Raw genomic sequence first — 121,896 nt, 5'->3', positions numbered from 1 at the left:
ACCGGTATGTATTTTTAACTGTGTGTAACAAATATCATTTTGTATGAACATACATGTATTCATTGCATGTATACATCACTGATTTTGGATAGCACCTGATAAATGAGTTTGAATTGTTCATCACATTGTAGTTGAAGGCTACTCTCTTATGATCATTGATGCTGATATCTTTCTTAGCTAGTTTTGATTTCAAGGTAAGAAAACTTTAATATCTTTAAAAAAAACTGTTTTCAAGAAAAAAATGCAATGCTGTCTATTCTTCATTAAAAGTGGTTTATATGTACATGTGTAACAAGATTTGATATATAATTATGAAAAGATTAATTGATAAATCATAAAAAAAATTTCAAAGTATTGCTTAATAATTGGTGATATTTGGTGATTTATTTTTTTTTTTCACTATATTGATCTATTAATCCAAGTTTTATGTACAATGTACATTGTTTTGTTTTTTTTTCATGTAAAGAGAGTCAGATTTTGATTTTAATTGCAGTGATTTTTGTTTGATATATTTTTTTTTTTTGGTGATTAATTAATTAATCTGTTTTGGCAATGTTATGACAATAACACAATATGTGTTCATTAATTGCTACTTTTAATATTTATTATAGTGTCCCCAATGTTGTTTTTGTTTTTAATAAAAAATATTTTATATTCTATTTCTTATTTTGTTCATAAATTAATTAAACAAAGTTGCAAATAAACTTTCGCTCTGCTTAAAAATTATCGCAATTTATCACGTGTAGAAGGTAAACATAACCTCTGACCTCCAGCGGAAACGGTATATTGCAGACCGCTCATTGGCGGAATGGCGCGTTTCTTTTGCACGTGGTATATTTGCGATAACAATAGCTGAAAGGGAGAATGGTGTCGGTGTGACAGACACACGTTGTTCTGCACTCGGCAGACGAACTGCGACCAGAAAAAGTGGAAAGTATAGAGCCTGGTTACGATAATGTCTGGTCAAAAACTAGGGATCGTTAATTTAGGAAAAGCTGCGGGAAAGGTGAGATTTTTATCGTCGATTTTAAATAGCGCCTGTGGTGAAAGTAAACAACATGGCGCATGCATGCATTTATTGAATAACACGAGCCGCTGCAAAGCACAACTATGACAGTCTATTATTGTAAAGACATTAATATTATTTCGATCGTAGATAAAAACAATAATTAATAATGATTCACTCGCGGATTTGTAACTTTTTAAATTTAGATATCTTTTTCTGATGAAGATGTTTGACTTTGGCATAATTATGCACAGGAGTCGGCAATCTTATCAATAAATAATACCTAGAGTCAAAATAAGTAAAATCCTAGCCATGAGCTTCGCTTCGTGAGCGAAGCTCATGGCTGGGTGTTTACTTATTTTGACTCTAGGTATCATTTATTGATAAGATTGCCGACTCCTGTGAATTATGTCTCTTAAAAATCAATTTCGTTTCATCACACCATGCACCATCTTGTTATTTAAGTATCGCTAGTTTCTTGTTAATGTATAAAATGCCGATTAACATTGTTGTCATGTCTTTGAATTTTAAATCTGATTCTGATATAGATTGTCTGCCTGCATAATTATTATTTTCAAATTTCGATATTAACATCCTACAATACAATATTCAGATGCATAGCCTAAATATATTATGTTTAATTGTTGGCAGTCCTCTTCACAGTACCTGCATTACTATTTATTTATACATTTTGCCGAAGTTTTAGTTTGTAGATAATTAAATAATGAATATGTAATGGCATGATAAAAAACTGCAGTTAAGTCATATTTTACAAAGTATTTCAAATAAAGCATTACCAGTGTTACCAATAAAAGGCCTAATGCCTTGATATCTAACACATTTTGCATGATTATAAATAATCTTAAGTTTATTATTTATAATTTTTATGCTCTGCATATCTTATTAATATATACAGTGCATAGAAATTAGGAAAACTGAAAAATATGAGCTAGATATCTATTGTTCTTTGTTCTTACAAATATAAAGTCTGTCAATCATTTAAAGTCTGTAACAGCTGATCAGGAAAAGTATTGAAACTATAGCCTCTGTGTAATTTAACAGTTGGCATCTGGTGACAGCTGCCCCTATTTACCATCTATAGTTCACACAAAGCAAAATAATGGACAGTGATGTATAAGGGTCTTTGTAGTATACCGAAACACGGGGAAAAACATCTGCTATTTTTCACATAGGGGCCTAATTACATTTAATAGTGAACCAATTTGTCTGGACTAGTATGACAAATAAAACCCAAAAGCTATGGGAGAGGAAAAATTGGTGCAGCAAATTTTTTTAATTTAGTGGCAAGTTGGCAACTGCCATTCTAGAAAAATATTGCTTAAATTCCCTATAGAGAAAGAAAATCTTGAGAGAGGAATATCTGGGTGGATAAATTTACTTTAATGGAGAGCGGGTACACAAACCAAAATATTGATTGAAAATCTATGAAATTTAAACATGTCCACAAGAATGTGTAGAACAATTTAAAATTTGACATTGTGATAATAGAATTGATCCCTAGATTGTGTTTGCTTTCCTGTGGTACTTATTACACTTTAATGGAGTTTCTTTTGTGTTCAACATGGCAGTGAAAATTGTGCTTGTTTTAAAAGTCCGAGATCCAATGACTGCACCTTGTGTACAGTATATTGACAGATTAAATGATATTGCCAACAAAAACCGCCTGCCCCATTGAACAAGAGAGGACTTTCTATATCCTCAAACAATTGCTTTTGTTTGGCAAGAAATTTTTACAGAAAATGGGTTCTTGCTTGCACATATTGCAAATGACAGTGTATAGATTGGTGAGAAATTCAGACACAGCACACAATAAAAATGTAGCTTGTGGGGAAATTGCTTCCACTAATGCCACATAATTTCTTGCCTATTGAAAAATTGATTGTGGCAATGTAAAAAAAGTTGATAAAAAACTTTTTTTTAGAGAATAGGTATTTTCTTAAATTTCATATGAATCATAAAAGAAGCCTCTTTTTACTTTAAAACCACTAGGATGTACCGGTACCAGGTATTAGACATGATCAAATTTTGTTTAATCAAGTGCAAAAAGTCATTTGCTTTTATACATGATTTAATAAACAGGATAAAGTTTAAAGTACTGTGATAAATTTTCATTTGGTTAAACACATCTGATAAAATGGGAGATCCTGTTAAATATATTCTCTCTCTCTCTCTCTCTCTCTCTCTCTCTCTCTCTCTCTCTCTCTCTCTCTCCAGTCTGAGGACATGCATTATATTTATCTAAAGCAAGCTTATTAATTGGGCTTGTATGACACAACAAGCTGGATGCCAGGAGACCTAATCTGTGTTCATTGTGAAGTTATCTAAAGCCAGTTTTCCTGATAAAACTAGTGAATTATTAATGTTGACCAACAGGTGCATGCCAACCCTTCAGACAAAGGTATAGGTAACATGTGGTCCACATTTTATCCAAAAATTATAAACATAACCAAATGATCAAGACCACATTTTACATTTTCTTGGCAATAATAAGGGATACATATTGAAAAAAAAATTCAGTTACATTATGTATATGTTTTACTTGCTCAGTCTTTAATTTTTTCTCATAAGAGCTAGTACTTTCAAAATGATAAAATTTGCTTATAAATAATTTGTATATAATGCTTATGATTATCAAAAGGTAATATATTCTTTATAACATTCTTTATAACATTTTCTATAATTCACTTTTACAATACAATAATGACCCTCGAATGATATGCTGTCAATTTTATCACAACTGATTCTGTTAGTTTCATTGAATACTATATGTAAAAACTATATGTAAAATTTGCATTAGAATTAACAATTACTTGGTTTCTTATGTGTACTAAAACAAAGGCTCTTTTTAATAACAGTACTATTTATAAATGGAAAGGAATTGTAGTGTCTCAAGCAACCTGTAGCTGTCCCACATATCTTGTAGGGGGCCTAATTTATTTACATGTTAATGATGTGTTTTTGATGATGTTAATGATGCTGTCATTCTCTTACACGAACAACATGATGAACTGCTCACAATGCGCAAAAGGTTGTTCAGACCTGTAGAAAAATGGCCCGTTACAACACTCTTCTGTATGACTATGCTGTAGATAAATGTAGTCTATAACCTTTCACAGTTTTTTGTTTGTTTTACAAATGAATCCATTAACACAAGACAATGTTGATAGATAAGGGAAGTCACTATCCTAAGCTTAAATAGCTTTGAAATGACAACTTGCTTACTTTCATTTCTAACTACCTTGTAAAAAGTTACTATGCAATCTTTATTTAACAAATCTTTTTTTTTTAATGCAGAATAATACAGATTTTGATAAAATTATGATACCTTTTAATTATTTTACATTACAGGTTAAATTTGCACTGCTTGATGAAAGAGACATTGATTTAATCAACCAATATGCATTTGAGGTAAGAAATGCATGTATATGCAATGCAGCCTTCAAAATCTCCTGTGGTCAATGAAGATAAGCTGTTTAAGGTTTACAGAAAATGATAAATTCCCAACATAAACCAATATGTCGTTGATAAGAAAGGCATACATGTAGTAAATGTTTGAACAGCTCAGAGATTTTTCCTATCAAAGATTTAAACCTGTAGACGATTACAGTCCTGATCTTTTTGTTACTTGGTCCTGATCAATATGTTTCCTGAGATTCTCTCATACTAATCTGAAATTTTATGAGGATCTGTTGTACAAAAGAAACACATTCAGTCCTGTATCTCCCCAAGGCCTATAAAGTAATGAGATTATACAGCGCCTCTCCGTGAGCGAGCTTATATGGTGATGAAAGTAGAGCCAGGAGAGGACTATGATAAGTTATGCTGCATGCATGTATATATTTGTCTCTAGAGAGGAAAACATTTTTTTTTTCAGGCCAGAGTCAAGGTTGACCCAGATGGCAACGGTGCCCACATCTATGCTTACACATATAAGATATTGAAAGGAAGGGAAGCAGGCCAATTTCTTCATGATTTTCTATGGTATGCTATTATTATTGAAGATAAGTGAACATTATGCACCATTATATAAATATCTTTATTAATCAAAATTTTACTTCATGGACTTGTTCATCTTGAAAGAAAAGAATAAGCAAATTCAGTTTCACTTTAACAAAATTGCAGAACATAATTTTCACAAAATATGGAGAGTTTAAACAGTAGAGTCGCGGTGAGAAGTGACAAGTACATTAACTAGAACCCCTAATATTGAGTAGCAGGTATTTGTATGCTGAACTTAGACTCTGAAGGACCAGTGTGCCTCTCTCATATAAAGCACCTGCAAACTTACATACCCAACAGCTATATACATTATGCAATGAAGGATGCTTTACTTTAAGCTTACAAGATGACAGTTTACTGGCTGAAATAATCTTGTTCTGAGCCTCATTGAAGTTACATCAGTAGCACAAGTTAAAACTTCCTTGATATAATCTTCTTGTAGCATTATCTTGGGCAATGTATCTGATGAGGGTTATCTGTACTATGCAGGTAATGCAGGGGCGGATCCAGGAAACTCTGTCATCTGATAAGATACTCCGACAATTTAAACACAAAACTGTATCTGTTCTTCATCTGAAGTTATATTGGCTAAAAGCCTACATTCTATTCCATGCATTCACTTTACTCCTATGCCAGAACTGCAACTGTTTAAGAAAATGTGTATTACTTACCATGTACATTAAAAAAAAAACTCAAAGGGTACGTCATACAAAGGAAGGGGTGGAGTTTTTTTTATTATACATGTACAAATGGCATTAGTATGTAAAAAAAAATTGAATGTCTACCAATACTTTTAACTGAATATTATTTATTTGGATAGAATCAGTAGAGGAAGGTGAAAATGGATTATAGATTATTCAAGATAATTTTTTAAGTCACACTTAAAGTAGACCAGAATAACATTGTCAGTAAGGAAGTTGAAATTTTACTCAAAAGAGGAAAGTGCTACTTCCCAGTTTCTAATGCAGTTATTTCAGACACTTTAACTGCGACCCAAACCTACCACACTTGATAATCGGAGACTTGTGTTTGTACAGCGGTGGTTTGTTGGCTCGATACAGAAAACACTTTGTTTTAATCAATTAAGATCATTGGAGACACTCCAGTTTAGGATCAATAAACATTAGGCTGTCTCTCCATCCTTGCGTTAGGTTAGTGGTGCCCACAGAGAAGCCCATTGTCATAGATCAATTAAGATAATTGCACAGGATTGAATGATCTTTAATCAAACTACTGTTTGCTTGTGAGTGGTGGTATAGACATTTTTACCGTTAATGTAAGAATATGGTGGAGGAAAATTATCATTAGACATGCCATACAAATCGTTTTTCTTGTTTGTGATTTGTGCTCAATGTTAACATTTTCCTCATTTTGATTGTTCTAAGGGTGCACATTGATTATTGGCCTACATACCATATTGATTGAAACTTCTCAGATATGTAGCGATGTACATTCATTTGCCATATATCCTCCGGTATTTTTACCCCTCAGTCATAAAACTTCAGTTTTCAGTGTCTTGTTAAAGAGGACTATCTGTTTCATTATTAATTTTAATTCCCATATAGACCAATGTTTTGCCCAAATTAACTGAAGTTTCCTACATATTTCAAAGCACTTTACTTATAAATCAAGCAGTAATCTCCCTTTGTTTATTTTTAAGTAAATAATTATTATAGTGGTGTGAGTCATAGATTTACAATAAATTACAAAATACATTGCACAGTAATACAATGCAAGTCTCTGTCCGAATGAACCTATATGTCACCGTCTACAAGAAAATACAAAATATCACATATTGACGCATTGTCCTTTTTTTCTGTTTTTTTACAATGATTGCATATCTGCATATATTTGCTGAAGATAAGAATTTGATTTTTGTCTAAGAAAGTTAGAAAAAAGAAAAGTAGTGCAATCCAAATCAGACATTCAGTTATAAAGAATAGTATCTACGTGTATACTACATGTAGTAAAGAATTTTATTCAAAATTTGTCTTCTACCACTTCTAAAAAACATTAAGTACATAGTCTATAATTAATGCTTCCCCCCTAAACCATCTATGATATGAAAGCTTTAGTTTCATAAAGATTTCAAGAGGACATGTAAGGGAAAATTTTCTACATGTGAATTTCCAGGTCTTCATATTTTTTTAGTTAGTAGTATTCAACAATAAATTAGATATTTAACAATATTTCTGTGGGGCATGATATGACATGATTTTAATTTGTTAGACAGATGTTCCTACTTCAGTAAGCGTCTGTTGATTTTTTTCTCTTGATTATCTAGGGAGAGGCACAGAGGTGGAGTAGCTAGCGGGTGGAAGGTGGTACACAGGAACGGCATTACCGTGGACAATCGCCTTGAGAACCTGATGCTGGTTCCCATGGATACACAGCTTGTGTACGATGATCTTCCTTCCACAAAGAACCGGGAACAGTCCCTTTATTGGATGGCTGTCCAGCAGCTCCAAGTAGCTCCCTTAGAATGTGTAGGTTGTCCATAAACCATCAAAAACTAAACAAATTTACTGGTAGTTGTACATGTATATCATTTTAGCTAAAAATTTTATAAAGATGAATAAATTCACACCATTACTTTTATTGAATTTTTGCATGTAAGTTATGAATCTCAAGTTTCTTATGCTCTGTAAGTTTTGATGATGCCAACAGTTGCTGTGCTTTACTGATATTCAGCTTGTATACTTTTCAAAGTTGAGGTTTTAAAAGTTTTGAAGTCAGTGTTTTATATAAAAACAAAAACAAACGAAAAACTTGCATTTATTAATCTATCCTTGTCATGCATTTATGTGATTATTATGCATTTATATGATCATTATGTTGAAAATGGATAAATGTACATAGCACTTCAATGAAGAGTGTTTTTCAAGTAACAATGTTATAAAATTGTATTCATACAAGCATAATCCTATGCAACATATAGATCTACCAGTACATTGAAAACTACTAGGTACTGCATAATTTCGTAGAATTTTATTGATAATTTGTTTATACATGTATTTAATTTGGTTATGTTTTTTTTTTAGCATTATCCATCTTCTCATGTCTATACAAAACAGTTCAGTCCCAATGGAGAAAACATTCACATAGAACATGGTAGGTATTTCTTAGTCTGATATCCAAATAAAGCATATTCAGATTTGAATAGGAAATAACTCTGAAAAAAAATAAATAACAAAGTAATTAAGAAATGAAAGTTTGACTTTTTAAATAATTTTTAGACGAGGTCTGTGTGTACTATGAATGCCATTACCCTCCCTGTACTAATATGGAGAAAAGAGTTCGGGAATTCAGCATCTGTGGAAGGTGTCAGGAAGTCAGGTACAAACAATTACAAGAGATTTTAACAGCTATTAACAATTTGACAGCTTGGGTTATGCATTTCCAGGTAACTAGGAAAAAAGTTAAAGAGTGCTTGTCTTTTGTAATGGTTGTTGCCATATCTTTTAATTCAATCCCTTGGCAGTTTGAATTTAAAAGTTATCTTCCTAACAATGTTGTCTCTTCTTCGTGGTTTATTTATACTTTACTGGTATATGAATGAAATTCATTGACTAAAAGTTGACTATGGGTATTAAGGTGTAAGATTACATCACTGTTGAGTTGTAAGAATAAAACATAGAAAACTGGTGAACATGTTACTACATGTACATATCTTCGATAATTATATAATTTACATGTTATTATGCTTTAAGTTACAGAAAATTTTAAGCTTTGTAACTTTTTTGAAAACAAATCAATTTTGATTTTTGTCTTCATATTTTCAAATTTCAAATTAAACAATTTTTCTTTCTTTCTAATTTGATTTAGGTACTGTGGTACATTTTGCCAACAGAGAGATTGGCCAACTCACAAGAAATTTTGTCAAGAGAGACAACTCTTTATACCGCTAGAAGAAGAGGAAAGTCCCGATCGGTGAAGAAATAGTGTGAAAGACAGCGATGTTGAGAGTGAATGTTAGTGGCATATGATGTTTCGTTTTTCATATTCGATATTGATCTCTAAACTTAATTTCTAGGTATAACAAATTTTCTGTTAAGATACATTTTAAGTGCTCTTTTTTTTATTCATGTATCTGTTTTTGAAAGTCATTTTAAGTTAATGTATTTATTTCACCATAAATGTTGAAGGTAAAAACATAATCAAACCCTGATTTAAAAATGTTTGTAGAGAAAACCAAGTTAAAATTCGAAGTGGCATTAATATATTTCAATACCACGTTTTGGAATATTCCAAGCAATCATGAGGAATTTTTGTGTTACCTTCTGTAATTTGGAAAGTTTCAGTCTGTTTATATGAGAGTGTGTTAATCTTTAGAAGATTGTATGTTTAAATGTATTTTCCCAGGCCATTCCAGTTTTTATGTTTGTTACATATTTATTTTATGAGGATTTAGAATGTTGTATTGGGAAAATATTATAATGTGCTAACCTAGTCAGAAACATCATATATTTTAATCTAATTCGGACATGTTGTTTTAGCAAGTCCCTTTAAGTTTTCCAGTGTTAATGATACCAGTTTTTGATGATAAGAGTTCTTGTCCTGGACATAGAAGGTATAATCTGTTAGTTTTCAGATAATCTGTGGAAACAGCAAAACTATTTTGATAATCTTGGCACAGGAGTGCTTGGTTTACTTTACTTTCCCAAAGGCTGTTGTATTTTTATGTTATAGATTTTTTCTTTTCAAATCAATACTAGAAATTATCTAGTTTAAAAAAAGTAGAGGACATTTTTTGTCGATTTGTTTGGAACATTCCATAAACTAGGTATGTGTTTTGTGCATCTAAAGATATCTTTTATTCAATAGTACTCATGATTGAACATGACACAGTCATTTTTGTAAACTGATTGATATATGTACTTCCAAGTCCATTCATGTTTTAGGCCCTGTCCTCTTGTTTTCTGATGAAAATTGTTTAAACCTTTTTTAAAAAGGGTATAACAAAATTAATGAGTGATTTTACCATGTGGAGTGATCTTTATCTACGCATTGATCTTGTACTAAAATGGTGCCATTTGAGACAGATATGCTTTTAACTTTTGTGCCACTTGTCTTGTCTGGATAATATACTTAATACTAAAATTCAATTTACATAGCATTTTGCATAACATTGCACAATACCTAAAATTAAAACCATTCCTAATGTCATGTACATTCCTCTTTAAGCTTTATGTTAATGTAGTTTTTAATACTTTCCACATGTTTCAGAAATGAATACTTGTTTTTTTTATATATTTATATGATGTGAATTATTCTAAAATTTTACAGGTAACAATTCTTACATTCTTCATTTTGAAATACTTTTTATGTTTGTTATTCTTAATGTATAGACATGCATGTATTGTATTTCCGTCCTAGAGAGATTTTATCTGTAGAAATGGACTCTTAAAGGTACTCTGCCTGTTAAATGTAATATACATGTTATGTTATTAGATTGCCCCCAAAAATTCTCCAACTTTATTTCGAAAACAATTCAGAAGGCATTATCAGGAAAACTCTGATTGTTAACAAAACGGGCAATTCCATTATTAATGTTGATCTTGTTTTGGACACCAGTCATAAAAAGAACTCTAGTCATCATGATAGCAATGTTTCTCTTGCAGCAGGATATTTTATGAAGTAATACTTTTCATCTTTGTTTAGCCATCAGCAAAGGATATCCTATTTCCATTGTTAGAAAAGCTCCCCATGTCATTACGTTTTGTCTATTTGCATATCCGTTTGAATATTCATGATTCAATTTCCCAGCATGCATTATTGTGTTGTGTCACTAATCATACTAATTATTATATATATACATATTTATGATTTGTTTTTAATGATTAACAGTGCAATATAGTTATAGTCAAGATATCTACAACATATTTGATTTGTTTGTTTTTACAGTTTGAATAAACTAACATTTTTTTTACAGATCCGTTTGCTTTCCTTCTTGAACAAATAACATTCCACATGATTGCATTGGTCAATCGATTTGTGAATAACAATAGAGAGCATTGTGTTTTTGAGTGTAGTTGCATGCACCTAATATATTAACACAGAGAGTTAAAATAGGGGATTACATTGCAAAGCTTGTGTGCAAAATGCCCGACTTCTAAAGTTGACTTCGCATAACATTCCCATTTTTCGTATTTGAATGGAGATAGAACTTTTCACTTACACCTGAATGACCCGTCAAGCCATACTGACCAAAATGCGCGTTCTGCTGCATTGCATGAATTATTTATGGGTCACATTGAATGTTTGTGAGTCAATCTACCACAAAAAAAGGAGAGTTAGTACAATTTAGTTCGATCTGGCTGCTGAAGCGATCTTTACTTTTTGGGGTTATTAAATACAAGGAGAAAGTGGGTAGTCTGGTAATCTTAGATCATGTTTTGAATTCTGTCTCATTGCTGTAGCTTTACTAGCACACGGTGCCCATATCTGGGTGTTTTCGTATTCACTGTATAAAATGTAATGGTTTTATGAAATATAGTCTGTACTCGTATCGTTACTCATACTTTTGTGTTTCGTTTTAAGGAATGGAGTCATTTTTCAAGTGTGAAATTACACCTGCATTTCGTTGCAGTGTTTAGTGGCTTTAAATAAATAGAGCCCTAAATTGTACTCTTACCTCAATAAATACCTTCAAATGTAATAGAACATAAGATTGTACGTAACAAGCAGAAACACATCGTCAAAAAACCCAGATAAAATGATTGTACCACCCCTTCGTGCAACTGCAGAAAGCCTTTGTATTAGCGGACACCTAATTATCCATACGTCACAAAACAACGTCTGACGTAATTCACGCGTTATTACGTTTTTTCCGTGCCCGATCTAATCGAAACCTAACGCTACAGTGTACATGTGTTTCAAAACAAAAAAATCAAGCTGATCTAGAAATTAATTCAAAACAAATCTATTAAAAATCCTGAAAACTGCAATCAATTAGCCTATTACTCAGCGAAATTAAAATTTGACTGGGTTGTGTCGATTGAGTACTCGTTTTGAAAATATAGACCGCTTACTTTTGTTATATAGCTTTTATATATAGCGCATCAATACATCAATTCATTACAAGGCTGAACTTAATCCAATTCTTTGAACATTAATCCCTGAAAGTCCATAAACATCCAAAATGAAATCCTGACCGAGATCTATATATATTCCAGTGCATAAATAAGGGAGATAAATACACAAGGGGAAATAATTTGACTTATTTCATCTTTATCCTATATTCGCTTAGCAACGAGCATAGATATATTTTCAACAACAAAAAATGTTTTTAGAATTAAAATCATGCGCTGAAGAAAAGTTATTTCATTTTAAGAACAGTCTTTAAAACCATTAAAAAAAGGTTGAATAGAGGTTCTGTCTTAAAGGCATATCAGGTAGTTAGCATTATCCACGCGTGTGACTGCTATTTCTAAATACCGATCTCGATCCATAATACTTACCGATATCCAAAGATACAATCTTTTGCGGTTTAAATAATACAGATTAATCAACAGTTTGTTTAAGTCATGTTTTCTAATTAACAATAATTTTAACATATTTTTTTAGAATGATGAAATAATAAACCTATGCACAATTTCAATTTTACGGATCTTTTTTCAAAATATATATTTTAATGATTTTTACCCAAAATACGCCCATTGTGATCCTGAAAAGGCCGGTCCCTTGGGTAAATTTATTTTCAGTTGATTAAGGGCGTTAAGGTTTAAATAATATCAAAATTTTAGAGAATTCTGTACGTAAATAAAATTATAAGAGCTTAAATTCTCTTTGAAAATTTATTTCATTTTATCTCATTTGTATGCGGATTTATCTTTTTTTGATAAATAAGCAAGTGTAACATAAAATTTTTTGATTTGAAATAATAATTCCTTTATTTTACATAGGATAAAAGTCAAAAAATGATTTTGTGAAATTCAAATTTCAGGCTTAGGCTTATATTCTCTATGTATGAAAAAGCGCCATTTTCTGCAATCGGTTCTATTTTTAGCAACGACCCTAGCTCTTATAATACCGATGGACCACCCAACAGGGTAAAATTTGATGAGAAGATATCCTCAGATACATGTTTGAAAAATATGAAAAAATTCTGTACGCATTTTATTTATCTAGTGGGGTATGGACCATTACCTTAAGACGTTTCTCTCATGTTTATATTCGTGTTTCCATTCTCATTTCTATCAATCAATGATATCAATAAGGCTATTTTCTAACAAAATGAAAGTTGTTTCTGCAACCGTGTTAATCGGACCCAAAGGAATGAGTAAGTAGATGCATTTTGGTGCCACGTCGGCCAAGTTTTCAGCAACCTTGTATCAGATTGCAAAATCCGTATTTACATGTTGGATGAAGGAACAAAAGAACTCGGTCCACAACATCCCTCATTTGGCCTAGTAAATTTGAAAAAATTACACAAAGATTTAGAACATTTCTAAGGGAATATTTTCAATCTATATCAGAGTCCAAATCAAAATATGCACTAGTTTCCTTTCACCGGATGTTTGCAAATGAACACTAATTGCCCAAACCCTACCCGGTTCACCATTTTCCGGGAAAACCTTGAAGTTTTACTAAATTCAGTCGTAAAATTCACCAAGAGCGCATTCATTACGGCTCAATTTTATTACAGAAAAATAAGATATAGCATCAATTGAATAAATTACATTCAAAATATTAAGCCGTAAACAATGCGCTCATATCGGGAAAAAATAAATACAACATTCGCGGCAACATCAAAGATGTCGTCTGGAAGCTGCTAGCTGTCAAGATCAAAAGAATAGCGTTATGTAACGAATACACGAAAGAAAGCAAACCTTTTTACTGGATTCATAAAAGTTGAAGGTGAGGTGTTTTTTTCATTATTCTATTTAATATATTCTGTAACCTTTAATAAATATAATTAAACAAACTTGAGAAGAGAAAAGTCACGTTACCCTGTTCACATTTTGAGCACTCAGGGGGTCATGTCGGTTTTCTTCTTGGCTTATTTACTTTTTTGTTAATATCAGTCATAGAGTGTATACATGTATATAGTAGGCATGTATAATTATATAACAGACAGTTTATTTTCTGTGCTTCGTACAAGTTCAGAACATCCTTCTACTCATACCCATGTATACATATACACCAACACGCTCTGATTTAGCAGAGTAGCATTACCTATACAACTTATACTCTTTATTTCCTTATCCATTTTCAATTCGTCGGTTTAAAATACTAAATAAATCAAACATTCTATAAACATGAACAAATTCCATTTAAAGTAAAAAAATGTATATGAACTTTTCATAATGAAAAGAAAAAAAGTTTCTTTCACTTTTTGTTCTTGTAAATGACAATAAAACTCATACAAAAGGACGAGAGAGAAACTTCGTATGACTACTTCAGATAAAGAACACAGAGAGATAAATGTTGTTTATTAATTTTAATCATACCTTGTTTTCTATGTGATATATACGTTTGTTATTTATTTATTTTTTTATTTCAATAAAGGGCAATAACTCGAATTGGCCAACAGGTGCGGATCCAAAATTTTAACTATATTAAAAAAAACAACAATGAAAATGAATTTCTTTATACTACACTGTACAATTACCTTTATTCAATATTGTGGAAATGAACTTGACAACAGGAAATGTTTATCAATTAAAAAAAGAAAATGAACAGCACATCAAAATATCAGCATATTGTAACACCCCCCCCCCCCCCCCCCAATTTTTTTATGTGTTATTGTTAAGCTACATAAAATTTGCAAATTTATAAATGATTTGCAGCATATTCTTGTATACATTTTATAGTCTGTCTCATGTTACAGTTTCCAGCCATTTTTTATGAATTTTAAAGATAATACCGGTACAAATACCTGACAAATTGAAACAAGGAGAAAATTATAATTTTGTCATTCACAATTTGATTCTTCACAATTTTTACCTGGAAATATTAACATGAAAGAAAACAAATTAATAATGGAAAATGTTTAAATCTTTCTCCATTCCAAAGTATTTGGGACACCTTGCACACTTTTTCAACTTACTGATCTGGGAACTCATTTTGTTTGCAATTATGCAAAATCCCCGTAGACTTTCTTATTTTGGTTGTTTATTAAAACTCTAAACAGAAAAAGGGCATATAAGAACAGAAAATCTGGACCCTTTTCATTTTAGTAAATGGACCGATTGGTAATTCGATAAAAAAGGTATTACAATTGATTGATAATCAAAATATTAAGAAAAAAAATGGTGGAAGCAGAAACTTTAGACAGAGTATAATACATTACTGTGTGTTTTTATATTTTCCCTTAACATTGTATTTTATTAAAATAAATATTTCAGAAATGCCAGGTTCTGGTCAGAAACACTATGGCTGTTTCAACTGTCCTAATAGAGTAAGACAGAAGGATAGGCACACAATATCCTCTAGAAATAGAGCTTTTATTGCCAAACTAACAGGAAGGACTCCATCACACAGTGACTTTCTCTGTAACAAATGCAGATGTATGTGCCAGCATCACATCAAAAGGAAAACCAGTATGCCCAGCAGGGTACAGCAGGTTCCAGCACAATCCACTGAAGCTCCTCCATTCAGTCCTCCATCCATTCCTCTCCCATTTCCCAGCACATCTAGAGGACATGCTTCATGCTGCATGTGCAAGCGCCAAGGTCCAAAGCTGGTTGTAGTTCCAGTAGGTGTAAGACATCACATCTTCATCACTAAAGAGGTCATCATCCCTGCTGGAGCTCGCTGCTGTCCAAACCACCTACAACAGAATATAGACGATCTCAATCCTTTATCTGATTCTACTTTATTTAATAAGACAGGAATCACAGAACTAGTTAAGTTTTTGCGGAATGAGGTTTTAAAGAAGGAGAGGACGAGATTAGACTTTGATAGCCGCGGGAATCTTGCTTCAACAGATTACCAAAGTCTGCTTGGAATTCCAAAAACAGCCTTTGAGGACTTACTGAAGTATGTTGAGGGGAAAGTGAAGGTCACTCCAGTAAGAACAGTGCGGACAACCTTGGCCATATTTTTAATGAAATTAAGAGGAGGGGAGTCAAATCGAATTCTGTCCACTCTATTTAACATATCCAAATCCAGTGTACATAGAGGTGTGAAATCAATACGGACAGTGCTGATGAATGGTGGATTTGTAGCCGAAAATCTAGGATTTGGACATGTTACCAGGGAACAGATAATTCAGGAGCACACAAGACCTCTGGCCCAGATGATTCTTGGTGATACAGTTTCCCAGCCAGCAATACTTGTCCTTGATGGTACTTATATATATACATACACAAAAGTGGCAATTTCAAGTTTCAACGACAGTCATTCAGTCTTCACAAAGGACGGCCACTGGTGAAGCCAATGATTATTGTATCCACAACAGGTTACTTTGTGTCAGTACTGGGTCCTTATATTGCTAGAAACAATGATGCTACAATCCTTAACCACATAATGCACAGCAACCTTGAGGACATTCGGAGTTGGGTACAGGAGGAGGACATATTTGTGGTTGATCGTGGATTTAGGGATTCCTTGGATTGTCTGGAGCAGATGGGGATTAATGCCAAAATGCCATCATTCCTTAACAAAGGAGATAAGCAGATGTCGACAGAAAATGCAAACACCAGTCGATTAGTGACAAAGGTATGAAATATAATTAGTATCAGTATATCTTTCAATATAAGATATATTTGTAAAATAAATTAACGCTTGTAAATAACCTTCTAACCTAAATAGTACCATTTATGTTTGAGAAATGAAAGAAAATCCTATTAATAATTATGACTATATGTTCCATACTATGTTTCACAGATACGTTGGGTTGTTGAGTCTGCCAACGCTAGGATCAAGCAATGGCGTTACCTAAGACACATCCTACCTTCCAGTCAAATTCCCTACATTGGTGACTTTGTCAGGATTGTGTGTGCCATTTGCAATAGGCAAGTTAATACCAAATATTATAAATATATAAAGATGAATATATAAAAATCTACTGGGTCTTTTATTTATGAAATCCAAACTCAAACTTGCTAGATTTGAAATTTTTAATAAATATTTTAAAAAATTGAGTATCAATTGTACATGTATTTCTATTATTTTGCTATGAATATGTAATACCGTTATATCAAATAGATAAGGGAGTTTTCTTCTTATAACTTTTAAGCCTTGTATTTTTTTAAATACAGTTTAGTTAAAAAAATACACACATGATAAACTCATTACTCACTTCAATTTTACTTTAATTCAGATACCTAAAACCCCTTGCTAGTGGAGACACTGAAGAAGACCAGGCCCTTGGTGCAAAAATGGTTTTTCTCTCCAAGCAGGTGAATACCCTTCAGCACCATGTAGAAGAAAACCATTTAGACAGACGATCAGTATGCTGGAAGGAGACTGATGACTTACTGGACTTTCCAAACATGGATGAGGAACAACTTAGAGCCATCACATGCGGTGTATACCAACTGCGTCTATCACCATCCTACGCCCAAGAACATATAGAGGGAGACTGCAGCATCCAGGTCCACAGAGAGGAGCCAGGCCTTCTTCGTGTAAAACTGCAGAGTCGTCATGTGTCATCAAGATCCTACCTATTGTGGATACAGTATGGTGAGGGTGAAGTCAAGGCTTGGTACTGCAAGTGCAGGGCTGGTGCTCGTGTTGTGGGTATGTGTTCCCATGTTGCTGCCATCCTTTGGTATCTGGGACATGCTCGCCATCAAAGAGATGAGAAACTGGGAGTGCGAGACTGGGGGGAGTTTGTTGACGATGCCACACTGGTGGATGACTCTGACAGCTCCAGTGAAAGTGATGAAAGTGGACCAGAGGAGTAGATGTGTGACAAGTATGTCCAGTTTAAGTTGTACATTTACCTGTACTGTTCTGTTTTTTCATTGTATGTTGACTTTGATAAACTAATGTTTTGTTTAATTGTTCAATCTGTATTGATGAGAGAGAGAGAGAGAGAGAGAGAGAGAGAGAGAGAGAGAGAGAGAGAGAGAGAGAGAGAGAGAGCATATATCTTATTGATGAGAGAGAGAGAGAGAGAGTGAATGAATGAGCATTAACATGTATTTTATTGATGAGAGAGAGAGAGAGAGAGAGTTATCACTTATATCATGCATAAACAATTGATATGTAAATGATTCAATGTATTATTTCTGCAGCAATTTAATGTTTTAATACTCAAATACTTTGTATATATAATTGTAATAACTGTAATGTCAGAAAAATGCATGTTAATACATATCCTGTTACTCCTGTAATTAATTTTCATAAGCTAATCAACCATGATCTACTGGCATTTAATTTATTCATCTTTCCTGACAAATATTATTTATATCAATTTAATACACATCATTGTTTTTTTTTTATTTCTGGGTTATGGATAATATAATGATTAAGAACTCAGCATATGTTTTGTTTTATTTATCGACACCGACTGACTTGATCATGCATTAAGCTAATAAAAAATAACCTTCAATAAGCTATAAGCTTCATAAAAAATAGACAAATTAAATTAAGAAAATATTGATGTTAAAATACTTACACTTTTCATGTGGATTGTAGCTAGAATACTGATGTTCGCTGCAAATGTTGTTGTCAAAAACTCCCGAGTAAATTCGAGTCGACATTGTTTTTACAGGAAGCGGTGTCGATTTACTTCGTTGCTGTGCACATATGGTCCATGTGTATCAATAAAGAGCATCCAGAAGGATAGTTTGAATAATTTAATTGAGTTTAAAAACTGATTATACAATTAATCCTTTCTAATCATACATTCTGAATAAAAAAAAAAATTATTGTTATAATTGAGATCATAAATGTTTTTTAGTGCATCAGCCATGGTTATACATGTACCCTGTAAATTAAGACCCTCGATATAACATGTTACATGTAACCATATTGTTATTTTTAATTTTACCGCAGCATATTGCAATTAACAAAATTATTAACACAATTATCTATTTTGATTTCCCTGCATACATATTTTTCAATTATTTGCTGAATATAATGCATATGCATGTACACAGCACTGTGCATCGTGATCATTTTCATGCAAATAAGCCGACTTGACAATTTATAACACCATAGTTAACGACGTTCTACAAGAAAACTATGAGAGATGTTAAAAAAAGAAAAACATTTCCAAGAAGCACATATTCTAGAGAGTATATAATGGTAAAATTTTCAATATTTGAAACTAGGCCATTTTTCATGGTTTGTGGGTCGAGTTCTTTACAATGACCGCAACGTAAATTTTGTTGTAATTACCCCTACCCAAAAAGTTCACAATAAACGTGACTTAAACATCAATTATATTGCATGATAAATAACACCGATAGAAATTCAAGTTCCATGTACATATTAAAACAGTTCTAATAGCTCATGACTCTGTGATAATAGATGCTAGGCTAGAAACTAAAGGTTGCTGGTACGAGCCCCTTTGAGATCACTTGATGTTGTGTTCTTAGACAAGACACTTTTTCTGCGTGGATACCGGCTGAATCTGGGGGTTAAACTTCGACAGACTGGTGTCCCATCCAGGAGTTCGAGGAGTCGATGACTCCCACTCGTTTAACACCACGGAAACCGGGGATAAGCTCCAGCCCTTTTAGCTTCATGTCTTGGAGAAAAGTTTAACCTTTAACAAAAAGATACATACATATATGTTTTTATTTTTAAATTTTAAACCTATTTTTTTTTTATATATATTGCTATAATATAGAAAAAATGCGCATAGCATATTATGTGCGTATAACGGCTGCCGACACAAATTCGATTTATTGAGTTTTTGTGGCCACCGTGCGTGACTTATGAGTTTATCACTTTATGATCATCTATTATATCCCATATATTTCTTCATTAAATGAGCGGGGGGAAAGACACACATATGGCAGCATTTACTTACCTCAAAATTGGTTCGCGTATATGGCACGCCAAACTCACAAAAATGAGCTAAACATAGTTTTACATTTGATAAATTTGATTTATTGACTGGTAACTATAGTAAACTATTCGTAAACTATAGTTTTCACCAGTAAAACTATATTTAATGGTTGTAAACTATAATTAACGAATAATAAGTTTATCTGTCTGCAAATAATGTTAAAGCAATATGAGCTGCAATTTTCATGAAGATTTTTTTTTTGACAAAATGTTTTTTCCTACCAAAATGACCAAAATATCATGGTTTTTTTAAATTTCTATAAGCCAAATTTTTGTGGAAAAGACCGTTAAGAAGCCTTAATTGGAGCAAAATTTAATTATTGTCGTCCTGTACAAAAATTGATTTGCTATATGTTCCTTAAGGCCCTGTCACACCAAGCTGCGTCCCCACGGCGTTGTAAAATTCATGGAATCGCCGTAGGATCGCAAGGAAAATTCAGAAAAAATGTACAGTTTTATATGAAAATTTTACAAGTGGAAATGTCACGGCGACCGAGGCGTTCTTACGGAGCTCCCACGGCGTGTAACTGCGTTTCCAAGGAGTTCTACTTGGCGATTAACTCCGCTCTCGCCGAGTCTCCGCCGAGCGCTCATGACGTGCTAGGAGTTTTTACTGCGCGTCCACGGCGTGCTCTGCGCGCTGACTGCGCTCACAAGACGTTCTGTACTTCTTGGTAGGTTAATATTAATTTGTACAATTGTATGGGAAACAAACAACTAGTAAATAAATGATTAAAAAATTGTTTTGATTTTATGAAAAGGTACATTGTAATTGAAACATAGTTACTTCTAAACAATTTGTGAAGGACTGAATTAAACTCTTAGTAGTCAGGTCTACAAAAAAGATCCGTTATTTATTAATTTAGTTGTTAGAAAACAGAGAAAAGATGTGAAAACATCAGAACCAAATGGCATGAATTCCATCTACGTCCATTGATTGGTCTTGGAATATTAGCAAATGCTACTTTTTACATAGTCATCTACATCCAGTTTGATAATTATTACATCGCTTGCTATTGTACAACAGCCATTTTTCGAGTTTTCGCGGTCTTAGTGACAACGCACTAGAAACGCCGTGGAAGCGCGGTATAAACGCAGAAGAAACGTCACGAGAGCGCGATGAACGCAGCAACAGCTCTTAGGGGTCGCTGTGTGAATGCAGCTAAATGGAAAACAACTTGTTCAAACGTTGTGGATGTGCAGTGAGAGCGCGATGGAGACGCAGTGAGATCCCAAAGGACTCCGTGAGGTCTCCGTGCAAGCGCAATTGACTTATCACTGCGTCTACACTGCGATTAGCTGCGTACCTTGAGCGCGCCGACGGAGCTCTCGTGGCGCTGTTGGAGATCTTACGGCGCTGTCACGGCGACCTCACTCCGCTTCTACGGCGTGTTTATCAGAACGCCGAGCCACAGCGCGTACTTTATGCATGTTCTAAGTGCGTGCCGTCGCATGGCGTTCTTAATGTTCAAGGCGACCCCACCGCGACGGACGGAGATGCCGTTGCGTTGCTTTAGGAGACTCTACTGCGTTTACCTTGGCGTTTTACATTATCTAAGGACGCAGCGGGATCGCCGTGAGAACGCAGCTCCGGTGGGACAGGGGCCGGTTTAAGAGGAGAAATATTTCCTCTGACAAAAATTTTTGATTTTTTCAAAACTTATTTATCATAAAAGTTTTATTTATATGCAGACTTATCATACTAGCAGGTTTATGCAGCAAAATAAAAATCTAAAAAATAAAGCTCGTATTGCTTTAACGATAGACTTTGCTTTAAATATAGATTCACATCTGTAAACGATAATTTGCGTTCGTTAACTATGGTTAAATGTTGTTAATCATAGTTTCACACTCTTGAAACTATGTTTATCAGATACACTATGTTTTGCAATCGCAAATTGCTGTTTTCGGTGTTAATTTAGGTTTACACCTCTGAAACACAGATGATCGCGTTAACTATGGTTTACAGATGTGAAATACAGATTATCGTCGTTAACTATAGTTTTTTTTTGTTCGTAAACTATAGTTTACAACCGTTAAACCTAGTTTATCGACTGTGAAACTATGATTAGCTCATTTTTGTGAATTTGGCGTGTCTTAAGGTCAAGATGTATAAATGAAAAGTGCCTACAGGTTTATAAAATTTAAGATATAAATCCTTTCCATGATGCTTCATAATAATAACTGTTATAATACCGGGGCTAAAATCTTTGGTATACACAATGAAAAATCATGTTTAAAACTGTCATTTTCAATGAAATATGAAGGAAATGAGGAACAAATTTCGGAGTTTTGTCCATTTTTGACTAGTAAATTATATCTAGAATGCCTACAGTCTCTCCATAAACGGAATGAAACAAGCCATTGACTTCCTCTTTAAAATGAATATAAGTATCGGGACTACTTTTCCCATGATTTAACATAAAATGTCATGAAAATGTTAAATTTTCTACACTGTTTCTTTAGAGGCGTAAAGTACGGGAAAACGAATCTTCAAATCAATTATAACGTCATAATGGTTCTATCACCAAAAAGACACTCTGGAATCATTTACTAGATCTTGACCTTAAACGTATACAAGAAAGCTGAATGGTGGTGACCAGTTTAAGGCTCTATTTACCGCCTTTAGAGCTTTGTATAAAGATATAAAAATGGTCTTAAAGCTAAAATACTTGGATTTCTTCTGTACTAAATGTTAGTCTATGGCCTAAATATGACAGACCTGATGGTGAATTTGTTGACCCCAGCCTCCTTTAAAAAAGAAAAGAAACTTGTTAACAACTTTTAAACTTATTATAATTCCTTACTTTTGAAGTGAATGTATATTATATCTTCTTCTATCTGAAAACTTAAGACGCTTTTAATATTTACAACTGCGTTAAAACAGTTGGTCATCGGCGGTAAATCATTTGATACTCAATTCTCTAAAGCATATGGTTACAACTGAAAACAGTTTACAGCCTAGGACAATCTGGAATAAACCAGTTTAAAATCACATAATTTTAAATTTAACTATAGCAAAGATTGTTATTATTAAATGTAAAATTCTGTGATTTTAAACGTAACGGATGTTATCCATTTCAAACCAGTGACTAGATTTTTTCCATATTTTTTGAAAACCCAACACATAACAGTGAATGGAAATAAAAATAAAATCAAAACATGCAGTATTTGCTGACTATTTTACTAACAACAGCTCTGATAAAACTCTCAGATTGAAAACCATTTTTTATAAATAAAACATCTAAATATTTAAACAAGAGTCCAATTCCTTTAGAGATTCTTTCGACATCACATTTTTATGTTATCGTCCACCAGCTTCTCAAGTTTTTGAACTTCATCAAGCACACTGACTTCCTCTCCTGGTGGGACCTGCCCTGTTTCACTTCCGTTTGTCTGAGCGGGGACACGCCCCTCCGAATATTCCTCTACAGGCTGGAGATTGTACCCTCCCCCTTCGTTCGGAACATCCCCTATTGAGTTTACGATTTGAGGAATGCGGTGGACTTTGGACGGGACCAGATTCTGAGATTCTACCACCAATTCGGGTGCTTTCAAATCGTTGTTGTCCGAAATTTTATCCGGAATTAAAATATCTTCGTTTCTGTCATCTGCATGCATCAAATCCATTTCTAAACGGTCTGCTTCGTTATTCCCCATTGGGTCGGCGCTGTTTCTGATTACTGTATTTATTTTCTCTGGTGTATTCATTCCGGCTCTCCACAAATCACCTGAAAAAATTGTTCTGATTGTCTTAAAGAAAGTATCCAGGACATATGTGTATTTTATACAATTTTAACGAAATTTGAAAGCCAGGCCACAATTTTTGGAACAAATACTGTGAACATGGTTATTTTCGCCCAGTGTAAATTTCGCCCTTCTACACTTGCAAACAGTTTTGCCCCGTCTTGAATTCGCCCAGTTGTGTTTAAAGAGAGATAACATTTGACCAGTCATAAAATTGCCCGCTGACCTTGGCGAAAGGGGCGAAATTAAACGCGCCCGAATTTTTTCCTGTACACAGTACAACAATGTCACATTTTTTCAAGTTCATTGACCCTCTGCTGAGTGGGCTACTAGTAATTCTCTCAGGGATTTATATTTTATAACTATAATTTGCAAAAACTTTAAAAACTGCCCAGTAAAAAGGCAATATTTGTCAAGTGCTACCACACAAAGGAATGCATTTTTGTTCAAAAAATCCTAAGTAGGATTTTTATTGAAAAATATTCTCTGGAAAGCCAGATTTTTACAACTGATAATATTGATGCCCAACCTAAAATTCATTTATTATTAGAAAGTCGACGTACGCTTTTTCCTCGAGCCACACAAATTGCAGTAGCGCGGACAATTCTTTCGTGCCCAGGGAAGATACTGCCCCCTACAAGCGCTCCTTCCGTAACCTGCACAATCGGGCAGTTTATCGGTACATGCTGAAAAGAATGTAGACCATAAGATTTTACAAGCATGTTCTTAGCAGTCTAGCTTAATAAACAAGCAAATATTGCGTTGGAAACACTACAAAAGATGAAATATTTTAATTTTTAAGTCTAAGAATAATTCGTACGTTGGCAGAATTTGCAGTGACGTTGACAGTTGGTTTTGGCCCATGCACCGTACGCTGTGCAAACGTCAGCCCCGTATTCGTCACAGTCGTCGATTTTGTCGCGACACGGATCGCTGCTGACCACCACTGTAGTCGGTGGTGGCGTCGTTGTCGTGGTGGTTGTGGTGGTAGACGTTGTGGTCGCTGAATCATCAATGAAAGAATATTACGTTTATAGTGATTGAAATGTTAAAAAATCTAAATGTTTAGAACAGAAATATTTTGGCAGGGCACCTGCTTGTTTTCACAGTGATATTAAAGCAGTTCACATTGGAAACAACTTTATCAAAACTTTATACTCTCTAATGCATTTGCCCGTTACAATAGTGTTGAATTATTTGTTTATTAGTATAACCAATATCTGTTTTAAAAAAGTTGTTCCCAATGTAAACTCCTACATGTATAGTAGTTTCATTGTAAAAACAAGCAGATGCCCAACCTAAACACTTCTGTTCAAAACATATATATTAATATTTCAAAAGAGTGAAAACGATTTGTTGTAGGGATGGCAATTATTCATGTATAAACGTGAAGGTTACCTAATAGGAAGTATTAAGTTTTACATCGATCACGAAACAATAAACGCATTGTCAATGTCAAAGATCAAATGAGATGCATTTGAAAGCAGTTCATCCAATCCTTATTTTTCCTAACTGGCGATGACTTGCGACTTTAATTGTCAGTAGTTATCATTTATTTTAGTTTATCATACAATATAGAAAGGATGGGAAATGCTAAATTGATGTTAAAAATCTAAATACGCCTTGCATTAATAAATTTTTAACAAGTTTTATACTGCCATAAAAAACAGATCACGATAAAAGTAATATGGGCTCAATGATAATAAAACCGCATTACTTAGATCGTGATTTGTTTTGTTCTGTTTTTTAAATATATTTGATGAAAATATATGGCCCTTTTACTTACTCGTGCTATCAGTATCACAGAAGTTACAATAAAGCTTGCAGTTCTTTTTGGCCCATGGTATATAACCCCCCGTACACGCCTGCCTTCCGTAGTCTGCACAGTCTGTGATCGCATCTTTACAAGCTGTAATACCAAATTATTGTGAGAAATATTCATTTAAGTGTAATTTACGAAGTCTGTATGTTTGAGTGTCTGTATGCAAATTCTTACTTTATTTTCCGATGATGATACATTCCGTTAAAGTTGTAAAGAAAATATAGAAAACCCTTTATAAGTGAATATCATTTGTAACTGAACTTACGTTGGCAGAATTTGCAATGACGTCGACAGTTGATCTTGGACCAAGAAGCGTAAGCAGTGCATACGTCACTTCCGTACTCCTCGCATCGTTCAACGTCCTTACAGGGATCGGTACTGGCGGCGTGAGTTGTACTCACAGTAGTTGCTCGAGGTGTAGTAGTGACCACCTGAGTAGTTCTATGTGTAGTTGTGCCGGAATCGCCTACAATAACCCAAACCCGATATTATAAAGACCCAAGATCATCTGTAGCTACTGATAGCCTTTTTCTTCTTCTAGATTGACCATACCTCCACAGTAGTTACAGAACAATTTGCAATTCTTTCTGGCCCACGACTCGTAAACACCTGAACAGGATTTTTTTCCATAAGCGGCACAGTCAGACAAAGCATCTTTGCATGCTGAAAAAATTATTTGATAATAAACACTGATAATCTTCTCATTAAATGCAGGATAAGGAGTCATTATGATTTTTAAAAAATGAATATTTGAAAGATGATTAATGAAAATTTCTGAGCTGGATATTTTTGGAAGTTAACTTTATCTAAATATATACTGTATAAACTGTCAATAAATATGTAGACCGGAAATACCGCATGTATCTAGACGCATATCGACCAACCAGAATAATAAACATTCTAATATTAGATGCAATGATCTTATTTATGGGGATTTTAAAGAAGGAATCTAAAGAATTGATAACAGCACGTACCTAAAATAGTCGAATTTTAATAAAGGATATCCTAAATCCTTCACACTGACAATATAACATGCGAAGGAACTTAATGAAATTCATCCTTAAAAGTATAAATGAGATGTTTTACAGTATACGACACCATTTGTTACCAGTTTAATTAATATAAAATTTTCTTGCATGACACAACCTAATTCAAGATTAAGGCGTATTTGTAACCACTTTAACTTTACGTTAAAGCAAAATGCTTAGTTTATTGAGCACGTAATTCTTAATTCGAGAACTTGTATAGTGCAAATCAACACATGTATTTCATTGCCTTTCAAGGGGGTGAACATACGCTATCAATATTTTTTTCAAGATACTATCCAAGTATGAATAGAGTTAGAGTTCTGAATTACAATGAATTTTACTCACGTTCACAGAACTTGCAGTGACGCGCGCAGTTCTTCCTTGCCCAAGGCTCATAATTAGTACAAATATCATCCCCATATTCGTTGCATTTCTCTACATCCCGACAGGGGTCGCTGCTAGCGGTGTTAGAGGAAGACGATTGGACATGGTTGCCGTTGCTATTGGTTTCTTGATGTGAAGTCCCTTGATGTGCAGTGCTAGTGCTTGTGGTTGCATTTACAGCTACATGAATACATAACATAAGTATAATAACCATTTCTGTAAATCAAATGACCATTTTCATCGTTAGTATGTTATATCTATAAGTAATGTTGCAAAGAACTTAAGTAAAAAGTACTAACCGTCGCAGTAGTTACAGTACGATTTACAGTTTTCTTTGGCCCATTTCTCATAGTCTCCAGTACAAGCACTCTTCCCGTAATCAGCACAATCGGGTAATACGTCACTGCATGCTGCAAACAGATAAAGACGTGCTATAATGGTAAAGCATATGGCTGTTAAGCGACCATCAATAGTTTTCGAATTTTTAACGCGGTTACTGCATGTCCTTTAAAAGAAAAAAAACACAACAATAAATAAGGTAATAATTTTCAGCTTCCGTCGACAATGTGTACGTTACTGTCTCACCCAAAAACATATTTTTTCTTACGTTGACAAAATTTGCAATGCCGAGCACAGTTTTGGTGGGACCATGGTCCGTGAGTCGTGCATACGTCATCGCCATATTCATTGCATTTGACCTTGTCTTGGCAGGGGTCATTGGACGACTGTGTGTTAGTATTACCGGTGTTGGATTGTCCATGCGGGCTACTGGTGGTGCTCTGTGCTAAAGACACCAAAGATTGATTAATTATTTACGTTGGCTCACTGCATCTTGAAGTTGTATCTCACATCATTAGAAAATTACTTGATTATAAAAGATATCGTGAGAATTATATAATTAATTGCGCAAGAAAAAGTATGATACTGTGATTTTTAATTTAATTCAGTTAGTATATATGAACAAAAGCGTAAGATGAATAAGAAAATCATTACCCCGATACCTTAACAGGTGATATGATGATTTTTCAACCAAATTGATTGATACAAACAATTTAAAACATCCCAATCGCCATCTTGTGACGTTGTGTCATAAAAACTGTAAATCTTGATGCAGTGATCTATCTTAAACATGCATTCTTTTCTGAAGACTTTTTTGAGTAAAAATGTCTTTGTACAACTTACTGCACAATTTGCAATAGTTTGGACAGTTTTCTTTGGACCATTTTGCATACGTTGGGTTTGTACAAATATCGTCTTGATAATCGTCGCAGTTGACTTTGTCTGAGCAACTCCCAACATTCACGTTACCTTTATATAAACAGAATTGTTTCTTTAAGACTTTGAATACAGCTAGTAAACCTAAAGAATTACCAGTATATGCATGTACTTATGAGAATTTGAACTTGTAATTTTATATGAACCATGAGTTTTCCTTATACCATAATGTGCTGAAAATATTTTTTTAAACTAAAAATGAGTTGGAATTGCTAGTTTGTAAAACCAGTCGCCATCACAATCAAACACCATTGGTTACCCGCACTGCTGCAGAAGCCACAGTGTTTTCTGCAGTTGACCTGGGCCCAGTCTTTATACTCTTTGCAAACGTTGTCTCCGTAAGCCGGACAGTCTTCTAAGTCCTCACAGGGCTTGCCTGTCAGGGGTCACAAAGGTCAGAGATCAAACACCAACAGAGAGAGAGAGAGAGAGAGAGAGAGAGAGAGGGAGGTGGTAAAGCTTTTTCTAACAACTTCAAAAAAGTCTATAAAAGCAAAACATGTAGATATACGGAGCTAAAGGATAACTACCTTCGGGGCATAAATGACAATGTTTTGGACAGTTCAACTGGGTCCACTCAGGATAGTTGGAACACACTTGATTTCCATAGGCACGACAGTCCAATTTATCTAAGCAGGCACCTTTTCCAGAGAATAAGCAATACACACAATCAAAGCAAAAGAATGGGTCTTTGTCAGAACATCAATATACAGTGTATAGAACATGGGCGAATAAAACAAAGCTCGAAAAAAATACAATTTTGATTTTATGAAAAAAAAACCTTAAATACGCCTTGACAGAATTATGAAGAGCAAAAGAATTGGAAACGATTAAATGATACCATCTGAAGAGTTCGCCAAATCTTATCAATACATGTACGTTTTAATTTATGTTTTTATTATCATTGTACTAAAATCAATATTTTGATTTTACAAAGGCAAAATTTGAATCAAATTTTTGTATGATATACGAGATACATGTATATTGTTAATTTTATTTTTTGCTTTCTCATCAGTTTATTTTGACAGGGTCTAGGTAGTTAACCCGCCTTCATCGCCCATGTTCTTTAATAGGAATCGAATAAAAGCTAAGTGGGAATAGAGGCTACTCAAAACTAGGGGTTTTTTTAAAAAAAAAATAGGTCTCTCAAGAAAACAGCAAAATCAAAAGTAGGGTTTTACATGTGACATTAAAGGCGCTATCAGCATAAAAATCAGCGATGAAATTTTTAAACATGATTGACTAATATAAGTTGTATACCTTGAGGAAAGCAATTTTCTTGACATTTTGAAAGCAATTAACCACACAAAGCAATAAAAAGCCATTTAAATATTGAAAACCGTACCAGTGACCTCACAAGCCTGCGTATTACAGGCTCCGCTGAGAGCAGGTTTCCTCGCGGCGTTACACCGGCTTTCCGATACCGCGGTGAATTCCCCTCGCTGTATGGTTACACACTGCACTTTCCGTGTGCGAGTTCCGCCACCACATTCCTTGCTGCAAGTTTCCCATGAAAAAGCATGCCACCTTTTGCGGAGGAAATTTGTCTCAAATTAAAAGACATCAGATTGTGATACATATGATGTTCTGAACTTTAACTACAATGATTTCAGTACATTTCATACCGAAGTGAGTTTAACTATTTTTATTTAAAGTTCCTTGCGATTGTATGCAATTCGTCAGAATAAATTGTGCTTCTATGCATTTCTTATTACAAACAATGCAAAAATATGCTCACTCTGGGGGACAGGCTTGGATGTTGCAGTACACAGAGATTTCTGAGGGTTTCAGGAACAGGTCACACTTGTAATCCTCCACTTGCGCGTTGTTGCTGATCCTGATGCATTTGGCGGTTCTTGACTGTTTTCCTTAAACATTCATTTGACCTTCATTTTTTTATGTTCTTGTGAGAATTACAATTTATATTTAAAAGAATGTATATTTAAAATGATTTTTATAGAAAGGAAAGAAAACATCGGACATGGTATTCCTATAAAGGTAAATTGGCAAAAAAAGTTCATGATTCAAAAATATACATGCATTCACTAATCATATGTTTGGTCCTTTGCAACCCAAATCTTAAGTACACAATAAAGTATTTGCTACCCATATCGTAAGTAGACAATAAATTTCTTTTCTTACGCCATGACACAGTAGTCTGTGTACAATTTTGACATAGTTATATGCTTAATTGTTATAGGATATGTTAATGAAATCAACTTTTTGCATTACAGATCCGGAAAATACCCAAGATTAAACCAATTTTTTTTCATATAAAAAGACGATCAAAAAACTATCAATTTTTTCATTTTATTCCGAGTATTATTAGATGAAAAAAATTATTCTAGGTTTTGAGTCAGCATAAAATATATGAAAGGAGTTGATTGTTGGTTTTTAGCTTACCTGTTCCACACGTGGCACTGCATTGGCTGGTGACCACAGCCCATTTGAAGTCATGACTGGACGCGCCACCATGTGGTGTGTAATAAGAGTATGTTATATCTGGTGACACTCCCATGAATTGTGTGGCGTCGTATTTTTGATACACCTTAATGTAAGATGATAAATACCGCAAAACATATGGTTACTTATACAATTTTAACATATACAGTTTTAACTATAATTATAGATAATGATTCCGACATACTTCAATCTTCACGCTTGCTGTTGTTGGTCCAATAATATGGATTTTCTCGGGTGTTGCCTGGTATTCTATCAGTACCCTCGATCCACCGTACGTTCCCGACAACGCCTTCTGTTTGTTCTGTCCGAATATACCTCGTCCGTTTATTTTCACACCTAAGTTTTACAAAATTTAAGTTACGGATTTAATTTCTCCACAAAAAAAAAAATCCTGCAAATTCTCATTTAGTCGTTGAAAACTGCTATCTTAATAAATTTTGAAATGATTTTCAAGAGTTTCTATTTTGCCTACCCATAAAGCAAAATCCATTCTTGTTTTGGATTGTAATTCCCGTACTGCCAACCGGAAGTGTGAGTACGGCATGGTATCCTATCAACAAAGATCCATCAACATTATTTAATCGCTTAGCATGTCTCCATGAACTATTTATGTGTTCATGGTTATGATAGTGAACTCATTTACAGAAAGTTTTCAACGGTTAATGTTTACCTCCAGGGTTGTTTTCCTTGTATTTTCCAGTGTGGCCTGTGCACGTGTTGCCTGCTCCATTGCATAATCCACAGTTATCAAACTTTGCGTTTGATCCCAAAACGCCATCACAACCAAAACCCTAGAAATAATTACATAAGAAAATCTTTAATCAAACTCAAAATAATTCTTCCACGTGCTTTGCACTGAAGATTACAGGCAATAATCTACAATAAGAGACATTATAAAGTTCATAGGCTTCGGAACTAGAGGGTTAGACATAACCATAACCATCTTCCTTTTTTCCATTTTTTCAAGTATAGCCCTTCCGACGCCACTAAAGTTGACATATAAGGGAAAATTTGAATTATTTATCCGTTAATTTAATTATATCATACGTTTTTAAAAGATTACATCTTAGAAAGTAAGCCTACAATGATATCGAGCCTGATAAACTCAATAACAATAACCCTATCCTCGGTGTTTGAAGGTAAGTCCGATTTGTTACAAAATTAAATGGATATTACGGTCCGTAAAACATATTAAAAGACGCCAAAGATGCACAGATAGTACTTTACAAGTACTATAAGGAGAAAAACCCTCTTCTCCGTTTTATTTTCCCAATTCGGTGGGCTAATTTAAAAAGGGCTATTTCATAACTGCAAGTTACCTCTCTTCAACCAATCGTTGTATAAGGTCAAATTCAAAATGGGCGAAATCTGTTAAAAACTGATTGGGCGAAAAGAAAACCTGTGAACAATTTACAATGTAATTTGAAAACGTATTTTCACAAACTCCACAGTCTGGACTGCCGATCAAATGCCAATCATTTCAAGGGTATAATATTAATCTATAAGAAAAATGATTCAACTTGTAGTTAAGGTGGGCTGGGTGGTTTTATCCACTTATAGATTGTATTAATCTCCTTTAGAATGAGAGCTCTGTACACAGATGAAGGAACATACTCAAATCTAAAAGCTAAAAATTTTACGTGTTATTTTTTTTTAGAACTTTAGGTCAACGTTCATATCGGGTGTCATTTCTAGTGCTTTATATTTTCCATTTACTGGGTCCGTATCTATTTGATAATGCTTAGTTAGTATTGGTGATTTACATATATTTACATTATAAATATAGATTTAGAAAGGGAGAAGATCGATAAAGAAATGAGGAAGATCGACGAGATATAGCCTAAAAATGATGGCTTAGCTGTTTATGCCCCAGGGATGCACCATGCACTGATTTCAACCTTCAACCCAAAAGATCTACTGTCATTTTAAAACGTATTTAACGTAGAGTTCATCCATGCAAAAATACAAAAACTTTCCTAAAATATTGACTCTGGGGCATCCTCTTAAGATGCTGAAGTTTTTTTTGGGATGGGTACTAGTACTACTTTTCATGTTTCTCTTCAGTCATTACCTCGCATGTTCCTTTGACACATCTAGATTCGAACGCTGCCCCGGCGGCACGGCACATCGTCCCGTCCTCTGACGCCTCGGCCCGTGTATAAACAAGGTTGTCATCCAACGCCCGACACGTCAGCTTACAGTCTATCACAATATAACCTTATATTCTTAATGATGTCATGGGGATTTTTTTTTATAAAAAAAGCAGTTGTTAACGTGTGTTAAAGTTGTGTAAAATATTGTACAAATTTACACAGAAAGCAATCAAAGTTGAACTCGTGATAATATAAAAGACTATGATTTCTTTATGTCTGGATTTTGATTACTACATGTATGTCAAGACTACTAGGATTCAATTACGTAAAAATATTTATCAACTCGAATATCATTTTTGATAGTATATTTTGTTTTAATTCTTTACATGAATACTTTAATGTTTCTAACCAGATTCGCTTTCCGTAAATGGAACAAAATGGTATCTTTTTCCATGAACTGGATTTTTGTTTGTGGCAGAACATTGTTCCTCTTTGAAATTATGTTGACTAGTCACACAGGGCTGAAAAATGACGCCAATTTAATGAGTAAAATAGAGAACACTTCAGCTGCAATTTTGTATTTATTCATTGCCGAGGAAAACATGTTTACAATAAAATGCCGGTAAAATTAATGTCGGTTGTACCTGAAGATTGCAAAGCTTCGCTTGATATGATTTTCCCGGACACTCTCGCCCACCAAATCTCGGTCTAGTTGAATCAAAATAACATTATTGGAAAACTATTAGATTCACATTACAACACAAATGTCATTAGTATTTTATTCCGTGAAGTCTTACTCCGGGTTGGTGCAGGTTCTTTTCTTTAGTGTCACCCCGCCCCCGCAACTCCTAGAACATCCGGACCATTCTGACTCCCAACTCGACCAGCTGCCGTCTACGGCTCGTGGTCCGCTCCGTCCCATAGACACACACTGGCCATTAATACACCACTAAAGCATAGACCGATACTAATGTGACATACTTTTATACTTAAGTTTTCTGGAAAATCTATAATTATTATCCCTAGTAAATAAGCATTCTGGAACCGCCGTCATAAAATTTCCTCAAGTCATTACTTAGTCAGACATTTGACCTAAAATGTACATTTCTTTTAAGAATCTGAGTTGAGGGCTGAACTGAGAGATTTTAAAAAATGGTGACGGCGGAGCCTGACGACCATTAACTTACGTTTCTCCCGCCGCATTCTGTTCCGTCAGCAAACGACGCCGCCACAATAGTACACTGATGTGTATTGGGATTGATGCAGTCCGCACGACAAGGATGCTGCGGATGAGAACAAATTAAGCCATAATCACAGCGACAGGCGCAAACTCACTGCCCACGAATCGATTTGATCTCATCGAATTAACTTTTTATTTCGATTTAAACGAAGTAAATGACGTTGTTTGCTGAACGCCATCTCAAAGTCACGAACATCGCACTCAGTGAGAAAATTATGTTCATTTGTCCATACAAGCTCCCAAACTAATAATTTACTTTAATAATCTGTACTTATTTTTTATAAGTGGGCTATAATTTGTCACACGTTGTTTCATTTAGGAAAATAAACCAAACATTGATTACAGTGACCAAATTAATATCTGCTATAAAAGTTTATTTTTCAGCTCTTAGATACGAAAAAAATCTAGCTTCCGATATTATGTTTTGGTTTTCACAACTCACTGTTTTTCTGACGCACGACGTGGTCGTTCCACCAAAGAACAATGTACACTGAGCGTCCGCGGAGTAAATGATGCCGGGTTTCTCCCCAGTGTTGTCATACAGCCTCACGGTGGACCCGGAACGACTAGGGATGTCAGAGAGGCACTGGACCCCACTGTGGATAAACAGAGTACAGAAGCTACAGAGTAACTACAATCTCACTACCCACTGTGTATAAACAGAGTACAGAAGCTACAGAGTAACTACAATCTCACTACCCACTGTGTATAAACAGAGTACAGAGTAACTACAATCTTACTACTCACTGTGGATAAACAATCTCACTACCCACTGTGGATAAACAGAGTACAGAGTAACTACAATCTCACTACTCACTGTGGATAAACAGAGTACAGAAGCTACAGAGTAACTACAATCTCACTACTCACTGTGGATAAACAGAGTACAGAGTAACTACAATCTCACTACTCACTGTGGATAAACAATCTCACTACCCACTGCGGATAAACAGAGTACAGAAGCTACAGAGTAACTACAATCTCACTACCCACTGTGGATAAACAGAGTACAGAGTAACTACAATCTCATTACCCACTGTGGATAAACAGAGTACAGAGTAACTACAAACTCACTACCCACTGTGGATAAACAGAGAACAGAAGCTACAGAGTAACTACAAACTCACTACCCACTGTGTATAAACAGAGTACAGAAGCTACTGAGTAACTACAATCTCACTACTCACTGTGGATAAACAGAGTACAGAGTAACTACAATCTCACTACTCACTGTGGATAAACAGAGAACAGAAGCTACAGAGTAACTACAATCTCACTACTCACTGTGGATAAACAGAGTACAGAAGCTACAGAGTAACTACAATCTCACTACTCACTGTGGATAAACAGAGTACAGAGTAACTACAATCTCACTACCCACTGTGGATAAACAGAGTACAGAAGCTACAGAGTAACTACTATCTCACTACTCACTGTGGATAAACAGAGTACAGAGTAACTTTAATCTCACTACCCACTGTGGATAAACAGAGAACAGAAGCTACAGAGTAACTACTATCTCACTACCCACTGTGGATAAACAGAGTACAGAGTAACTTTAATCTCACTACCCACTGTGGATAAACAGAGTACAGAAGCTACAGAGTAACTACTATCTCACTACCCACTGTGGATAAACAGAGTACAGAGTAACTTTAATCTCACTACCCACTGTGGATAAACAGAGTACAGAAGCTACAGAGTAACTACAATCTCACTACTCACTGTGGATAAACAGAGTACAGAGTAACTACAATCTCACTACCCACTGTGGATAAACAGAGTACAGAAGCTACAGAGTAACTACTATCTCACTACTCACCGTGGATAAACAGAGTACAGAAGCTACAGAGTAACTACTATCTTACTACCCACTGTGGATAAACAGAGTACAGAGTAACTACAATCTCACTACTCACTGTGGATAAACAGAGAACAGAAGCTACAGAGTAACTACTATCTTACTACCCACTGTGGATAATCAGAGTACAGAGTAACTATAATCTCACTACTCATTGTGGATAAACAGAGAACAGAAGCTACAGAGTAACTACTATCTTACTACCCACTGTGGATAAACAGAGAACAGAAGCTACAGAGTAACTACTATCTCACTACCCACTGTGGATAAACAGAGTACAGAGTAACTTTAATCTCACTACCCACTGTGGATAAACAGAGAACAGAAGCTACAGAGTAACTACTATCTCACTACCCACTGTGGATAAACAGAGTACAGAGTAACTTTAATCTCACTACCCACTGTGGATAAACAGAGTACAGAAGCTACAGAGTAACTACTATCTCACTACCCACTGTGGATAAACAGAGTACAGAGTAACTATAATCTCACTACCCACTGTGGATAAACAGAGTACAGAAGCTACAGAGTAACTACTATCTTACTACCCACTGTGGATAAACAGAGTACAGAGTAACTACAATCTCACTACTCACTGATAATAAACAGAGTACAGAGTAACTACTATCTTACTACCCACTGTGGATAAACAGAGAACAGAGTAACTATAATCTCACTACCCACTGTGGATAAACAGAGTACAGAAGCTACAGAGTAACTACAATCTTACTACCCACTGTGGATAAACAGAGTACAGAAGGTACAGAGTAACTACAATCCTACTACCCATCCATATATAAACATTCTTTTGTTCTACATCCATTCATATTACATGTATTATGTCTTCATTGTATTAGGTAAAGGTAAGGAACATTATTCGATCCCATTCCCAGATATTGTGCAATTATTGCCCTATAGTTTGCATTATGAGGTGAAATATAATGGGAAGTACTAAATCTAACTGTATTGATTAATGCTTTCATTGATTAAGAATCAGGTTCTAGTAATTACATAATTGTTTTGACCTTGGAGTTAATTAAGAAATTTGTAGAAAGTATTCAAGATTCCAACGATAGTACTGGTATTTAGGCATAAACATTAGGTTTGTTCTTAGAATTAGTTCCTCGGTGATCCTGGTTTATAAGCATACATGGTAATAAACTTAGCTTAAAAGTGCGTGTTCTTGTTTCCGACTGCTGTGATTGAAATGGTAGCTTTAATTAGTCTTTAAGAACATCCCAAACCATGCACTCACAAGCTCTTTAAAAGCTCCTGAGTTCATAATGGATGAATTCAGCGATAAAACGAGAAAATTAAAACCGATAATGGATAACAAATAGCTCGGGGTATGTTATATAAACTAGACTTATTAGACCATCTTACCTTTTGGGAATTAAAATATTTTTAATACTTTTTCTTTACTTTGTACTTGATCTTTTTTAGAGTACATGTCACCTTTTTATTTACATATATATGTCGCTAAAATCTGTCACTGCTACTCAATGCCTGTTTATAATCTTTCTAGACTTTTTAGTTTTGCATTTCGACATGTTATATTATTATCTATTTACCAGAAAAATGTAATTAAAGCGATTAAAACTATTGTGAAAATTAAGTTAAAATAAACAATATCTGAAAATTAAAGAACGCCATTAAATACATAGACTCCAAAAATGAAGCTGTGTACCTCTTGTTTCATATCTCACCTCACGAAAATTCCACCTAATTACAAGTATAATGTACATATATCTAATCATGATCGTAACACCCTTGTCACAAATCAAATAGCTCAGTCCGGCTACAATAAATAACTAGATCTATATGCAGAAACAAGATACGGCAATGCCTTAAACTTATCTGATTCTAACTTTCTGCTCTTTACATGTCAAATGCTCGGGGTGCTTCGATCAACAGCACCACAACAGATTGGCAAAACAAATTCGTGCTTAGATTCGTGTTATTGAAATAAGGCGAAGTATTCCCAGGGGTATGGGATATTTGCATAATAGCACAATGTTGATTTTTTTTCGTCTTCTTTCTGAGTGGGGATGCACTTTTCTTAATCGACTACATGTATTACACTAATGCACTAAAAGTAAACTAAAAAATCAGAATAATGATTGGTCCAGATCTCTTGGTAAATTAATCATAGTTTATTTCATTACACTGAAAGTTATAAATTGACTTACGTAAGAGATATATTTGTTAATTTAATGTTTATAGAAATACCTGGGAAAATTTGCGAAGACGTAAGTTGTAATTACCAGTAGCTAATTGTATCAAAGAAACACAAAGATACACAGATAGATAAATAGACTGAAAGAATGTAGACATTAGCAAAAGTACTGGTATTTTACATGCACTGGACGATGTTGGCCATCAACTACAATCTAAGATGGCTGCTGACCCACCTTAGGTAGTCTCTGAGGTACTGAGCACTGCACGAGGACCACCGGGCGTTATCAGAGCTGGTGGAGCCGTAGGGGGACATGATGTACTGATTTGGAGTACATTGGTTACTATCGCCATCGTGTTTCATCCCCAACCTGCAACGTAAAATAAAATAAAATCATTCATCAAAGCACACACATAGATTGAATAGAAGATTGTTCGGATAAAAATACATGGATAAGATTTCACAAGCTGATTGACACTGATAGATATTAAATTGTTCAGATAAAAATACATTAATAATTAAGGATTGGGTTAATTCCATACTTGGCAATCAAACGAAACTTTTAGTGATTTTAACATGCATTGACGGTTACTTTATTAAACAAACGAAATAAGTGACGATAAGATGTTTTATATGCCATACGCGTGTCCAAGTTCATGTACGATAGTGTAGGCCGTGTCGAGTCCGGAATCCTGGTTCACCGTGCACTTCCGGTCCGTGTAGCAGACCCCGCCCATTGTTCCGAGACCCACGTTCATCTTGTCCCCATTTTTCACAAGGTCTGTCCTATGTTATCAACACAAAAGTGTACCCGTTATCATCATACAATGAAGTGTTTAAACTGCTACTTTTAAAAAAATTCAATATATCAATTTTTAACAATTGGGCTAAAAAGTATATGGAACGCAATAGAGAGGTCATTGACGTTTCATAACAATTATTTTAAAAACAATTTGTGTATTTATACTGCATTGGGAAAGATAATTAATTTTTTATTGGGAAATATAGTTAATTTTTACATGTATTGCCATCTCTTAGCATTTGTTTCTGTACTTAATGATGAACAATAACAAAAAAGGAATAAATTCAGCAGCTTCAGTTTGCGACTTATAAAATCTTAACTGCCTTAGCCCCGTGTATACTAGTATAAATTCGGTAAATTCTCAATTAATTCTGTCAATGAATGACATTAATCGTGTATGGTGAATGTACAGACACTTTAAAGATAATGGCTAGCTTTAGGATGACTTTGTCAAGTGATTTTGACCTCAAATGGATGAGTACGTTTTAACGACATGACACAAATACGCTAAACCAATGCCATTACAACATGGCTAATATTTTTGAAATGAGGAATAAAGAATCATTCATTGAGTTTTATGAGATGATCAAATACGGTCGGGGTGATCAAATCCAATAAAGCCCGAATGGCTTAATGACAGATTTGATCAACCCGACTGTATTTAATCACCTCATACTATTCAAATGATGATTCCTTATTTAATGCTCATATAATTTTCATAAATTGTACGATTAAATATTTAAAATAGTCATTGATGGAATGTGTTGGACTACACATTACAAAATCGATTTGTAGTATTATCACAGACAAAGACACTGGAAAATGTAAATATTGTTTCATAGATACAATAACCAATGATCATGTTGAATTCCAACTATTAAACACTGTGGCAGTCAACGTTGAGATGCTAAATAGTATAAGAATGGAGTTTTATAAATAAAATAAACCAGGAAGTTTAGTTTTGTGTTTACTTGCATAAAGCCTACCGTAACGTTATATACACGTACTTTGTGATAAGTATGGATACATCCGGGTATCTAGGGTCAGCTTGGTCTTGGGGGTCATGTTTCTTCTGCCATTGGCAAAATGCATTCAGAAGGTCGCCAGAGTCTTCCACGATCTTCAAGTCCGACTGGTCAAAGATAAATAATCAGCAACGTGACAAAAACTAATCAAAACTTGACGGTCTTGCTTTATATATATTAATATGAAAAAGATTGAGTAAAAGAAAGTGTGAAGACACATATTCTCAGAGCAGCCATATGTAAAACATCAAACAGTTTTTGGTTAAGATAACCCCCCCCCCCCCCCAAACAAACAGCAACTAAGGGTTAGTTCATACAATAAATGTGAAATGGTTCAATGTCTTTATTCGTAAACATACTTCTAGGGAATAAGACTGTTCTCATAAACACAGAAAGCTGTATTTAGCATTAAGTCCAATTTAGACCAAGATATAATTCCTCTAATAAAATTAAATGCGATAATGAGAGAATGAGTATAGGTCTTGGATAAAAACATCTTTAATGGAAAACATGCAGAGAGCGACGAAACCTTGAAAAAAGTACGGCAATCAATCAGAGATCGAATTTCAGCATTAATGGTGGGCTATTAAAGATAGCGCGGTGGCGCTTTGACAGTTTAGTAGATATAAAGGATGGGTTTCCTGTATAGCCGGAAGGTTTCTAGCTTTTTAAAGATTCTAAAACCGAGTGCTAACTGCATTGAATTGCATTTTCTCCCAGTTAATTGATATCTAAAGCAAACTTTACAGAAATGCAATTGTGCAGTCACACAAAAAACAATGCTTTCTTTCTCCGTGGGAATAATTAAATTACAGGATTAGAATGTGAAAAACTCAAATATTGTGAAACGGTACCCTCTCCTCCGCTAGAACTGTTATTTCCACCATAGCCAAATACAGCTTGCTGTCGCCTAGGGAGGGATCCAGAAAAATTCTTGCTGCCTAAAAATACAATGATCATTGTCAAATTATCATAACTTCTTTACTGAGTGAGTAGTCACTTTAAGAGTTTAAGGCTGCAATTGCTTGCCCTTTTTGATAACTTAAATACTTAGTCTCCGTGTGGCAAACTAAGCTCTATGACTATTTGTAATGGGTAACATATAATGGAAACACCATGGACAGAAGGAAAAAAATTCAAAATAATGTTAACATGAATGATGCTTTATTTAAAAATGCCACAGTGATTACATATTTTCTCAAATCGAACAGCGCTAGTAACTTAAACGTATTTGCAGGAACAACGCTTTGGAACTCTTATTTGACACCCCGTTGTGGAGTACGGTAAATAATTACCCAAATGGCATATATTAACCATCGTCACTGACCATAAAGCACAGCACCATGAACATAAAACTCGCGATCATAAGTTAAGAATGTAATGGATACGTTGATATATCAATAGGGATGAAAGTATATCATATTCAAAGTTTAGAATAACCGTTTTCAGTTTCTGAAAATTAACGGTACATGTATTCATCCATAGAATTCTTAATAATTCGTTTGAAATAAAATAAATGTTAGAAAACTTTAGTTGATTGAGCAAATCCATCACGCATAAAGTCCACCGAAGGTATACTATAAAATATTTTAGCAGTATAATTCCTTTATTTTTTTTCGAGAGAGGATACAATGTACGTTACTAAATCCATGTAAATACCATACCCAATCATTATATATATATATATATATATATATATATATATATATATATATATATATATATATATATATATATATATATATAATGATGTGTGTAGCCTTTATATACTGTAAGATATTGGCATTGGTGCAATACGATCAATTGCAAGAGAAGCAATAAAAATATAAAAAGATGCCAACGTAAGCAATTAAGCAAAATGATTATTAAAACAAAAACAATCTTTTAACTATCATTTTCAAATATTTCGTGTTATGTTTTAGCCCTTGTGATGTACTGTAAAGTTATTGATAATTTATTGTGGTAAATGCATCACGAGCCGGAAGCGTGGAGACCCGAAGGACACTTCTATCAGCTGTAACTATAGTGGGTGTTTTTTATTCTTCTTGGCCATTATTTCATCAATTACGAAAGCCGAGGAACGGCAGAGAGGATTTTCGTGTCCCTTTGAGACACTGTCTCTGACCTGGGTAACAGATCGAGGTAATCGGCTTTAACAGTGTCTGACTGTGCCGATTTGTTATTGGACTAAATGGTAGTACATGTACTTACATACTGAAAACAGAAGGATCAATGTTTAGGAAAAACTGCCCTTTATCAACGTTTTTTCATCGAAATTTGAAAATTCGAAAAAAATTGATGTATTAAATATACCACAAAAACATGCGAGACAAATCTCCCCAAAGCAATAAGACAAAAGGAAGACAGATAAAAAGTCAATAAATGAATGACACCAATACCTAAAATGTGCCTTGTAAACTTGGATATTTATTGACTTCACATTTAATACATCATAAGCATGGTTTGTGGAACCACGTGTATAGTTAATTTATTTATTATTTTATTTATCAAATAGCAGAGAACAAATAACACCTGTAAGATATATAAACATGTGTATTGTTGGTTATACACTCTTATGGTTTTTTTTTAACTTCTGATCAAAGAGTCTAAAGCAGAGCATACCATATTCATGACTGTTGTTACAAATCTCGTGGTGTCACTGCCGTGGAACTTATGGCTATCCGGGGCCACGACTACTTTCGTCTCCAAGTAACGTCTTGCTGACCGTCTGATCATTCGTTTCTGTTCATCTAGATTAATGGTAATTATCATCATTATTGGAGACCGTACGCTTAGGATTATACTGCAGAAACTTTGTAAGAACAAGGCAGATTTAGGTTTGTATACTTTTCCTCCTTGATTAAGACCAGACTTGAGGAAAATTAGTTAACTGTATGATTGCATGACAGAATCAGTTCTACGTCTCAGACAGCACGGTAAATATCCATTTTCTCCAAAGCAAATTGGGAAATGATTGTATTTTACGTTTTAGCTCGTATTCAAAGCTGAATCAGTGTTTCCGACAACGAATTCAATGGATGATATTTTGTCTTATATTATTACAGCCTTGGATTGTCTCACTTTTCAGGAGTTACATATTTTTCACCACATTGAAAGCAAATGACTCAGTAACTAAACAAAACCAATCTCTCTTTCTCTCTCACCCTCTCTCTCTCTCTCTCTCTCTCTCTCTCGTTTCGTCGGTTTAAAGGCAGATACATCGCCAATGTTACTATAATCAAAGTACTGAAGAACTGACGGGAGTTGATTTTGCCGATGTTTATTTACTTTAAAATCAATGATATGTCATGTTGCATGACAAATACATGTAGTTTCTAATTTGAATTACGCACATTTTTGTAATATGAATTTTTGGACTTTTTCGACAAGAATGTCGAGAACCCCCCATATGAATCATGTTAAATAATAATTAAAGATAAAATTACTTCAATCAAACTATGTATCAGTAATAGAAATATTTCTCGAAAATTGTATGGATCCAAGCAATATTGAACTCTAGTCTCGTTCAACCAAACGCTCTGCTGACACCGTAAATCTCCGACAATGATTTACGGAGGCAGCCGAGCATTGAGTTGAACGAGACTATATTGAACTGTGGTGTAGGAATACATACGACTACAAAAATATTTAAATTGTTCGTACAATTTAAAATCTGACTATTTTCAAGGTACTAATAAATAAGTTTCCTTGAAAAACAATGCTTTAGCATACATTACATCGAATTTATCAATTATTTTCAAGAACTAAGTCTTGTCAGCAGCAATGATTTGTGCTGAGGTCCAAACACTGTTTCACTTTCGGTTTGTCTGAGTAACTGCATAGGAGAAATGATTAAAATCAACTCTCCTAAAAACAACATCAGAAATAGTAACCAAAATGGCAAAACGACATCAAAAGAGACGTTTGTGCCATTTTGTCACACAGACAGCAATACTTCAAAAATCTATTGGGTTTCAGCTCGAAATGAGATTTAGCAAATAATAAAAGATTTTTTTCTGTTTTCTCATTCATGTTTTAACAAGATTAGTATTTTGAAGGGATACACTATGCATTTTAAAATCAATATAGACGAACTAGGCATACTATTCATAAAATTTGGGTTTCTCTGCATATTGAAGTAACTATAGCCTCGATGCACGGTTTACCGGATGTTAACTCGCATGCCGATGTAGTTCTTCTTAAAAAAGTAAAGAGATTATTACATGTCATTGTGTCATTGCAATTTCTTCAATGATAAAAACACATCACACGACATGATGTGATCACGTATTTTAAACGTGCGCTCTAAATATGTTAATTTAGTCGCTGAGCTTGAGGTAACATGGTAGTAAAAGTTAACATAGATCTAATCCTCGAATTGGAATGTAGGGTTTTCAACAAGTAGAATCAAAGAAGCCTTGACCGTAATCTAAAAATTTATTTTTGGCACGTAGCACGTTTTCCAAAACTGACCTCATTTTAAATCCCCTTCATTATGGGGGGGGGGGGGGATCAAAATCAAAATATCGGTTTTACAAAAAAATGGCAAGGATCGATTTCTGACCCTATTTCTTCAATTAATTTGAATTTGAACAATGAAATTTTTACCATCGATCCCTTAATATTTTAACTGTTATTAATGTTCACTGTCCCACAACTTGTATTCTATTAGACATACATGTATGTCGAAACATAGTAGGTTTATACAACCAGAATCCATCCTAAATCAAGAAAAACTGAGACCTCTTTGACCCCATTAAACAGTAAATTATAATAAAGGATCACAACCCCTAGTTAACTTCTTAGACATTGGGCTATTTTCCTAAATGATTACGTGGAAAACATCTTTGTTGGTTTTATTCCAACAAAAAATGTAATACTGTACATCAACAGAGAACCTTTCTATGCACTGCCGATACTTCGATTTTTCCTTAATTTTTTGATGGCCCTCCTGTTTAGTGTTTATCGTTTCGTAATGAAGACCATTAGAAAACGTTAAACGTTTATTGAATATGAAAAGGGCGGTCTGCCATCTGTTCAACTCTTATGCGTTCTTATACTTAAGTTAACTGTTTCTAAAAGTAACATATTTGTTCAAAAACGCTTTGTCTTCAAATCGATTAAGTTAATGCAGAAATTGTATTTATCAATGAACATTGTGTTGATGGCATTGATCAAACAGCTGTTGCTGATACTATTTCCAATGCGTACCCGAAACAATTGTTCCTCTCTGTGCAGAACGTTTAATTGCAAGATGTTTCCCTTGTTGTGAGCTCGATCTTTTGTGTATTTTCAGCAAAGGTTGGATGTACAAATCGTGATCTATAGCACTAATAACACCATGCTGAAAGAAATATTCCTATGCAAATAAGTAATACTGCAAAGTTTACTGCAACAGTTAAAAAAAATTCTTATGCAAATAAGTAATACTGCAAAATTTACTGCCACAGTTAAAAAAATATTCTTATGCAAATAATTAATACTGCAAAATTTACTGCCACAGTTAAAAAAATATTCCTATGCAAATAAGTAATACTGCAAAGTTTACTGCCACAGTTAAAATTTTTATAGAAATTTTGGGTGTAATTTTTAAATTTTTATGACAATTTTGACAAAGGAACTCAAGAGTGCAATCTATTTCATCAAATCAATTTATGTTAAAATGACGCACATCTATCTTTATGAAAAATGATAGTTTTCATTAGTCGTGAATGATTAACATAAGGTATGAGGATAGTGATCTGCCTCTCATAGTACCTCAACGAATTAATGAAGTTGTTATAAATTTTCATTTGCTGAGAGTGGAAAATTAATATATATGGATAATTATATATTGTTTTAAAATGTCTTTTTCATTCATTATCAGTCTAGACTGCCCAGTAGTATAGTGCTAACTGGTACATTTTCTAAGAAAAAAAATGCTATGAAATTTCAACCGATTAAACATATTCACGTAATTATCCATGTTTGTTGTTATCTTTGTAAAATAAAAACACAAATAATTATGAAAAATAATTGTTAATCAATAATTAAGTGATCAGTCGGGTTTCCAGCAACTGAATGGCAATTGTGTATTCGATAGCAGTCTTTATTGTTATTATCATTTTTTTTTATTAGTGCTGATTTTACTACGAATCGTGTTCATTACCAATCCATCACAGGTACTTAGGGCAACAACAGAACCCGGATGTGATTCCGAACGACCAATGTAATGGCAGCTGTCATTTGTGTTACTACAGGGAACACTTTCTTTGCTTCCATTAGAATAGAGTTGGCTTATTTTACAATCTGAAAGACAAAAGGGTAAACAAGATTCCAATAGTTGTGCGTTGAACCAACTTGATTTATTTGTGCTCAAACTGATTCAAAGATTACTATCATTTTTTGCACATTGTATTTATTTCAAAGTTTTAACAAGACTGTTTATAAATGAAGGTTATCGAGGTCATTTGCAAAACAAATTGTCTTGATAGTTTCATCACGATGATAGCCTCAAACAATTTGTTTAGCTGTTACATTATCGCATGTTTGTGTTTCCTAACCAAACACATCTTAATAGAACAAGAGGCCCATGGGGCCACATCGCTCACCTGAGCAACAATGGGCGTTCAAAAGATATTGTGCCGTATGGTCCCTCGGTAGAATAACAAAAAATAAATATTGTAAAGTATTCGAATTTTACACTTATTTTTGCATACACGTAATCTTTGACATTGTACCTTCATGAAATACTATTTTTTTTTTTTTTTTACAAAAATAAGAAAATCCTACGCAAGATATAAAACTAAACATTTGGTAGGAGTACACTGACAAGTTGTTAACTTCCAATTCCCTATATTTTCGTTCTGCCCCCCCCCCCCCCCACTTTGTAAGGCGTTCAAAATATATGAAAGCATATAGGTACATTTTTTTCATCAACTACTTACTAGTTATTGTATTTTTAAAAAAAATAAAATAGTTATTGTTTTTTATTTTTAAAATCCTACATGTATAGATGTGAAGAAAAAATTGTACCTCAATGTGCTCAATTCCTCAAATTAAAAACATTCAAAAAATTTATTTGTCTTCTCCATTATAATTAAATGACTGTTATTTACTTCGCGTACAAACCAGGATAATTTTCCGATGTGATAACTTCTTAGGAATAGCGATAATTACTTTATCCCGCAACAGAAATGTGTCAGAACTATGCATATGGAAACTGTTTTAAAGATGTCGTTTTTATTTACCCGTGTCTGAAAAACTATCAAAATTGATGTAGATTTCACATTATTTATTGTATAAAGAGGGGGCCCCAAAGAGTAGGTATATACAGAAGACCATTCTTTATTTTGTTTGTACAAGTATTTAACATACTCTAATTCATACAGAATTTCTAATGTTCAACCAAAATTTCAGCGTCAATCGTAGAATTATAAGCAAGATACAGAGCTCACAGTTCGCCTAGGTTTGAGTCATATTTTGTTCCCATGAGTTTATTACATTCAACTTAAGATTTTTAACTTGGTATTTCCTATTCAGCATTTAAAATGGAAAAAAAGAATGGCCTAAGATATTCAATTCTTTTATTCACTCAAGACCAGTTCACTGGTATTTGAGGTTCAAAATCAGTTTATACAAATGTACACAAACACAGTCAAGGATCACATGTACAGTAGGAGTAATAATGACGAAGAAAGGTTAAGTTTACAATACAATAAGTTGTTAAAGTTGGTTTCTGGAAGAACAGACTTTGAAAATTTTCTTAATAGCGAGCGCAGCGAGGCGGCGCGAAGCGCCGCTCGCGTAGCGAGCTCCATAGACAACGTGTACGAGCGGAGACAATTCGAGTTGAAATCTGCACATTGTTCAAAGAAATTTTTATGAGGCCACGTGAAAAAGTTCTACTATCCCAGTGATCCTTTGCGGTACATAGCAACATGGTGGAACAGGAAGCGTTTCTTAGGAAAATTCTTACCTCTAAATCGCATACATCATTTTCATTTAACTATAAAAAATCCTTTTAAAAACATTAAAGTAAACAACACATATGCTTACGTAAAAAAAACTGTATCTGAACTTTTGCTGACATATGACGTCATTTCCTTCGCCGAATTTGTCCGACAATTTACGAAAACTGTCGAACGCAAAAGAAAGTATGACGTCACAGTGATCTCGCGCTTTAATTTCCCGCGATACATTTAGAGGTGGATCAAGCATCTGTATTGGATGTAACGTGTTGGAAGTACTCAGTATCAGTGTTAACGGTGACTCTTTGGCTGATTAGTTTTGTTTTAATAATTTGTTTTGCTTAGTAAATACACATGCAAGTTCAGGCCATGCTAAATTTACTGTCATATTGATCCAATCATATATGCATACGTTAGGTATAGGTGACAAAAATTATTAAAAAAGAAAAGTCCAATCATTATTAGATTTACGTGCAGCCACGTCATTTTGTAATGAATAAATAAAAGGAAAACAATTGAACTGTTAAAATATCTACATGTATTTGTTATAGTTGCATATGTGGTCAAACCTTTCAAAAATATTGGATATCAAACACTAAAAAAGAGCGAGGGCACATGTCTACAACGCTTATAGAGCGTAAAAAAAACCCAAACCAAAATCTATGTCACAGAGGAAAATAATTAAAACACAGGTAACAGCAAGGAACAGAATGAGAAATAACACAGACACACAATTTATTGTTTACAAATGATCATTAATAAAAGGTAAAGTAATGATAAAAAATAATTGTATCTACATAAAAAGAAACAAACGGCTCTGTGTTTATCAAAATATTTTATTAAGTCTGTTTAACATTTTATTAATGCTCAGTGGTAGTTTGTTAGGAAGGGACCATTGGAATAAAAGTTTTGTAACTTCGGGTTCCTTGCGGTGGTAAAAGTTTTCGAGACAAAGCCAAAGTTTTTTGGTTAGGGCAAGTCCACGGGTTGCATTTAACAATGATGACAAATGTGTGGTTTCTTCTGCGCTCGCCCCAACGGTTACACCGAAAAACATATTAAATATTGACAATTTTTTTATACTTTTTTAATCTTTAGTTTTTAAGATCTGTGTACAAACATAGAATTGTGAGCAAATCTATGTATCTTGCTTATAATTCGAAGCTTAACACTTAAATATGGTTAGTAAATAGAAATTATAAACAATTAAACACAAGAAACATGCACTATAACAAATAAAGAACACAATTTATTTTTTCGAAATGAATCGTATATATACATGTTTATTCCTACATATTTCCGTCAGCGATATCAAACTCTATTTAAACTGAATAAACTCGAGAAAATGCCGAGCATCTCAACAAAACCTATTGCATTAATCTACCATTACGCAAAAGATAAGATAATGCCAAATTACCGATAAAATGAATTGTATTTCAGTACTTTTTTGATACATCAGATTTTGCTTAATTTGCGCAGGTAAACAGTTAACTGTTTGATTTACCTAAGTCTCTGTTTGATTTGATACGTAAAAATCACGAAATACAGACGATAGTTCCCAGGTTACAAAGCATAAATAATGAAAACGAAACGAAAATCAGAACAAGCTAACACCAACGTCATGTGTGAAAACTGTCAACGCATTGAAATATCTAGCCTCAATTTACTTCACAAAATCGGCACCAATATATTTTGCATGTTTCAAAAATTTCCCTTCATTCGCGAACTGTTGCACAACTAGTCAGATCGACCCTTTTTCGTATAATGTCATCACAGTCATGGCTGCTTTAAACAAAGAACCTCGTTTTAGAAGTATGGAATACGAGTCTTGGTAAAATGGGTATGCAAACCCAGGCCGTGGCAAAATAAAAGCCGGGGCAGATCGGCAATCGTCAATCCCAAATACGCATTATTTTGCAGCAATATTTACAGCAAATACAAATATACTGGTCCATCAAATATCCTGAAATTTTAATGAGATTGGCAGATCAATAACTGCCAATCTTTTGTTATGCCCAGGCCAACCAAGTCTTGTCTACCCATTTTACCGGATACCGAACCTATCGGATCCCGAACCCGAAGCTATTAAACTGATTAAAACACGCCTTTCCTTTATTATTATTTTTGTAATAACTCAGATTTGAAACAGAATTAGACCTTAATTTTTGCAATTTATATTTTCCTTCCCATAAGGATAATTTATGCTAAACTATGATGAATTGGAATCAGTAGTTCTTGAGAAGAAGATTTTTAAAAATGCACCCCCCTTTTTCTACAGTTTCAAGGTTTTCTCCGCTTTGAATACAGATCGGACTTTTATTTCTGCAATTTATATTCGCCCTCCCATAAGGATGCTTTGTGCCAAATTTGGTTGAAATTGCATAAGCGGTTTTAGAGAAGAAGTTCAAAATGTAAAAAGTTTACAGACGGACGGACAGACGGACGGACGGACAGACGGACAGACGGACAGACGGACGACGGACAAAAGGTGATCAGAAAAGCTCACTTGAGCTTTCAGCTCAGGTGAGCTAAAAATAGTTTTGTTATGTATACAATCATCTTTCAAAAAGGCATGAGTTTACCGGGAGATAAGAGGTTCTTGTTCTCTGTAAGGTACAGTCGGTACTCTTGACCGAAAGCTTTCAACGTGATGTTACGAGATTCCGGCGTTACTTCTTCTTTTATAAACTGCACAGGTATAAATTCGTAATCCGGAACTATTAATAGAGAAATACGAAACAATACTTTTAAAATCAAAATTTCGTGAGTTTTACTATTGATACTCTTGTTTGATAAAATGGGAATCCCAAAAAGATATAGATTAACTAATTTTGAAGTGGTACACTTATATAATGAAAAAGAAAATCGCATATATAAACGGATCTACAAGATTTTTGAAACAGTAACCTTGACCTTCGCAACTTTTGACTAACTACAGGGAAATTACACTAAAAAATAATATCAATGAGATAGAAAGTCCATTCATTATGTCATAAAAGCTTTCGAAGTATACCGTGGATAAGCTTACGGTGATTTTGATTGTTGTTATTACTAGGAATACATTTCAGCAGTTCATTGAATACCGAGGTAATTTTGTTTTCATCCTTTAAAATGTCATGAAATACTCGAGGCTGACATGTTACAATGGATTATCAAATTTCCTACCTTGTTCCAATAATGTGGTTCCAAAGTAATGAGACAATTCATCTTCGCTTAAGGTAAAATGAAACTGAAAAAAAACCCAGGTTCATAAATTCATTATATTATATTCTTAAAAGTTAAATTCGTGTCTAATGGTTGTTGCATAAAGTTTCTACTTCATATCTGAACAGAACATGAAGAACAAAAAACCGAAGCTTCATCTCCCTCTTAAAAAAGATTTGAATTAATTTGTTTAATTCAGAGCGCCGCCGGTCGGAGCTTTCTCTTACAACAATAAGTACTTTTGTAAATTATACCATGCGTCCCTAGTTTATCGGATGTGTTGGTGATACACATTAAACAAGGAATAAATAATTGTTTATTGTGTTGTATTTTCGCAAATATAATTTGTGTTATATATCTACTAAAAATCTACTAAAAATCTGTTTGATATTTTGATGACTGATTCAGGAATGTCTTTGAAATTGGATGAGTTTTCATTTGCTGTAATGTATTGCTTCCATAATTATTATATTTCATAGCAAATTACAAAATCTTAGTGTGATATTTCAAGGGTTAATTAAGGAATAAAGATTCACCTTTGAAAATTAAATATCATCAACTTTATCCCATCTTGAAGTTAACATTGAAGTCTATTAAAAAAAACCCACAATTTAAAATACAGCTTTTTAGTATAAGTTGTTTTCATATAAATCTTTAAGTAAAGTTCGTTTGATTAGTTACATTCATACTGCTGGCTTTGGTTTACATGTTTGTCAGCCCCACAATGATTTAAAAAAGACTTGCAATGTAGCTTAGATTAATCAAAATCGTTAAATTCATCTCATTTATATATAGACTAATTAAGAAGAATTGAAAGTTTCAAATTGCTCAGAATTTTTTTTATACACCAACACAACTAAGAAAGGCAGAGATCTGTGCTATTATCCCTTTCACAAAAAGTTGGAGATGAGGCAAATAAATTAAAACCAACTCTTATGGCCTTGTTATTTCTATCCTTTATCTTTTTTAACAGCGCCTAAATATATTGAACAAGGTTTGCGACCCAGAAAAAAGCATGAAAGAAAACAGAACGTCAGCCGTGACGTCACATATGCCGCGGCACTCATAGGGGCATGTTGTATGGTTTTGTTTAAGAACTTTCATCAATTCAGTATCTCGGGTCATGATAATCTCGGATCTTATTCAGCATAATTAAGATCTTCTTGGTTTCCAAGAGCAAATGACGTCTTCAATCTAAATTGAAATAAAATGTTTAATTAAAAAGTTCAACAGAAGATTACAGATCTCTGAAATTTGTTTACAACTAAATAAGGACAGCTTAAAATCGTTTTTATTATCAATTGGAAATATAAGTTTAAAGATTTATCAAACAACTTTCTCTTTAGCTACTCTGTGTCTAGATGGCGAGGTATGCAACATGGGTGATTTGTTTGTTTTCTTCCATTTAAATGAGGAGTGACAAACATGCCGATCTAAAGCGTTACTGGGAGTAAGGGAATATATCAAAATAATGTTAAGGAAATCAGATTCCCATCCTCTGTGACAAGTCTTAGCGCATTTATTTATTCCTTTTGATTTCATTTCATTAATTAACGCTTTGATCGTATAAGGTTGTCAAGAATAACATGGACATCTGAACGCATACTTTAAGATGCACGTTTAAATAACACACTCGAAAAACTAAAATGTTTCCTAGCGAAATGGTAAAAAAAAAGATGAAAGTTATTTGTTTAAAACTTTCCCTATCTGTCTTTCCATTTCTCCATTGAATTTTATTGTTCGTGGATAAAGTGAAAACAAGAAGAGATTTAATTAATTTTGTACATGAATTTAAACATTACTGAATAAATCAAATTTGCATTGTAAAAAAAATCGCATTAATTGAGTCCTTGGTTTTGATAAAAAAATAAACTGGAAGAATATCTTTCTCTCTCTAAAAAACAGGCAAAAGAATAAACTATTTAGTTCAAACCTGAATAATTTAATTCTTATTGTAACGCCTTTGATTACTTAGATTTTGTTTTTACTTTTTGTTTAGATTATCAAAATACGAAATCCAAGATGCCAAAAATATATACCACGATTATTTTAAGAGGTTGATCTGATATGAAAAATATCGTATCTTAATTCATTTACAACAATAAAATGCGCTGAAAATAATCGTACCAAATGTCCATGCATAGAGTTAATATCCTAACTACAAAGATAAATGAACAAAGAAATACGAACGGAAACATATTAAAGTATATTTAAGAGCAATGGTAAATGTTTCTTCCATCTCTAATGAATTGGATTGGTAAAGCATCAAATACGTTGATCATTAAAAATGGCGAAAAATCTTTTTGTGGTGCTTTTAGATAAGGCCTCTGGCAAGTGAACATGAGAATATGATATGAAAAGAAATATTTATACTATACACGATTGAAGGACAGCTAAGAAATTATATTAAGTTGAATGTTTTCTCGATTGGTATAACATCAAATTTAGAATAAATCATAACGTGGACCATAACAGATAGCAATCACGCTCTTTATGATGCTTTTTGATAAGGTTTCTGGCAAATGAACATCAAAATATGATATGAAAAGAAATATTTATGGTATACTTTGTCAAAACAGAGTTAAGTTATTAAGATGCAAGATCTTAAAACGGGTAAGTAATAACCGTTGTTTACTGCTTTGGGATTACTGAGACGTAATCGTCTTAAAAGGACTTAAAAAACTAAGTATTTCTTTATATCGCAAAACAACTTGAATGAAATAATATATTGTAATGAAATATCAATTTATCATAAAAATCTTATTTGCCTTAGGATTATAATAAAAGAGAAAACGCATATGTAAATCATCTGTTACAACTGTTAACAAAAGTGTACTTGTTTGGAAAATAAAAAAAATCTATACATGAAATGCACATCATATTGACATAGAAATAATATGAAAGTAAGCAATACTAAATAATGTTTTTAAACAGTGAATTCTTTTAAAGACGATTTTCGATACAAATCACCTAAAAATCCCACAAAAATTGGTTTTCATGAGGTAAATTTGATTAGGTCGTATCATATATACTTTTAATGTTCATTATTTATTGAAAAGTAACCCTCACCTTCTCCCCTGCCGCTGCAATGCCGACCAATAGAGAAAGTAGTGATGTAACAATCCTTACATTGAGCATGATGCAAATTGTTGAGTCTCTGAAGGATTTTTCTCTTCTTTAAGTTTGAACTACATTTGAATGAAATGTAATGTTGGTCGGGGCAACACTTAAGTTAATTATGGGATTCTATTTAAAAGTGATGCGTTTTTATATCTCTTCATGAGGAACCGAAGTCTAATTTAAGGTAATAAATCCCCGGACTACACACTGGTATCTGCGAGTCAATAATTCCTTCCAGAGATAAGAAGGGCTGAACCTACGTAATGTGGGGACAACAGCAAATCGTGCACCTTTCCTTAGTAATAATTCATAGGAAAACAAAAACAAGTTGGGGTTTTCATGAGTCATATCGCTATACCCCCGCCCAATCGGAGGTTACCTGGGTAGGCGGCCTTCGAGATACAACTAAATCAAAAGAAAGTAATACGGACATCATTCTCGCAATGAACTTCCCGACCGATAAAGGAGTAAATTCGCGAAGAAACGACAAATACGGAACGGAACTTTGAAAGCGTTGGGAGGGGATGCAGTGGGACACAAAAGGTGCTATTGGCATTGCCTTAAGGAAACACTACAATTTAAATGAGTTGATAGCTGTTTTATACAGAGCATGATAATTCTTCTAAATGAGACAACTTCAAAGAAGTTGGCGTAATTTAATGCTATACATTTTTTAACTAGTCGTGCTATACGATGTACATTTGTATACTGAGGGTCAAAGATTGGTGCAGCTACATGTATATCACCAGACATATGTTCTGTCTTTACCTTGACTTCGTAATTCACTACCCATTACCAGGTAACCTTTCAGGTAATCAGCTATCTTAAACTTCTATTAAACCATTAAACAATTACTCATTTAGAACTGTTGGCTACTTGTGTAAGCACGATTTCCATTGACAAATCTTTAGGATTGACACGCATCACTCATTTCCTGTTACATTTGGGAATACAATCCCCCTTATTTTTGCCATTACGTTGAGCAACCCCCTAATATCATATATAATAACTGTATTATAAAATTTTGTGAGCCAGAAAATTTATCATGAAATTTGTTTTCTTTGCTGAGAAGTTTTGTACAGTTGTTGGAATGATGTGCAATAAAAGGAAGCTTAAAAGACACCTTTCATCATTTGAAATCACTTTGTTTTTTCACATCATATTAAAGATGGAAAGTTTATCTTTCAAGTAGTATGCAATAAAAATATTCACCATTGCCATATGTCACAGTCTTAAAAGCATGTGCATTGTACCATGTATTTAATCACCAGAAATGCTATTTAAATCACTTATAACACAGTGCATTAAGGTGGTATGATACACCTCCATAATGTTACGTACTTCCTGTTGAAATACTAGTATACAATAAAATCAAATATGATTTTTAATTTTTTTCCTTTCCCAAATTTGTTACCTAACAACATAGCGCAGTGGGTAAGAGTGTTAACTATAGAGTGTTTACCACATGTATTAGTAATGAGTTCGAATCCCACTGGGGCTTTAAAAATTTTACCTTTCCAAAAACTTTATGAACTTTTTTTTTAGGGTCAAAAAACGTAAGATGTGAAAATTCTAAAACAATGAATGTATTTTCATTATAATGTACTTTTGTCTACATTAATACCGGTAGGTGTCCGATCCCACCTCACTCGTTTCATATATGATAAAATATGAGAAGCTGGTAATATAACATTGGTGAAAAGTGGCTCTAAGAATGTAATGTCAGTGATTTGTGTGCAAATGTTTTCTTGAAGTTTCTTCAATGTTCTTTCGGTAGTTCATATGAATAACCATAGAGATCAAAATCAGCTTTGTACATTCGCTTCAAATCCTTTATTGTTTTGCTACTGGTACCTTTGTACGCCTTTGCCAGATAATGTTGTCGTTGATGCCTTTTCATCATACTAGTCATGTGAATTTTTTTAGTACCTTTGATGTATATCTTTACAATAGCAGTGGTATTGGTGAAGTTCAAAGTTCTGAATTTTTTAAGAGGAAATGATAACAAATTTGATATATATCCTTGAATTTTGAAAGACTTCCACAATCTTTGACAGAATTGGATAAATGTCAGGCACGGTGCTTCCTTAGCATATACTATCATAACTTTGGTGATTTCTTTGATAGAATTTTCCGTATGTTTTTTCTTTAAATTTGTCAGGAATTCCTTCTTTAAGCGCCTTGAAATAGACAGATGGTCAAGTATGAATTGCACGTCATTGTTAAACGTCTCTTGTTTACTAACAACGTTATACGGCACGTTGCAAGAGCCACATATCTCCGATATGGGTTGCCAATGAGGGTCCTGAAAATTCTCTTTCATGATAAATTTCAAAAAGTCTTCAAAACTGGGAGATTGAGAACACGCCTTTCCATTTCTCTTGTTTATTTCGCTAGCGACTCCCCAGAACCCCGGTAGATATATCTTATCTATGTATGCCGAATATAAACGTGAATACGGATTCCTTGCCACGTGAAAGATGACGTCACTGCCTGAAAAATGATCCATAGTTGATTTTTTACTTAAAGCATTATTGTGATACAGTGACCGCCTTTTGCCAAACACGTCTTTGATGTTTTCAACATTATTCAAAGCTAGAAATACTTGCATCCAGAATGTACTGCCACATTTTGGAACCTTGCAATAGTTTAGATTTTTCCAGTTATAAAACGTTACGTTAGTGGGTGTAAGCACTTGTTTTGTGATCTTACACTTTTGTCGCAATCGTGAATTTCTTTCCCAGATTGTTGTTATATATTTTTGTACTATGCAGGTTTCAGCTCGAACTGTGTTCGTATTCCGAAGAGTTTCTTTGTGTATATCTGCAAGAATAAGGGCTCGTGTTAAATAATATACAGAAAGTACCACATTGACCAACAATACTATACTACAACTGTTATTAATCATAGATATTGCATCCGGTGTTGATTTTCTTTATAACTTGGACGGTCAATATTGCGACCCATTTAGCGCTCTTTCAAAGTATTCTGCTTCTGTATTACAGTCGTATCTTTTGCCCTACCCACGTTTAACGATTAGATGATTCATATAACCTAACTATGGAAAGAATGTATCCAGTCACCACATCAAATGTCTTATGAAAATACTTGAACTACAAAGCATACAATTACTAAGCTCTTTAAAGCAATATAATCTGTTTTACCAGAATTTCATTTTGCTGCAAAAGTCCACTATATTGACAATTCTGTATTTACTACTTTATGATAAATAACATCAAAATCATCAAATTATTAAATATTATTATTTTATATATAGATGAAAAATTAAACAAATATGATATCAAATTAAGATATAAAAAAAATATTCGGTTGTATCTAACATGTATGTAAATTATAGCTAACATGACTGGAAAATTATATCAATTTGTTTTAGGTGAATCTCAACAGCTTGCCTACTTAATAAAAAAAAATATATACACTCAGTTATTTAGTGAAACATACCTGGTAGTGACAAATAGTGTATCCTTATGTATATATCAAATACAATGTAAACGGCAAGAAATGTTATAACAATTTTAAAAACTCTCTGCAGATGGGACATTGTGACAGACAAAGGGATGTCCTCTATTTGTTTTACACGTCTCGAACTACTGATTATAAGTATATGAGTTGGATATTGACTCTTATATTAACATAGCTACAAAATCAATAGCTGAAATAAATAAAAAATAGACCATTAGATATAGTGCGTGAGTGTAAAGAAGTACCAAACACCTCATCCATCTGTTTTAACTATAAAATCTATAATAGAACACGATAGGATATATAACCGCAAATTTCGATATTGAATGATAGTCAAAATAAAATGACATTATGATAGCAAATTGTGCATTTAGCTTATTGCTACCCTCTATGAATTAACATCATTTCGTTTTCATAGATAGATAGATAGATAGATAGATAGATAGATAGATAGATAGATAGATGGATTCAAGTAATCAAATACAAGATCTGTTATCAGTTAAGAGAGAATTAGCTGGACCTGTTGCATGTTTATTTTAACTGGATTTCTGTAGGGAAGGTCAGTACCCAATGTATCGTGCAATTGTACATATATCCAAGGTGTGCACTTGGACTTTAATTATTGATGATTTATTCAAACAACGTCATCTGTTGAACTTCGACAAAATTAAATGAATACTAAACGCAGAGGCCTGTTTTATTATCACCTGGTACGTTGCAACAGTCACAAAACTTAAATGAGTGATACAAATATGGATACTAAAAATTATCTTCAAATCCAATTTCTTAACATATATTTTGTTATGTTGTAAACTGATTTATTCCACAGGAGTCTGCGATTTTATCAATTTGTTGTAAATAAATGAGAAACAGGCAAAATCCTACCAGTGAGCTTAGCGAGCGAAGCGACAGGATGACAATGAGTTGTCTATATTTCTTTATTTTGTCTTTATTTCGCTATCCAACCGACATTAAACACCAGACATCAACTCCGTGATGTTATTTTATCAATTCCTTGCATTTACATCCCTAAAATTATCCTTCAAAATTATTTTAATTCCATTTCTGCATATCTCGATCTTAAACAGCGGTCATTGACAATTTTGTTCACAACTTTGGAACGTCTCTTTGGTAAGTGGAATTCCTTTCTTTTTATCACATAATAACAAATCATGTTAAATCGCATGAGAAAAGAACCAACGTTGACAAGTCCAGTGAGTGTGACGTCACACCAAATTGTCAATGGCTGCTGTTTAAGATCGAGATTGAGTGAGCTTCGTGAGCGAAGCGATCGCTACAGGATGGCAACGAGTTTTCTAGATTTTCTTTATTTCGCTATCCAACCGACATTAAACACCAGATATCCGTGATGTTATTCTATCTAAAAATCATTTAAATTCCATTTCTTCCGGTAGGATTTTGCCTGTTTCTCATTTATTTATAACAAATTGATAAAACCGCCGTGAAAAATAAGAATGGTTGTAGAAGGTTAGGATATCCTAAATTAAGATGTTCCTAAGTTACCGTCGAGCTACATCTTAAGACGTGTTCTAAGCTGATCTTAGGATGTTCCTAACTTTTTTTTCTAGGTCATATCTTAGGAACATACTTAAGTCATATCTTAGGAAAGTTTCGTGAACATGCCTGCAGAGCCATATGCATACATTAACAGCATTGACAAGACTTCCATAGTCATATTTAGCCTGAAGAAAATATGAAGTAAAAAAAAAATTCAATTTACATTGATATGCCACATTGGCCCCGCCCTAGGTCCTGAAACCCTGACACAGGTACCATTTAGTTTTTTCCCCATATATGAGAGTGCAGAGAAAAAATTTTGTAAAAATTTGGCCTTTTATTTGCGTATTTGGTCCCGCTAATGAGGCCCCGAGGTCGTAGACTGCCGCAAACATGATTGTCCTCAAAATAAATATCTCTCAAAGTAAACTAAATGCAACGCATTGGCCAACAATTATCGATTAAAAGGCTTACAGGGACTTGGACACGATTTGACTTAAAATTTTCAAATTTTATTTTTCCATGTTCAACGTTTATAATGTTAAATACAGAAGTTTACAATGCTATGTCAAAATTTAAAAGTCAGATATCAAATTATAAGCAAGATATAGAGTTCATAATGCTTTATTTTGTAAACAAAGTTCGAATATTGTTATTGTTTACTTAAATGTTGTATTGGTGTAAGTTTCAATCAAATGTAATTTTCTTTTGTTGATAATAGTATTTATGAAGATATTGAATTAGTTTAAATTGTTTTTTACAAGTCATTTTTATAAGAAATGGTAATTATGTACTTTACAATTTTTGTAAACAACCATAAGACTCGAGCTTTGTTTACATAACAGTCAATACTTACCTCTGTATCTCGCTTGTAACTTGACTTTAACATTCAATATTTTGGCCAATCAATAAAATGCACAAGTGAACCATTTTATACATAAAAATTAAAAATAAAATTTTTGATCTCAAATCGTGTGCAAGTCCCTGCAACCTAGAATGACCATTCCCTTTGTAAAGACAAAGTCAAGATTGCGTACCGCATTGTTAATGATCCATTCTATTTTACTACTGTTTATGTAAGTTCACAATATGTTACATGTACAACTGCATCTTCGTCAAAGCTACCGCTTTAATGAGGATATAAGAGAGGTTTTTTCATTATTGATACATTAAATAATTTCTTCTTAGTGGGAGGAAGTATTTATTTAACACATTTATGTCTTACATGACCCAATTCCACGTATCTGACTATCTGGCAAAAGAGTTATAGGTTATACATGTATGTAATTTTATAGTTGGGTGTTTGGTACGAGATTCAACTCTACGAGAACAATATACTTTCGCGATGCCGAATGTTATACGTCAGTACGAGAGTAGATGTAGTTTCATGTTGGTAAAATTATCGTTTCACTTGCAATAAAAAGGATCGCGGTTTTCAGTCCTTCATCAAACAAGACTATAATTTTGTTTGTAAAAAAGTAAAATCCCTTGGCAACGGAACAAATTGCTTTACTTAAAAGATAACGACACTTTCGTGTCCCATGTAAGAGACAAAACAAGAAACAACTTTCAAAGAAGCTTGTTTGACACAGCAATAAAAATTATGTTAGCATGAATCACCTTACAGTTATCATAAATTCATTTACAGAACCTGCAGATTCAAGTAGTTATATGTTTTTCTCTCATCTTTCATTCGTGCAAATGGTGCATCTATATCATTTGTAATAAAATTAATTCAAATATGATTGACTCGTCGTTATATGTAAGGAAATGAAGTCGTAAGTTGCGAAATCTTGTTTCTGATCCCATTGATTTATTCAGTGAATATGTGAAAAAAACAATTATTAAATAATAAAAACAAATAAAAGCAATTTTATTCGACCAAATTGATAATATAATAATACAGTTGCTCAAAAAACACTATCTAATTATTGAAAATGAAAAGTCAAGAAATGCCGATCAGAGATATCAAGGGACCTTCTGTCATATTTGTTAGCATTTGCTTTTGCAGGCAAAAATTTTAAAAAAAATAGACACGATTTCGTTGCGAGCAACGATGAGGTCTTCTGTGCGATTTTTTGAAGGTAATATGACCTCGACTTTGATATTTGACCCTTTATCTCCTTATCGGGGCAACATAACAAAATTTTGATTGTTGAATATTGTTAGGAACTTCATTCTCAGCATTTTTTATTCTATATTGATTTTCAAAATAATGCTTTTTAAAATATTTGTTCTGTTTGAGATATAAGTTATCAAAGTTTTGGACTTTTGGCCCTTTAAAATCCCTAATTACGGAACGCATGATTAAATAATTATAATGTATTGTTAAATAAATGTGAGATGAACATTTTTGCCTCCTAAATATATAACAAAATATTTTTCAGTAAAGTGCTATAAAAGAAAGACTTCAAAGCCTTAATGGCCCCTAAATTTTCTTGATATTAAAAGATAGGTCTTTTGGTATTAAACATATTTTGTTCAACAAGTGTTTTAAAATTTGTTACCGTTCTTGGGCTATTTGGTAAAGACTGTTTTAGGGGCTGACCCCTTATCTCCTTATTAGGGCCATATGACAAAATTTCGATGGTTGAATATTGAGTACAGCATCACTCTAAGCATTTATTATTCCATATTGGTTTTCAAAATATTTGTCCTTTTTGAGATATAATTGATCAAGGTTTTCGGCTTCTTGCCCCTTAAAACCCCTAATTACGTAACGCATGATTAAATAATTATAATGTATAGTTTTATAAGTGTAGGATGAACATTTTTGCTTCTTAAACATATAACAAAATATTTCCCAGTAAAGTGCTATGGAAGACGGAATTTATTTGTAGTCCTTTTTGCCCCTTATTTGAGGGACCAGCCCCTTTTTCTTGATATTAAACGAAAGCTCTTGTAAATATAAATTTTATTTTTATGTTAAAATATTTCAAGAAAGGAGATAAATAACGAAAACCATTCAAAATCACGTCGTTTTTAGCTCACCTGAGCTGAAAGCTCAAGTGAGCTATTCTGATCACATTTTGTCCGTCGGTCTGTCCGTCTGTCTGTCCGTCTGTAAACTTTTACATTTTGAACTTCTTCTCTAAAACCGCTTATCCAATTTCAACCAAATTTGGCACAAAGCATCCTTATGTGAGGGCGAATATAAATAGCAAAAATAAAAGTCCGATCTGTATTCAAAGCGGAGAAAACCTTGAAACTGTAAAAAAAAGGGGGGTGCATTTTTAAAAATCTTCTTCTCAAGAACTACTGATTCCAATTCAACGTAGTTTAGCATAAATTATCCTTATGGGAAGGAAAATATAAATTGCAAAAATTAAGTGCTAATTCTGTGTCAAATTTGAGTTATTACGAAAATAATAATAAAGGAAATGAGTGTTTCAATCAGTTTAATAGCTTCGGGTTCGGCATCCGGTAATCCGGCATCCGGTAAAATGGGTAAGCAAGACTTGGTCTGGGCAAAACAAAGATTGGCAGATATTAATCTGCCAATCTCATTAAAATATCAGGATATTTGATGGACTAGTATATTTGTATTCGCTGTAAATATTGCTGCAAAATAATGCGTATTTGGAATTGACGATTGTCGATCTGCCTTGGCTTTTAATTTGCCACGGCCCGGGTTTGCATACCCATTTTACCTAGACTCGTATTCCATACATCTAAAACGAGGTTCTTTGTTTAAAGCAGCCATGACATTATAAGAAAAAGGGTCGATCTGACTATGATGAATTTGCTTGTTGTGCAACAGTTCGCGTATGAAGGGAAATTTTTGAAACATGCAAAATATATCGTTGCCGATTTTGTGAAGTAAATTGAGGCTAAATATTTCAATGCGTTGACAGTTTTCACACATGACGTTGGTGTTAGCTTGTTCCGATTTTCGTTTCGTTTTCATTATTTCTGCTTGTAACCTGGGAACAATCGTCTGTATTATTTCGTGATTTTTACGTAACAAATCAATAAGAGACTTTGGTAAATCAAACAGTTAAATGTTTACCTGCGCAAATTAAGCAAAATCTGATGTATCAAAAAATAATGAAATACAATTCATTCTACCGGTAATTCGATCGGCATTATCTTTTGCGTAATGGTAGATTAATGCAATAGGTTTTGTTGCGATGCTCGGCATTTTCTCGAGTTTATTCAATTTAAATAAAGTTTGACATTGCTGACGGAAATATGTAGGTATATACATGTATCTATATGATTCATTTCGAAAAAATAAATTGTGTTCTTTATTTGTTATAGTGAATGTTTCTTGTGTTTAATTGTTTTCAATTTCTATTTACTAACCATATTTGAGTGTTAAGCTTCAAATTATAAGCAAGATACAGAGATTTGCTCACAATTCTATGTTTGTACACAGATCTTAAAAACTAAAGATTAAAAAAGTAAAAAATTTGTCAATATTTATTGAGAAAATGTTCAAAGTCTGTTCGTTCAGAAACCAACTTTAACATCTTATTGTATTGTAAACTTAACATTTTTTCGTCATTATTACTCCTACTGTACATGTGATCCTTCACTGTGTTTGTGTACATTTGTATAAACTGATTTTGAACCTCAAATACCAGTGAACTGGTATTGAGTGAATAAAAGAATATAAAATCTTAGGCCATTCTTTTTTTCCATTTTAAATGCTGAATAGGAAATACCAAGTTAAAAATCATAAGCTGAATGTAATAAACTCATGTGAACAAAATATGAATCAAACCTAGGCGAACTGTGAGCTCTGTATCTTGCTTATAATTCTACAATTGACGCTGAAATTTTGGTTGAACATTAGAAAATCTCTATGAATTAGAGTATGTTAAATACTTGTACAAACAAAATAAAAGAATGATACTGTGAAATCATTAGATTTCGTGGTGGCTCATTTTTCGTGGAATTCTTGGGTACCTCTCATCCACGAAATAACATCCTTCACAAATTGATGAATTAGGGTAATAAAGTCATATTCCCTTTTGTAGATATATATGAAAACACGAAATTACGTCCCCACGAATCTGTAAAATTTAAGTCATCCACGAAAATTGGCCCCCACGAAATTTAATGATTCCACAGTATTCTGTATATATCTACTCTCCCTCTCTTTATACAATAAATAATGTGAAATCTACATCAATTTTGATAGTTTTTCAGACACGAGTAAATAAAAACGACATCTTTAAAACAGTTTCCATATTTCTGACACATTTCTGTTGCGGGGATAAAGTAATTATCGCTATTCCTAAGAATATCACAGCGGAAAATTATCCTGGTTTGTACGCGAAGTAAATAACAGTCATTTAATTATAATGGAGAAGACAAATAAAATTTTTGAATGTTTTTAATTTGAGAAATTGAGCACATTGAGGTACAATTTTCTTCTTCACATCTATACATGTAGGGTTTTTAAAATAAAAAACAATAACTATTATTTTTTTTAAAACAATAACTAGTAAGTACTGAGTAGTTGATGAAAAAAATGTACCTATATGCACTCATATATTTTGATCGCTTTACAAAGTGGGGAGGGGGGGGGGGGGGCAGAACGAAAATATAGGGATCTGGAAGTTAACAACTTAACAGTATACCTCTACCAAATGTTTAGTTTTATATCTTGCGTAGAATTTTCTTATTCTGGTAAAAAATAGTATTTCATGAAGGTACAATGTCAAAGATTACATGTATACAAAAAAAGTGTAAAATTCGAATACTTTACAATATTTATTTTTTGTTTTTCTACCGAGGGACCATATGGCACAATATCTTTTGAACGCCCATTGTTGCTCAGGTGAGCGATGTGGCCCCATGGGCCTCTTGTTTCAAACTCGATTTTCGGGTCCAGGTGAGCTTCGACGCCTTTGAAGTCAGACAATCATAAATGCCTTTAGATTTATCTACAATCCATGAAAATTTAAATTCAATATCTCTTTTTGTTTAGGAGGAGATAACAGGACAAGCAGACCCTCTAAAAATCGCTAAAACGTCAATATCTCACGAACGGAAATGACGTCATTAAAATAAAATATCATGTACAAGGTTTTTATCAATATCTAAAAGATCTGAAAGTTTCACGAAAATCGGTCGAGTCGTTTTCAAGAAATCGTTTGTTCAAAAAAAGCGTAAGAAAAAAATAATAAAAGGGGAAAAGAAACAAAGCAATAACAATAAGGGCCTTAAAAATCCCATATAGAATGCAGAAAAAAGGATTGGAGAAATGGAACCGATTATGGTGTACCAATACATTATTCGACACAACTGTGTTTGTTCCATTTGACAGCTGCGTAATGTCTTCTCGCCTAAGATGTCCTATGGTTTTTGTTATCATATGTCGGTATGAAGTGATAAGTGCAGGGCATGTGTTAAAAACTGCGCTCTTATTTCTTAGATGGCGCCAAAATGGTAAGTTAAAAAAGAGTTTCCTGTGTCTGCACAAGAAAAATGCTACAGTTGATAGCTTACATGTAATTGTAGCACATATTGTGTGGATAAATATTAGTGTTTAAAGCATAAACAAGATAAATCCAAAAGCTGTGTACTATATATATATATATATATATATATATATATATATATATATATATATATATATATATATATATATATATATATAAAACATGTTTTATCAGCAAAAGTTAAAGGATACATGTACAATGTTCTAAAAAGTATCAACAGATTTAAAATTCCTCGTACAAAATAAATAAATAAAAGGATGGTCCAGTTTCCAACATTACTTTATTATGGCATTCGTGAATACTAATGATGATAAGAAGGTGACCTGAAAGGAAAACACTCATACAATTGACGCATACATTTTTATAATATTTAGATATTTTAATTTTAAGATAAAAACAATTAAAGAAAGTATTTCTCACCAAATTCGCCTTCAGTAAAACTTCATAGTAATAGTTTGAAACTAGTGACAATCTCAAACTATTAAATCAGACCAGTTGTAAAACTGTCGCTGTCTGCTGGCAAACGAGTTATGTTCTAAAATCATGGTGCAAAGCATTATAAATTAAGTGTTATCACTCACACTTGCGCACTGACCATACACACCCATGAAAACCTGTTTTTCCACTACCAAATATAGACATACAGTAGCTATTACCGTATTTGGTAAATCACAACCCAAAATAACACAATCACGTGACAGAACACGAATACCACTCAAACACGAGTAAACTATGAATGAGTTAATAATGAAATGTATGGATGAATGAATGAGTAAATAAATGAATTACTAAATACTAAATTATACTCAATTGTAGCCCTGTGACATTCTCCCCCACTTAAATAAAATGTCTCCTGACATTTCTTAAGGGAGAATACTGAAAAGAATAATAACCTCTCCAAATCATATAACTTAATACTGTTACTAAATATTTAAAATATATATTATTCATATTAGAATAATATCATGTTCTACCGTCTATGACATATTCTATCGACAAAATCTAACTAAATCATCTTATCAACACTAAAATAATCATACCACATTCTACTTATATTACAAAATTAAAAACAAATATTCAGGAAAATATGTAATTAAAATACAACACAATATGCGATTCTGTCTGCAGAATTTCACTATTCTGTCTGCAGAATTCCACTAATCTACCTGTGACATTCTCTCCTTGTCATTCATACCAGACCTGAGTTTGTTGGGGAGATACCCAGGTACCATACCTTTCTGGGGGTTTTCTAACCCTTTCAGACCTCCTTGGTTCCGTTATTTCCGGTGTTGGTGATTCAAACGTTGTTGTTGAATTTCTTGTGATAGATGACCGACCAGTTGAATGAGATGATCCCATTGTGGAGTACTGCCGAGAACTATCATATGAATCTGCCGTTGATTTTCTTTCTGAAATACTCAAATTTCGTTTAGTTTTACCTTTCCTTTTTCTAATGATAGTTCCTTCATCACTGGATTCTGATTCTGAAATATCTGATTTCTCTGTTGATTCTTTTTGCTCTGGTCTTGGCATCTTCTCAGTTGACTCTATATTTGAACTAGAAGATTCAGTTATGCACATAAAAGGCAATAAAAGATTTCTATGTAACGTTCTTATTTTCCCAGACACCTCATTTTTGACTCTATAAAGTGGAATGTTTGAAACAGGCTGTTCTACAACAACATACGGGTCTCTCTCCCACTTATCTGAGAGTTTAGCTTTGCCTGAAAACACTAACATTTTTACTAACACTCGATCACCAATATCTAGTTTCTCAAACCTAACACCGTGATCATAATTCTCTTTATACCTGTTCGAGTTCCTTCCGATGTTACCCCTTGCCATCTTGTAAGCGTAGTGTAATCGTTTCTTTAACTTCTGGGCATAGTTTTCTCTACTTCTTACCTTTTCTTGTGAATCCTCTAATCCAAGATAGGCATCGATGGCTAATCGTGGATTCCAACCAAACATAAGGTAGTGCGGGGAAAAGCCTGTAGTCTCGTGCTTTGTCGCGTTATAAGCGTGAACTAATGGTAAAACGTAAGTTTTCCAATCTTTCTTCTGCTCATCGTCGAGTGTCCCCATCATTTTGAGAAGCGTCTGATTAAATCTTTCTACCTGACCGTTACCCATTGGGTGATACGGCGTCGTTCTACTCTTCTTTACTCCGGCAATCTTGCAGAGCTCCCTAATAACACTACTCTCAAAGTTTCTCCCTTGGTCGGAATGTATACGCTCTGGGAAACTATAGTGGCAGATAAATTGCTCATACAGTACCTTTGCTGTTGTTGATGCCAGTTGATTCCTGGTCGGAACAGCCATTGCGTATCTCGTAAAGTGGTCTGTTATTACAAGTATATTTTCATACCCACCTTTTGACTTCTCCAGAGTAAGAAAATCAATACAAACAAGTTCCAGGGGTCTTGTTGTATGAATGGACACCAATCCAGTTTTTGGTATATCTCTTGTCTTGCTTCTTACACACCTCTCACACTTTTCTACCTTGTCAACCACATCTGCATACATATTGGGCCAGAAGAATCGCTGTTGAACTAACCAGTAGGTTCGATCTCGCCCTTGATGACCCATGTCATCATGCAGTCCTATGAGTACACTACTCCTATACTTACCAGGAAGAACTAGCTGACGAACTTCCTCTCCTGCAATCACCGCCTTTCTTACCAAGATTCCTCTCTCAACCACCAGTTGTCTCCATTCCCTTAAAAGTAACCTGACTGGTTCTGATTCCTGTTGCAGATTATTACCAGATGGTTTGACCCCACCGTTTAACAGATCCTTGACTTTACTAATAACTTTATCCTTACCTTGTTCCTCTCGCCAATCGATGTTGCTAAGCTTCTGCGGTGTTTCATCGACTTCTTCTGACTTCAGCTTCATTGACTTTCCAATTACACAACTCTCCGCTAGAGGGTTAACCTTTACCAATGCAGCTAGAGAAATAGCTTTAACCACATCCGAAAACAGTTCTTGTTGTGGTGGATTTCTTGATAACCCATCTGCATCTCTATTGAGCTTACCTGATCTATATGTAATCTTAAAATCGTAAGCTGACAATGATGCCAACCAACGATGAGAAGTAGCATCCAGCTTGGCTGTTGTAGTAACATAGGTTAGAGGATTATTATCAGTCCTTACCTCAAAGTGATTACTATACAAATAATCGTGGAATTTGTCTACTACAGCCCATTTCAAACATAAAAACTCCAGTTTATGAGCTGGGTAATGTTTCTCTGGTTGTCTTAAACCCCTACTTGCATAAGCAATAACTCGCTCAATACCATCATGTACTTGATATAGAACAGCCCCCAAACCATCTGAACTCGCATCTACGTTCAAGACAAATGGTTGGGTAAAATTGGCATAAGCAAGAATAGGAGGATTTGTAAGCTTCTGTATGATTAAATCAAAAGAATCCTGTTCTAACTCACCCCATTTCCACTCTGTCTTCTTTCTCTTCCTTGCGTTTTTCTTTGCTGCTTTGTGTGTTGGTTGTCCAATCAGTAGGTCATTCAAGGGCTTGACTATTCTGGCATAGTCCTTGATGAATCTGCGATAATATCCTGTGAAACCTAAGAAAGATCTTAATGACTTCACATTACACGGAATCGGCCAATTCTTTAAAGCAGATGTTTTATCAGGATCAGTCATAATCCCCCTTTCAGACACTACATGACCTAAGTACCGAACTTGACTTTTAAAAAATTCGCATTTCTTTGGATTTAATTTCAACTTACATGTATAGTCATGCAATCTCTGAAAAACAGACTGTTACCTATCGAGATGTTCCGTGAATGTACTGGAAAAAATAAGGATATCATCAAGAAAAAGTAAACACTCTTTGAGATTCATGTCCCCCATGCAAGTTTCCATAAGTCTTTGGAATGTTGCAGGAGCGTTGGTCAGACCAAACGGCATCCTGTTACATTCAAAGAACCCTAGTGGACCTACCGTGAACGCTGTCTTTTTCTTGTCCTCCTCTCGGATCTCCACCTGCCAGTAGCCTGACTTTAAGTCTAACTTACTGAAATAAGTAGCCCCGTCTAACCTGTCTAGCGTGTCCTCAATCCTAGGTAAAGTGTAGGCGTCCTTGATTGTCCTGTTATTTAACTTACGCAAATCGATACAAAACCTTAAGGACCCATCCGCCTTACGGCACAAAACAACATTGGAGCAATATGGACTACTGGACTTTCTAATAGCGCCAGCCTCTAACATCTCACGTAAATTTTGTCTTACCTCTTCAATCATTCCCGGGGGAATTCGCCTGTATGGTTCTCTGAAGGGTACATCTGTCGTTAAGTGTATCTCGTGTTTCACCACATCCGTCCGCCCGAGATCGGTCGGGGATGTAGAAAACAACCCACGCCATTTCTCTAAAACACCATATACCTCCTTACACTGCTCTGTAGAAAGATTATCTGTATTTACCTTCACTCCTAAATCTGTTAAGGGTTTGTGATCTTTCGTCTTGTCAGTAGTCGGTGTTTCCGGATTCCAAGTATCCATTACTCTAACCTGACTTACCTGACACAAATTTGTTTTTGGCAGAATCTTTATAGCACTTGCCGATATATTACATACCTTAACGTTGACCCTTTTGTTTCTACCTGCATTCTTCATGGATAATAGCCCTGGACAAACTATCACTCCTTGTTGCCCATTTTCAGACTGTTCTGTTAACACTGACTCTACAGAGGAATCTACATTACGAACAATACCTCTAATGTACTTAACTTCATTAGGTTCTAACTTAATAGGAAATCTGTTCGTAGTTTTTACAGGTAAACAACAGTTCAAATTCAAATTTTCAATTGCACTTTTCCAAGCACTGTCGGACATATCTGAAAATTCTTTACAATATCGAATTACATTGGTACCCACAATGACAGGGATCTTAGAACTGTAGTCTGAAGTCTTTGTCACTAGAACTGGGACAAAAAGTGGTTCTTGGAGAAATGGTAGCTTAACAGAAGCCTCAATATAACCAAGGAATGGTAACTCACTGCCATTTGCGCCGTACACATTCAGCTGAAATTCTGAAATGTTATGTAATTCAGGCTTGTTAGTCAGAGAATTATAAAACTCTTCTGATACCGTAGTAACCATAGATCCACTATCTATGAGACCAATAACCTCTTTTTCACAAAAATTAACAGTACTTGTATTTGATGGACCAACCATTCTCTGTTCTAAAGTTGTAGGGCACTTACTTTTCTCTTCCATTTGCCCTGCAGTGGAAGAGACTACTCTTTTGGGTCACTCCTGATTTTGTCTTCAAATGGTTTCTTGAAATACCTACCTCTGTTGTTTCCTCTGTTGTACGAATGCCCCCTCCGAAATGCTCGTCCTCTGCCATAAAACTGAGTGTTTGGAGGAGATAATTCATTACTTTGATTATGCATTAGTTCTACTTTCTCTAACTTTTTTTCAATACTTTGTAGTGTCTTGAGTAACTCCTCGTTAGTTGTAGACTCTTTCTCTACTCTTGCTGTACCAAGGTTCTGATGAGCTGTCGACTTTTCGCTGGCCTTACTGCTGCATAGTTCCTCCTGTTCAATCTTTCTGATTTCTTTAAGTAAACTCTGAAAATCTTTCACAGAATCAAAAAGATACCTAGTTGCACTTCTCAAAGGTTTGCTTTTAAGACCTGTCCAAAATTTACTACACAAGATAGATTCTTTTGCAGCATCACTGATATGACCTTGTTTGATAGCTTTACACAACGTTGACTCTAATCTTGAACCATATTGAACAATAGACTCTGTGTCCTTTTGACAATCATTATAAAAGCCCTGCATTAAAGTTTCACTGCTACTGACCAAGCCGTAAAAACCTTCAAGTTTAGCTAAGACCTTATCTACCGTAGTTGATTCCCCAAGGGATACCAACATTGACCTTGCTTCACCCCTTAAAGAATTTCTGATAGTCTGAAGCAATAAAGCCTCAGGAATAGCATGCGAATTCTGTAAACATTTCACTTCAAAACTCCAAACATCGTAGCTAATTTCACTCTTGTTTGGTTCAAGACTACCACTGAATATAGGTAATTTAGGTGTTACATCAAAATTACTTTGCAGTAATGATGCATTCGAACCAGGGAAATTGAATGGTCCAGCATTTCCTATGATAGGAGTGCTAGCCTTCAATGCCATAAGATCGTCATATTCTTGGTTACTTATTACCTTATATCCGGGTTGCTTTATACCTGGGTCTACCAAAGATGTATTTGTTTTTGACAATCCTCGGCCACGCCCCTTCTTTGGTTTCGCTCCCGCTTCTTGATCAACACCTGTTAGGTTTTCACCTCCTTCTGCCATATCAACAATTCAAAATCTGACAAAAACAAACTGCAAACTGATGAATTTAAAGCTGAAAATAAATCGGCACTAGAATGAATACTTAAATTGCTCTATTGTTTTCAACCGACACTCTAGATACTTTTAAGCAACACTTAATGCAAACTAGTCTACTCACTACTGCACTAACTAATCACTACAGTTATTAATTAATATAAGCTATATGATAAGTATAAAATCATGCAAATGAATGATAATGATAGTTGTAATAAGAACAACAAAAAAAAACAGATGACAAAGAATTTGAGTTCAGTACAAACACTTCAGAACTAGTAAACCCGACTGAAAAATCAACTCAAACTTGAAACCAAAATTCAAAATGAATTTCACCGATTTTCTGCAAGATTCTCACATTCTGTAAACCATTAGTGCTTGATATGCTCAAGTAAGTGCAGTAAAGGGTTAGTAACAAATCTGATTGTCTTCGTCTGGATCTGTCAGCTGTCAATGGCCCTGAAATTTAAGTAAAAGTTATTTAGTTTACGCGAGGTTACTCAAACTCACTAACTAAACACGCAAGCTCTATCACACATGAAATGATGAATGGTACAATAGCAACATGAGAAATGAAAGAAATGATAAACAGTACAATGATAGAAATGAGAATAAACACATAAAATATATTCAGTGTAAAATTATATCACTCGCAGTCGGTCACAATAAGTTCACTGAAGTCACTCAAGCGAAACTGAGTGTTCGACTTTCCTCGCCGTCCTAGATTTTGACCCGATAACAGTCAATCACGCACGGATCCTGTATATACGGTCGCTATCTTCCGGAATTCCAATGGCCTGGCCAGAATATTCAATACATGAAGTAGAAATAACAGGAAACACAGTGATGTATTTCACACAAAATCAAATAGTTGAACAGGAAGAAATTGCTTCTCTGAAAATGGTCTGACGAATTAGAGGGGAATTTCAGATGCAGTTAAATAGGTTAGACTAGGCAATTACCGCTTAAAATTTCATTGACTTAGATTCTTATGGGCAGGTCAAAAGTTACCCACTGAAGATAATTTAAGGTTAGACGAATGGTTGGGTTATAATTATGTAGTCTACAGGCTATGCGTTTTCTTGTAATGTCTGCTGTTCAAAATCATGAGTAGGCCTTATCAGAGGAATTTTGTTGCAACTCATACCAAATTCGAACAAAAAGATGTAGAATACGCCCAGCATACACAATATTGCCCTCTGTATAGAATTTTCTTTGTCATCTTAGATGACAAATGGTTTTTCCATTAGCTATTTTTTTTATTTTAATTTGAGGGGCATATACATTCAATTATCTGAGATATTAAATTCTTCTGGTCTATTAGTTAGTCACAATATTATTAGGGGGTTTTTTTTGGCGTTGCTTTTCATAGCTAAAACTATTGCAGAAAAATTTACCAACTTGAATATCACAAAAATCAATAATAGCGATTATATGTAATATATATTTTTAACGAAAAGTAATAAATAATCAACAAAGCTTTTGATGTTTTCAATTTTTTATTTTTGAATGTATCCCAGGATTGACTTGCTTAAATCTAGCATAACTTTTACCATAATACATTGTCTATACTCAATAATGTCAAATATTTAAAAAAACAAAACAAAAAACAAACAAACAATTCACCTACATATATGTAGTAAATGTAATTTGACATATTAAACTGTTTAGTAAATGTGCCAAGTATGCTACAGTTATCGTTCAATTTTACCAGCAACTCTTTGTATCACATACTTGGATCATCAATACTTGATTTTACACAAGCTTTTTGTACAAGATACATCTCGCATAAGATAAATCTTCTGTAATTATTTTTTTACATTTCATTAATTTATTGTAGATCAGAATCCCACCATTGCACTTTGTGTTTGATTCCTTCTTTGGAAATTAAAACTTTTGTCTACCAGAATATTGCTGCAAATGCGACAAATCTGCACCATAAGCATTTGACTTCAGATTGGGACAAAAAACTTTCTCTTTATACGTGCTGCTGGAACCAAACTAGGTTAAGACGTCAATATTTGTCATCTATATGTTGTAAGACTAGTAAGATTTGTGTTCATTGTCATGACTTTGTTCTCTGGAGACTTACTGATGGATCCCGATATTTTTGTAAATATGTCAATCCTTTTAAATCTGTCTTTCATAATCTCTTTAGAGGTTAACTCCAAAGAATAATTACAAGGGTTACAAGACAAAAATGTTTCAGAGAATTTTTGGAAATCAAAAAACTTCTTCATCGAAATTATATTCCGATTAATATTCAAACAAAATTTGTACATGAGTATAAAATCTTATAGAAAAATTTAAGTTTTATTTATAAAATAAAAAATAAGAGCTATATAAAAATATAATCAAAACGTGAAAAATCAACAAGGACTTTTAAAATGCGCAATGGTTATCACCAGCATGTGAAGAACTGATGCATAATTTGATCTAGATATCGGTTAAATACTGTTTGTATCATATCAAGTGTTATTGTAAAAGACTCAAGTGTTGCAAATAATCAAATGAATGATGCATCGTTTAGATTTCCTTCAATCATTCATTTACAAAAATGTTATGTTATTTACACGATTGATTTAAAAGTATGCTTAATTTAATGTCAAGCAGTTTCATCGACACCAAACAGAATGAAATCCTTCTTTATTATGTATCATTAGACGAAAATCCAATAATGATGCGAATTTTCATTATAAAGATTGTTACAAAGGCATTCCCTTTCTTCAAACAGTGTTCATTATTTTTTTATATATCAAAGTACAGTTTTTCAGTGCAAATATGCTAAATATAATTAAGCCAAAATGAAAAAATGACAATAAACAAGTTGCTGTCCTTTAAAAAAGGACTACAATACGTGGACCATTTGCATGTGTTTCCAACGAAAACGTGAAAGCCTGCCTTTAACCACTAAATTTGTACGTTCTACTATTTGCGCACACACTACGATTCGCACTACTTTGTTAACTATGCAGTGACAACTTTGTGTAAATTAAAAATTTCATATTTTGATGCATTTTTCTTGAGATTTAAACTTTTATTCAGTGACATAATTATTTAATCATACTTAAATGCTTAAAAAAATTTAATCGGGAAGTTCTCTAGCGTCGCCTACTATAAAAGTAAAGTTAAGTTACATGTGTGTATTCGGAAATCAACAAAACATTGCAAATTATGCTATTTGATGAATATTGTAGTTTCGTCATAACATTACCTTATTTCACAATACTGATAGTTCATATCACATGCCAATCATTTCTTTAAAAGGAATACTTTCTGTACTGTTTACCGACAACTTTACAATAACAGCGCCTTTGAACTTATGTGTGCATATGGCATGGAATTCCGATCCCGATTCAGATAAACGTTTGCTAGCCTGGTTCCCTGAGCTGTACCCATTACGCACAGGAACCAGGCTAGCTCATGCGCAGGCTGAATTTTCCCCATAGCATCCGGTTTAACCTCGCTTATATAATTTCTGCGTGGACCTCAGGGTCCACGGAAAAACTGTCAACCAAATCCATAGAGCCAAGCAGAGCAAACACGAACTTCTATAAAGTTAGAGGTGAGATCAGGTGCCTAGGAGGAGTAAGCATCCCCTGTTGTCCGTCGCAGCCGCCGTGTGCTCCCTGTCACAAATGGGCATGCATGATCGATGTAAATGTCAAAATCTGGAAAATGTCATGATACGGAAAAAACGAAACGTTCATGATTTGGGGATTTGCGATGGTCAAAACACAAACCTTGAGCAAACACGGGCCTCCATTACAATTGAGGTGGATTAGGTGCCTACCTAGGAGGAGTAAGAATCCCCTGCTGGTCGCACTCGCCGTGTGCTCATTGTCATGATCATAATAAATGGAAGAAATCGTAGTCACTCCGGTGAATAAATAATGGTCTAACAAGTATGAAAAAAAAGTCAATGGTTTTATTCGAGAGAAAAACGGTAAAACTAAAACTGCAAACTAGGCTTTTTTAGCCATTAACCGAAATTATAATGTTTTATCAATGTACATTTATCACTACTCATAATATTTATAAGTGCAACTTACCGATTAAAATCTACAATACAATCCAAATAATGTATTTTACGAATATAAACGCAAGGCGACCCATAACGTATCAACTGAGTCAAACGACAAAAATGTTTTCATTTGCATATTTTGAAGGACATTTTATTTGCAATTGGCGATGGCTATCAGATTCAGTCCCCGAAATGCACATTATTCCACCATCCCAGAAATCAAGATTGTGAAAGTTCAAGGCCTGAATGTCTAGACTTGTTACAGAGGACATGCACGCATCCTTATTTTCTAACATGTTTAAATAGTTGTTTTCGAATTCAAGGTGGAACAGAGTGTTGCAGCATCAACTTTTACTCAATTAATCCCTTTGATAAAAATGCATACTCAGCCCTTTACAATACATAATAGTGTCCGTCACTTTCATACCTTCAGATGGGTTTATATTTATAGTGTTGGTATAACCTCTTCCTTAATTTTTCAGAATTTACAAATTTTATTGATTATAAATGCTATTGAAAAACGCACTAAAACAAGAAAGTTTATAAAAAAAACTCTAATAAAAATAGGACGGCACAAAAACACTGTTTCTAATAAGTTATACCTTATGCTCTGATGTGATATTTGAGAGTGAATTTTGTATTTATGAAATGCTAAGAATTACTTACAAACACTTGAAACATTTCTCGAAAAATACTTGAAGTTGTTTAAAAATAAAGTTGTTCTGCAAGTGATCAATCATCAATCTGATCTATTGAAAAAAAATTGTTAATTATTTTGTACAGCACAAATCATTGTCAATAATAAAATTATTTGTGAAAGATTTGGTAGAATTAGGATGAGAATGGTAATAGTTTTATATTTATATTATCTTTATTCCAAAATCTGATATCTTAAAAAGAGATAAGGATGGATGAAAAAAGCTTGATCGTATATGAATTGATAGGGGTTTAATAATTTTTGATAACTATAAAAACTGTTTTGAAAAATAATGTTTAGGACATCATTGATGATGCATTAATTCGAAAGAGTGCACAGCGTAGGTAAACCTACTGAATTCAAAACGAAGCCTTGAAACATCGTTGTAAAATGCAACTTTTTTTTGGAAAGAGTGCAGTGCGTTTGTAAACCTTCTGAATTTAACAAGACACCCACAAATATTTGGGGTTTGAACAGATGTGGAAAGAGTACCCAGTGATGAGAGCCACGAGACGAAACTGCAGCAATTGTTAGATTCGTGGTTGATAAACTATAAACAAGCAAAAACCTGTATAGCCCTCCAAGAATTTGCAAAAGAAACCCATGGGACCTAATGAGAGACGGAGTCTAGCCGTGATTACCGCTGGCGATGACCACAACCATACGGTAATTCGATAAAACGATTCTGAAAAGAAATTAATCTAATTTACTATTCTAGTACGTATCCTCTTCTTTGAATTTACATGTATTATTGTATTCATGCAGAATAACATTGTGATAAAAGTACGCTTACTTGAGACTTTTACCTATGTATGTTTTATTTTTCATTTTTAAATTTCATTTTTTTAAATTATAGAGTATAAATAATTTATTTGATATCAGAATATACTTCAAAGTGTTGACTGATAAAAATTTCTCAAGACGACAAATCCATTGGCTCTTTATTATACCTGTTTACATGTAATTGTGCATGATAAGCTTCTTTATTGCTTTGCTTCATGTGTCCAATCAGTAGTTTACATGTTAACCCATGAACATCCCATAAACAAACAGATCGAATTGAGTGACAATGCAAACCTGACCAACATCACTGGTTTTTAAAATCCATTTAAGCATCATAAAGGGACAGTGACAATTGTTATAAATTATTTTTCTCAACACAAACACACCAATTGTAAATTTATTTTATTAATTCTTTTATTAATTCCTAATTTTTTCCTATTTTCTATCTTCGTTATTTTTTCATTTTTTTTTCTTTTTCACTTTTCATTCATTATTATTTGTTGTCTAATAGTATGCATCTTTTGTTTGAACATCGTTTATTTTCATGCATCATACTTGTATTATTGATTTAATTACACAATGTATCATGATCTTGTTTGAAAGGAGGGGACAAAAATAGGCCATGCCTGCTGTCCGATTTCAATCCTATTTCATTTTGAAATAAAATATTGTTTAAACTAAACCAATTATTATCACATAGTTAAAAAAGTAAACATCCAGAATTCTGTCATACACATGTAAACTTTACTTAAACCCATTCAGCCTCAAGCACTGATAGTAAGGGGTTACTTTGTAGAATGAAAAAGAAAATCTGAAACAAAATGAAAGAAAAAAATCTTATCATGACCATCCCCCCAAAAAAAACCATGACGAGGAACCATTTAAACCATCTCTTTCAGAAATACTTCTGTATATTTTTATATTTACATGTAAGTCAATCCACAAGGTCTTGTACACATGAAACAAAATGTGTAATATTGTTTCAACATTTACCACATAAAAACTGCATAAAACAAATTTTGATTACATTATGAATTGAAATAACATCTACTCCAATGGAGATAGTTCTGCATCCCTTTTGTTAATTGGAGCTAGGTAACCTCATTATCATTCAACTATTCAGAAATGTCTCTCGCACCATTTCAGTTTCAATACAATGCTAAAAAAAGTGATGTCTACGGGGATGTTGTATTGCAGCAAGCCCGGATGATAACGTTGAAAAATTGCGCGATGTATTCCGAGTGTATTCCGAATGGATAAAAGATGTAAACAGTCCCCATTTTAAATCTCCGTAAGGAATCTGTTTTCGTTCCGGAAAATATTTTGAGTGAAAGTTGATATTGTGTCAATGAAATTATCTTGGAAATTATCCCTTTCAACTATTACAATTGCACTTCTTTCACAGGTATGTGAATTTTAAAAAAAATAAATATCGACCAAATGTGATGCATAATTATCTTGGGACAGACTATAGGAGATCTTTAGACAAGTTCTTTAAATAGAAAATATTTTTAAGAATTTCGAAATTGCTGTCATAATGCTATTGTGATGCATGGCACATATACTTGTTTAACTGAGATTCTGTGTCTAAAGTTTTATTAATAATTATTAATTTTGCAAAGTATTCAGTAAAGAAATGGACCAGCTAGTTGCTTGGCTTTTTAAGTATCATTCACGTCAAAAATCATGAATTCTTCCGAAGCATACTAGTATTATATATACCGTAGTGAGTATACCTCCATTTCAGTATATTCTTTTTGATCATGGGTTGAAGGGTTTCATGTTAAAGCGATTGGGTTTTTCAGCGCACCTGCTCAATAAGCCAGTGTCCTCACACTATCCTCGAACAGTGCTGTTGAGCGGTGAAGTGCAACGGAAGCCCGTTTTCAAGGATTTCTGGAAAATTGATATCCTCAGATAAAACTGAACTACGTTTGACTGCCAAAACAAGGGTATAAGATTTAATTAAAAACTCTATCAATGATGAATAAAGTATGTTTTTAAGTATACGCTTGTGGTTTGAGTATCAGAAACTGAAGAAATGAGTTTAAAAAGGCTGTCTATTATAATATATACACTGTCTCAAATTTTTTGCTTCCACCACTTTTCGCTTGAAATTTCGATAATCATAAATACCTTTGTGCTCAAACTACGTTTTTTCACTACATGTAATATGAAAAATGTCCAGATTATTTGTTTTGAAACGCACCCTCTACCGCTTCAGGCTTCAACACACAAACAAAAATAGAAAGTCTACAAGGATTTTGCATTGCATCAGCCATGTTATAGCCCGGATGATAACTTTGAAAAATTCTACGAGGTATTCTGAGTGAGTTCCGAATGGTGAAGAGATGTAAACATTCTCCGTTATAAATCTCCGTAAGAAATGTAAACTTTTACGAGTGAAAAATGATAATGTGTCAATGAAGATATCTTTGAATTCTTCCCTATTATCGATTTCAACAGTATTTCTTTCACAGGTATGTATATTTTTTTTGAAATCATCAAAAAATGATGTAAGCAATAACTTGGGACAAACTATAGTTTGTAAAAAGATATTCCAAAAATATTTTGTTTAAATATTGAGGTGGTTTGAAAGTAACAGCACTTTTTAACAAAGTAGAAACACAATAATAATTGTGACTCTGGCATGTTTTGGAATGATGTACATGAAGCTCCTATCTAACCCCGCAGCACACACACCATTGACCCTCTCTCTAGATGCACAGATTAGTAAGGTTTTTGCATAGTGAACATAAGAATCGATTGTATTTAGTGTCCATGTAGTAGGGTTTGAATTAGTGATTGATAGTGAAAACTGTGAGTATTTTATCATCAAATCGGGTTATTCTTTGCCAAAACGTTTCAAAACCGCGACAGAAATTCATTCAAACAGTATTTGGTTAAAATGTTCCTGTAAAGACGAGATAGGAATTATTATTTTGAGAGAATGAGACCTAAAAATGTAATATTAAATACATATTATCTGCTAATTGTTTCCCATTTTATGACCTAGCCTAATTACGGGCCGCCGGAAGGCGGTCCGTTATTTGATATACATTTAAATATTGTTACTGCGTTTCTGCGGGATAGTTCTTTTTTAATAGAATTAATATTATGCTTATTTTTATGACTTAAAAGTATATTTGCATGTTGAAATATGTTTTATGCCTTTTAAAAAATATCACATATTTTTTGTTTTACTCGTAAATGAAAAATATGTCATACTAAGTAGATTGTCGTGTTTAGCGCGTTTTTATCGAGACTATAATCTATTCGGAAAAGTTCGGAGTTCTTCATTCTTTTCAAAACAATGCATCGGCATCGGTAAGCGGGACATATTAAAGACCTGAAATACCAAAGACCTGAATGTAATTAAATTTTATATAAATGATATATTTGAATTTCTATGTGCCGGTCAAATAAAATGACTTTTGTGTGTTTATTTATTATATTTCCATGTAAAATGTGGTAGAAAATATCATGAAATGACATCCATATCAATTATTTACGCAAAAATATGACAGAAATGAAAATTTTAATTGACTGGACATTTTGAACTAATCCACTTCTATTTTATCATGTGGTCCCTTGAAATCATATAAACTAATGCATTAAGTTTTCATTCAATACAATGCAACAAAAAATGGTTTGAAATACATGTACATAATCTCCAAGAGAAAAATTATGAGTTGAACTTTGCATTAGAGTAATGTACAATTCAATGTGTTCTCCATTACTTCATATTATGGCAATGGTCATGTACATTGAACAATTACCGTTAGAAATGCTTACAGTAACAAACTCGATTCTTTATGATAATAGTAAAATATTAAACTTCAAAACAAGTTGCTGAAAGTATTTAAAATTTACCATAAAAATAAGTACAACCAACGCTTATTTTCTTCTTTTTGGTGTGTTTTTATGTAAACAACCAATGATTCATACAACAATTATGTTTTTGAAGCCCATTTGACGCTTGCGTCAATATGATTTTTTCTTTGTATATTACAAAAAAGGGTGGGTAGAATGTAAAAGACTGAAACACTACCCCCTCTATGACGAAATGTTGTTCATTCTTATCTCTTTGGGATTTTTTTTTCAAAACGGACCTGTTCTAAATATAAAAATTGTTTCCAAAAAGAATGTAATGATAAAAATTTCATATCAAGATTTGAATTTGTTTGTCAACAAAAGAGACAGTTTCCGGCATGTGAATCAATTTTATAAAGAAAGAGGTAACTATTCATAAATCAATGTTGCCAGCTGAAAGAACACGCGACTTGCGCTTGTTGAAGTCTCATGTGATGACAGAAGTTAGAGATGTCGCAGCAAGAGCTCTCGGCAAAACCGATAACCAGTATAAAACCAACAGCATCTCTTGAGTGATGTCAGGGCTGCATGCGGGAATGAACCAGAATGCTTCTTTCTTTGGACACTTCAACTTATCTTTTGAACACTGGTCAACAATGAACACAGAAAAGAACATCATTGCGGAACGGGTGGTGCCAATCATTTTTATGGTGATATTTGTGACTGGAATTTTCGGAAATGCGCTCGTCGTGTACGTTTTTATACGGAACAAAGCGTTCCGCACTGTTACTAATATGTTTTTGCTCAATCTGGCGTTAGTGGATCTCGTGTACCTGTGTTTTTGTTGTCCTTTCACCACGGTAAAAATGCTGGTCATGTATTGGCCGTTTGGAAATGTTATGTGTAAGTAAAAATTATTTTTTCAATCTTTGTTAGCAATTTAACAGATAGCATTCTATATTTTCTTCAAGGCGATGGCGCAAAAAAATGCGGGCTTTTGATTACTTTGATTAAAAATCCAAATTAATTAATGTTTAAAAGATTGAAAATGATCTGTTGAGTTGTATGTTTTAGATTCTGTAATTGATGCATTATTAAATGTAAACTGCAGAAATCATTGATGAAGTTCGCTTTGGGGATACTGAAGCTTAAATAATATAACAGGGCAATCGCGCAAAATGCCAGAACGTTATTATTGAAACTTTTATGCTTTTAGAAGTGGCCAACTTCCTGTCTTTATCTTGATAATTTTCAACCGCTATGGACTAAATATCATCATGCAAGAAAATGATTACTTTATAATGGCATCCTTGCAATAATTTTAATTGAACAAGCATATCTCAAGCAATTTCAATCATATTTGCAATTTTTGTTTCGTGTAGGGAATTTTAAGAGACAGATTAATGTGAAGCTACATTTCCTATGTATGGGTTTTTAGTTTATACAGTCTGGCTTATTCTTCGTTTTTTAAGTTTCAATTTTTGTGTGAAAAATACCAATTTTAATCAAAATGCTATTTTTTTCAGATAAACAATATTCTTGGTATTATATTAAGATATTACTTAAATCTAATGTAATTAAATAAATGACATAATTATATTAGGAAAGTTTTCATGGGTTAAAGGGTGTAATCAATACATGTAATACATTACTTGGATTTTACATCATTTTGAACAAGAAAGTGTCAATCATTATCAATAACTTGTGTGTTACAATGCATTACGTGATCCAAAAATTACTTTGATTTGGCCGTGTTCTATAAAGAAATAATATGGAAATTTAAAGCAAATTCTCTTGCATGCAGCTTGTCCAGATAACCATTAGCCACTTTATATTCCATATTAGGAAGCATTAAAAAGATAATTTTAGAATCTATTTTGGAAAAGGAAAATTCAAATTTTACGATGCTGCGGGACAATGTGTCACGAAATTTACCTCATTACTTTTAATTTTGGATATTGGGGTATTTTGTCTTTCTTCCGTAAATCAGCCATAATTTAAACTTAAAATCGGACAAGATGATAATGGCATCATTATCGAGAAAAATCGCAAATGCCGATGATATGTTAGACCGAAATATAAATGATTAATACAAACGACCTAGTTTAAAGTCTTAATGACGAGTTTGAATATCGAATTAAGTTACTGGGTGGAAGAAAAAATGATTACCAGCGTACCACAGAACGGAGTTTTATACCGTCGCATTATATTGATCCTAGGCATGCATGTAGACTGTTTCAAACTTATAACTATCTGGTTTGATTTTCGGGCCAAACATATTATAAAATGAAATAAAGATATATTTTTGCACAAGTACTTTTTAATGTTAAAAAGGTAGAGTGCCTATAACGCAGAAGTTAAATTTCATTTTGAAATAATGTGGTAAATATGGATTTATAATAGATTTTGATTACTAAATGATTCACGTTTCTGTCTTTGTGCAAGGTTGTTTTACATGTGTTATTAAGTACTCTGTAATTTTATGATGATTCAAACAACCGAAAGATCGAGATCCTTATTCGCTTTCAGTAGGTGAATTGCAATTTTTGGAAGTGAATTTATCTAATAAATATACTATGCAGCCGCAATTCCTACAATTTCCTCTCCTCTCAAAGGCACGGCATATGGCCAAATTGTTTGAAAAAAGGAAAATGTTTACATTCATTTATACCTCTTCAATTAAATACCTGTCTCCATAAAAATAATTTTGCGACAATATGCTCAAACAAACATTGCTCAAAAACAAATATAAAAATTCCAAACGTGCAAAAGTATATTTCTATTCAAACAATGTTTATTAATGCTAAAGATAATCTTATGCAAAGTTTTTAACCATATTTATAAATTATGATTACATTACTTCAGTCGTACCATTCTTTTTTTCTATCTTGGTTTTCCAAGGGAAAAATAAAGCTTTTACTACGCACGTAAGTGCAGAAAGAACTTTTATAAGAGGAAAGCGGGAGCCTTGTTTTTGAAGTGGAGCATTATGATAGTTGGAATGTTGATTACTTGACAGTGGATTACAATAATCTAATTTATACACCCATTGATTCAAATATCCTAATCATTCCCTCGCTAGAACTTGAGAATAAGTTCCAAAAAAAAAAAAATTCATGAAGCATGTATCGTTGAGCTTAATCTTTGACTTAAAATTCTAGGTATGGATTATTCTTAATTTTCATATTTCATTAAACAGCCCGGCTTTATCGTAGCAAAGTTTTGTTTGGCGTGCCATCAAGAAAACGTTTTCTACACGGTCTAAATAAAAGCCACAAGGATGCAATTCTTCCGTCGCGACTTTGAACGGAAGTAAACAAGAATTTTATTTAAATTGCCACGCAGGCGACAACAGGTTGTAGATATTTCTGTGTTGCACAAAACATAACGATCAGTTCGAAGCACTGAAGTGTTAGAGATTTTTCAATTATATCCTGAAGACAAACCTCTATTGAATACAATTAAACAATTAACCGAAGTGTCGGCCCTTTGTTTTTACTCCAGTGTACATATCTCACCCTGTGAAAAATTATAAAATATATTTACAATTTCCGGAAATAAAAGTATTATCATTAATTGCATTCCAATCCTTTGACATCACTGTTCATAGTGAAAAAAAAATCTGATAAATGAACAGTTAATTATCAATTACCTTTCAGTTGTTTAATTGTAATATCATCAAATTATTGCTTCAGAGTCTTTGTCAGATAGAGGGAGAGAGGTCATTTTTTTTTAAAGCACACGTGTAGGAATAAGTCGGTTTATTGTATTTCGTTCTTCAAGCATTGAGTGGGAATACTGATTGCCCTACACAACATCGCAATGGGGTTATTTTAGTATATTGGGTTAATTTGCGTGGAGAGCATTTTTCTAATGGCACTTGTCTTGGTGCTGTATTGCTTCAGCTGGGCTCCTAAATATTGTTTGTAACTGAGCATATTTCCGATAACTGCAAAGCATTAGTATGTTCATGCCGAATACCCAGTTGTATTAGAGATCAAAGATGCGTGTGTCAGATGACAAGTTTGAAATCAAAGAATTCTAATCTTAACTAGAACACATCTTGTTCGTGATAGTTTGAAATTATTATTGCATAACCCCTTTCCCATTTGGCGATATTGGAGACATTGTTTTTTGAAGGGGATAATTGTATGCATATATAAACAAAAATCGTGTACGAAATATGATTTTATTGGTTGTAAATGATAAGTCATGTGGGTATTTGCCAAATTTAGATTACGCCCCTGTAACCTTATTTTTTGTTGTTTGAGTAACTGTATGTCATATACAATTGAGCATCATTAGCATCTGAATTCAGTTGTTACATCAACGTTTCAATGAAATCCCAGTTGCATTGTACATGAATCTACATGTATTTTGCACCACGTTGTATCAGTCTTTTATTAATCCACTAATAATATATTCATTTTTTCTCAAATGGAAAGACTATTTTTTTTAATCTCAATGCTTTTTTAAAAAATGATTTATTGGCCGTCTCACCTCCATTCAAATATTTATTTATGAAAACAATTTTGCCAAAAATATCAAACGGCATATTTTTGGATTGATTAATTGACATCATATATTTTATGAACCGTTCCGTTTCTTGTCGTAGCAATACTCCAAGAACATTTATACATGATAAAAATTATTAACATTTTCGACATTTCGAAAAATAAAAACAAAATTCATAAAAAAAAAAAAAAAAAAAAAAAAAAACCCTGACAAGTAATCTCTTAAAATGGGCACATTAAAAAATTTTAACAATAATTTTCTGTTCTTGTTCACGCTGATAATTTTACTGTGTAACCAATTATTTAAGAGGCCATAAATATTAAGTGTAAGAAGAGTAAAGTCTGTACTTTTGCGATCGTGACCTTCGGTTCAGATAAGTAAACGATTGATTTTCATGTAAGGTAAAAACAAAAGTACACCACATCGACAAAGTAAGGGACAAAGAATATGAAAAGATATCTATGGAGTCTTGGCAATTAATAGTCTGACACAGCAAGAACATATTGAGTATGTTAGTTTAAGGTGACAAAATTTCAAAGAACTGTCTCGTGCTATTAGATCTATAGAACATTCCTCACATCAGCATGACTGGAGGCTGTTAGTTCTTCAGATATTAGCCTGCATGTTTGATAATAATTAAACATCGGTAAAACATGTATGATGAATCTACAGATATGTTTAGTTCTTAGAAGTGACAGGAACTGGATCATGTCCACTTTTATTAAAAAAGTCTCTGACATGTACATATATATGCAGCTACATTTGTAGTCCTTGGTGAATTTTTATATCAACGCATTGTCATTACGTATCCAAAGTTTAAATACAACCCAATCAATAACGATTCAAGGTTAAACACATCACGAAAAATGAAGCGTGCATCAAAATTACTTCCATATTTTTAAAAAGAACAAGTTTTATTTAATGATTAGAATAAGGACGCTATTTTTCAAACATATTTATAGAGCAACACATGTACAATGCTGTTTGATGAACTAAGCACCAAGTAATTTTGTAAATTTGAAAAACGAACTTTATATCTATATTAATGGATCAATATGAGTTTGAAGAGAGCAAGCATTAGTGGGAAAAAAAGTATAATTCACAGATATGCGGGTCAATTTTTTCTTCGGTGATTGCTTGAAATGGAATAAAGACGACTTAAATAAATACTTCACTAAATTATACGAGCAGCTGAATTGGGAATATAATCCCGATACAACCCATTCGCAATGGTATATTCGATTTAAAAAGTGTTTTTATCCCTCGCTTTCACAAAAAAGCGGAGGACATAAATGATTATGTCCTCTAGATATCCTTCTCTATGAGTATAACACATCCTTTTTAAACGAAATCGCAAATATATAAGGGTGTTAAATTCGGAAACTGTTTACGAAGTTGAAGAACGAAAGTAAATGCACCGGAAATCGGTTGTAAAAGGAACCGGCATGGACAATCATTTGGGATGCAGTTTCCGATTCAATCCGATTTGATCTGCCATAATGACACTTAAACCCGACAAAAATCCTGATTTCTTTTACACATAATACATAACTTTAAAGTAAGTATGTGGCGACGTTTTCTGGCCATTAAAAAGATGGGAATGGGGTCGTTGAATTGTAACAATTTTTTTTTCACAGATTTTATTGGTAAACTATTTAAATGCTGTCATCAATACTACAGTATATGACAAACGATAACAAATTTGAGAATCTTCTTTCTTCTTTTCGGATCAGCTTGACAGAGTGACATTTAGTCAAAAGAAGATAATACATGTATTTTTAAGGTAAAAAAAATCATAGGCCGAGGTCTTATAAATTCTTTTATTGCCTAGTACATAGTTTTTGGATGAAAAAGGTCTTTCAAATTTAGCTAAGGAATGATCCAATTGGCCTTACAGCTAAAATCGGAGACGTTAACGGTAATCTTTTTTCTTTCCCTATATCCATTTATATCTTTTTCATGTCTTAAAACATCTTTCTGGGGACCTAAACTCCTTAAATTGGATTGTTGTCCTCGGTAGTATATGTGTTTGTTTGCTGTTTGTTGTTCTTTACATTAAATACTGACGGATGGTCATGGGAGCGAGAAGGATGTTTATACGATGGTAAACTCAAGACCTCAAGGTCTAGATATTATAGATGAATTCTATATACATATGATAAAGTAATCTTCATTTTAGAATGATATAGAGCAAACCGACACAACATTAACACCCCCTCCTTGCACTAAAGAGTATATGGTTTATCATTTTCGAACAAGGCCGATAGAAAGAGATCATTCATTTAAATTGAAAAATAAAAATCGGGATGGGATACCCAGAGGAATTATAAAAGAAGTTTCTCTGATGAGTATCTGACGCTTGTTGAAATTAACGCTCTTTGTCACGTGTATTGATTAAAATGTGGTCGTTTATTTCTAGGCTTTCTATAAATAGCTAACAATGACTATGATGAATATCTATTATTTTTTGACACGTATTTCGCAGATCACTATCCGCAATTCGTTCTAGAAAAATCGTAGTTCACAATTCAAAATAATTCATATTTGGGGCCCGAAATTTTCAGGGTCATCTAGTAGTGGTTAATCACTACCATCGTGAAAACAAGGTGATGTGGTCATTTATAGTTTTAAGATATGGAGTCCCCCAAAAATGCACTATTCACTATAAAAAGATTTAAAACTCGAAACATTGAGGGCCCCTACCCTTGGCGCTGAAATTTTCAGGGTCATCTACTAGTTGTATGCCACTACCATTGTGAAAATATAAAGAAGTGGTCAACTCTAGTTTCTTTAGATTAGGGCCCAAACTTATAGAACACTATTCATTATAATGGGATTTCGCATATCGGGTTAGGAAACATCGAGGGTCCCTACCTTGGAGACTGAAATTTTTTGGGTCATCTTCTAGTAGTATACCACTACCACTGTGAAAATATGGTAATGTGGACTTCAGTTTTTTAGATTCGGGTCCAATTAATAAAGTATGGTGATGTGGATTTCTATTGTTTTTTTTAGAAAGCAGTTCACATTTGAATATTGTGATTTGTGTTTTATGATTTGGGCCCAAGTCTTAAAAACATTAAAAGTTTATAGAAGAATCTTAAAAACTAGAGATGACCACATTACCATAATTTCACAGTGGTAGTGGTATACCACTAGAAGATGACCCTGAAAATTTCAACGCCCAGTGTAGGGGCCCTCGATGTTTCCGAACCTGATGTTTAAAACCCTATTATAACGAATAGTGTTTTATGAGTGAGGCCCGAGTCTAAAAAAAAACTATAGAAAACCACGTCATAATTTCACAATAGTAGTGGTATATCACTAGTAGATGATCCTGAAAATTTCAACGTCTAGGGTAGGGGCCCTCGATGTTTCCGAACCCGATGTTTAAAATCTTCTTAATATAATGAAATTGTGCATTTTTGGGCTCCATGTCTCAATCAAAGTAATGAAGTAGTACTGAAAGGCGGGCTCTTTTGATGTGTCATTATGCATATTTTAGGTAAAAACTGACAATTAATCTCTTTCTCCCTCTCATGATTTTAATGTCGGAAATGCGCCAGAGAGCGACTGAATTGTTTTGTTAGCGGCTATAAATAAAAATATGTCTGTCTAATAGAAAAAAATCAACAGTTGCATTGAAAATTGAAACAAGCGTTATAAAATCAACCCCTTCTCCTCATTACTTCTATGTGCAGCCAAACACCAATGCTTTGAAAAGTAGTTCATGGAAATTCATGCGAATTGTATATGTCCCCAAAACGCACAGTCCTGTTTAAAACACACGTAAGTAATGAGAAAGGAAAAAAATTCAACGCTAAATGTATTTGCAAACTAATAAAAAAACCAACGATTTGACAAAACATGGCTGTCTTTGTAACTATTTGGTATAGCGGAAGCTTTTACTTTGACGCTGTTCGGTTTTTTGTTTACTTTTGAAGTTGTGCTATTTATAGTATCGTTGGCGATTTGTCTGCCTACAGCCAGGACTCTGCTTTTAGCAAAGCCCGGCTGAAAACTAGAGATGAGCACATTACTATATTTTCACGGTGGTAATGATTTTCCACTAGTAGATGACCCCCAAATATGAATACTAAATTTTGAAATGCAATCTGCGTTCTAGAACGCAGAATTTTAAATTGCAAATAGCGAACTGCGTTCCAAAAACCGATTGGCCTAGACAACTTCTGTTCAAGACCAGTGATTGAGAAAAAAACATCTTTCCTGTTTTGAAATATAAAATTAAAAACCCCTATGAACTCCAAGAATCCTTTCAAAGCCTTAAAAGATAGATGAGATGTGCAATGTTTATTATGGTGGCATAGATCTGCCACCACTTGTCAGATAGTTATGTCGATTTGTCAGATGATTTTGTCGACTTGTCAGATATTTATGTCAACTTGTCAGATCTTTATGTTGACTTGTCAGAAAATAACCATATTTATGGTGGCATAGATCTGCCACCACTTGTCAGATAATTATGTCGACTTGTCAGATCTTGATGTCGACTTGTCAGATAATTATGTTCACTTGTCAGTTCTTTAAGTCGACTTGTCACTTATTCACGTGGTTAAGAATTCAACACTTTAACCTTTCCACGACCGATTTGTGTCATCCATTTGAAATAATATTTTCTGACAAGTCGACATAAGGATCTGACAAGTCGACATAACCATCTTTTAAGTCGATATAATTATTTGACAAGTCGACATAACATCTGACCAGACAACATCATTATCTGACAAGTCGACTTACAATATGAATGATAGTTTTCTTTAAACTAATGGCCATATTAATTTTTCTGTTAGATAATTATGTTAACTTGTCAGATCTTTATGTCAACTTGACAGATAATTATGTAAACTTGTCAGATCTTTATGGTACTTGTCAGATGATTATGTAAACTTGTCAGATATTTATGTCGACTTATATGGTATTATGATGACAAGTAAATGGCAATAAGTCGCACTAACACGCTTTGACAACAAAATGTTGAGTTTCGATAGTCACTATGGTTATTTTCGGACAAGTCAACATAAAGATCTGAAAAGTTGACATAAATATCTGACAAGTCGACATTATGATATGAGAAGTTAACATAATTATCTGACAAGTGGTGGCAGATCTATGCCACCATACATATTGACTAGAAACTCAATATTTTGTTGTTAAGGTGGAAGGCTACATCGTCACAACATGTCTGACATCCGTTCGAAACGCCATTTTGTTCCGGATTGATAATATTTTGTCGTGGTACAAAATAGCTATACACCGTTAAATTGAACTCTTCTAACACGGGAGGTGATATAGGAATAAAGTCACAAAAACGCTTATAAGTATGTCAATTTTCTTCCTGTTTAAAGCTTTCAACTAACATTGATTATCAGCTGTTTTGTACGGAAAACGTGGAATTTAAATAATTTACTGTTTCACCGCTATTGGCAATACATTTTAGTCATGTCATCTGCAACAGACGATCATACATTTGTGACGGATTATCGATATAGGTAAGCAGATATCATATTTTCACTTAAACTATATATATGTACGATGAATATAAAACGAAAGTACCGTAAATACGATCTCTTGAATTGATCCCAATTTCCCAAATATAAAACATTTGCAGTAAACTACTTGCATTGAAACTTAGACATTAAACTAATGTTTTTTTGATTTAAATAGATAACGCTAGGACCATGTAGCAATAGCAGTGGAAGCCCATATTTGCAAGCCAGTTGAGGGAAGGACAGAATTCTGAAAAGGAGCATGTTTTTCATTTCCACACGTACATGTGTATCACTATGGACATCTAATGTATGTATAAATATGCGTATGGTTGTTGATTATAATTGCTATTGTATATAAAAAAGTAAAAGGCAATTTCACGACTAATATTTTGTTTTTAATAGGTAAATGCACACAATGCGTTCATCAAAAATATAACTTTTCATCTTCAAATATTATCATAAGCACTACACATCTTATATATACACATGTACATATTTAGCATAGACTTGTTCCTTTTTTTAATTTTTCTTCGTGAATTTTATTAATTAAAAAATGGTCCCAAGATATTTGAGACCATGTAAAATAAAGAAAGACAACTCTTAAACAGGATCTTTCATACCAAGATTTTTGCAATAATTCAGTATTTTCTTTAATTTTTCAATTTCATTCAATTTCTTTTTTTCATCCTATTAACCAATGAATATTGTTTATATTTTCAGATTTTTGTGGGATTTTGTCAAGCAGTTTGCCTTAAAGAATTTTTTAATATTTAAGTTTCATATTTATGAGGATTCCAATAAAAATCATACAAACTTCATTCATGATGATTTTGTCTTTTATTTCTATACTTACAGACCCTGAAACGTACTACTACACCAAAAAAGCGTGCGACTTTCGTGCGAGAAACGTTTCGTGTAAACCGTTTAGCGTTTCGTGTAAACCGTTTAGCGTTTCGTGTGAATCGTGAAGCGTTTCGTGTAAACCGTTTAGCGTTTCGGGCAAAGCGTGCAGCGTTTCGGGCAAAGCGTGTAAATCGTTTCGGGCAAAGCGTGCGAGAACCGTGTGAAACGTTTATCAGATTTCATTCGGAACTCTCTGAAAATTTAATTGTTTCAAAATAGCGCTCGTGTTAAACATTACTTTAAACTGATTGGCAAAACTCCTTTGAGATATTCTCGTGAAAAAAATCTATAAGAAATGAAATACTTATCTTTTTACAAAATTGAATTAATTTTTAACAAACAAAAGAAAAGTACGCGTATTGAAAGAAGACTAGTTACTGAGACTATTCGGCTGTGTACAACCAGTACACATACATGTGACCTCGGACATCGGGTAAGACCTGCACCTGGCTGAACCTGTCAATCAAACTCTGTGTATTCGTTTTCATTGGATGGTCACGCGTCTCTTTTTTTGTCAATAGCCAATAGAAATTTAATGACTTCAAGTTAGTCGGAATCAGTATTTGATGATGCACACAATTTCAATGATAGATTATTTAACATTAATTTGAACAAAATTAAATGTAAACATAGAAAGAAAATATACTGTTCATTTCTATGAAATGCGGGAAGTAAATTCTTTTGAATCCCGATTCAAAATATTTCTACAAGTTATTATTTTAATTATTTAAACACTGATAACGGAAAACAATAAGTAATTAACACACTGGAATTTTCCTAAAATGTACATATGCAATTAATTATTATGGGAATTTATATGCATGGTACTTAATTCAAATAGATTATGATATATATATTGTACGCTGTTATGCGGGGCGCTGGTTATGTATACGAATATTGAGACAAAAATCTAAATCATTTTTTATTTTTTGTTCTTTCCGAAATCCGAAATAGAAATGACAACTTTCTTTATTGTTTAATCCATTGATTTTTCGCTGTGATATTATGTACGGAACATTTATTTACGCGAATGATTCGACATAAACAGAATAAGTCGGTTGTTTGATAGCATTTTTCTAACTTATGTGACTAATTATATTTTACATAACTTTCAAAATTATCAATGTAAATAATTACAGGTTTATTTACAGTAAGTATTTTTACATCGTATTCTCTGAAACCAATAAAAATATTAATGTGAGAAGAAAAAACAAATCCCGCCGAATACTGAAAAACCAAATTATCAATGTAAATAATCACAGGTTTATTTACAGTTAGTATTTTAACATCGTATTCTCTGAAACCAATAAAAATATCAATGTGAGAAGAAAAAACAAATCCCGCCGAATACTGAAAAACCGATTTCAGTTTGTAATCATACGGATTTTTTTTTGGTATTGAATATTGTGTTACGGTAACTTTTTTCTCTGAAATTTTTATTATTTACGGCACTAATAAGAATCATGGATATTTCTTTTGAGCAATAAATATATTTATAGAAGTAATACATGTATTTTTGGCTAATTCTGTGAATAAATAATTTTTTGCTTTAAATATAAGTAACAAATTAAATTAATCCATCAATTCAATACTTATGTACATATATGTTTCTAATATCAATATTTCTATTAGTTCGTGTTTTCTTAAAATTAATTCTTACTAACAGAGTCAGGGTAAAAATCTGAGAGGACCCGAATCGATCAGGATAAAAGCGTGTCCAAAGCGTGTGAAAAGCGAGCAAATCGTTTCGTGCGAGAATCGTTTCGTGTAAACCGTTCAGCGTTTCGTGTAAATCGTTTAGCGTTTCGGGCAAAGCGTGCAGCGTTTCGTGTAAACCGTTCAGCGTTTCGTGTGAACCGTTTAGCGAGCGTGTAGCGAGCGTGCAGCGAGCGTGTGGTGTAGTAGTACGTTTCAGGGTCTGTAATGACATTTCACTTTCATAAGAAATCTAAAACAGAAATGTTTAAAAATTTGATAAATAAGGTGTTATCTGGAACCAGACTGATATTTTAAAAATTCTCTAGAAAACAGAGTATTGTATTTTGAAGTCTATTATTGGTGAATATTGTGCCTATTATTAGTAACAAATGCATGCAACAAAAATCTCCTACACTTATTTGGTGTAGAGATCCACCTTAAAGCGTGCTAGTGCCACTTACTGCCATTACATGTAACTTGTCATCATAATATCTGACAAGTCGACATAATTATCTGACAGAAAAAATAATATGGCCACTAGTTTAAAGAAATTTATCATTCATATTATAAGCCAAATAATGATGTTGACTTGTCAGATGTTATGTCGTCTTGTCAAAAAATTATGTCGACTTGTCAAATAACTGTGTCGACTTGTCAGATTATTATGTCGACTTGTCTAATAATTATGTCGACTTAAAAGATGCTATTGTCAACTTGTCAGATCCTTATGTCGACTTGTCAGAAAATATTATTTCAACTTGATGGCACAAATTGGGCGTGGAAAGGTTATAGTGTTAAATTTTTAAACACGTGGATAAGTAACAAGTCGACTTAAAGAACTGACAAGTCCACATAATTATCTGACAAGTTGACATCAAGATCTGACATGTCGACATAATTATCTGACAAGTGGTGGCAGATCTATGCCACCATAGTTTATAACATGATCCTATCTAAATGATTATCGGATGTATATACATCCAGTTCCTATAGTCTTCTCATGTATTTTAAGGAAAATAGACTACAACTCGCACATGAATACGGTTTATTATATATGTATCTTATTTGCATGTCTTATTTCAAGATCGGACTCCCAAGGAAAATTGAATAGCATTGATACACTGCAACTGAGTGCTAGATATTATATTTTATTTTAAAAGGCTTGTTAAAGCAAAAATACATGTACTCGGCATCAAACCATCAGGATTAAATGCCATTTATACAAAGCATTTATAAATGATACAGGAGAAGTCTGGATTTGAAAATTTTTCATTTCCCCAAAGTGTTTGTCATTGTAAGTACGTGTATGTGTTTTTGTAATTTTAGCCCTATACTTGGCTGTTGTATTACCCACAAGTATACAAATGCACGTGATTATAATAATTGTCCACTTCATTTGCGAATTTTTAGGCACCGTTGGTCGTTTTCAAATTAGAAATGTAAAAACAATTCAAAAAATTGACATTTTGCATTATTCAATAGAAAATGATTAACCAAGTAAAATGAAAATAAATTAGTAATCGCTGTCAAGTTTTTAGGATGTTAAAGCAGTATGAGCTGTATTATTTAGAATTTTATTTTTCTGCAAACACCTGCTGGTATGCTAAGTCTGCATGTAACTTAAACTTCTATGATAAATAAGACTTTAAAAAATCATTAATCTTTGTCAGAAGAAAGATTTCTCTTCTAAGGAATTATAGCAGGTCAATATTTGTACAGGACGACAATTCAAAATTTGCTTCAATTAAGGCTTCGTAATGGCTTTTCCACTAAAATAAGGCTTACAGAAATTAACAAACCATGATATTTTTTGTCATTTTAATAGTAAATAACATTTTCGTAAAAAATAAAATAGCATGAAAATTGCAGCTCATATTGCTTTAAAAAATTCAATCGATACAATAACCCTTCATGCAATGCCGCAAATGAAAGCAAGATTCATGCGAACGTCCTTGCGAATGATTGATTAGTGATCTACTTAATCAATTGTTCAACATTTAAGGGATGCGCGTTTTTTCAAAAGATGTCTTGTGTAAAGGTTGTCGTGGCTCAATGTTGGTCATGATCATGATCATGTAAATATATATATATATTAGTGGTCAACCTGTCGAACTGTACATATCCTATAAATTATTCATTATTTCGACAACATTAAGTATCCCCTTAGCACTGAACTGCATAACGACAGCAGTGGTGCCTGGAACTCTTCAATCAAGGAAATTGTTGAATAAATGATGTTAAAAGTGCTTCCTGTATGGAGTTGCAACTTAAAGCCTGTTCATTTGTTAATATGTTAAAATGTTTTACTTTAGTAAGGTCATTACAGATTTAGTACAATTATTGGTCGAAATGAATAGATCTACAAAATAGTGGAAGAGTAGTAAAGAAGTACAAAATCTATGAACAGGACAGATATTACAGTGTACATCCATCAAATTAAGTAGATGTGTCTGAAATATATGTGTATTCTTTCATGTACTCGATTTGATGTATACTAGTAACAGAGCACAGATAGACTTTTTAACAAAGCATACTATGGAGTCTACTATACACTAGTAAATATCGTCCTTATCATAGACAAAATGTCAATAACCAAAAAACATTTCATAGTTTTATTGTCAAAAGAAAATTGTGCCTTGATTTGAATTGAAGAAAAAAATTACAAGAGGCCTACTGGCCCTAAAGGTAACCTTCGTACCATGGCCCGTACATGAACACGTAAGTGGGTCTCATGTAAGTATTTTCCGTGTCACATTGAAATTTAAACCATAATCCGTATCTCCTCTGACTGTCGCTTTCATTTGATGTTTGCAAACAACAATTCACAGAAAGGGAGGGGCAGGTGTTGAAGAAATCTCGGATTATCTTTACCCGAGCTCCACTGGCCAAAATTTGTTAATTCCGGGGAATTTAAAATTTTGTGCATTACAAATGCATTACTAAAATGCATAACTAATGAATTTTACAATTAAGTAGAGGGCTTTAAGAACATCATAACCATGCATTTAGTTTATTTCCTCCTGTTTTGGACGTTAAATGCTTGTTTACCACACTACGCCATTTGCGTCATTGTTGAAATGTATAAGACTATGCGTTACAAATTTAATCTAGTGTTATCACAGACAAAGACACTACAAAATATATATCTGTAAGTAATGTGTCCTGTATTTTTCTTTTGTCTAGTAGGCGGTATACATTTAGTTCTACATAAATATTGTTTTGACTTACATTCGCATTACTACTTCACCTGAGTCTCTCAGGTGCCCTTTTGCCATTTGGTCTTCGTTCATCGTCCGTAAGCAGTTTTAAATTTTTAACGTCATTTGAAATATCTCCAAGATATGAGAAATCTAAATTGTTAAATTTATGACCATACCACCCTAAAAGCCCTATCTGCATGGGCGGGGCCAAATATGCTAAATCTTATTTTCTGCTCCCACACATGTGGAAAAGCTAAATGCATACATGTAGTTATGATGTTCATAAAACCCCCAAAATTGTGAAATTTATGGCCCCTTGGTCAGGTGTCCAGGCCCTAGCAGAAGCTCTCTGCCTAAATGATCAAATTAATGGCCCCTGGGTCGGGGGTTCAGGCTCTAAGGCAGGGCCAATATGGTCAAATGGTAAAAAATGTAAATCTTCTTTACATTTACAGTAGCGAGCGATAAACTGAATGATGTCCAAGAAGCCCTCTACCTAAATTGTGAGAATTATGGCTCCTAGATAAGGGGTTAAGGCCCTCGTTCGGGACCAATATGGCCAGTATTCTAGTGGTTGAAGTGATTTTAATTTTAGAAAGTCTTCTTTTTATTCAGATATTCAGTGTATAAAGACCACATTTTGTACCTACTTAATGAAATAGATATCAAATAAAAAATTATTCTCCACCAACGGAATTTTCAAATTTTTGATTATGGTCCAATTAGTTACACTTTGAATTTTGCATTGAAGTCTATGGGCAAGGTACGTTTTATTAAGATATTGTAAAAAGTAACTTAAAATTCCTAAAACTGTCTTGGTTAATACATGCATAAACTTTCTCTTTATTAGAAAATTAAACAAAATGAATCATTTACCGCAGATATTTTGACGAAATTAAAATTTCCTTTTTTTCATCAAGGGGGATAACTCTTTAAAAAATTGAAGGTGCAGAATGACCTTTTGTGTTTTTGGATTTGATTCACCCCCCCCCCCCCGCCCGACCAAAATTATTACCTCAAATTATAGTAAATGATGATTCCTTATTCAGTATAAAGGCATCATTCTTTGGATTTAATAAGGTAAAGAGTATTGGCTGGGCGTGATCAAATCTATCTACCTTCGTGCTTTATTAAATTTGATCACGCCCCGACAAAATCGCCCAATGATGTTATATATATATATATATATATATATATATATATATATATATATATATATATATATATATATATATATATATATATATATATATATATATATATATGTGTGTGTAAGCGCTCAATGATACACCATTTATCATGGAGGAAAAACGTCATTCTTTGCATGTCTTTCGGCTTATGAATCAATTTCCGCATAAAAGATTTATAGCAGATTTCAATCATTTGTCGCAATATTCCATTAAGGGTATTATTTACTCAAACTGTTTGTTGACGTTCATGCCAAATGAAAGTGATCAAAGATTATTTTATGCTGTTCCTATCCCAATCATTTAAAAATAGTTCTCAATAAGGGGTCATAGTTTGTTTGAAAATTCAATAGTAGTTAGAAAAACTAGAAAAAAGGCAGAAACATTTCCATTTTCTTGGTCCATCAATAGACACATATTATATATTTTTTTTACTCTAACAATACAAATTTCTTGCTTTGATACTATTGAATAAATACATCATTGATTAACAAAATTAATATAGATCCAAGGCTGATAATGAGGCAACAGAAATGCCTAATTCTGGAACAATTTATAGCTTATGACAGACAATTTAAGTCTTAATACATCTGCACGCAATGCATTTATTGCAATTTATGCAAATATTCAGTTGATCGAAGTAATAATGAAAAATGGTAACTAGCTTTTCAATCTCTTAAAAGAATTCAAATAATAGAATCTAAACATGCATTAAAATATCTATCTAGAATTGCAAGAATATTCTGAATATACGTTTTATCTTAAAAATCGATTTAATTAAAGTCATATAAAGGTCAAGATCTAATAAATGAAAGGTGCCTACAGGTTTATTAAATTCAAGATATAAATTCTTTTGATGATGCTTCATAACAATATCTTTGTTTCATAGGGTTTACCGGGGCTTAAATTTGTGGTAAACACAATGAAAAATCATGTTTTTATGAAATATAAAGTATAAAAGTAACAAATTTCAGAATTTTGTCCATTTTTGACTTATGAAATATATCTAGAATGCCTAGAGTCTCCCAAAAAAACGACATTAAACGAGCTCTTGACCTCCTTTTTAAAATGATGTCAAATTGAATATAGGTAACGGGATTATTTTTCCCGTGATAAAATATAGAATGTCGAAATATTGTTTTATTTTCTATATAATTCCTTTTAAGCACGATGAATTTACGTATATAATAAGTAGAAATAATTGATATCTGAGGCCTCATATCGATGCCATAGATGTCTATGATGAAGTCCCGGGGCTGTAAAACTTCGACATCCTCACCTCTGATTTCAGTCTCACTTTTACAAAAGACATGTATAGTGCAAAAGTGAGAATGAGATAACAAACGAGCTCGTCTAACTTTTATGGCCCTTGGATCAGATATGATTAACATAACATGGCATTTCCAAATGTTAACATTCATCAACTAACAGCAAATGAATTCTCATTAGTGCAAGACTTTGTAGATTTAATTTGAAAGTGTAAACATTTACAGAATAAATATGTTCGTACGTTACCTTATTTACTTACCTGACCTATTGCTCTCAATATCATACGTCATACATCACATGTAATTTGTAGCCGTTTGAACAATTTTACGTTTTCTTATACAATAAACCAGTTCATTCTTGATAATAGTTGGTATATAGGGGTATAAACATATTTTTTATTCTGAAATTTCTTACAATTTATAAAAAAAAAACTTGTCTTTGGCATATTTGTAAATAATATAATCTTTAAGAGTGTTTTTTCTTCTGATTTCATGTCACTGTTAATATGAGCATGTCAAGAAATCCTCTTCAACGACTGTAAATTTCATGACCAGGCCCCGGGGCCATAAAACTTAGACGAGCTCACTTTTGATCTCAGTCTCACTTTTCCACTATATGTTCCTTTTGTAAAAGTGAGACTTAGATCAAAAGTAAGCTCGTCTAAGTTTTATGGCCCCAGGGCCAGGTCTATGCGAAATACTATAGTTGTGTTCATTATGTATTTACGTGTATAATTTAAAACTTTGCTGCTTCTACCGAAAGTTTAGCAGCCAACAAGAATAACCAAAGAAGTCTCATAAAAGTTGTGAATTTCATTGCCCCATGGTCATGGATTCTTTTGTTTTTACTAGGCTCTGTTGGTTTTAAAATCTTATTTCCTAAATCTGAATATTCTTCCCGAAATATGATTGCATTGTTAGAATTGTAGACTTCTTCCCCAAAATTGTTTTAAAGTCTTTGCTTTTGGACCAAGAGTTCCAGGATAAGGGCAGACTTCCATAAATCTTGCGGTAATAATACATGTAATATGTGAAAATCTTCTTAACTCATGTACACATAGCATGCAAACTAAGTTAATAGTGTCGAAATAACTACCATTCTGCATCTTTAGGGGTGTTGTCTCTCAGGTTCTCCAGTTTATCAATACATTTACCTTAAATCTGCTGCATGCTTGTATGCAATGTGGGGTACAGCAAATCATTACATATACTGTATTTTGTAAAACATAAAATTAAAGGATGGTTTCCTCATAGACGTAGTCGAGAGATGATGCCTTTAATAAACGTGGTCTATTTTCTCTCAATTACGTGGTATATCAAATTTTGCAGAACTACTATAATTATTTCCCTAGATGAAAATGAAAATGCTACGTTGACTTAAAAAAGGGATGATTATATTGCAGGTAAAATGGTACAGTACCTGATGGTCGTTTTTATGTCTGTGAACGTTATGACGTTAACAGCTATAGGATTCGATCGCTATTTCGTCATCGTGCATCCAAAACGAGCACGTTCGTACAGGTAAGTTCCATTATTTTGGTAAATGATAATAATAGCAATCTTACAAAATTATAGTCATCAAATTTGCACTCATTCGTCCTTTTAACATAGAAAAAAGTCATCAATTAATGAACAGTTTTTATTCTTTCGAGACCATTGCAACAATAATAATTAGTCTTTATCTCTAAAAAAAAAAACACGAATTTTTGTTGCTTGTTTATTAATAATAATCGATGTTTCATAGTATGTAACTGAACTGATTTTGTAAAATGAATAATTTGAGACTCTTATATTAAAAATTGCAGTTTGGTCCTAGACATTATATACAATCTACGATTACCGATCTTGCAATTGCTACATACATGTATATTAACTATTAGCTTAATCTTGGTATTAAAGCAAAGTTTTCACAATTCAAAAGATATTGCAGTTGTCTCCGTTAATATAAATCATTTCTAAAGTTCAGATAACCTCATCAGTTTTGTATATGCTTAAAGTTCTAACTATCTTACTCCCAATATTCACCACTAAACGAATGCGAATTGTTTCTTGTAATAGACAGCTTTACAGATAAATGAATTCGTAAATAATAAAGGACAGTCTAATAACCAAACATTTTTGATAAAGTTAAAAGTCAATATCATATTTGATTATTAGTCAAACAAATCATAGCACTAGAACTGCACGTAGCTTTTCGAGAAAATTCGGGTTGACATGCCGTATGGATTACCGTCAACAATGGCAGGAATTTCTGTGGCTATCCCTTTGATCCTGGTGAGGCCGTTTCAGCAGTGACCAGGTGACTAAACATTTTTACCCCTTGATATATTGCAAGCGAAGTTGGAAAACGGATTTGTAAATCTATTTAACCGTATCATAAGCTCTGTATAATCGAAAGCCTAATTCAGAAAAGAGTGTTAAGCAGGCACGTAGCATTCGGGGGGGGGGGGGGGCAGGGGGGGGCCTGCCCCCCCCCCCACTTTTTCTCGCACCGAACAATTTTCTTAAATTTACATAGTAAAAATTGAAGTATCATGGAGTTGCCCCCCCCCCCACTTTTTTTGGGAGTATGTAAAAAATTGGAACAGAGATGAGAGAAATCGAAGTTAAAGTTATAGATACGCCAGGCATCCCCCCCCCCCCCCATTAGGATTTTGAAGATTTTGAGAAACTGTCTTTTCCCTCTTTTTTTTTTTTTTTTTTTTTCAAAATCGATGCTACGTGCCTGTTAAGAACCCAACTACTGCAAATATGTAGCTCTTTGGGAAAATCTGACATACTCTTGAGCTGCATTTCCTTACATACAAACAAATTACGGCGCATAAAAACTTGCACTTGTTTTGGACCTTAAAGTTTTAAATTTCGAACCCATTCTGTGAAATACCTATTACCAAGACTTTTTCTCGAACATTTCATTACATTATTTGAAACAACTTCATCTATCTAGGGAATATATAATATTCACTTACAAATCGATAGTTGCCATTTTTACATGTTTAAAAAACAATACTACTTCTCTTAACGTGGTTAGTGAAGTTGTCTAAAAATAGTTCAGAGACAACTTTAGTGACAACATCTATTAGTACAATATCTTATTTGGTATGTAATGTACAAAACGTTTTGGGGGAAAAATGTTATTAGGTCTTAAACAAGCGCAGGGTTTTAAGCGTTGTAAACTGTAGGACAGGAAACGTACTTGGCTCGAAAGAGAATTTATGCCACGAGATGTGAATAGCCTGCAAACGTTGCCCGAGTAGTTCCTGTAATTTCATAAATCAGTCTTTGGATAGACATGTTGCGATGCTCGTGTACAATTCTCTTTTGTCGCAGTAGTCTTTTCATTATTATTATCTATTTATTTTCTACGCTGTGTCTCAACGAACTACACTACTTCTATTTCTATATAGAATCTTCTTGATTTCAATTTGTTCTTAAATCATGTGACCTAATGATATAGAAACTGATTGTTTATATTTGATATTATGCTTATGTTTCAATTAGTTTAAAAATCAATTGTACTGGAATTTTCAACAGACTCGACAAATTATAAGATTCATTGGTATCAGATTACATAGAGATTACTAATGATGTTTTCACAAATACTGTTGGATCGGTTGTCATTTCTTGTGAATACTACGTAAACCTTTTATCCTGTTGTCACTGTGATGAATGCAAGCCTCCAGTGCCACACGTACGTAGAGTATTGGAATCTCAAATACAGTGAGAACCTCTTCCCAGTAATTTCTTTCACGACAGGAGAGTTAGACATTGATAGATGAAAAACAGCAGAAAACTGATCAACGAAAGCACTACCACAGGCAGTTTGCGATCCTATTTATATGAAGAACTTTGGTTTTGTAATGTAAATAATTACAATGTCTAAGGAAATGCTATTGCAGTTTTACTGCAACAAGTCAAACAAAGACCACAGCATACAGGATAGGTGGTAAAATAGGATTTAATATGTTTTCTTATGACAGCGGCATGCAACCTAGAGGAGAAGAAATTCAACATTGGGAGCCACAAGGACTCATATGATATGGGCCTAAAATGGTCCCCTATAATGAACATCATAATTTTACTTAAATTCTTTGTTTTCTTTGTACAGATATATATGTGATGTTTTTACATAATGTTCATTTTGATTCAACTGCCCCCAGTTTAGAAGTATGACATCGGAAAGACAACCTTTTCCCGCCAGTTTTGCATTTTAAGCATAAAAAAGCTGTTTATAAGCAGTTTTTCTTTCAGAAAACATAGAGCGCACGCTTGAACAAACAAAATATTTTAATCAGACATGTATCTACTATAATCTAGCCAAGGCGAATAAGTGACAAAAAAATTCCTTGTTCAGGCATGCGCTCTATATTTCTCATTTATTAAAAGATAAGAAAAATGTCAATTTTTGACTGATCAAGTGGAAGTCTATACGGGTTAAAATCATGATCTTTGTAAAGCGTAAATGTTAATAAATAAATGTTTCCTGTAATTATAAGACATGATTAGGGAAAATTTCTATTAATGCGCATGAAAAGAAAACGTTTCCCAAGCTACAGTGTAGCAAATATTAGAGACCCCCCCCCCCCCCCCCCCACCCTAAAAAAAACCGATAAAAACAAACCAACAGAGTCGATATCAAACATTTTGTTGATTTGTTGAGCAATTAAATAAAATAAAATAACTACAAAATTGGTTTTAAAATCTGTAAAGCAGTTTTAAAGAGATCCACTGACAAACTGTTTCTATTGAACATTCAATATAGGCCAAACTTCTTATTTCAAAAGGGACATTGTCATGAAATTAATTGTAATCGAATTTCCCGTAAAAATGCTTATCTGCAAATTACGTCCTAATTGGCAACACAAGTTCATAAAATTTTGTCCAGTTGAATATGAGAAGTTGCGCTGGCAAAATAAAAGTAGTGAAACTATTTAAAGGAGATGAATTTTGTGTCATTATTGTTTGACAGTCTCAAAATCCTGGTTCAGTGGTTTTATTTGTTACGATTTATGTGGAAATGTCATATAAATGTTTACCAGCTGTTTTAACCAGTTGTTTCTAGCAAATTTAAAAAACAGTAATAAGCATGAATTTATCAATAATGAAGTTACAAGACTTGAACTAAGTTGCAGTAACTGGTTTGCTGGCAAGCCGATCCCTACTATTTTAAACAAATACCAAATACATCAAAGGGATTGTTCACAGTAATATATTAAGGACAACGACGCTCTCGCAAACTTTCAATAATTTTTTTTGCTAATGAATAGAAGTTTGTTTTAAGTGTTATCAACTAATCATTTTATTTATTAGCGCATCAAACAAATTTTAGACACTTGTAAATGTTAGACTAGGTCTCAATTGAATTAAATTTTTAATATAATTATTACAATGACAAAGCGTTGTAGCAACCTCTAATGATACACCGTCCACTAATGATACAATGTTGCATAAGTGGTCAAGATGTTGACCACTAATGATATAATTTTATCATTAACGAACAACCTAACCGTCTGCTAATGATATAATTTCAGATTAATATCATTAGCGGTCAAAAATCGTAACCTCTAATGATATGAAACAAAATGTGAAATAAGTACTACCTTGACCACTAATGATACACATTTGCACACATTTTCAATTGCATTAGTGCAACCTTTAATGATATAATATGATATAATATAGTTAAATAACATATAATCAAATTTTAAAATCGTACTTGAGTATACCTTGGCTCTATACTTACAAAGGTAAAATATCAAGGAAAAAATGACGATATTTACATTTGCAAACAAAATCTACTTAAGTGACGTCATAGATGGACAGGTCAAGGACAATGTTGACTTATGTTGAGTCTAATAGTTTAGACAACCTCTGCATAATGTTGGGGAAAAAAATGATTTTGATACGATACTACATAAGAATTGGTTAAAATGGGGGGGGGGGGACTATGATCACATATATATAGTCCTTTATTGTAATATACACCATTCTGACATTTTACCGTTTTAATTGAAATAAAATAGTCGCATACAGACATAATACATACAATTTTTGACTTCGTCTGTAAACTTCAAAATCCAAATTGATCATCATTAAACTAAAAGTTGTGCTATTTTTAGTGGAAGAAAATTTGAAGAAAAGCAATATGAAAAAAACATTCTAAAACTTTTAGCGGGATTTCATTAACATAAAAAGGTCCAACATTGATAAGACTATTTGCTATTGTGGTCTGTAGTAAAATTGAATCGCGAATCTGTTGTTAGGTTGAATATGTGGGTTTGCTAATTATAGATTAGAACAACAAAGAATATCAATTAATGTTGGTTAAATAAAACTACTTAAACAATAGTGATCATGTCGGTGTCACAAAAAATATTGACCCGGGTTGAAAATTGACCCGGATTTGATAAAATTATATCATTAGTGGTCAACATCCTGTCATTAGTGGACGGTATATCATTAAAGGTTGCTACATACCACGTTTTCAGTCTAATGAAAAATCAAATGATTGAAGTCGGAAAAATCAACATTTGAAATGTCAAATCACCCAAGTCGGCAAATATAGCGGACAATATGAAAGAGTTAAAGTTTTGAAACTGAAACTTTTAAGTATATACGTGTACAGTTAAATTGGAAGAGCAAGTTACACTTCTGTTCAAAGACAATTCAAAACTCTGATGTCGCATTCAGTTTTCAACAGGGTCATTTTTTAATGTGTCGATGTCATAAGAGGTTTGAATAATATTTTTCAAGCTGTTAAAAAATGACCCCGGGTATTTATTTCATGACTTTTGGTCTCAAATTTCAACGTTGAAAAAATGCAACCAGTTCAAAAACCTGTAGTTGGTCAATTTTCAACCTGTGAGGTCATCAGAGATTAGAAAAAAACTTTTTTAAGCCGTTGAAAAATGACCAAGGGTATAAATTTCACGACTTTTGTTCTCAGTTTTCAACGTTAGAAAAGCTCCCCCCCCCCAATCAATAATGTAACCCGGGCCAATATTCTTTGTTAACCGACATGATCACTATTGTTTAAGTAGTTTTAATATATTATATTATTATATCATATTATATCATTAAAGGTTGCACTAATGCAATTGAAAATGTGTGCAAATGTATATCATTAGGGGTCAAGGTAGTACTTATTTCACATTTTGTTTCATATTATTAGAGGTTACGATTTTGACTGCTAATGATATAAATCTGAAATTATATCATTAGCGGACGGTTAGGTTGTTCGTTAATGATAAAATTATATCATTAGTGGTCAACATCCTGACCATTTAGATAGTAAAAACTACCAGTGTCAAAATTAACTGATCAATCATGTTCTGAATGAAACCTTTTATTTTAAGAAAATTTTCTGTTTTTTTTATTTTTGGTAACATTGCAATTCATTGTATATGTTTTTTGTTTGTTTGTTTTTTTGTTTTTTTTGGGGGGGGGGGGGTTACTCTTCTCAAGTCATTCGGCTGACCGTTAGGACTTCGTTTACCTCAATTCACCATTAAAACATTCTATGTAGCAAAATGCAGTTATGAATCACCGGAGATCAGAAACAAAGTAAATATTTCGATATACATATTATAAACGTGGAAATTACTCGCAAGTAGTTGGCATTTAAACACATTTTTTTTTGGATTTGCATTTAACGATATTTTTGTATTTCTTTCAGGACTTCCCAGAATACCAGCTACATTATAATGGCATTGTGGGTATTTTCTTTTCTTGTATTCTCACCGGTCCTCCTAGTAGTCCGTGAACTAAAGGCATTTCGCCCAATCTGTGTCGAAGAAATGGAAGACGACGAGCGCAAAGCTTATTCTGCTTGCATGTTTATCTTCTTTTATCTCATTCCTCAGACATTAGTTGGATTTTGTTACATACAAATTGCTCAAAAGTTGCGCGCTCATCTAAGGCGTGGAGCTCGTCTCAACCAGGCGGCATTAGTTACGCTGAAAACACGCGGGAAAATCGTCAAAATGACGTTTGTTGTTACATTAGCATTTGCCGTATGCTGGTTACCTCTTCACGTGGCGGCAATTATGAATTCTCTCAACGTTCCAGCTACATCTTTCTCTTATCATCTTCAAATTTTTGCGCCGTGTTTTGCTTATGTCACAGTCTCGTTGAATCCAGCTATTTATTGTTTTATGAGTAAAACATTCAGAAAATTTCTTCGCGCTGCGTTTACGTGTCGAACGGTGACCTTAAACGCCGCTATGTTGGGTGAGGATGCTGAATTGATTCCAAATAACCAAGATGTAAGCCAGAGTAGTAAGCAATGGGAACTCCGGAGCATCGCTAACAACCATGAAAAGGTTATCAACGGGAATGGATCTGCGGAATGTGCTATAACCATCCGAACGGAAAGTTCATCAGTGCCCGAAATTTCCGACTGCCCGATACATACTCAAACCGAGGACTCCACATTATTGGATAATCTTGTCGATAAAGAATGCCAAACGGAAAAGACTTGTATTTCAAAGGCAACGAATAACATTCAGAGTATTGAGATAATATAATTTTCTGCAACCATGCTTCAGTTCTACTGAAGCTGTCACACGTAGAAAGGTTTCATCACGTACTCTAAGTGTTATTTGATGGTGCTCAATGAAACATTCAATCCATTACTGACATATAAGCTTTGGACTACAAATGTGAACAACGATAAATTAAAGGAAACCGGGAACAGTGAATTAATTATGTTGTGAAGTAAAATCCTTCCTACCTAATGTCGATATAGTTATAGATTCCGAAATAAAATACAAAAAAGGAACACTTTATTTGATTGTGACTTTATCTCAAAGTTACTCTACAGATCAAGGATTAATCAATAAGTGTTATGACTTCATTGCCGATTTGCATTTAGCACTTTTCATCATTGATTGAAATAGCAAACTGAGATAATAGTATACCATTTTAAATATTATAATAATTAATCAAAAATACCTCTGTATATGTAGAAGTTTTTGCGTTGTTGCATTCTATGTCTCAATTTTCTTGGGGACCAATCACACACGGCCCTTAGCTGAATATGAAACAGTCTTTCATCTTATACACATACAGATACTTCCACTGAATTACACCTTAACGAATTTTCAGTAATAGCAATTAACGAAAATTGATATAAAGAAGATGATTGTGTCCAAGAGAGATATTTTGATTGACACTTTATTAATGCTTGTTTCATTCTTCCGGAGTATTTCCATATAATTATATTAGATCTTCTCTGTAACTGTCTGTTTCATTATACCCCTTAATATTAGATTCCATCTGCGCTAAGAAACTCATAGAGTTTCAAAAAGGATGCACAATGATCTTGAACGAAATTTCAAAAGGCAGTAGTTAAGGTTAAAGTATAGTTTTCGAAAATGTTTTTCATAGTAATATTGATTGTATATAATATATATTTTGATTAAACATGCATTTTAATTTGAAGTTATAACAGTCCTGTGTGATCGCTGCGTATGGTGATCTAGAATGAACTATTATTCTTCCATCTTACAGACACAGGCAAGTGGCAGGCCGATTTTTTAAATAAAAAATTCTGAAAGTCAAGGGAAACCATTTTTTGCTATCAGGGGTCAGATAATGAATCTGCATAACCTCCACTGATTTTCAAATAATGATTAAATGTAGCTATGTAACATCGAGAAACCGCATATGAATACAAGATTGTCTCATGGATTTCATGATTAACATTACATAATCTATGATTAATGAGAAGATGGAGACATAATGTCATTAAGATTAATATCAACCTCTTGAAACAATCATATTTACATTAAATATACATTGTATGAATGATATGATAATTCAAACTTCGTTGTTCATCAAATGGGTGCATTAATGGCCGTTTACAGTCAAGATAACCTCCAAAATGACTTTTATAAAAAAGAAAAATAACAAACATAAAACCCAAACATATCCAGTTTTGGCTCCTGTCATATAAAAATTAAAGTAATTTATTCCAATAAATGTCGATAGCGAATGATTACTTTTTTTTAAAATTATAATTAGGTTCAATTAAATTAAATACCAGCGAATTAAAACAGTTTCATCGCACATCGGGCCTTCTGTTAACCAAATGCGAGTTAGAGAAACTTATATGTAAGTATAACAAGACGAAGTATTTCTTTTGGTACTTGAAAGATATGAATCGGTGTAAATGACCTTTTGGCAATGACATAAAAAATAATACTTAGTATGGTAGCAAAGTGAATTACTTGGATCGAAATATAACCAAAGAAAACAAACAAAACAGAAAAAGACCTAGAATTCTTTGACTGGTTTCTTCGTACATAAAATCAATGCAATCATGTGAAATTGTACTAAATTTTCAGAACATAGAAAATATCATAAATTCAGCAATATGTTTGAAGGTAATTTTCTTTGAGTATAGCCTAAAACATAGAATAAAATTTTCAAGATATTGTACAAGATGAAACAAAATCGCTAACCTGAACATATAAAACATTATTCCTTCAGCAAAGATTATTATATCTTGTGCGATTGAAATGTAACAATTAACATGGCGAGACGGCAATATTGGTAATACATCTATATACCATGTATAATTTCTTACTGACAAAGCATACATTATAGATGAAAGTGCCCTCAATAGAAAATTTCACAACTGAGATTAAGATTACTCCAGGCATTCAATATGCTACTCTTAATCTTAGCGGACATGAGACAGTTTACCTCCTATTTGACAGTGCTTTTTTATATAGAGAACGATTTGTTCGTTCAAATCAAGCGGATTAGAGAAAAACAAATCTACATTCAAAAATAATATAGAAACCAATCTTTCATGCGCTTAACGTTCTGGGAGGATGTTACTGAACTTTGATTCAGAAATACCTCTTATTTAATGAATTCATTAAGCGTGTAAATCGATATATCGTCCATAACAGAGGACGTAATGTAGTATGAACATTTATCGTCAATAAGAGATGGTGTGATGTAGTATGAACATAGCAGGCCGTACGTAACATGATTAAAATGTAGTGATCACGTGAACAAATTGCAAGAAAACAGAAACAAGATCTGGCATGAATTAATCAGGGTTTACATTGATTTAATGTCGGGGTTAATTGGCATTGTTTTAAATAGGAAAATCTACAAGAATTTATTACTAAGACGTACGAGGGCAAATAAAAATACTTTGACTTTTGCCATAGCTATTTTACTTTACGTCATATTATTACTAGAATTGGTAGACATAATTCTAAGAATGAATTCTATAGAATCTAATCCTGCAAAAATGAGGTGGGCGCACGGTCAAAATTTGTGTAATAAACCAAATAATGTCGAAAGTAATACCTCTATAAACTGGGCTTGAAATCAAATAAGATTGAAACCTCATTTTCATGAAATTCTATATACATGTACCATAAAATGACGGGATATATCATTTTGTTAAACAGAAATCGGTAACTTAAGACAGACAATCCTCTGTAACATTTGACTAAAACGTTGACGTCGCCTGACGTCACGGCTGTACGAGAAGCACAAGCAGTATGGACTTAACTCCGGGGGAAAGCAGATACAAAAATTTAAATGCTCATTGGAGCAAATAATAAGTCAAAAATTATTTGCCCTTTTGTGTTGCATTGTAATTTTTTTGGGGGGGGGGGGGGATTGGTGGTCGTATTTGTATTTTGGACATCAAACGGTCCGAAAGAGAATAGATTATCTGCAACTACTTGGTCAAAAGAAAAAAGTAACGTCATCTGAAGTGCAATGTTTTCCAGACTGTAAAGTAAGAGCCACACGGTAAAAGTAAATTGAAAACGTTCAAGAGGAAGTTTGTTATTCTCGAATAAATGTGACAAATATAAAGAAAGGTTATTTTCCTTAAACTTAGCTTGCGTTGTCTTGGAGTATTGTTTTGAACGTTACCGCGCTTCGTGGTGACAAACATTACAAAATATCCTTTCAACAAATTGAATGAATTCCACATATCAATAAAGTAAGTAAAGGGTGTTATTTTTTATTTCATGAGGAACATTTGTTTGATTTATCATTACAGCCTTTACAATTTACTTTCATTTGTTTTCAGCAGATTTAGAGGGACTAATCACCTTAGATAATGATTGACCCTTTATAATTCAATTGGACAGGATTGACAAGATTGTCATTTAAACTCGTCTAAGTGGCAGTTTAAAAAAAAGCAATGTGCATCAATACCTTTAATATAGCCAGTAGAGTTTTTGGTGTGTACGAGGGTCAATAAAAAAAAACGAAGACTTTTGTCATAGCTGTGTTACTTAACGTCATATCATTACTAAATTTGGTAGACATAATTTAGCAATAGTTTCAAACAATTTGCAAGAAAAAAAGTTAATTAATTCCTTTATTTCTAAGAATTATTTAGAATCTAATCCTGCAAAAATGAGGTCACGGCGCACGGTCAACATTTGTGTTATGTCAACAATAAACCATATAATGTTGAAAGTAATATCTCTTTTAATTGGGCTAAAAACCAAATAATATTGAAACCTCAAATTAAGTATAGTCATGGTATTCTCTGTTCCAAATAATGATGGGATTTATTGTTTTGTCGAACAAATATTAGTAACTAAAGACAGATAGTCCTCTTTAGAATTGACTAAAAACATCGACGTCGCTGGACGTCACGTCGCAACGAGAAGTACAAACAAAAGGGATTTATCCCAGAAAAAAGCCGACACAAGCTGTGAAAATGCCAAAAGGTGCAAAAATAAGTCAACAATTATTTGCAAGTTTGTGTTTAACTGTAATAAATTTTGTGGGGGTGGTGGTAATTGTATTTTGAAAATAAAACAGTCCGAAACAGAGTAGAATATCTGTAAATATTTGGTCAAAAAATAAGTAACGTCAACCGACTTCAGGGTTATGTTACAACGCACTTTGAAAAATTACGCAGATTGAAAAAAAATTTCAAAGTGCGTTAATTTTTGGACCAAGTCAACGCACTTTGAAAAAAATGTCTTTTTTTCAAAGTGCGTTGATATCGTCGATATTAACGCACTTTGAAAAAAAAAATTCATGGTTAAGTGAAAATAGTTTATAGTTTTATATACAATAAATGATTGTTTTAACCGTGTTTAGCTTAATGTGATATATTTAAAAGAGAACTAATTGCATTCTCAGCTGACTTGATAAACAGTTTCTAGATGAGAATTTTTTCTTTTCTCCTAAGACAATATCGACAATTTACACGGAAAAAAAATCGGGAGGTTTGAATAATCCAAATATGACATAAACTTCATCGCTTAGCAACTGCATTTTCCTTTTTTTTTAATATCCAGCAAGTTTACCTCTTATCTGGTTTATCGGGCTATGCCCGAACTAATATGATTTATATATAAATGCATAATGGAGATCGTTGTATAATATATTTCAACTGACTTATTGCAAATATGATGTGCAAAAGGATACCTAAGTTCTGTTTATCAAAAACAATATGATCTTTAGGATCAGTTCGAAAGTTTATAATAATTTAATGTTCGTTAATGTTAATGCATGTATTCTTTTATTGAATTGATTTATTTGATTAAAATACGAAAAGAGGGTTACTGTTGAAACGCATAGAATCTTTAACATACCAATGGAGAAATTATTGTTTGGCCAGCTTGTTTTTTCAATAACACCGCATGTACTTATACAAAACATATTTCTTTTTCCGATCTTAAATGTTTACCCAAAGTTTCTGAAGATCATATGTTTTGGAAGGGGGGCCTTCTTCTTGTAATCAATTAAATGGTGCACTGGTATTTGACCTGTATCTTTGGTTAACCCTACTCCCACCCCAATTCCCTTTCTAAAAACGGTTACTTAGATTAACGAGCGTTAACAAATAATCATACTATTAACAAATTAGAAATTCAGTTCCAGAATTTGTGATATAGAAATATTTTTTCAAAGTGCGTTAATATTGTCGATACTAAAAAAATGTTGATGTACCTTCATAACGCACTTTGAAAAAAAATTTCATAGTGGGTTAACATGGTCCAAAATTTAAGGCACTTTGAAAAAAAATTTCAAAGTGCGTTGATTTTGTCAAAAATTTAACGCACTTTGAATTTTTTTTTCAAAGTGCGTAATTTTTTCAAAGTGCGTTGCCACAGGGTTATCCTTACTGTTAACTAAGAGATACACGGTTAGAAAATGAAAACTTTGAAGAACTTACTTATGATTCTCGAACAAATGTGTGCAAATAAGATGTTATGTGGTTCAGTGCAATTTTAAATTGTGAGGAGAAAGGCACAAGAGACTAATTGTGATATAAAGATGGGGTATATCTATAAACTGTGCGTGTTTAATCTTGACGTCATGTTTTGAACGTTACCGTACGCCGTGGTGACAAAACATGTTGTTTTTAAAAAGCAGTAACAAAAATACCGTTGCATCAAATGGACTAAAACTTCGCATATCAATAACATAAAAGTTGGTGCACAGATTAATCTGTTAAATATGACTTTCATGAAAAATATATGATAGACAGCCACATTGTCTTCGTATTTTTTGAATGACCCTCGTATTATAGTTTTATATATGAAATCTAATATATTACAGGGTTTAATGAATTTTCTACAGATATTGATTTTTTAACGTGTACCTTTCCTTCGGTAATTATTTTCCAATTAGATATTTACATCCATTACTACTAGTATTTCTTTTTAATTTCCCATGGGAGAATCACTTAAATCTTAACAGGAATGATCAAAGTTCACCCATGAATTGTTTGTTTTAATAGCATTTTAATTTCCAAACTTGTAACTAGACTGGTTAGTTGCCCCTAATACAAAATTCAAAAACACTTCAGTAAATCTCTCTTTAAATTGTTTGCGAACGAGATTCTGAATCATCAATAAATATATTTATTTATTATATGTTTTTTAAGTCAGAGTTCACTGCATGTAGGTCATTCATTATTAGAGCGGCGACATTGACAGCTAATGTTTTTTTTTTCGTGATAAAGTATCTAATTCCCTTCGGGAATGATCACCGTTAATTTACTTTATTAATGATATCCAGATAAGGAAAAGAAAATCCGCATTACGTAACCATCATTTTGTCATAAAGCCATACCCGTGAGCTGTGAACCATGAAACCGCAAAGGCCATGTGCTCCTTATAATCAAAGGGACTCGGTTGTCGGACAGCGCCATTCTATATTATATTTCAGAATACAAAGAAGACAAATCAATAAACTCTGTTTCTGTGTATTGTAATAAAATAAGAGGCCTATGAGCCATACGACTCGCATGTGCAACAATGTCGTTTAATGAAAATAAATAGCTGACTAAATATAAAAGCTTAACAAGGTTGGTAATAATAGATGTCTTAATATTAGCAAACATTAAAATTATTTATCTCAAAATCATTGAAATAAATTCTGACCATTAATATTTTACTTGCTTGCTTCTTGTTCGGTTTTACGAAAAGAAAAACATAAAAAATCAGAGGGGGAAGTAGGAAATACAACTTTTAAGCATGCGATAAATCTATACTATAAATTAGGGCATATTGCAAATAAATTACAAAATGCCTGCACCAGAGTATTTGCTTACAGCTTTGGTATTTCAACCAACACACGTGAGATGATGTCCGTAAGGTATAATTGAATTTTAACTGATAAGTCATTAGTGTGAAATTAATCAAAAACCTACTTTCATTTTCGATAAACAAGCCCGAAATAGCAAAAATGAGGGTAAGGTGGTGGACGCGCTTTGGCGGATCCAAGTCGGGGATAATCTCGATCAAAATATATGCTTGCAATGAAATAAATATTGAATGATTACGTATAGAGTGAATATATTTACTGTGAGCCTATTTAGAGAATATATAAAAGTTAAGATTTGACAAATGTTAAATAAATGAAATAAGTGAATTCGTTTCTTTAGTGAGCGATTTTAGTTTTGATACTCATTCGCTTGCGAAGCACGACCTCTGGTGAGAGAATGGGATAGAACTTTCCAGAACGGGGTAACCAAGAACGCAGATTGACTAATTCACGAAAGATGTAGGACAAGTTCTTCATGCGTCGCGGGCAGATACCTTGGATCGGACTTAGCTGCAGGACTGTAGCTCCCGGCCTGAAAAGATTCGGATGGACGACCTGGGAGCTACAGTACCTCCCAAAGTAAAAAAAATGCAATTTACGGCGCACAAAAAAAATGCGCTAGTTTTGGACTTATTAACCTTATTTTCACACAAATTCTGTAAAAATAATTAGTACCATTGAATTCTTCAGCAAATTTACTACTGACATCGTCACTTAACTTGTCTCAGATTTTCTCTTAACATGATAACCGACCTCGGAAAATGAAGTATGTTAATTTACGTCGAGATCGAGAGTCGCCATTTTTAAATGTAAACAAACTTGCACCACTTCAATTTACAGGGCTGGTGATGGTGTTTAAAAGACTATCACAAGTAAGTGAAGTGACGATATCTGTAGTAAAATGTCCGAGGATTTTTTTGAGATCAAATATTTGTACAGAATGTGTTCGTAAATGAGATTAATCAGTCCAAAACTAGCGCATTTTTTTGTGCGCCGTAAATTGCAGTTTTTTTACTATGGGAGGCACTGTAGCTCCCAGGTCGTCCATCCGAATTTTTTCAGACCGGGAGCTACAGTCCTGCAGCTAGGATCGGACTTCGATTAATACAAGAAATTGAAATCATGGCTGAAAGTGTAGGTCGAGTTAACCATCAGCTTTGACCGGCTACTTTGAATCTGACAACTTTGGATTAAAAATGCATGCCAATGGATAACAATGCATAATCACGCGTGTTTCAATTTCATACATTTTCATACCACGACATTGGTTGTTGACCTTAAACATTAATGAACAAATAATTGTATTCTACGTCTATATACTGTCAATTCATTTTTTTCAAGTCAGCTGCAACAAACCGGATTATGGCCACGTACATGTACTTGTGTACATTTTTCCATTTCATTTTAGCTTTTTCATCCCTGTCCGCTCCTCTAAATATCCAACAATGCAGTTTATTTTATACTAGTATTTCAATTTTAAAGGATTCAGATTAGGGAAAATTTGGACAACGTATATACAAAAATGACCAAAAAAAATATGGTTAACATATTAAGCATAGTATTATAACAATGTGTAAATTGTTAATTCCCGCACTTGCGCGGGGTATCATCTAGTATATATTTAAAATTAAGTCGTTGAAATTAAGAAGAAGCACCAATAACAGAAATCTCGCTAGGAATTAAATAGTAGAGAAATGGAAAAACCTATATAAAAAAGGAAAAGTAAATGGAGGAAAATAATTCACGGACAGAAAATCTAGCAAAATTAACAATTGAAAACTTCGAGGACCCAAAAAATAATTAATGGTCCAGCAAACAAATAAAGTTTGAAATTGAATTTCTATCTAAAGAAAATGATACTTTCAACAGGCACATAAAGAAATAAACAATTGAGAAAAAAATTAATTAAATTTAAAATTAAAATGTACTCGTGTTTTACGTCTGGCCAAATATTCAACAATGCAGATCTGTAGTGTGACAATAAAATGAAAATTCTGAAATAAATAGATTCTCAAATAAGTTTTATCCAAAAAAAGGCCGAAAACTAGATTTGAGATACTGTTAGTGAAACGCATTAAGGTATCCGATCCATAATAGCCACAGACTCAATGAATTCGGGTGTATAACAAATGTGTATGGGATTAATACTCCATATACTTTGACATATCTGTCATGTTTAAGTATCAATATGTAAAAATAGAATGTGTCCTAATTAATGACCTTTTTTGTTTTCTTGAAGAGTTGTCCCCCTTTGCTTTAATTTATATAAAAATAATTTTTTTAAAAATCTATACGGTATAAAATTTAATTTTAATAGTTTTTTTTTCAAAGAACAAAATTCATCTTTCCACAGAGGAATTTATTGATATTCATAGTATTTACTTTTTTATTTTAAAAAAAATGTGCTTGTTCCCATTTACCATTATGTAACCTTCATTTATTAATTATTGCTTAGTAAATAATATTTTTGAAAATTTTCTCGATAAATCTTTTTTACGGGCCGCCAGGAGGCGGTCCGTTGTTTGATACACATCTAAATATTGTAACTGCGTTTCTGCAGGATAGCTTTTGTTTAAATGAATTAATATAATGCTCATTTTTATCAATTAAAAGTAAATTTGCATGTGGAAATATGTTTTATGCCTTTTAAAAAATATTACATATTTTTTGTTTTGATCGTAAATGAAAAGTTTGTCAAAGACTGTCGTGTTAGACGCATTTTTATTGAGACTATAATATATTCGGAAAATTTCGGAGTTTTTCATTGTATCGGGATCGGTATACGGGACATACTAAAGACCTGAAATACTGAAGACCTGAATGACATGAACTTTTATATAAATGATGTATTTGAATTTCTATGTGCTGCGTCAAATTAAATGACTTTGTGTGTGGATTTATATTGCCATACGCTTTTTGGTAGGAAATTATCGTGAAATGACATCCATATCATATTTTACGCAAACATTTGAAAGGACTGAAAATTTGTATGGACCTGAAAATTTGAGCTAACCTGATTTATTTTTAATTCTTTTGAAAAAACAATGATTATTTTCATAAACTGTAACTGTATTTTCATAAACTGCAGCATGAGTCGTTCCTACAGGTACGGCAGCATGGGCCTTCATGGTTCCTGGCACAGCAACTATCTTATCACACAAGGCTTTAACATCTCTATCGCATGTATCGTAGTCCTCTTGTGATATGTAAAAGTATGAAACAGTAGAATTATTTGAACTGTTCTTGGCCCAATCAAAAAATTCTTCAGCGCTTTGTATTGTCGCCTTGCTCTGCTTGATGGCCATATCAGCTGACCTTTTAACACTAGCCCCTAGGCCGTCGCATGGCCCTTTCCCATGTCCAGCCTCAAGGTAGTCCCATTTTGCCTGAATTCCTTCAAATTCATTTTGATGGTTACACAGTAAGGTGAATATGGTCTTTTTTCGATATTGGGACGTTGGTGAATCTGTCAAGTAATTTACTTTTTCTAACTGTGGATAATTTTCTTTAATTAACGGAATCAATTTCCTAAGCATCGCTTTTACAGCAACTGCGTTGTGACAGAGAACGCTCGACACTCCAACCACGCTGGAATGGGAAATAGTGTGGCTTTTCGGGAAATAAATAACTTGAGTGTGCAGCATTATCATTTCCGAGTTCCAATAGGCAGATTGAACTTCCTCAACAGATGAGCAGATAAAATTCTCGGCGAAGTCCATCCAAACCAATACCTCGCCGTCTTTCAAATTGTCCCTCAAATTTCCATCTCTGCATAATGGTTGTTCACCCTTTTAACATGTTCTCGAAATTCCAATGAAGACTTGGTAAACTCTGTCATAAACTTCATCTTTCTGAAAAACTGTCTGAACCTGCATGCATCTTAATTTTCCATGTTCTTGAACCTTTTTCCCCTCTGTGAATTCTATTTGATTGACTCTTAAGTTTTGAATAATATCCTTGAGCTCTGATTCATTTGACAGGTTTGATTTGACAAAGTTATCTGGATTGACGCTCACATTGAGTCCAATATTTTTTAAGCTCTGAGTCTTAGTGACATATTTTGGTGGCGCATACACAAGCATGTTGAGCGACTGGAGAAGCTTACAAGCTTAGCGTATGTTGGACGGAGTCGATAAAATCCTGCCCTGCTGATTTTGATATCTGGATATTCAAATCTGAATTTGTCGTATAGATTATACATATAGTCTTTCAGAATAACCTTTTGACACGTTTCTTTTCCGACTTTCTTCGTGTCCCTTTTTCCAGGCAAAACAGTACAATTATCCTCTCTCAAAAGGAAAGAAATGACAGTGTTCTGATATCTTCTCTTTTTTGAGTTTCGTGTTTTTTGAAATGTGTCTACCCTTGACTTTCGTAGAGATTTCCAGGTTATGCCTACCATCTTTTCGAATTTCGAAAAGCACCGGTATTTCTGGATGATTTTTCCTGAAATAAATCTGTTTAAAGAGGCTTTAAAGAGACCTGCCTCTGACATCTGGAGCCTAGTTATTATTGATCTAGGTGTCCCTGGTAAGTTTGTTATTCCCTTTTGTTCCCTATCTTTATTTTGTTCTTTCATGGTTCTTTCAAATCTTTTCTGAATTCTTTTATTCTGTCTTTTTAAGAGATTGTTTTTGAGTTCAAGGTCGTGAATTTTTCTATAAGCCATTCTTAAAGATGACCGAAAGCGTTTCTTCACGCCAACACCTTTGCTACTTTGGGAAAATGGGAATTTAAGAAACACTTTCTCTTTCGTGCTTCTGAATATTTTGCACTGAGATGTGCTCAGGTGAATATCAATATAATTATAGGACAGGACAAAGAATCGAATAGATGCCGAGATTTAAACAATGCAAGTTGAATACAGTACAAACTGATTGTATATTGAAAGCCTACAATATATACATATTCAGATAAAAAAAATTATTCTTGATAATGCTTACATTGCGACAAATTATATCAATCCTTTACTCGGAAATAAAGGCCGAGTGTCACTCAACTTAGTTTCTAAAAAATGAGGAATACTACTACTACGTAGTATTTTAGAAATGTATGTTTTTAAATTTTTTTTCGCGACTTTTTACTTAACAAAAATAGACGATCATTACCTGTACCTTATGTAGCGACTTACGGAAATCATCGTACGTCTAAATTTCGACTTCAAAAATTATATAATGCATTACAAAAATAAAGGGAAATATGGTTCATTTTTATTGAATATATATACCCCCTAATTCATTGACTGCAAAACATGGTTGAATTGTATCCTTTCTCTTCTAGAAAATCAATCCACACACAAGCGACAATGATATTTCAAAATGGAGTCATATAAACGAGAATGACTGCTATAAGAGCAATGAACATTTTTCCTAAACAGATTGTCTTAATTTAAAATATGACACACACACACACCTCTTTAATGTACTACCTTTTGGACCCTAAGGATATGTTGTATGAATTAATCTAAAACTTATTGACTGGTGGTTCTATACTAATTCACAAATGATAGCATTCTTTTCTCTATAATTTTTACTTTTACATAAACGTATATTGCTAGAATATTCTCTAAAAATAGGACTCCTGTGTAAAAATACTACAGACAAAAAAGACTGGTTCGCGGAGTAAAGGTGATCAGAGAAGCTCACTTGGTCTTTCGGGTGAACCAATACTACCAAAATCTATTGGTTTTTTTTAAATTTTATTTTTAAAAAAATATTTTATATGTACACTTAAAAAAATAGAAGCCACTAATTGTCCTTTGATGAAATCGATTCCATGATTCACTGTGTTTTTTTACAAGTTCTTCGCCAAATTCTAACGAGAACAAGGTTGAAAATGATTTAATGACTAATCCGACTTTACATGTTTTTGTGTCACAAAATAAATGGATTGTGTCGAAGCGCGCTCAATTGTAGCCAAAGTAATCGCAAGCAAAAAGAAGTAATGTTTGTCACAGAAGCATATTAGTTTACCAACTTCATTATTTTTGTTCTCGGGATTGAAAAATGAAAACTACTTTGTCCAACAACCAACCGTGAAATTCAAACCACGAACCCATTTGTCTATATGATGTACACACATATAATAACATTGTGTCAGATAATTATGCCAGTGCCAAGGTTGCCTTTTTGCACCCGTCTAAACTGCATGAAAAAATGACAATAACAAATTGTCAACCATCTCAAAAATAAATACCTGTCTGAATCAAATTTCTACAGGAAATGTTTTTATTTGAATATTAGTACTTGAATATTAATGAAACCACAGTATATCACAACTGACACAAAGCCTCTTCCAGTGTTTTGTTTTTAAATCAGATTCCATGTTAATATACACATTTCTCTAATATATACTTAACAAGATAAACTAGATTTATAAAACTAACTCAGGGCAATTCCTATATCTTATCCCATGTAATAACAACGAAACACTGCATATATTTTCATTTTCTCAATTTACGCAAAATCAATGTTGTACAACTCAATTTTTTAGATAAATGATTTTTCGTTTTAGTGAGGGGTTTTTCAATTTTAAAACAGTGTCATTTTAAGCAAATGCAATTTTGTGAGACAAACAATATGTCAAATTATAGGAATTTGTTCTCTTGTTAAGCAAGCAATTTTTTTCGTTAAAGGAGTGTTGGAACATTTCTTGAAAAACAGTCAAAGCGAGCAAACAACAAAATTATTTCCATTATTATTAATCTGCCTATGATCATGTTCATATATCACAAC

General features: G+C 33.4%; 5 protein-coding genes, 1 long non-coding RNA gene and 1 pseudogene across 7 annotated transcripts; 4 read left to right on the top strand and 3 right to left on the bottom strand.

Moving 5' to 3' along the window:
• The first annotated feature begins 824 nt into the window (after positions 1–824).
• LOC128155648 (zinc finger MYND domain-containing protein 19-like) lies at positions 825–11,540 on the top strand. Its single transcript, XM_052817458.1, has 7 exons — positions 825–1,006; positions 4,376–4,435; positions 4,902–5,008; positions 7,311–7,512; positions 8,068–8,137; positions 8,263–8,362; positions 8,852–11,540. Exons 1-7 carry the CDS (start codon positions 956–958, stop codon positions 8,958–8,960), a joined length of 699 nt encoding a protein of 232 aa, XP_052673418.1. The 5' UTR covers positions 825–955; the 3' UTR covers positions 8,961–11,540.
• Positions 11,541–14,746: 3,206 nt separating this feature from the next.
• On the top strand, positions 14,747–17,974 carry LOC128155675 (uncharacterized; annotated as a pseudogene).
• A 5,189-nt stretch (positions 17,975–23,163) lies between these two features.
• On the bottom strand, positions 23,164–54,358 carry LOC128155433 (A disintegrin and metalloproteinase with thrombospondin motifs 20-like). Of its 2 annotated transcripts, XM_052817132.1 has the most exons (34): positions 54,135–54,358; positions 51,027–51,090; positions 50,444–50,578; positions 46,061–46,200; positions 45,124–45,256; positions 42,535–42,662; positions 40,767–40,853; positions 39,895–40,019; positions 38,728–38,871; positions 38,321–38,455; positions 34,491–34,644; positions 33,996–34,091; positions 33,606–33,757; positions 33,453–33,516; positions 33,218–33,329; positions 32,787–32,917; positions 31,386–31,506; positions 31,188–31,265; positions 30,900–31,051; positions 30,656–30,800; positions 29,991–30,120; positions 29,598–29,779; positions 28,783–28,893; positions 28,512–28,628; positions 28,160–28,285; positions 27,585–27,761; positions 27,277–27,387; positions 26,939–27,157; positions 26,118–26,228; positions 25,831–26,031; positions 25,530–25,652; positions 24,564–24,746; positions 24,307–24,429; positions 23,164–23,727 (listed from the first exon to the last, which is right to left on the bottom strand). In XM_052817132.1, the coding sequence occupies exons 1-34, from the start codon at positions 54,201–54,203 to the stop codon at positions 23,288–23,290; spliced, it is 4,719 nt and encodes a 1,572-aa protein (XP_052673092.1). In that variant the 5' UTR covers positions 54,204–54,358; the 3' UTR covers positions 23,164–23,287. The 2 variants fall into 2 exon arrangements, with proteins under 2 accessions (XP_052673092.1, XP_052673093.1); XM_052817133.1 differs by lacking the exons at positions 28,512–28,628; positions 28,783–28,893.
• Positions 54,359–54,485: 127 nt separating this feature from the next.
• On the bottom strand, positions 54,486–57,785 carry LOC128155434 (uncharacterized). Its single transcript, XM_052817135.1, has 2 exons — positions 57,648–57,785; positions 54,486–57,008 (listed from the first exon to the last, which is right to left on the bottom strand). Exons 1-2 carry the CDS (start codon positions 57,745–57,747, stop codon positions 55,945–55,947), a joined length of 1,164 nt encoding a protein of 387 aa, XP_052673095.1. The 5' UTR covers positions 57,748–57,785; the 3' UTR covers positions 54,486–55,944.
• Positions 57,786–70,894: 13,109 nt separating this feature from the next.
• LOC128191636 (uncharacterized) lies at positions 70,895–72,146 on the bottom strand. Its single transcript, XM_052863811.1, has one exon. The coding sequence runs from the start codon at positions 71,974–71,976 to the stop codon at positions 70,903–70,905; it is 1,074 nt and encodes a 357-aa protein (XP_052719771.1). The 5' UTR covers positions 71,977–72,146; the 3' UTR covers positions 70,895–70,902.
• Positions 72,147–81,891: 9,745 nt separating this feature from the next.
• Positions 81,892–109,126, top strand: LOC128191485 (galanin receptor type 1-like). Its single transcript, XM_052863584.1, has 3 exons — positions 81,892–82,229; positions 101,011–101,128; positions 107,283–109,126. The coding sequence occupies exons 1-3, from the start codon at positions 81,902–81,904 to the stop codon at positions 108,130–108,132; spliced, it is 1,296 nt and encodes a 431-aa protein (XP_052719544.1). The 5' UTR covers positions 81,892–81,901; the 3' UTR covers positions 108,133–109,126.
• Positions 91,019–92,169, top strand: LOC128191487 (uncharacterized). Its single transcript, XR_008244434.1, has 3 exons — positions 91,019–91,351; positions 91,527–91,658; positions 92,072–92,169. It is a non-coding gene; the product is annotated as an uncharacterized LOC128191487 (long non-coding RNA).
• Positions 109,127–121,896: the final 12,770 nt, after the last annotated feature.

This window comes from Crassostrea angulata, chromosome 7 (genome assembly GCF_025612915.1).
Source record: "Crassostrea angulata isolate pt1a10 chromosome 7, ASM2561291v2, whole genome shotgun sequence".
Classification (NCBI taxonomy): Eukaryota; Metazoa; Mollusca; class Bivalvia; order Ostreida; family Ostreidae; genus Magallana; species Magallana angulata.
This window is presented reverse-complemented; position numbering and strand designations above follow the sequence as displayed.

Bases quoted from the DNA above. Each gene is read 5' to 3' on its own strand.
- LOC128191485 (XM_052863584.1), top strand. From the start codon at position 81,902: ATGTCAGGGCTGCATGCGGGAATGAACCAGAATGCTTCTTTCTTTGGA. The intron at 82,230-101,010 runs GTAAGTAAAAAT...ATTATATTGCAG, and splicing joins GCCGTTTGGAAATGTTATGT to GTAAAATGGTACAGTACCTG. The intron at 101,129-107,282 runs GTAAGTTCCATT...TATTTCTTTCAG, and splicing joins AAACGAGCACGTTCGTACAG to GACTTCCCAGAATACCAGCT.
- LOC128191636 (XM_052863811.1), bottom strand. From the start codon at position 71,976: ATGGCAGAAGGAGGTGAAAACCTAACAGGTGTTGATCAAGAAGCGGGA.
- LOC128155434 (XM_052817135.1), bottom strand. From the start codon at position 57,747: ATGTCCCATCTGCAGAGAGTTTTTAAAATTGTTATAACATTTCTTGCC. The intron at 57,009-57,647 runs GTATGTTTCACT...TTATTCTTGCAG, and splicing joins ACACTATTTGTCACTACCAG to ATATACACAAAGAAACTCTT.
- LOC128155648 (XM_052817458.1), top strand. From the start codon at position 956: ATGTCTGGTCAAAAACTAGGGATCGTTAATTTAGGAAAAGCTGCGGGA. The intron at 7,513-8,067 runs GTAGGTTGTCCA...TTTTTTTTTTAG, and splicing joins AAGTAGCTCCCTTAGAATGT to CATTATCCATCTTCTCATGT. The intron at 8,138-8,262 runs GTAGGTATTTCT...AATAATTTTTAG, and splicing joins AAACATTCACATAGAACATG to ACGAGGTCTGTGTGTACTAT.
- LOC128155433 (XM_052817132.1), bottom strand. From the start codon at position 54,203: ATGCTCAATGTAAGGATTGTTACATCACTACTTTCTCTATTGGTCGGC. The intron at 40,854-42,534 runs GTATGCTCTGCT...TTGTATTTTTAG, and splicing joins TAACAACAGTCATGAATATG to GCAGCAAGAATTTTTCTGGA. The intron at 31,052-31,187 runs GTAGGCAAAATA...TGTAAAACTTAG, and splicing joins GAATGGATTTTGCTTTATGG to GTGTGAAAATAAACGGACGA.